Raw genomic sequence first — 140,826 nt, 5'->3', positions numbered from 1 at the left:
ACAAGCCCAACACTAATGCACAAACCAACATGTTTAGTCCGCTGTGGACACAAGGCTGGCAGAACCCCAAATCATTTGAGTATCTGGGGGAAGGGAGACTTGGGCTTCCCCTCAGTTCCGACTTCGCACTGAAGGTAAAGTGGCTTCCATGGAAGACACTTGGGTTTGTCTGTTATGTAGACTACTGCAGCCCTGAGGTGCTCCACGTTCTGCTCTAGGCACTCTGGATATTGGCTCACTTGCTTCGCAGGTATTACTAAAGGGCTGCACTAAACATGAAACCATCTGGATAATAAGCCCCACTCAAGGTTGGACCTGGGAGGTGATTTCTTTTCTGCAGAGGCTAGCCAACAAGAGCAGAGGACTCAACACTAAGTTGCTACTTGGCACAGGCCTTAGGTGATGGCAGGAGCTAAAGAAGTCACTTGGCTAAGGGACACCAGCAGCACCGGGAACAAAACACCTTATTATCTGTCCCCAAGCTGCCCTTGAGCTTTTGATCCTTGCGTCTTGGCCTCTCATTTGTCTGCATCATAGCTGGATCAACCTCCTGGAGAGCCCCACCCTGGTGGGCCCTGCTGACTGGGCTGTGAGGCCATCTCACTCAGCTCTGCTGTGGGGAGGTGGAACAGTGGGGGCAGGGGGAGGAAAATGGGAGGTGGGGAGGAGGCAGAAATTTTTTTCAACAAAAAAATAAATTTAAAAAAAGACAATTATCAAACAAGAAAAAAAAACCATACAAACGTAACATGCAAGGTCTCTGGGACATCTTGGAAAGACCAAATCTATGAATTCTGAGCATAGATGAGAAATACTACATTTGAAAAGCATAGAAAATATTTTCAATAAAATCATGGCAGGCAATTTCCCAAACGTAGAGAAAGAGGACCTGCACAAGCACAAGAGGCACAGAGAACACCCCAAAGAGGCAGGACCAGAAAAGAAACCCATGTCATAGTACAGCTAAAGTACTGTGCTGGATAGTCTTATGCCAGCTTGACACAGCTAGAGTCACTGGAAAGGAAGGGGCCTCATGGAGAAAATGCCTCCGTAGGATCCACCTGTAAGGCATTTTCTTAATTACTGATTTACGCTAAGGTGTGTTACTTTTGTTAATGGTGAATCTGTTTTTATCTCTGTGAAGCTGCGAGGCTTTGCCTGTCTTGAATACCTGATGGTCTAATAAGGACCTGAACTGCCAATAGTGAGGCAGGAGAAAGGACAGGTGGGGCTGACAGGTAGAGAGACTACATAGAAGGAGAAATCTGAAAGGGGATTTTGGAGAAGTAGCCCAAGAAAGAGGAGGACATCAGGGGCCAGCTATCCAGCTACACAGCAATCCACGGAGTAAGAGTAAGATTCACAGAAGTAAGAGAACCAGAAAAGCCCAGAGACAAAACATAGATGGGTAATATAAAAGAAAGTTGGCAAGAAACAAGCCAAGCTAAGACCAGATGTTTATAACTAAGAATAAGCCTCCGTGTATGATTCATTTGGGAGCTGGGTGGTGAGCCGCCCAAAAGAGTTCAAAGAGCTTAACATCATATTACTATAATGATTAATGGGGGAGGGCCCAGCCTATTGGCTTCAGATCCTGAGAACCCAACTCTTCCCATCATTCAAGGCCATGGTGAAGCCAGTATTACCCTGATATTAAAGTCAGACAAAGCCACAACATAAAAAGAAAATTATAGGCTGGTCTCACTGATGAACATAGACAGAAAGATGTTCACTAAAGTCATTGTGGACTGAATTCAAGAACGCACCAGGTTGACATTGTCCCAGAGATGCAGATGTGAATCAACATATGTAAATCACTGAACATCATCACAGACTCAAAGGCAGAATTCACATGCGCATAGGATGCAGGAAAGCCTTCTGTTGAAATCCAATGTCACGACAAAAACCTCTGAAAAGCTGAGGAATGGAGTGACTATATCTCATATTGTATATATTTGAGACAAACATACAGCCAACCTCACACTCAGTGCAGAAAAACAAAGCATTTCCACGGAGTAAGAGTATCAAAGATAAGACAAGAGGTCCACTCTCACCTCCTCTTCAGCTTCACACGTGAAGTCTTAGCTAGAGCAGACAAGAGAGGAAAATAGTGTGGATACAAACAGAAAGGAAGAAACCTAACTGCTTTTACTTTCAGGTGGTGTGATTCTACACATTAGGGACCATAAAGACTCCACCAGGAAACTCTTGGAGATGATAAACACTTTTAAAAGTGGCACTTTCAAAGTGGCAGGATACAAACCAACATACAAAAATCAATAGCTTTCATAGTTGTGTGTGTGTGTGTGTGTGTGTGTGTGTGACATTCTGAGGAAAAAAACAAAAACAAGGAGGTGATCATATTCAAAATCGCCTCAAGACTGATAAAATGTCTTGGAATAAACTTAACCAAGGAAGTGAAAGTTGTCTGCATACAAGCTTTAAAACACTGGAAGAAGGAAATTGAGGAGACAGTAGAAGATGAAAAGACTTAGCAAGCTCAGGGATTCAAAGAACAAATATTGTGAAAAAGGCTCTTCCTAATCTACAGAGTCGATGCACACATCACCAGATTCCTGTACTATTCTCCACAGAAAAAGAAAATGCCACCTTAAAAGTCAAATGGAGCTAGGCAGTGGTGGTGCACAACTTTAATCCCAGCACTTGGGAGGCAGAGGCAGGTGGATCTCTGTGAGTTCGAGGCCAGCCTGGTCAACAAAATGAGTTCCAGAACAACCAGCCTACACAGAAAAAAAATTCAAATGGAAATGTAAAAGACAAAGAAAATCTGAGAAATAGTGATAATGCAGGAGGTGTCACTATCCCTGACCTGAAATATACACTACAGAGCCATAGTGACAACAATAGCATGGTACTGTCGGTGAAACAGACATGGAGGGTGGTGAGACAGAACAGGTCAGAAGCTCACACGGCTATAGCCACTGAGTCTTTAATAAAGATGTCCAAAGGGCACACTGGAGAAAGAGAGCCTCTCAACTGGGATATTTTTTTGATAAATTATTGATGAAGGTGGGTCGAGCTCCCTGTGGGTGATGCCACCCTGAGGCAGATGATCCCAAAGGTGTATAAGAAAGCAGGCTGAGCAAGCTATGGGGAGCAAGCCATAAACTACTGCTCGCCCATGGTCTCTGCTTTAGTTCCTGCCCTGACCTCCTTTCATGAAAGACTTGTGAGCCAGCTGTAAGATGAAATAAACCCTTTCCTCCCCAAGTTGCTTTTTGTTGTGGTCTTTATCGCTGCAATAGAAAGTAAACTAGGATGAAGGGGTTGCCCACTGAATTTGGAATCTCTTGTTTTTTAACGTTGTTCAAGGTTGAAGCCAATACTGAGCCTGGACCTTTCACGGACAGGTTTTCCAACAGTGTTGCATTCACTTAGGGTGATGATTGAACAAGATAATGCTAACTAGAGTTAGCAACCCAGCTCTAACAATGTAAAGCCTGCCACCTCAGAACAAATCCTCAATGGGTTCTGTGTGATACTAGGAAAATAAGGGGAAAACAAACACTGATGCCTGAGGTTTGGCTGGAAGCATCACCCCAGCCCCTGGCATCCATATATCCAGAGTCTGGAATGTTCCATCCCAAGTCCCCGCCCCTGGGAGTTGTCTCAGTCCAGACTCCACCTCTGAGAAAGCCCACCAAATAATGACCCCTCCCCAGAAGTGTTCAAGACCACTTCCACAGGCTATTTAAATTGTACCCCAGAGAATAAACACATTGTTTTTCAGGTCTTCCTTCCCCAACTCCTCTCTGGGGGGATGGATGGCCACCTGCGAGCAATGGTATCCATTAAACCTGGGCTTTTTCCAATTCGGTTTGATTTGGTCTGATTTGGATTATTGCCTCAGCGGAGAGGTTTTATGGGGTGCAGAAACTTTTCACCTACGTCACCTTCTTTACCGTGGCTACTCAATGAGTCCTCCCAAGTGAGCCCCCCCCCCAGCAATTCACCTAGAGTGATGTGAGAGACGGTCTGGTCTCAAGGCTGTGGATTTTCCGAGGAAATAGCTTCTGCTCAGTTTCCCACATCGCGATCACCAAGGGCAAGGTGGAGCATGAGTGTCCTGAGAGTCAGGCCACTTGTGGTGGTGTCTGCCCTGCCCTGATTTCATCACAATCTCTCCTCTTGGCCTGCTCAGTGATGTCCTCAGCTAGTCTCCTGTGTATGTGTCAGGGATCCTGCCATGCCATTGCTTTGATGCCCATAAAGAGACACTGACTTTGCTGGAGTTCTGTCGGGATTTCAAGACTCCCTCCGTTTGAACCACGCGGTTCCTGGCACTTGGGTCAGTTGTGTGGAGTTTGGAGGGCTGCTGAATGAGTGGACTTGGATATCTGAACACCTTGGATTTGGCTCATCCTACCCAGCACAAGTTGCCCTCACGTCATGGAGGAGACCCCGACAGCCGTGACCCGACTGCTGCCAAAATCTGAGAAATCAAAATCTCACTCACTTCTTTCTGTGATCTTTGTTTTCCTACTTGCCCTCTCATTGACGTTCTTTGTCTACGCTTTCCTGCTCCTGGGAAAACAGAAGCCAAAATATATTCTAGCTGAGGAGAGCATAACAGTTAGAGAAGTGGACCACCTAAAAATAGTGAACGTGTCCAGGATGTGGTATTATCAGTCGAAACTGCTAGTACCCAGCAGTGAAAACATAGCCATTCAGACGCCTTGGCTGGCTCCCATCGTGTGGGACGGGACTTTCCATATTAAAATCCTGAACCAGCAATTCCGGCTCCAGAATGTCTCCATTGGGTTAGTCGTGTTTGCCACCGGAGAATATGTAGCCTTCCTAAAAGTGTTCCTGCAGACCGCGGAGATGTACTTCATGGAGGGACACAGGGTGAAGTACTACATTTTCACTGATCAGCCAGCTAGCGTGCCACTCCTGAAGACCTCTAAGGGGAGGCAGATGATAATTCTGGAAGCCCAGGCTTCTGCGCATCCCCTGAACACCTACATCTACAGGATGGAGGTGATCAGCCATTTTTCCCAGCAGCGCTTTGCGAAGGAGGTGGATTACCTGGTCTGTGCTCACGTGAACATGGTTTTCTGCAACAGCGTTGGCGTGGAGATCCTGTCGTCCTTGTTTGGCACACTGCACCCTCTGTTCTTCGGATTGCCAAGACAAATGTTGGCCTATGAAAGGCAACCTCAGTCACAAGCCTACATTTCTGAGGACGAGGGAGATTTTTACTACTCAGGAGCCTTCTTTGGGGGAAAGGTACTGGAAGTTTACAGGCTCACCAAGCTGTGTTACCAGGCGATGATGCTGGACCAAGCCGCTCACATCCAGGTCATGCGGTCCGATGAAAGCTATCTGAACAAGTATCTCCTTTACAACAAACCCACCAAGGTCCTCTCTCCTGAGTACATGTGGAATAAGGAACTTCTGAACAGACAACGTTTTCAAGAAGAGTTGATAAACAGGGAAATGTTTGTAAGAATCAGCAAATATCCCTGGACTTACACTCACCAAGACTTTCAGGGAGATCCTGAACAGGGTCAGTGACAAGGATGTTCAGTCTGCTAACATACTATCTGAGATCAGAAGCATTTTTTTTTTTAATTTTTCAGTTTTTCAAGACAAGGCTTCTCTGTGTAGCCCTGGCTGCTGTCCTGGAACTCACTTTGCAGACCAGGCTGGCCTCAACCTCACAAAGATCTGCATGCCTCTGCCTCCCGAGTGCAAGGAGTCAAGGTGTGTGCCACCACCGCCCGGCTCAGAACCAGTTTTTCCTAGTGTGAGCGCAGGCTTCACATTTCCAGTCGGTTGAAAAAGATGGTTAGGGATAATCGCACCCGCACCCCGCCTGGCGTGGTTCGCTGTGATAAAATGCTGACCTAAACCTAGCTGGGGTGATATAATACTCCGTCACCGAGGGAAGCCAGGGCAGGAACTCAGGCAGGAACCTGGAGGCAGGAACTCAAGCGGAGACCGTGGAGGAAGGCAGGTTGCGAGATTGCTCCCATTGGCTTGTTCGGTTTCCTGTCTCATATACCCTAGGACTACTTGTCCGGGTGCTGCCGCCCACAGTGGTCCGGGCCCTCTCACTTCAATCATCAGTTAAGGGAAAGCCTTAACTGACCAGACAATTTTACTGGTGGAGAAGAGTCTGATGGAGACAGTTCCTCGATTGAGGTCCCGTCTTCCTATGGGAAGTTGACGGCTGAAGCTATGACACCACCCTCAGTGTCAACGTTATCAGACACAAAGATACCCCCACCCCCAAAAAACATTTAGGCGGGCTGATTTCTTAGGTTAGGCCTACTTGGCCTTCTCTTCCTTAACAGCCCTTCAGGCTGAACAAGGCGGGTTAGTATCGTCTTGTCCTGGTGAGCAGAGGATCTTAGACAACACCTTTCCAGAAGACGGGAGGTCTAGTCACACATCTGCCTTTCAGGGCAACTGTCACACAGGGCCTGCTTTGATCTTTGGCCAAGGTGAGCTGTAAACCAAATCACTTCCTCTTCAAATTCTTTGCTTGGTTGGTTGGTTGATTGGTTGGTTTTGGTTTTTTGTTTTTACGTTTTTTTTTTTCAAAACAAGGTTTCTCTGTAGCCCTGGCTGTCCTAGAACTGGCTCTGTAGACCAGACTGGCCTCAAACTCACAGACTGCCTCTATGTCCCAAGTGCTGGGATTAAAGACAGCACCACCAGAGGCTGGCCCTCTCCAAATCCTTCGTGTCAGTGGGTGAGTTCCCCTGAATGCTTGCTCAGAGGTGATGTGATATCAGACCAGGACCCCCTTTCCTCATACCTGGCTTCTGTTCATCTCGAAACACAGTCAGTTTTTGAGTGAGAGCGGTGATGGATCGCTCGTAGCCCCTGGGTTTAGCTTCATGATTCACGGAGTAGTAGAAGATGATTTCCTGAGAACAGAAAGCTTTTGTCTCTCTTTTACTAAGAGATCCTTTCTAAGCTCTCTGGCAGTGGTAGTTATTGCAGAAACCTTAGATTTCCGTGGCTCTGTTTTAGTTCTTCTTTCTCTTTCTTTTCTCTATACAGTGCAGAGGGGCAGAGGGTTACCCTGTAGCAGCCTTTGGCTTCCTTCTGTGCATGAAAAATGTCTTAGTTACTGGAGCCTTCTCTTTGGAGGCTCCAAATTTAAGATTTGGTTTTGTTGTTGTTTGATAGAAGGTCTCACAGTGTAGGCCTGGATAACTCTCTATGTAGACCAGGCTGGCCTCGAACTCAGAGAGATCCTCCTACCTCTGCCTACAGAGCTCTGGGATTAAGGGTGTGCACCACCATGTTCAGGCTTGTAGGTTGTTCACTGTTCTAGAGGCAGTGGGACCTGGGAGAATGGTGCCAATGAATGAGGAGGCTGAAGTCCTATACACTAGCCAGCTTTATTCAGAGCATCAGACAGTTTATACTCTGAGAGTCAAGGAGACTCATGTGAGTAAAGGGCACGAACTTAAGGGCAAGCTGCACATGACAAAGCATGTTTTTCCACGGAGGTATAATAACTAATAACAATAGCCAGGTGTAATGAATAATCAGAAGTAAACAAAGTCCTGTCCGCTACACCTGGGAGGAGCACAAAAGCATAGTCCAAAAACAGTTCCACGTTTTGAAGAAACTAAGGTCACAAGATTCTTATCTTGTTTTCTTGTGATTTTCACACACACACATTCAGGAATCTCTTTACATGACTCTATTATTGGATAGTGTTCCAATAATTATATATATATATATGTGTGTGTGTGTGTGTGTGGATGTACACACACACACACACTTCATGTCAATACTGAGAAACTGTTTTTACAACAAAACAATTCAGTAAAACGTTGTCTCCTGAATGGAAAGTGTAAATATACTAGTAGTGTTCCCAAGGGCCCCATGACCAGTCACAGCAGCAGAGCAGGCCCTGAGGCTCAAACCATCCCCTTTCCATCCCATCATTTGAGTCTCAGCTATGACATCATGGCTGTCCTAGGACTGGCTCCCCAGACGTCGCCACCTTCCGTCTCAGCAGGGGCCATCTCTGCCCTTACAGTTCGTGCCATTTCTAGATCCTCGTGTTGGGTCTTCCGTGGCGTTACACTCCTGCAGTGAGCCTGTAAAGCTTGGTGGGCTCCCAGGGGCAGTCTGTTTGCTGCTAGAAAGTGCAGGTCCTTCCTACAACACTTTCCCACCATGTGTTCAATTCCCGGTACCACGCAGAGAAAAAAAACGCCACACTCCCTGTTTAAAATGAGTGTGACCCATACAGATGTGATTTACCTTTATCATGCTTCTCACCGGGCTAACGTTCTGTATGTCATTGCCTATGAGGCCAAAGTCATGTTGAAGTCTCAGGGACAGGAGAGTTAGGAGGTGGGTCAAGGAGCTATGTCTGCCCTTCTAAGGGGATTGAGAAGTCCTCCCATAAGCCCAGCACCTATAGTGAGGGCACCCCAATCCTCATTATTTTTCTATCACTTTGACAAAAATACCTGGAAAAACCAACTTCTTTTGGCTCATAGTGGGGGATTTTGGCCCATCATTACTTGGCCTCGTTGCTTCAGGCCTGTGGCCCATGGTGGAGGGAGAGCCTTTCAAATGCTAGCCAACAGGAAGCAAAGACCAAGAGAGAGGGGGAAAGGCTATGGAGACAAAATTATCCTCCAAGGGAACTTCGTCCCCAATGGCCTTCTTCTTCCCACTAGGCCCTGCCTCCTAACATCTACACCACCCTCCAATAGCCCACACTGTTGTGAATCTCACTGGCGCCAAAGCCTTCAGAATCCAGTCATTTTACCACCTTTGACCACTGCAGCTTTGGAGACAAGCCTGCAACACACAAGTTTTGTTGGCTTGGCATAAGGCAGGGTAAAGTGGGGTATTTTGGATCTGAACTCTAATGTCCATCTTCCTGTTTTCCAGGGTTCCAGGGTAACATGAGGGATAAGCTATGCTGAGTTCACTTGGAACCAAACTGCTGAGGGAGAGGAATCTTTGCAGTGACGCTTCTTCCTGCTTTGTTGTGTTTTAATAAAAAAAAAATAAAAATAAAAATAAATAAATAAATAAAAAACTACAGCTAAAAGCAGTCTTTATCACAGTAGTTCTAATAAAGCAGCCATGGTTCAACCCTTGGTATCCAGAGTCTGTATGTTGTGTGAAGGATGTGCACTGTCCGGCCAGGGATCTGGGGAGATGCTGAAAGGTGGCGTGTGTGGTTGAACTGAGCATAGGATTGGAGTCAAAGCCAGGATGATTCTCAGCATGATGATATACATAATAGTCACGTGGCATTTACATTCAACAACATCACATATTTTGTCAGTATTTTCCTATTGTTACCTGCTTCTTTCATGACTCCCCAGAGCCTAAGCCATCCCCTCAAGTCTTTCTACCTTTCTGTGGTATGCGTGTGTGCATGTGCATGTGTTTGGTATATATGTGTGTTTATGATAGCAAGGTTCTACGCATGAGCAAGCACGTTCAGCATTTGTCTTTCTGAGTCTGGTTTATAAATTGATAAGCTGCGGCATACACACACAATAACCCCACAGAAGGAAATGATCTCATTTGTAGGAAAAAGGGTGAAACTAGAGATCACGCCGGAACTGTCTCAGGGCTGTTCACTCATTTGTAAAGTAGGCTTCTACATTTTAATCTTTATTAATTTTTAATTTATTTTATGTGTATGGGTTTTTCCCTTCATGTATGTCTGGGCATATTTTGCATGCTGTGTGCCCTTGGAGGTCAGAAGAGGGCATCAGGTAAATAACGCACATGTGAAACCAGACTTTACCAGTTCCGAAATGTAGAAGTAATGTGAATGGTGAGTGGCCACAGGGAGGGAAAGGGCTTTTATTTCTCAGCAGGTCATCCCGCAATTCAGGGGGTTCTGGAGATGATCTAGGTCAGCTTATCTCAAGACCCTTCCATCTGGTGGCATTTGCCATTGTCTCCTACTTCCTGAGGAGGCCGACTCCTCTACTTAGCTCAGTATCTTGTCCACTTCTGCAAAGGTGGAGGAGGATGTGTGGGGCTAACGTTTACCCAGCCACAAGGGTAGAATTCCAGCATCTGATTCACTCTGGAAGAGTACAAAGTCTAGGGGGAAAGACCTGATCCCTCTAAGGCAACTTCCAAAACATTCAAGGCAAATAACTACCTTCCAGTAGGGTGTGGTTGAAAGGTAGGAGCTGGGTTAGGCTCATCGCAAACTCCGGTGGAACAATCAGGGTTTAAATGTTCCGTGTCTTCTCGAGACTTTCCATTCAAGGTCATCTCTAAAGTGCAGTATTAGGAGGGGGGCTTTTGGGAGATGACCATATCATAAGGGCCCCCCACTGATGAGATCAAGGACAGGACTGGAGAAAGCTAGCTAGGACTATTATTTTGTCCCTGGTGCCAGGCGAGTGTCCTAAGTGGATCCCAGGCTGATAATACTGACAAAACTGCAGTAAGTTTTATCAAGAAACTGAAAGGGAAGCTGAGTGAGTGAGTTCACACCTTTAATCCCAGCACTTAGGAGGCAAAGGCAGGTGGATCCATGTGGGTTCAAGGCCAGCATGATCTGTGTAGCAAATTCCAGGCTAGCCAGGGCTATGTAGTGAAACCCTATCTCAAAAGGGAGAAGAAAAAAAGAAGGAGGAAGAAGAAATATGGGTCATGGTGGCACATGATTTAAGTCCTAGAACAAAGGGGGCAGAGTCAGGCAGCTGTCTTCAAGTTCAAAGCTAGCCTAGTCTCCATAGTGAGATCTTGTCTCAAACAAAGGGAATGAAAAAATTAAATTTAGTTTCCAGGGTGGAAATTAAAATCAGCCAATTCTTTGAAGCACGTTAAGACAGTATTTTACTAGTGTTGAATTCTTTCAGTAGGTGGAAGGGAGGAAGCTTTCCTCTTAGCTTTCTCTGCAAGACCAGAGTTACCTCAAGCCAACAATAAACGTATTAATGGATGAATAGCCTTCATAAAAGTATATATAAAAATCCATTAGCATTTTAGGAAATTCTGACCAATCCATGAAAAAGGATGGCTGTGATGATTTGAATGAGAATGGCCCCCATAGGCTCACATGCTTAGTCCCTAGTTGGGGAACTACGTAGGAAGGATTGGGAGGTGTGGTCTTGTTGGAGGAGGTGTGTTGCTAGGAATGGGCTTTGAGGTTTCAAGTGCTGAAGCCATCCCCAGTGTCTGTCTTCCTGCTGCCTGCCAAGATGTAGAGCTCTCAGCTACTTCTCCAGCACCATGTTTCTCTGCATGCTGCCTTGTTTCCTATCATGATGATAATGAACTAAACCTCTGAATGTAAGCAAGCCCCAATTAAATACTTTCTTTTATGAGAGTTGCTGTGGTCATGGTGTCCTTTCACATCAATAGAAACCCTGGCTAAGACAGAAGTTGGTACCAGGAGTGGGGTATGGTTGTGATAGGCCTGACTGTGCTGTTGCTTAGAGGAATGTGGACTTTGGACTTTAGGAAAGTAGTAGAAAGCTTTAAATGGGTCTAAGGTGTCATACTAGTAGGAGCATGGAAGACAGTGGTGCAGAGGATGATTTGAGCTGTGGGGGGCCTGGATCAAGGGGATCCAGAGGAGAACAATATTAGTAAATTGCTTAGAGACTGCTCTTGTGATATTTTGGTAAAGAATGTGGCTGCTTTCTGCCCTTGTCCAAAATGTCTGCCTGAGGCTGAATGGAAGAGTTTTGGATTTAACTGCATTGGCAGAGGACATTTCAAAGCAGCTTAGTATTGACTGTGCCCTGTGATTATTAGTCGCCAGTCTTATTCGGATATAATGAAAAGTATTGAGCTGAGCAGGAAAAAAAAATGTACAGTTCAAGCAGAAAAGGGGCATCAGCAAAAAGTTTAAAGAAAAGTCTGATGCTAAATGGAATTAAGAGAGTGGAGACCTTAGGGTAAGACACCACCCAAATAAGCTTCCAACTTGAGAAGAGGAACTTTTAAAAAAGTTTAAGGATGGGTGGTGGTGGTACCCACCTTTAATCCTAGAACTCCAGAGACAGAGGCAGGTTGATCTCTGAGTTTGAGGCCAGCCTGGTGTAAAAATTGAGTCCCAGGACAGCCAGGCTTAGGCAGTGAAGGAAACATCCAAAAACAGAAAGCTAGTAAAAATGTATTTGAATGAGGGGGCCATGTTCCAGCCCCAGCAAGCAAAAGAACTTGGCAGCTTCAGCCACATGATTCTGGAGTTAAGGATAGAAGAAAGGGGTTACGGAATCTCCCTCCTTGACAAAGAAAAGTGGCTGAGACCAGGCATGTCAGAGGTATTCTTACATGGAGGCCTAGAGAAGTCATTGCATGAAGCTGTCAAGATGAAGCCTGGATTGCCTTGGAGAGCCCAGGATGTTGAGGATGCCAGAGCCGTGGGATACCTGCTGAGGAGAGCTGCTAACAGGGAGAAGAAGTGTGTTGCAGGCAACAAAGGAAAAAGGAGTTGGAGATCTGAAGAGCGTTTTCACAATAGACATGGAGATGTAGAGTTTGGAGTTTGCCCAGCTGGTTTTAGAACTTGTTTGACCCAGTATTTCCTCACTATGCTCCCTTTCCTCCCTTTTGAAAGGGTGGTGTATGTCCTGTGCCACTATATGATCACACACTTTTTTATTTTGATTTTACAGGGGGCTACAGTTAAGACTCCTATGAGTCTCAGAAAAGACTTTAAACTTTGGACTTTAAGTATTGAGATTGTATGGGGACTTTTGAAGATTCATTTCGCACTATTATATGGCTACAAGCCTATGGGGACTAGGGAGTGGGATGTGGTGGTTTAAATGAAAATGGCCCCTGTAGGCTCATAGGGAGTGGCACTATCAAGAAGTGTGGTCTTGTTGAAGTAGAAGTGGATCATTGGGGGTAGTGTGCCATGCACACGCGCACACACACACACACACTCATTTTCTCTCTCTCTTTCTCCCTCCCTCTCTCCCTCACTCACTCTCGTTCTTGCTCTTGCTCTCTCTCTCTCTCTCTCTTTCTCTCTCTCTCTCTCTCTCTCCCTGCTGAGATGGAGAACTCTCAGCTACCTCTCCAGCACCACATCTGCCTGTACGCTGCCATGCTTCCCACTGTGGTGATAATGAACTAAACCTCTGAACATAAGCAAGCCCCAATGAAATGTTTCCTTTTATGAGGTGCATGACATGAAGATATGGTCATGGCATCTCTTCACAAAAATAGAAACCCTAACTAGGACAGGCCTGTCCCTGCCACAAGGCACTTAGTTTCTGGGTAAGAAAGTTTAAGTAATGAGAAGAGAATTTTCAGATAGTCGAATGTTCTGCTTCAGTCAGGGTCTAAAGTGAGTCTGTTATTACAAGGGATTCTGGGGCCCATGGGGTGCATACTTCTAAAATTGGGTGCGTGCAGTGAAGATATGGTGTCCTGTTTGGTACCTGGGAGTAGACAACTCATAAGCAGCTGCATGGCTGCTACAAGGCCCACCTAGCAGAGAAATGTCTGATGTTCATGCTGATGTTTGGTACCCTCTGGGCTGCATTAACTGATAAGGCAGCAGTGTGCACATGCTCACTAGCTGTGTGCCATAATGCCAAACACTTGAACTATAACAAAAAATACTATTTTTTGAGGCAGGGTCTCACTATATAGTCCTGGCTGGCCTGGAACTCACTATTAGATCAGGTTGATATCAAACTCACAGAGACTCACCAGCTTCTACCCTCCCAAAGTGCTGGAATCAAAGATGTGTACCACTACTTCCAACTAACAAATCTTCAAAGGTGATGTGCATGGTGAGAAAGGGAGGCTGCTTGTTGGTTTCCCAGCTGCCCAGACTCCCAAAATAATCACACAGAAACCATACTATTTAAATCACTGCTTGGCCTATTAGCTCTAGTTTCTTATTTGCTAACTCTTACATCTTAGTTTAACCTATCCCCATTAATCTGTGCATCACCATGAGGTCCATGGCCTACCGGCAAAGTTTCAGCACCTCTGTCTCTGGCAGCAGCTCCATGGTGTCTCTCCAACTCCGCCTCCTTTCTCCCAGCATTCAGTTTAGTTTTCCCCACCTAGCTCTACTCTACCCTATCACAGGCCTAAGACAGTCTCTTTATTAACCAATGGTATTCACAGCATACAGAGGGGAATCCCACATCAGCCCCCACCCCAAACTCAGTCAGACGATGAATGTATAAACTATGGAATCCCAGCTTCTGCACTGCCACACAGGTGACCCAAGCAAGCTTCTAAATCTTAAATGCTCTTTATAATTGTTTAAATTTGCTAAAGGAAGAGTAGGATCATCCACCCACTCACTTTCCTCTAATAGAAGTAGCAGGATCTAGCAGCTAGAAGCAAAGCATTTTTCTAGAACTGGCAGTAGGTGCCACCACCCATCCTGAAAGAGGCTCAGCCCCTTGTGGTTACAGCCAAGTATCTGCTCCAGGTCCTCTTACAGTGAGGTGGGAGGCAGCTTCTTTAGGGGTTTTGTGTATGTTACAGGGAAAGAGTCTAAAAGAGGCACATCAGACGTAAGCACACAGACTTGAGAAGAAAACCCTGAGCAGCCACTACATTCTGCTGCGGTTTCAGCCATCAGTCAGAAGAGTACCTACGGGGCTTTCAGGGTGTGAACAAAGTGTTCTGAAATTGTGCCAACAGCTGTGTATTTCCATGCATACACTAATATCTGCTGATGTAGTGGCATTTCACTTGTATTTTAATGATTAAAACTTGCCTGAGGATCAGAAAAGTAAAACAGCCACACTGGCCAGCCTTATAGACCACATAGCAATACACACACCTTTAATCCCAGTACACACACTAGTTTGCCACAGCAACCAGTCAGTAGTGGTACACACCCTTAATCCTAGCACTAGAGAAGGAATATAAAACGGGAGGAGACAGCTATCAGATGTAGTCCCATTCTGAGATTCCTGGAGGCAGGATTGCCATTTTCAGACTGAGGTAGAGGTAAGAGCCAGTGACTGGCTGTTTTGCCTTTCAGGTCTTCAGCTGAACCCCAATTTCTCTCTCTGAGTTTTCTTAATCATGGTGAGTTCTGTACTTTTTTGTGAAAAGCACACAGATTATAACTCCACAAAGCTGTTAGAAAAATTGATTGGTATAAAATTAGGAAGTAAAGCTATGTTGTTATTTCAATAGCTTTGAGCAAATTGTCAAAATTCAGCATCCTTGGGGCCAGAAAGAAGCTCAGTGGGAAAAGATATCGGCTGCTCTTGCAAAAGACAGGGCATAGATTCCTGGCACCCACATGGTGGCTCACAACTACCTGTATCTTCAATTCCAGGAAATCTGATGCCCTTGTCTAGCTCCAAGCGACCTGTACAGGCATGCTCTTGGTGCAACAGAAAATTTAAAAGAAAAAAAAACCTTAAAATTCATATTGCTAATTTGTTTAAAATTCATACTTGTAAGTTTTCCACTTCCTCCTGGACCCTGCTTTATGGAATTGCTGCAAGAGATATACTTGCCATCAGTATAGAGCTTTGGAGTGTGATTTCCTGCCCTTGTTGCCTGGGAAAAGATCGCCCATAGCTAGGTTTGTAGCTGACTGTAAAGTTAACTTGAGAGACGGAGGTCTGATGGTACTATGCTGACGGTCCCTGGTCCCTGCAAGTGTAAATGCAAAATGATAAGGAAAAGTCCTGCTGGTTAAAGTAGAAATTAGGACACATCAGCCATATAAACACAGTTCATAGAAAGCACTGATTGTGTGTGTGTGCGCGCGCATGTGTGTGTAAAACTACATGGCAAGCACCTCAGCATTCCAATCAATACATATGTTTAAATGTATTTACTATACACCGTCAATGAATACTTGATGACTAAAAATTCAAAGTTTTTTTTTTTTTGAGTCAGAGTCTCAGTCTGTATCCCTGACTAGTCTGGAACTCACTGTGTTGCCCAGGCTAGCCTTGAACTCATAGAGATCTACCTACCCTTGCTTTCTGAGTGTAGCTACCGTGCCCTGGCTTGCCATTTTTATTCATGAATGTTTCCCTTTCTTTATATGTCTTAATTCTTTGTACCAAAGAATGGGTTTGGGGCCAGGGCTGTAGCTCAGTTGGTGGAGTGCTTGCCTAGAGAGGACAAGACCCCAAGTTTAATCTTCATCCTTTTTATAAACCAGGCATGGTGGTGTATGCCTGCAATACCAGCATTCAAGAGATGGAGGCAGGAGAATCAGGACTTCAAGGAGCATCCTTAGCTATATACTAAGTTGAAAGCTAGCCTGGACTACACAAGACTCCATCTCCAAAAAAGAGGAGGGGTTTTGTTAGGATAGTCCTACATGTACATAATACATTTTAACTATTTACCCTGTTAGCCTGTCTACACCCCTTTCTCCATCCTACTTGGAATATATCATTTATAAAACTCCTATTTAGGAATAAATCAGGAAGAGCTCTAAAAAATGCAGGAAGTAATAGTATAATGCTTGCAGAATTCCTCTTAGAGAGCCGGATAGTGAGGCTGGAGAGATGGCTCAGCAGTTAAAAGCACTGGCTGCTCTTCCAGGGGACCCAGGTTAGATTTCCAGCACCCACGTGGAGGTTCACAATCATCTGTAACTCCAGTTCTAGTGGATCCAGTGTCTCTTCTGGCCTCTGTAGGAACTGCATGCACATGGTGCAGACTTTACTCTTCCCAGAATTCTCTTAGTCTGATCATCCCACCTATATTTCCTGCATGGATACTAGTCAATCAGTATTTTCTTAAACCAATACCACTGACAAATCTTCATTATCCCACAGCACAGGAGGGTCCTGGGACCTCAGTGGCCAACCAGTCTAGCCAGTCAGGCTCTGTGACAAACTCAGTCTCAAATATGAATGATGAAAAATCATTTTATGGAAAATGATAAGGAAGATACCCATTATAAACCTCTCATCTCTACATGTGTATGTTTTGGCATGGATATACACACACAAGCACTGGAGAGATGGCTCAGTGGTTAAGAGCACCTGCTGCTCTCCCAAAGGTCCTGAGTTCAATTCCCAGCACCCATGTGGCAACTCACAACTGTCTGATGCCCTCTTCTGCTACGCAGATGTGCATGCAGACAAAGTACCCATATACATAAAATACATAAATAGTATGCACACACAAGCACATCCGGAACTAAATTCACCCCATAGGCCATAGTTAGCTGACTCTTACAAAATGTTGCTGAGAGAAACAGTGAAAAGCCCTAAAGTTATGGAGACAATGGTCTATCGTGGCTCTGTACTAAAAAAATGAATATTTGGTAAATTGCCTAATTTGGTCAGGATATTGAAATATAATCTTTGCATGCCAGATGCTGTGGTACAGGAAGAGACAGGCAGATCTCTGTGAGTTTGAAGCCAGCCTGGTCTACAGAGCTAGTTCCAGATGGGGCTACAAAGAGAAACCTGACTCAGGGAGAAAAAAATGCAATTTGAAGAGATACTGGCATTCTTTAAAAAAAAAAAAAAGATTTATTTATTGATATGTACAGAGTTCTGCCTGCACATATGCCTGCAGGCCAGAAGAGGGCACCAGATCTCGTTACAGATGGTTGTGAGCCACCATGTAGGTGCTGGGAATTGAACTCCAGACCTCTAGGAAAAGCAGTCAGTGCTCTTAACTGCTGAGAAATCTCTCTAGCCCCAAGATGCTGGCATTCCTAAAGAGATCAAGATTCCATGAAGGCAGGTGGTCAGCATTTAAGTAGAAGTAACAAGAAAAGAAAACCTTTCCATACACAAATGAGCGCAGAGATAAGGGTGACAAAGGAAATGGCCATCTGTAGGATTAGAGAGTCTGATCAAATATCAGCCGAGTCTAGCCCCCAGCCTGGGAGAGTCTGTTGTGAGGAATGTCAGGCTAGGACAGTGTCTGTAAAAACAGAAACAAAACCAAAAAACACAACATCAAAAAATGTTCCCTCCTCACCCACAAGTGGGCAGTCAGCAAGGAGTATCTGAATAATCCCCAAGTCGGGTGGTGCTGACCTGACCACACTTGGTCAACACTTTGTGCTATGGTAGAAATAAAACGCCGCAGGTCCCCGAGTGGCTGCAGTGGGCAGTGGGCAACGAGACCGTGGTGGGCCACAAAGACAGCCGGTCCCAGGGTGAAAGACAAAGACCTATTAGGCACGCCATGCAGAGAAAGTGGGTATTTATTCAGTGGATATTGGAGGGTAAAAAGAAAGGGGGAAGGGGAGAAGGGGAGAAGGGAGAAGAGCAGAAAGAGAGGTGAGAGAGAGAGAGAGGAGGGGGAATGGGAGAAGTGGGGAGAAGGGAGAGAGGCAGAAGCTATCTCTTCTGGAAGCATAAGGGGGAGGGAGTGGGCAGGGCTTGTCTCTTAAAGGGACAGGACAGACCATTACACACATCTTGCACCTACACTATTTGGGAAGCCAGAAGCTCTGGGTAGTCAGGCTGGGGTTTAGCAGTTGGACTGTAGGACCCAACCACAATAAACTTAATAGGAACAGATCATCTAAAGAAATTTCTTTTTTTTTTAAATATTTATTTATTTATTATGTATACAATATTCTGTCTGTGTGTATGTCTGCAGGCCAGAAGAGGGCACCAGACCTCATTACAGATGGTTGTGAGCCACCATGTGGTTGCCGGGAATTGAACTCAGGACCTTTGGAAGAGCAGGCAGTGCTCTTAACCACTGAGCCATCTGTCCAGCCCGAAATTTCTTAACATTCCAACCAGTATCACTTTCCAGTATAGGATTCAGCCCCGATAAGCTTAATGGAGACCTGAGTCTCAGTAGTTTATCCTAAGGCAATACCTGGTTGCAGGAAGGACCACAAACTGAGACTGCCCAGGCACCACCCAGGCACAGACCATCCAAAGGAAATGGCTAATGTTCCAACCATTGTAGATAGGATCACCTGCCAGCACACATTCACCAACATGCCCCTTGACAAATGTCAGCCAATCAGGGACCCTGAACTTTAGAAATCCCTCACCCCCATATTTACTACTATAAAAACCCAACTCTAACTGAGATTGGGGCTCTCCAATAACTCCAATACGTTGGACACACAGAGAGACCAAGTTTGCAAACTTGTGTAGAATAAAGGCTCTTTGCTTTTACATATAGAACTAGGTCTCCTTGTTGGTTTGGGGGGAACTCCACAGATCTGGGCATAACATGATCGTGGTTTGCCTTCAATTCCTGGGTAGAATAATTCCCAAGTGGTGCGATGCTCATCTGACCACACAGGGATCATACCCTGCACCTACAATATTTGGGAAGCCATAAGCTCTGGGCAGTCAGGCTGGGGTTTAGCAGCTGCACCTCGATTTGTCTTCCATTTCCTGGTACTACCTCTAGTCACGTGTCCCAACCATGGCTGGCGGAAGAGGTCCCAGCCAGAATACCCTCTGAAATTCCCACTCACCTGAGCACACAAACGGCTCTTTATGGGCCATTTCCTCGGGCAGATCTCCCACGCCAGCGACGTTCCTATGACCATTTCCTACATTCAACTCCATCCCAACCTCCATCCCGCCTCCTCCACCCCATCCTCTCCCATCCCCAAGCCCTGCCAGCAGTCCTCAGCTCAGGCGGTACACCTGCAGATCTTGCTTTTGGTTACCATTCATTTGTTGCCTCTGTCCAGCTGGGTGCACTCTTAACAAAATTGTTTCCCTCCTGACATTGTTGGTGAGATCGTAACCCAGCGTAACCATTAGCTCAGTTGCCTCAACTATGTATAGTCTGTGCTTAATATGTGCAAAGTGTCTTTGATAGAGAAACATCTGACCTAAAAGTTTTAAATTGGTAATTGCATCTGTAAAAGGTATTCATCTCAAAATGTAGAATATGGTACTGTAAACACATTCCTCTAATAAAAAATGATAAAAACAAAATTGGGTATTCTTAGGCCAGCTCAGTACAGACTGCTGTGCACATGTGGTTTTGATGAATGTTTCTTAAAATAGTTTTTGTTTGTTTATTATTATTTATTAAGGTATTATCTTATATAGCCCAAGCTGGCTTTGACTCAATATGACGATACCTCCACTCTTTAGTCTCAAATTGGATTGAAACTTGTTTGCTGTCCTGAAGTACAGCAGGATGTTCGAATATGTTAACCATTTTGTGTTCATTCCACCAAATGAGAGTAAAGATCATTACCAAAATTCTTTTAGTCGAATTAAGCAAAATTAAGCCCAGGCAGGGCTATCTCCCTAACGAGGGATTTGAGAAAAATAGTATCGAACGCAGGAGAAGGTAGGGTTTCTGTCAGCCCCCAAACTGCAAGACTAGAGGGTTCCCAAGGAGTTTGGGTTACATAGGAACTTGGCAGAACGTCTCAAAATATTTGGCAGAACATCTTGTATTAACAGAGTGGTGGTCAGGTTATAGGATATGGGACATGTCAAATTCCAAAAAAAATGGGTCAAGACATGTCTTACAGAAAGTGAACTTATTTTGACCTACAAGATTGCTTCTAATCCTTTTTATTTTTGTGGGGGGTGGAGACGGAGTTTTTCCTGTATAACTTTGACTGTCCTGAGATCCTCCTGCCTCTACCTACTTCCTGAGTGGTGGGATTAAATGTGTGGGCTACCACCCTTGGCTGACAGTTCCTAATCTCAAAATAGACTCAGGCTTGTCCATTGGTGACTCAAACAAACAATCAACCATAATTCTAAAATTTGTACAATGTCTGTAATGTTGAAAGGGAATCTGGAGAATTTTTTCCATCTAATCCAAGATATACAATAAATCCATGTTAATCAAAATGATGTGTCATTGGTGAAATAATAAACAAATCACTCAATAAACAAAACACAAAGTTTGGAAATGAACTTCCATAAGTATATTAAACAGAATTTTGACAGAAGTGCTAAAAGAACTGGATACCCTTATACAAAAACAAAAACAACAACAGAAAAAAGCACAAAGAACAGGCACAGAGGCACAAAGATAAAAATGAAGCATAGAATTCTTTGAGGCCAGCACAGTACACATTAGGAGAGAGGCGAGCAGGCATTGAGAATGGAAGTGGAGGAGGGACAGTGCCCAGCAGGCAAGAGCTCCTGCTGTTCTTCCAGAGGACCTGAGTAGTTCTCACAGCCAAGGTCAGGAGGCTCATAACCCTCTGGAACCTCAGCTCCAGGGTCTTCTGCCCTGTTCTGCCCCCTGTAGGCATTGTACTCATGGGCACAAACCCATACAGAGACATACACATAGAAAAAAATAAAACTAAATTTTTGTTGTTGTTGTTGAGATAAGATTTCTCTGTGTAACAGCCCTGGCTGTCCTGGGACTCACTTTGTGGACCAGGCTGGCCTCAAACTCACAGAGATCCATCTGCCTCTGTCTCCCAAATGCTGGGGTTAAAGGCATATGCCAGCACTGCCAGGCCTAAATGTTTTTAATTGCTCACAGATCCTACTTTTTTTTTTTTTAAGAAAAATTACCTCACTGGATGGTGGGGGTGCACGTCTTTAATCCTAGAACTTGGGAGGCAGAGCCTGGCAGGCCGGTCTACAAGAGCTAGTTCCAGGACAGGCTCTAAATCTACAGAGAAACACTGTCTTGCAAAACAAAAACAAAAAACCTTAAAATGCATAAAAACATAAATGTGAAACAAAACCATGTAAACGTCTTGAAGTAATATACAGGAGACACTCAAGTGATATTGGACTTAGAGAGTCACCTTTTAGATAAGACACTAAAAGCAGTGAGAATGCCTAAGAGAAAAGCTTGACAATTTTGGTGGTCGTTAAAGTAAAAATCTGGGGGCTGGGAAAACTGCTCAGCAGTTAAGAGGACCCAGGTCAAATTCCCAGAACGCAAATGGAGGTTCACAACCATCTGTAACTCCAATTCCAACAGTTCTGATGCCCTCTTCTGACCTTCACAGGCACAAGGCCACACATGTGGCATGCAGACATAATGCAGGTTAAACATTCAATTTATAAAATATTTTTTAAAAAATTTAAAAGGGTCCTGAGTTGTTAAATGTATCAGACACCTAAGAGAATAACTGACTTCTCTGCAGGCTTTGTACAGCCAGTACGACAAGGGGCTTAAATAAAAGTGTGTGTGTGTGTGTGTGTGTGTAAGTCAATATTACAAGTGTTTCACATAAAAGTGTGTGTGAGTGTGCATATGTGTAAGTGTGCATATGTGTGTATGTGTACATGTGTGAGTCTTTCCCTATCAATCTCCACTTTAGTTTTTAGTCAGGGTCTCTTACTAAGCCTGGACCCCACAGATTCAGCCAGACTGGGAGGATCATCTTGCTCTGCTTTGCAGTGCTAGAATGCTGCAGCACGCAGTTCTTGGAGACTCCATGTATGTATATTGTGTTTACAACACCTCCCCCTCCAACTCCTCCCGTGTCCCTCCCCCTGTAACTCATGGCCTCCTTTGGTTTAGTTGTTACTGTTACACACACACATGCATACACACGCACACACTTATATATAAATGAATTAATATGTAAACTCAACCTACTGAGTCCATTTAGTGTTGTTTATATGTTTTGCTTTTAGGGATGGTCACTTGGGGTGTTGGACAAGCAACCAGGGGACTCATCCCTGGGGAAGACTGCTTCTCCCTCTCTTGGGAGGCATTATTTGCCTGTACATCCTCATCTGGGGCCTGGTAAGGTTTTGCCTATTCATATAGGCACTAAGTGAGGTAATTCACACCCAGGAAGACAAAGACTGCATGTTCTGTCATATCTGAGGTTCCCAGCTCCAAATCTTCAGATGCAGGTCTTTAACCTGAAGGAACCACAGAAACCAGGAAAATAAAGAAAGGACCATGGTGGGAGGCAGGGAGGAGCAGGGGTGCTGTGGAGGTTGAAATGCGCAAACAAGGGGGTGCTTTAAATGTGGGGGGAAGGAAAATAACAGTAAAGGAGAGGGAGAGAAGAGAAATAAGCAACACTAAGTCTGTTTGGAAAAGCCACAGGGCATATTTCTTTGTGTTTACCTAAGACTACATGTAATATATAGGTTATGGGTATGCATATGTATAGAGTTTAAAGGAAGTCACACTACAATGCTTCCTTTTAAGAGCACAGACTAACACAACCCCACTCTCAGGCATGGGAAACTCACTTTTGGGGTGTTGGTCAGGTGGAGTCCACTGGTTGCCTCCCAGAACTCAATCAAGGGTGAATACCTTTTGCTGAAGACACCATGCACGATGGACACAGGACTTGGAGGAATCAACCTAGGCCCAGAAGCCCCCTACCTAGGGATGGGTTTTCATAGTACCAGCAGATGCTATGCAAGCCACCATGGGAAAAAAGCAATCCCTAGTCTACCCAGTGATACCAGCAAATCACAACTATGACTATCCTGGAAAGACGTCTCCAAAGAAGCAATAGTGGCCTTGTATCTTGGTGGCACCTAACAGCTCTCCAATTGGACTTCCAGCCTACACACAATATGGAAATTCATGCCTGGTACCATAAACCTACAACTACCTGGACAGTGAGGTCATGGAACCTAGAGGGGAACCTACTACAGGAAATTCTGCACTCTGGATACTAGCTTTATATCCACTGCCAAGAGCAGCTCTCTCCTCTCCTTAAAGAAGTTTCTTTAAGCAGCACATAGAGACCATTATAGAGAATAATTAATGTGGGATTCCCCTCTGTATGCTGGGAATATGTTTTATTACCATTAGTTAATAAAGAAGCTGTTTGATCAATGGCTTAGCAAAGTCAGGCGGAAAATCTAAACAGAGATGTATAGAAAGAGTAGGTGGAGTTGAGGAGTAGCTGCCGAAGGAGAACGATGCTGGAACCATTCCGGTGGTGATACATAAATTAATAAAAATGTGTTAATTTAAGATATAAGAATCTTATAGCTAGCTAGAAATATGCCTGAGATCGGCCAAACTGTTGTAATTAATATAGTTTCTGTGTGATTATTTGGGTCTGGGCAGCCGAGAAGCCAACATGCAGACTCCACTTACAAATAATTCACCATGGTGCAGAGTGATGGTGGTGGAGGTGATAGAGGTGCAGGTGGTGGTGGAGGTGGTGGTGGAGGAGGTGATGGTGGAGGTGATAGAGGTTATGGTGGTGGAGGTGGTGGTGGTGGTGGTGGTGGAGGTGGAGGTGGTTGGTGGTGGTGGAGGTGGTGGTGGTGGAGGTGGTGGTGGTGGTGGTGATGGTAGAGGTGATAGAGGTTATGGTGGTGGAGGTAGTGGAGGTGGTGGTGGTGGAGGTGGAGGTGGTGGTGGTGGAGGTGGTGGAGGTGGAGGTGGTGGAGGTGGTGGTGGTGGTGGTGGAGGTGGTGGTGGTGGTGGAGGTGGTGGTGGTGGAGGTGGTGGAGGTGGTGGTGGAGGTGGAGGTGGTGGTGGTGGAGGTGGTGGTGGTGGAGGTGGTGGTGGTGGTGGAGGTGGTGGAGGTGGTGGTGGAGGTGGTGGAGGTGGTGGTGGAGGTGGTGGTGGTGGAGGTGGTGGTGGTGGTGGAGGTGGTGGAGGTGGTGGTGGAGGTGGTGGTGGTGGAGGTGGTGGAGGTGGTGGAGGTGGTGGAGGTGGTGGTGGTGGAGGTGGTGGTGGTGGTGGAGGAGGTGGTGGTGGTGGTGGAGGTGGTGGAGGTGGTGGTGGTGGTGATTGTAGTGTTGTGGTTAGATCCATTTGATACATCTACAAGACAACACTTTAACGCCCAGGGAACATCACTGAAAAGGAGGCAGAAAAACTCTAAGAGTCAGAAGACCTGGATGTCTGCTTTGAAAATGTATCCTTTTACATATGACCAGAAGCCACACCCATGAAATCTCAACAACCTGGCTGCCTATGCACCTGTTTATTTATGTTTGGGTCCTCACATCTGTGCAGCAGTTTACTGACTGAGCTACTTCTGCTGCCCCATTAAAAATCATTTTTAATTCTAAGAGACATGCTTTCATGGCAATACCAACTTCCTATTTGCTACAAGTACGATTTTCCTGCTGGTGGGAAACAGATAAATCACAACATTGACAGTGTCAGGCATAGCCTGGCAGAAGGAAGGGAGATCGGCTTCACTCTGGACGGAGGCTCCTGGCACTGTGGACACTGTACAGGGACAGAGAGGCAGCCAAGGGCTCAGCAGCCTTCATTTGGAATCATGCTTTTCCACATGCTGATAAAATCTTTCCACTTCAGACAGAATCTAAAAATAAAAGTGTACTCATTCGTTTGTCCAAGGGGAGGGAAGTGGCACAAAACAGGACGAAGGAACCAAAAGTCTGTGTCTAGGAGACCTTTCCCCTGAGCAATGTCTTCTCTGATGCCTGGTACCTTCCGTCAAGCTGAGATATGACACTCTTCTCTCTTTAGAGAAACTTGATGAGGGCAGGCCAAGAACTTACACCTGAGCTTGGAGACTGGCCTCCCTGAGTGTGTGTGTGCGTGCGTGTGTGTGTGTGTGTTGGGGTGTGTGTGTTAGGGTGTGTGTGTTGGTGTGTGTAGTATATGTGTGTATGGATGTGGTATGTTTTATGTGTATTGGTATGTGGTGTATGTGGTGTGTGTGTCTGTGTGTGTTGGTGTGGGTGTGATATATGTGTGTGTGGTCTGTGTGTCTGTGTGTGTTGGTGGGTGTTGTATATGTGCATGTGTGTCTATGTGTGTTGGTGTGTGGTGAGTGTGTGTATGTATGTGTGGTGTGTGTGTTTGTGTGTGTATGTTGTGTGAGTGTTAGTATGTGTGGTATATGTGTGTGTGGTGTGTATGTGTGTTGGTATGTGGTGCATGTGTGTGTGTCTGTGTGAGTCTGTGTATGTTGGTGTGTGATGTATGTGTGTGTATGAGGTGTGTGTCTACGTGTGTCTGTGTGTGTCTGTGTGTGTTGTATGTCTGTATATCTGTGTGTGTGGTTGTGTGTGTTGTGTGTCTGTGTATCTGTGTGTGTTGGTGTGTGGTCTATGTGTATGTGGGTGTGTGTCTGTGTGTTATTGTGCTCTGCCACATTTGGGACTTTGTTGACAACTTTTCTCAGAGTTCAGCGAAAAGTGGGGCTACCTTTTTCTGTCAAGCTGGTTTTAAACGAAGAGAGTGTGCTGAGGGTGGGGACTAGAGAGATGGTTTGGTGGTCCGAGCATTCGCGGTCCCTGCAAAGAAGCAGAGTTTGTTCCCAGGCACTCACGTGGCTGCTCAGACATCCTTAACTCCAGTTCCATGGGGTCAGATGCCCTCTTCTGGTCTCTGTGGACACTACACACATGTGGTGCAAGTATGTACGTTCCGACACTCCTACACATAAAATAAATCTTTAAACAAAGAGAGGGAGCATCCTAAGTGGATGGTTAGAGTGTAGCAGTGACCAGCCTCTCTCTCTCTCTCTGAATAGTTTGTGACAATGTCTTTATTATGTGTCTGCATGTAATCCTTAGGCAACTCCAGAATTTTAACACGCTTGACGAGGCTGAACAAATTGACGTGTTCACCCACCCACCTCTCAAAAGCCATCTTCTTATTGAACATGTACTCTAGAGAGAGGATCTTGGTGGGTTTGTGGTAAAGCAGGTACTTGTTCAGGTGACTCTCGCCGTGCCCCAGGGCGTCAATGTTATTGGACTGATCTGTTACGATCATCTGGTGACAGGCCGCAGTGAGCCTGTGTATCTCTGCCACTGATCCCCCAAACAAGGAGCCTGTGTAGTAAAAGTCCCCCTCATCGTTTGGAATATAAGCTTGTGACTTAGGCCGCCGTTCGTAGGGTAATACCTCCCGGCTGGCCATGTAGAAGCTCAAATGGAGGGTGGCAAACAGAGGAGAGAGAATCTCCACACCCACGTCGTGCTGGAAGGTGACGTCCACATCGGAACACACCAGATAAGCCACCTCCTTGTGAAAGTGCTGTTTGGAATAGACGCTGATGAACTCCAGGCGCTGCCTGGAGATGTCCTTCTGGTGCTCAAAACTCGGGATCTGGAAGGTGATCACTTTTCTTCCGCTCTGGAGGGGGATCCGAGGAACGGCGTGAGGTTGGTCGGTAAAGATGTAGTAGTTCACCCTGTGCCCCATCATGAAGAACGTCTCCGCGGACCGTAGGAACTGCTCCAGGTACACCGTGTAGTTTTGAGAAGCAAACACAGTCAACCCAATGGTAGCATTCCGGAGTTGGAACTGCTCGTTTAAGATGTGAACGTTGAAAGTCCCTTCCCACACAATCGGGGCGAGCCAACTGGTCAACACAAGGACATCTCTCCTGGCGGGTTTCAGTGCACTTGGCTGGGGATATATCAGTTTTGGTAATGGATTATCTTGCAGCCAGTACTGTTCTCTCTCAGCCACGACTGCCCTGATTAGCTCAGTCTTGTGAATCTGGTTCTTCTGGTGCCAGTAGCCAAAGATGGCCAAGGCCAGAGCAATGAGAAGAAAAGTCACTTGGTGATGTGACAAGTAGTGCATAGACAATGTCCACAATGACCTGGCCGTGGCCCACGTCCGATAGATGTAGGCTGGATCTGTTAACGCGCTCAGTGCCCTGCCCCTGCCAAGAGACGACATGAGATGCATAGCTCATGGGACATGCATGTTTCCTCCTGAGCCCCTATCACAGTTCAAGAGGTACCTGAAAGCAGGGTGCTCAGGGTTTCCCAGTGGAGGACGGTTCCAGAGATGCTACATAAGTTCTTAAATTCAGTTTTGGTTTGAGGTTACGCCAAAAACTGGCTCAGGAGGACCCAGTCAGCAGGCGAATGGATCTTCAGGGCCAGAATGCAGAGGTCAGGGCTCCTGAGACAGGGTGATGTGAACACTGAGTGGATGAAGGGCAGATTGTGATGAAAGCAGGACAGGCAGGGCCACCAAGGGGTCAGAAAACCTGTGCCCTACCCTTCACCCTTCCTGGCTTGAAACCCTCATTTATATGAGGCACCATTTTAGAAACATGACCTAGAATCCCGGTAAGAGAGGCAGGAAATCTCCAGGTCAAAAGTTGCTTTCCATTAAACCCCAAGGAGTGATTCAAAAACCCTCAAGGGTCTACTTAGGAGGCAGGCAGCCATACACTGTGTTTAGGGCTGGACCATCAAATTCTTATCTTATTTTGATCCCATAGAAGAAGCCTGTGTTGAGTGCTGCAGGACCCTCCAAGCACAGATGAAAGCCCCAGAGATAGGGCTCACTAGACCTGGATGGCATGGCCTACCGGAAAGCGGAAGCTGCCTCGTCAGCCAGATGCTGAGTGTGAGCTCTTGCACCCCGATCTACCGTCTCTCATACTTGTCTTTTGGGGGTTGTTTTATGTCTTACTTTGCTCTCTGTTGCTGTGATAATGACCACGACCAAAAGCAACATGGGGAGGAAAGGATTTGATTGGGTTATAGGTTACACACAGTCCATCATCAGGGGAAGCCTGGGCAGGAACTCAGGGCAGGAACCTGGAGGTGGGACCTGAAGCAGAGACCACTAGGGAGTTGCTTACTGGAGTGTAAGCTCCTCCTGGCCTGTTCAGCCAGTTTCCTTATACACCCAGGACCACCTGTTGTAGGGATGGTACCACCCATGGCGGTACCCACATCTTTTCTCAATCAAGAAAATGTCCCAATGTGACGGAGACATCTTCTCAGCTGATGTTCCCTCTTCCCAGGTAACTCTCATGTGTGTCAAGTTGATGGAAACAACAACAAAACAGGATGTTTTACCAGCAAATTCTTTTACCTAATACATGTGTGTATGTGCACTGTGTGGCATGCTTGTGCATGTAGATGTGCGTATGTGCACTGTGTGACATGCTTGTGCGTGTAGATGTGCGTATGTGCACTGTGTGACATGCTTGTGCGTGTAGATGTGTGTATGTGCACTGTGTGACATGCTTGTGCGTGTAGATGTGTGTATGTGTGTGGCATGCTTGTGCATGTAGATGTGTGTGTGTGGCATGCTTGTGCGTGTAGATGCGTGTGTGTGTGGCATGCTTGTGTGTGTAGATGTATGTATGTGTGTGGCATGCTTGTGTGTGTAGATGTGTGTATGTGCACTTGTGTGGCATGCTTTGCGTGTAGATGTGTGTGTGTGGCATGCTTGTGCGTGTAGACGTGTGTATGTGTGTGGCATGCTTGTGCGTGTAGATGTATGTGGCATGCTTGTGCGTGTAGACGTGTGTATGTGTGTGGCATGCTTGTGCGTGTAGATGTGTGTGGCATGCTTGTGTGTGTAGATGTGTGTATGTGTGTGGCATGCTTGTGCGTGTAGATCTGTGTATGTGCAAGGGTGAGAGGAAACCTCCAGGTTGTTAGTCTTAGGAATGTCATCCATTTCCTTTGTAACAAGTTCTCATTGGCCCAGAGCTCAACAACTAGGCTTGATTGGCTAGTGAGTCAGCTCTGCGGATTATCCTGCCTCTGCCTCCCCCGCACTGGGATTTCAGGTGCGTGTCATCAGCCAGGCTTTTTGTTTGTTTGTTTATTTATTTATTTATTTATTTATTTTTAATCTGGAAAGTTGTCCTTTATTAATTCTATTTGTAAAGAGTTTGTTGTCTGTGTATGAGGAGCCAACTGATAGACTGTGTTCTGTTTCATCCATCTGTTCATCTGTCCCTACGGCAGCACACACTGCCCTGATTACAATGTTAGTTCCTGTATTGATAGCAGACATAAGGTGTTAACACATTCCAACTTTGACCTGCAATTTCAAAAGTAACTTAAGCCAGGCTTTTTAAAATAGATGCTTGGCCTAGAACCCAGGTACTGTTGCTTGCAGGGCAAGCACTCTACTGACTGAACGGCCCTCCAGCCCCACGACAAATTGTTTTTCAAATGTATCTTAGGCTTCCATTTCAGCTGACTCTCAGACACCACCCACCTGTGCTGTATAGTTTTATGTCAACTTGACACAGGTTGACGTCATCTGAGAGGAGGGAGCCTCAGTTAAAAAAAAATACGCCTCCCTTAGAGTGGGAAGTAGGCAAGCCTGTAGGCAAACGTTTTCTTAATTAGCAGTTGATGGGGGAGGACGCAGCCAGTTGTGGGTGGTGCCATCCCTGGACTTGTGGTCCTGGGTTCTATAACAAAGCAGGCTGAGCAAGTCATGAGGAGCAAGTCAGTAAGCAGCATCCTCCATGGCCTCAGCATCAGCTCCCACCTCCAGGTTCCCATCCTAACTTTCTTGGATGACGAACAGTGCTGTAGAAGTGTAAACCAAATAAACCCTTTCCAACCCAAGTTGCTTTGCTCCTGGGGTTTTGTTGCAGCACTAGAAACCCTAACTAAGACAGCGCCAGATGGGGAAGAGGGATGTTATTTGCTTATGTTCGCTACAAACACGCCTCCTCTAAGCACTTCTGAGTATGCGCCTCATCAAAGATAAATCTGACATGGACTCACAGTAAGACTGACAGAATACAAGGTAGAGACCCACGGCAGGAAAAGAGCATACACTGTTTACAAAATGAAGCTGAGTCGTGGTATTTATGTCTGCCTTCTTGTGTGAGGGGCGGCTGGAGGTGTGCCTTTCCATGGGCTTCTGCAGTCCCTTTAGGGCACTTCTGAGCCCATCACAAAAAGAAGGGGTGGATAGGGTTGTCGTGGAGCATACATTACTATTCTTTCTTAGAGACAAGGTTTGATGCAGCCCAGGCTGGCCTCACATTTGGTGTGTAGCTGAGGATAATCTAAATGTTCTAATCTTCCCGCTCCCCACCTTTCTATGCCTGGGGTTACAGGTGTGGACCACCATGCTTCCTTTATGTCACGCTGGGAAATGACTGGCTTGACCAAACCCAGTGCTCCATCTGTGGAGCAACACAGAAAGAGGAGCGTGGCCTTAAAGACTCAGCACACAAAGGCCAGTGACTCCCTAGTTATGGAACAAAAGATGGAAGGACTCGAGAATTCCAGCAAACTCTGCCTCCTGCTTAGCCACTTCCAAGAGAACACAGCGTACGCACTGTTAGCAGAGGCCCCTTCACTGCTCTGCAATACTCTTCCCTGTTCACTAGCGTCACTTGCCATGTGTCTTGGTTGCTTTCCTATTGCCATAACAAAACACCATGACCAAAGAAACTTATAGAAGAAAGCATTTACTTTGGGGGCACACAGTTCCAGAGCGTTAGAGCCTATGACCATCTTGACAGCAAGCATGGTGGCAGGCAGGCTTAGCACTGAGCAGTAGCTGAGAGCTTACATCTGATCCCCAAGTATAAGACAGAGAACAAACACCCTGGGAATGGAGTCAAGGACCTCGGCTCATGCTGCCCTTAGATTTACTGAAGATTATCCTGAAGCTAATACAAAGAATTCAGAGCATACACGGTGGGCCCATGAGGACATGGTGTGGTGGTTTGAATGAGAATGGCCCCCATAGGTTTCATGTGCTTGAATGGTTGCTCACCAGTTGGTGGAACTCTTTGAGAAAGATGGGAAGGTGTGGCCTTGTTAGAGGAAGCATTGGGAGTGTGCTTTGAGATTTCAAAAGCCCATGCCAGGCCCAGTGTCTCTTTCTTTCTGCTACCTGAAGATCCAGATATAGAACTCTCAGCTACTTCTCCACAGCAACAAAACACTAAGACAGACCCAGTCTCAAAAACAAAAAAGTCAGCCAAAAGGGAAATGCAATAACTGAGCAAATAGACCCATTAGCAATGAATAAACATTCACATGAAAGCAAACCATCTTTGTCTTATTTCCTTTTATTTTTAAAACAATTATTATCTATCATCTATTCTGAGTGTGTGTGTGTGTGTGTGTGTGTGTGTGTGTAACAGAACATATTTGGAGGCCAAAGAACAACTTGCAAAAGTTGGTTTTTCCACCATATGGGTCCTAGGGATGTAACTCAGGCCATTGAACTTGGTGACTATTGTTCTTACCTATGAGCCATTTCATCAGTTTATTTTATTATTTTTTAAAGAATTGTTTCTGTGTGTGTATTGTACATGTGTGTGCACCCACAGAGGCCATAAAGAGGTGCTTGATCCCTTGGAACTGGAGTTACAGGCATTCAAGAGCCTTCCAATGGGAGCGCTGGGAACCAAACTCGGGTCCTATGTAAGGCAATCTTACCCAACACAGGAACAAGTGCGTAGCTGGATCTATGGATGAACACAGACCTGGCAACAGGATGGGAGGTCTGGGTGATGAGCCAGTCCTTCGTCTCCTGGACCATACATCACTTAGGCTTTGAGACAAGCGTGAGCCATGTCTCTATGTGACCGCATGCTAACTGCTTCTGTGGTTGCTGTGAGCAGCTACCTGACATGATGTCCAGGACCTGTCCTAACTGTGCTCATCTCCAGATCTCTTCCAGCACAGGCCTTGAATGTGAGATTAAATTTAGTGGGTTTTTTTTTTCCTTTTAAATGTAAAAAGTACATGATCTTACGGTGAACCCACCTTTCTAGGGCTGGCCCAACACTCAAGGGAGGTGACAAGAGAGCATCTCCATCTAGAGGGGTACCCTAATCCTATATTCCATATCCTATAAGATATTCATCTCTGGGAGAATACAACCTGAGACAGACCAAACACTCCTGACTCCCTCCCCAGCTCAGCTTGTGGGAGTCCCTGAGAGCAAACACCACATGGCAAAGAGAGGTGTGCCCGTGAAGGAAGGAGGAGCTGGAATAATCTTTAGGAGTCTTTGTTACATCCCTGTGGCTTGTCCTGTGGAAGCCGGATTCTGGGAGTGAGCACATGGCCTGTGTGGACAACAGTCACCGTCCACGACTGTGTGGTGCTTGCCATTCTCCGCTGGCTTATTACAGGGACGCCTATAAAACCATTCCTTTTTATGGATATGTAATAGATTGCCACACATAGAGCAGATTAAGACAGCATCCATTTATTGATTTTTGCATTTATTTTTATCTTTGCCTTGAGGGGGAGCTGTGGAATAATCCTTTTGTACACTCGAATATGTGTTACTCTCATTGGCTCAATAAAAAGCCAACTGACCAACAGCTAAACAGGAAAAGGTTAGTCAGGACTTGCAGATAAAAACAAAGTGCAGGGAAGAAGGCGGCAGAATTGCCAGCGAGATGCAGAGGAAGCAGAAGATGATCATGCCATGCTGAAAAAAAGGAGTGTAGATAAGAAATATGGGTTAATTTAAGTTGAAAGAGCTAGTTACTAACAAGCCCAAGCTATTGGCTGAGTATTTGTAATTAATAATAAATCTTGTGTGATTATTTGGGGAGCAGGCAGTCTGACGAAAAACTCCACCTACAGAGGGGGGGGGATGCATGCTGTACGTACCTCCACAGTTCAGAAGATAATCTCAGAAAAACAACACCCATTTAGCATCTAACTTTTCTTGTTTGTTTGTTTTTGGTCTTGTCCCTGTAATTTTATTTTCTTTTTTAAAAATAAGCCGGGAGTTTAAACTGCTCCAGAAACCACAGAAAGAAAATGAAGGACACAGAAGAGGTTTGTGAGGTGAGGAGGGGAAGGAAATGGAGGCGCAGAGTGAACTAGCAGACCAAGCTGACAGGTTGGGATGGGCATTGGGCTGGACCAGGGGAGCTGGAGAGATGGTTCAGTGGCTAAGAAGCACTCGCTGCTCTTCCTGTAGACCTGGGTTTGGATCCCTGTACCCATATGGTGGCTCACAATCACCTGTAATTCCAGCTCCAGGGGAATCAATACCCTCTTTTAGCTTCTTTGAGCACACACACACACACACACACACACACACACAGCATGTACTCACATGGACATGTGTGCATACATATAAATAATTTTTTTAAATTGGAACAGCTTGGATGAGGTCTGCTTGGATTATTAGAAGGCCAAAGACAAGGTATGAGCTGACTGGGCTTGCGGAGGAAGGAACAGAGTGAGGGCCTCAGCAAGGGCTCCAGGAATAGTGCAGAGGGTTGCTTACGTTAGCTTCTCGGCCTGGAACTGCTAGGCCTGTTCTGACCACTAGAGGGCACAAGAACCACGATCCCTGTGCCTTCCACTGGCAGCTTCTGCTCCTTCCAGCCGCTGTGGCCCGGAAGCCAGCAGCAGAACCTCCGGCTCTAACTCCAGACTCACAAGATCTATTCATCGTTGATGCTCTCAGGCGTTTTCTGCGCATGGAAAAAGCACCTGAATTCAGTGGTTTTCATCCTTGACTATGTGTGAGAGCTGTTGGAGTTTTTAAAAATGCCAGTTTCTGATTGGAAAAATGTCTCAGTAGTTAAGAATGTTTGCTTCCTGCTCTTGGAGAAAACTTGGGTTCAGTTCCCAGCACCCACATGGCAGCTCATAACTGCCTGTAACTCCAACTCGAGGAGGGTCCAACTCCCTCTTCTGGCCTCTGTCAGTACCTGTATGCATGCAGCATATACACACAAATATGTGTTTTTATTTATATAAATATATAATATATGCATATATAATACATGTATTTTTTTTGGATTTTGGAGACAGGGTTTCTCTGTAGCTTTTGGTTCCTGTCCTGGAACTAGCTCTTGTAGACCAGGCTGGCCTCGAACTCACAGAGATCCGCCCGTCTCTGCGTCCCGAGTGCTGGAATTAAAGGCGTGGGCCCGGCTTTACATGTATTTTTTTTAAAACTATTTATTCATTTTTCCTGATTTCAAGCCTGATGTGATTATGCATGCTGAGATCATAATGATTCATTATGAAACAGAAGGGTCACAGAGAGTTCAGAACCAGCGTGGAGTATACAGCTAACCCTGTCTCAATCTCCTGCCCTCCCAACTCCTCCCCCTCCTCAGCCCTGTCCAGTTTAAGGCCAGGTCATTCTAGAACAGAGAAGATGATGATTTGGGGGGAGAAAGAGAACCAGAGAAGGGGATGGGGAGATGGAGGTGTGCAATAGAGAAGGATGTGATTAAGAACGATTTATAACAAATACACCGTATGTATGAAAATGCAATAATAAAACCCATCACATTGTATGCTAACCTTAAAAGTCAACTAAGCCAAGTGTGGTGGCACACACCTTTAATGCCAGCACTTGGGAGGCAAAGGCAGGTGGATCTCTGTGAGCTCCAGGTCAGCCTAGTCTACACAGTAAATTTTAGGACAGCCTGGCTATGTATTAACCCTTCCTCAAGAAAATAAAAATAATTAATTGAAAATTTCCTGATTCGTGAGCCTCCACCTCCAAAGACTATGGCTTTTCCTGGTCTGGGGTGTGGTGAGATTATTTATTGTTATTATTATTATTATTATTATTATTATTATTATTATTATTATTGACAGAGTGTTTCAACTTAGTCCAGTGGTGGCACACGCCTTTAATTTCAGAACTCAGGAGGCAAAGGCAGGTCGATCTCTGAATTTGAGGCCGGCTTGGTCTACAGAGTGAGTTCCAGGACAGCCAGGACTACACAGAGAAACTCTATGTCAGCGACAACAAAAAGGAAAACCCTAAACAGATTTTAGGATCAGAATGTGATTCCGTCAGCACAGCCTATTGGGTAAGCACAGGAACCTGAGCTGGGGTCCCCGGGATCCGTGTCAAAAGCTCAGCTTGGAAGTCTAGCCCTGTAACTCTAGCACTGGGCTGGCCTTGGACCCGCAGAAATCCCTGCTTCTGCCTTCTAGATGATACAATTAGAGCCGAGCACCACCAGGCCCGGCAGGAGTTTCCCATTTTGACTAGACTGGCTGAGCAGTGAGGCCTGGGATCTGCCATTCTCCATCCCCGAGGACTGTGTACAGACGGGCATCACCGTGCCGTCAGGGCCAGCTTTCTACACGAGTGCTGGGGGCACAACTCAGGTCCTGAGTATATGTGTGAGACAAAAACTCAGGAACCCACTCTGGAGGTTGCTAACCAGTCGCTATGGTGATGACATCAGTCCATTCCTGAAGACAGCGCCTCCGTGAACTAATCACCCCTGACAGGCCCCTTCTCTCAATACCGTTGCAACAGCAATTCAATTTTCAGTGACTTTGGAGGGACATTCAGACCACGGCGTCATTCCTCTCTCAAGTGTTTCTTTCCTCTCAGCCACCCTCCCCCAAACTGATATCCTACGATTTTTATTGAATTAATTTTCAGGGACTGTATCATGTGACTGGGAACACAAGCATCAAGATGGGACACGTGTGTCCCACCGTCCGAGTTCCTCCTTGGGCAGCCCTCATTGTTCTTCCTTCTGCATGGAGCTGTGCCCTTTTCTCCATCTGAGGGTTGTCATCTCTGGTCCTTTGTTCTTCCGCCCCACTCCAGAGCTCTGGGCTGTGGAGCACGGGGATGTGGAGCACGGGGATGTGGAGCACGGGGATGTGGAGCACGGGGATGTGGAGCACGGGGATGTGGAGCACTGGGATGTGGAGCACGGGGATGTGGAGCACTGGGATGTGGAGCACTGGGATGTGGAGCACTGGGATGTGGAGCACGGGGATGTGGAGCACAGGGATGTGGAGCACTGGATTGTCACTTCACTATCATATTATATCTGTCCTCCATTTATATTTCATGGGATCCACTCACAACACAACTCCAGAGGGAATGGAGCTAATTTATTCAGAGCCCCAGGTAAAAGCATTGTTGAGGGAGCCTGGCAGTTTGAGTTCAATCCCTAGGACCCATGTGAACCAGCTTTACAAAGCTGCCCCCTGGCCCCCACATGTCCACTGTGGCACACAACGGTAATTTTATTTTTAGTGTAAAACGAGGGGCTGGACAGGTGGCTCCATGGTTAAGGATGCTTGCTGCTCCATCAGCTGACCCCAGTTAGCTGTCAAGACTCACATTAGGTGGTTCATAACTGCCTGTAACGCCCCTCCAGGGGATCCAACACCCTCCTCTGTCCTATGGGGGCACCTTCACACACTTGGCATAGACACATAACATACAGATAAGTAAGAACAAATTGTCTAAATTTTTTTTTAAATATAAAAAGAGATAATTTATTCTGAGTCAAATAAGAGTGGCCACAGCCCAGGATCACAGACTCAGGCTACCCCACATGACCGCTGCCCTGTAGAACTTCAAGAGTCACAGAAGACAGTCACAAAACAACGCCTGTACTGGACACGTTGCTGGGGCCTTGAAGTTAGCAGGTGGTACTAGAAAGGGGCTAGCCTCTCCTGCAGGTGTCAGACCCTGGCTTCAACATCTTAGTGTTGGGGACCTGGAAGTCAGTGGTCTTCTAGGCAACTGTAGTCCTGAATGCATTACCTAGGACTCGAAGACATTGGGTCAGATGTGGAGGTCACTAATGCGTGGCTATTAAGGGGACTGAAGACAGGCTGAGATGATGCTGATTGCCCATCCCGCAGCACTCGGCCAGTCTGCAATTACAAGGTGTCTAACCAGTCAGCCCGCGCGGACTCCAAGCCAGATGCATCTTCTTCACGCAGGGCAGACTCTGCTCAATTGCTTCTGTCACTGTGGTGGAAATGTCTTCCAGAGACCCCCTCAAAGAAGGCTCACTGGTAATCTTTCCAGATACTGTTTGATCTTTTGAGACACTGTTGCCCCCAAATGACTACTCTTGCTTACACTTGGTTGGTTGCACCTGGAAGTTAAGTTAAACAACTGTTCTCTTTCTTGTCCTCCAGACCTTCCAGTGTCCTTCCAGCTACCATCTGGAACAGAAGCCCACCCCTCTCGAATCTCATTCCTACATCTACCAATTGTGCTGCGTGTTCTCCACGTCTCCCCTAATCTTGTTCAGATGTGGGAAGCTCCTTTCAGTGTGTCTTTAATATTTTACCTACTACTCTATTCTCTCTTTCTTGGAATTCTGGATTTATAGTCCAATATTATTATTTTTCTGTTATTTTCCGTGTTTGAGTTTTAATCTGCTAAGACTCTTCTTTATGTAACTTTTGTAGATAATGTTTCATTTACCAGCTTAATTTTTTTTTCCCGAGACAGGGTTTCCTTGTAGCTATGGAGCCTGTCCTGGAACCTGCTCTCTAGACCAGGCTGGCCTTGAATTCACAGAGATCCACCTCTGCATCCTGAGTGCTGGGATTAAGGGCCTGTGCCACCACACCCTGGCAACCAACTTAATTTTTTAAGAGTAAAATTTGTATGTGTTGTGTGTGTGTTAGTCAGCCTCCTCTCTTAGGGGTTTCAGGACGTACTCTCCTGTTTCTAGTTTCCTGGGTGATTTTATTCGTGCATCAGTGTGGAATTGCCTAGATTTTTTCCATCTTTTTGTCTATTAATAAGCTGGGTTGTTTATTGGCTTGCTTTGTCGAGTCATCCTTACCTCCCTGGCACAAAGGGGTCCGTGAACTTCAGTTCGCTAATATTTTTATCTATTGTGTTTGCGTCTATGCTTCTGAGTTCAGTATTTCCCATGCTGAAAACTGACAAACTGGTCAAATTTTGATTCATGGTAGTTTTGATAGGGGTTAAAGGGGCCCTGGCTGTTATCCTAAGTGGCAGCTGGCAACAAAGGAAAAACCATGTCCCGAAGCCCTGCGTACAATAGGGGCCAGGAACAAGCTGTGCTTGGAGCCCGCAACGACATCCTCAGCAAGCAGTCGCTCCAAGGAGTAGAATGTGGTACCCACAGTAGTGGGTGCCAATGCAAAGGTGACTGGAACATGGCTGGGGCAAACTATTTCGAACTCCCCTGTGAGCTGTTTTGGGGTAGCCTTCCCATGGCAGAGTGCCAGCTAGACTGCCATTACTTCGGTGGGAAGAGCAACCAAGCCACACTGACCAGGATGGGAAGGTTCTTGGCAGGCTTGCCTTGTCCCCATTCTCACCCCAGGTTTTGTCAAAAACCTCTGTCCTGATTGGTTCCATTCTTACCGATTTGCATATGCATTTTCCCGGGAGAGCAGGGCGTACCTGGCTCTCTATAACAAGATGCACAGGTTTCCATCAGCAGAGTCCTTCATTTGTTTATTCTCAGCTCATCCTCACTGGAGGAGGAGAAGATGGAGGAGATGGAGGAGAAGGAAAACTGCCTTCAAGACCAGTAAGAAGCTGGAAGTGATGGCGCACACCTTTAATCCCAGCACTTGGGAGGCAGAGGTGGGCAAATCTGGGGGTTCAAGGACAGCGTGGTCTACACAGCGGGTTCCAGCCAGGGCTCCCAAGAGAGACTTTGTGTCAAACAAAACAAAAAACCTAGCAGGAGACAGCCTTCCCGTAGACTCAGGCCCCCAAGGTTTTTGCCTCAGACAGGGAACTCCCTGAGGCTCCAACTGCTCCAGCCTCCAAGCCCAGTCCTGTGGCCAACAGTCAGGAAACCCATTCCTTCCTTAGCCTCTGAGCCTCTATACTCCCACTGCAGATGAGACTCCATACCCACTGCTGCCCTGTGCCCCTGAAGGCCTGTCATTTCTGAGGTTTGCTATACTGAGCCTTGTAACTCTCCCGGAGACCTACAAGACTGTGATATTTCTAACATGTGCCAGCAAACTCTGCCAGCCTCCTACTGCTACCAAAGGTTCAACTTCCAAAGCTCCATTTAATTGTGGTAGCCTGTCTTCTCTGCTTGAATTGCTAATTTCACGTTAATAAAGTTCCCCTTGGTTGCTCACCCTTAACTGCCTACTTCACTCCTGGGGAGGGCAAGGCAAGAGTCAGGTCAGAGGCCAAACCGACTTGTGAGGCAGACCAGGAAGTAGCTCTCACTTTTCTTTCTGGAGAGCATTTCAATTAGATGCTCTCTTGAGAAGCCAGTTCATAATCTTTGGTCTGTGTCTGTGTGGAAACCATGACGTGACACGGAGAGATGCTGAGTACAAGGGGTGTGTGCATGTGTTCAATTAGTAGCTCAATTATTGACTTTTTATGGAACTCCTTAGGATTTTTTTCTTGAATACATTTCAGTAATTCTTAGGAATGAGATCCATTGTGTCTAAGTTTTAAATATATTGACTAGAAGTTGATTAAAATATACTCAATAATACTTATATTTCTTGGATAAGTACCTTCTTCCTTGACATTCATCCTCTCTGTCCTCTCCTTCCCTTTCTTCCCCACCAATGTACCCAAAGATATATCAGTCTTCTATATGTAATAAAAAGAATACACATGTCCTTCCAATTGTATAAAATTTGCTCATGAGTGCACCCAAGTCAAGAATCTTTTTATTTCCCCCAATGAAGTGAACTTATGTACTGCTCTATCAGTGATATCTGTTTCCTGTTTTATTTTGAACTCATAAATCCCAGACTGGCCTCCACTCAGGATCCTCTGCCTCAGCTTCCTAAGTGCTGGGATCACAGACATGTGCCACCACACCCCTTAATGTTTGTCCTTCTAAGAATGTTTTTGCTTTTGTCCACTGTTAAAACCACATCACCTTTTCTGTTATTGTTTCCTCCTTGTTCCTTCGTCCTTTGTCTTTCCCATGTGTTTGTGATTTGTGGCAGCTAGATCCTTGCTTCTCGTTTGACAGGGTTTTTTTTTCTTTTAACTTTCATAAGTGGTCCATTTTCTTGAATTATCATTGTTCGTTTTTTTTCAAAGATTTATTTTACTTTTATTTATGTGTGTATGTGCATTGAGTAGTGCCCATAGGGGCCATAAGAGGGCGCTGGATCCTCCTAGAGCTGGAGTTACAGGCAGTTGTGAGCCACCTGATGTGGGTGCTGGGGCTCCAGTTACGTACAGAGCCATATTTCCAGCCCCACAGTTGTTCATTTTTTAAAACATTCTAGCCCCTGTGTCTTGTTTATTTTCTCTTTATCCCATTTTCTCTGTTTCTTCTTTTTCCTTTAGTGTCTTTGGATTCCACACTATTGTTTTACACAGTTTCATCTTAGCACCAGTCCTTGTCAGTGACCTTCACTCTCCTTCAACAACACAAAGACTATAAAACATATCAGTCCGTCATTACCACGTATATGGGCTCTGTTGTAGTTGGGGCTTCTTAGGCTTGTTTATTTTATGCTTGTTTGTGTATGAGTGCTTTGCCTGCATGTATTTATGTGCACAAAGAACACGCCTGGTGCCTACAAAGATCAGAAGAGGGTTTTGGATCCCCTGGGACTGAAGTTACAGGTGGCTGTGAGCCCCATGTGGGTGACTGAACCTGGCTCCTCTCTAAGAACTCTCCATCCATGACTCCTATTTTGTTTTGAGACCAAATACTAGGTAGCCCAGGTTGGCCCTGAGTTTATAATTCCTATTGCCTCAGCCTCCTGAGTGCTAGGATGACTGACTCCTACCTCTGGGGTCACCTCTTATGCCTGCCTTTAAGTTACTGTAACTCATGCATGGCTGGGGGGACCGTCTTCCTTTGTGCCCGCTAACCAGGAGCTTTGTGGAGGGAGAGGAGAGCTTTGGTTGCTTCCTGACAGGAAATTCTCTGGTGACAGGAATCATGTGACTTCAAGCATCGTTCCTGAGCTACAGGACTGTGTGCTGAGAGGGTCTGTGCCTTCCTCTGCCCTTAACCCGGCCTCATCCCTGCAGACAGCCCACTTCCTGCCCAGACAAGCATGTGTTGACTGCTCTAGTGCCGGACCTCAGTGTCAGCGGCTCCAGCTGCCAGAGTACAAAATCTCACTCTTCACAATCAAAATAAGTGACTGTTGATCTGTCCAGCAGGGCCGACCTCTTGGGTTCTGCAGGCTGAGTCTGAGACCATCACCAAGGGCATGCTTTCTTCCCTGGCTTCGTAGACTCTCTTTTCTCTTTCTTTCCTTTTGGAGAGGTCACACCACATCACCCAAGCTGGCCTTGAAAGCCTTATTTTGCTGCCTCAACCTCCTCCGCTGGGAACACAGGCCAGATGCCACCACAGCTGTCCTCAGAGACTGGTGACTCTGTTCTGGCAACCTGTCCTCCTAGGCCACAGTTTAGTCTTTCAGATACCAACGACTCAGTTGTGAGTGGGCAGGGCATTTCTGAATCACCCTCGCTGGTCAGGCGCAATTCTATAAAGAAATATAGCAGCGATTTTATTAGCAAAGAAAATTTAAAGAATTAAAATTTTTCATGTAAATTATGTGTATTTCTGTGAACGTGTGTGGGTTTGTGCACATGAATGCTGTTTCCTGCAGGGGTCAGTTCATACTGCAAGCCACATCATGGGAGTGCTGGGAACCAGACTCCCGGTGGTCTGTAGCTCTTAAATGCTGAGCCGTCTTCCCCACTCCCGGTTCTGCCTGGAGCTGTGTCAATGGCAAAACATCCGCACTGAGGCAAGTGGCAAATTTACTCGCTTTCCTTACTACACAGTATTCTATGTTATAAACGTATTGCAATTTGCTTATTCATCCTGTCAGCAATAAGCATGTGTGCTCTTCCAAGCTTTGGGCCACTATAAACACAGCTGCTGATATAATTTTTAAAGATATGTAGCTTTTAGTGGACATTTAGAGTCTTCGCTTGAGTGTTGTAACAGGTTGAACTGCTCTGTCCCCAAAATGTGTATGTCCTAACCGTGAGCAACTGGGGGGGGGGGGGGCTTACTTTATTTGGAAAAGAGATCTCTGTAGAGGAGATTAAGTGCAGGGTCCCAGAGTGAAGCTGTTTTGGATTACCCTATGGGCCTAAATCCAATGATAGGAACTAGATGGGAAGAAGTAAAACAAACTCCATTTTAAAAAAGAACTCCATTTTAGACAGGACCTAACCAGGGGGCTGAATGCAGGACCAGCAAAGTCATAAACATTCCCTAGAAATTGTGTCTGCCCTGGTCAAAGTGACCCACCAGGTACTCAAACAACATCTGTTTACATTTGCTTGGTTCAATAGTCCTTGAAGTACCTGAATAACCACTGTTTTGCCCCTGCGGTTAGCACAGGGTCAGCAGATATCTGGAGGACATAACCAGGGGGGCTGTTGCTATCCCCCTTAGATACTAATAGCCTATCGGGAACTAACAGTTGAGATTTACATCACCTTTAGCCAATTGCGATATAGGATAAGTAATTTTGTATTTTGAGACTGTAACCTTATGACTGCTTTGTGGTTTTTGTCTTTATAAACCCCTTACAAAAATAGACGGAGCCCTCCTCCCACCGTCTGCTGTGTCAGACTGTGAGGCAGAGGACCCGTGTTAGCCCGTACTTAACAAAGGAAACCTTGTTTTTGCATTCAGAAGTGTGGCTCTGTGGTGGTCTTCTTGGGAGCCCTTGGACCCAGGCACAACACATGAGACCCTGTTCCCCACCCCCAACAAGACAACAAACCAAGCAAATAAAAAAGAACAACATCTAGTTACAAATGTCCCCATGAATCCAGGCATGCATTTAGTCTCAGCACTCAGGAAGCAGAGGCAGGTGGATCTCTGTGAGTTCAAGGCCAGCCTGGTCTCTGGAGTGAGTTCCAGGACAGGCTCCAAAGCTACACAGAGAAATCCTGTCTCGAAAAAACAAAACAAAACAAAACCAAAACAAAACAAACGTCTTCATAAGGATATGGACTTACCAGCTCAGCTACAACTCAGTGCACAGCTGGGCCTTGGGTTGGCCCACCCTAACACCTACCCCCTCTAGGACCTGCTGGAGCTCATGAAAAGACTGGCTTTGCGGAACAATACTCACAGGATCTCCAAGACTCCAGGAGGCCACAGGATATCCCAGAGGAGTTCCCGAGAGGATCCAGAGATGACGGTGGACCAGAAACCAGAGGCCTTGGACCAGACCAGTGACTCACGGTCAGGCTGATAGGACATTACTGTGTGACACACAGAGACCCGAATGCCACCAGGATGAAGAGGTGTTGGAGAGGCAGGAAAGAAGGAGAAGTAAAGAGGTTTTGTTCTTGTTTGGTTTCGGCTTTTTGCTTTTGTTTGTTTGCTTTATTACTTTGTTTTGTTTTCTTTGGAGGGGGCTCTGCAGGGGTGAGGGGAGGATATGGAGGGACCGGGAGGTAAGCGGAATTGGAGTACAGGTGTATGATGTGAAACTCCCAAAGAATCAACAGAGAAGTTAAATTTAAAAAACAATAACAAAACAAAAAACCAATGTCCTCATGAAAGACCCTGGGGTGGGGTGGGGCACTGCACAGACAGAGGCAGAAGTCAGAATGGCATAGCTACAAGCTAAGGTGCGTCTAGCGTCTGCAGAGTCTGGAAAAGAGAGAGCAATCAGGAATGCAGACCTCCTGACTGAACCTACACAGACCTCCTGACACCTACACAGACCTCCTGACACCTACACAGACCTCCTGACACCTATATAGACCTCCTGACCCCTACACAGACCTCCTGACACCTACACCTACATAGACCTCCTGACACCTACACAGACCTCCTGACACCTACACAGACCTCCTGACACCTACACAGACCTCCTGACACCTACATAGACCTCCTGACCCCTACACAGACCTCCTGACACCTACACCTACATAGACCTCCTGACACCTACATAGACCTCCTGACACCTACACCTACATAGACCTCCTGACACCTACACAGACCTGACACCTACATAGACCTCCTGACACCTATACCTACATAGACCTCCTGACACCTACACCTACACAGACCTCCTGACACCTACACCTACATAGACCTCCTGACACCTACACCTACATAGACCTCCTGACACCTACACAGACCTCCTGACACCTACACAGACCTCCTGACACCTACACAGATCTCCTGACGCCTACACCTACACACACCTGCGGGCAGTGGCTCTGGAACTCCAAGGAGGCACATCTTTCTTCTCTCAGGCCTTATGTCTGCGGGCATTTGCCGCAGAACCCCGGGGAAACAAATGGACACTTTAAATATGTTGATAAAGTAAGGTGACTCCCTGTAGTCTCAGCACTTGGGTTGCTGAGGCGGGGGAATGACCATGAGTTTGAGGTCAGTCTGGACTGCACAATGAGTTAGTCCTTGTCTTAAAAATATAATAGCTTTAGTCATACATATTTGTGTTTGTTTTTAATGTGTACCAAACTTGAAAGAGAATTTGAACTAGGTACCATTTTATTATCATTCTACAGGAAACCGAGGCATGAGGTTGTGCAGTCTCAGGACTAACCAGGCTTCTTTCGGGCAGCCTGGCCCAGGGCGCGGCAGCGTAAGTTCTACCTTCACCACCCTGGCCAAAGTATTAGAGGGTGTGCAAGGCAGCTCAGTGGGTAGAAGTGTCATTTGCCAGGCCTGATGGCCTGAGTTCGGTGCCTGAGGCTCGAAGTGGTGGAAGGAGAGAGCGTTTACACACACACACACACACACACACACACACACACAAAATAAGTAGACAAATAAGCAAATAAACTTAAGGAGCTATTTTGCCAGCTCGATTCTGTGCCACATCGATGGTAAGTGTGCACCTACTCCCTTTTCAACTGAACTTGACTTCCCGTACAGTTCTGGATCCTGGGAAGTCCAAGAACCTAGTACGGCCCCAGCTTAGAACCTTGGTGTTGGGTCCTGTGTGGTAGACGGCAGCTCATGGCCAAGAAGAGCATGGGAGCTGTCAAATGAAAGCGTCGGTAAGGTATTTTGAGGACAGATTTTCCCTCACCAAGCTAACACTTCACTCTGAGAACAGGTAATGTGTGAATCCAAAATGCCCCCCTCAGGTTCATATTTTGAACATTGTGTCCCCCAGCTCAAGACACTGTATTCAGGCTATGGAGATCTTAGGAGGTGGGGCATGACGGGCAGAAATAGGTCACTAGGGGCAGACCACGGAAGGTTACAGCCACCCAGCTTTCTGTTGTGTTCTCTCGTGTTCCCGGTTCATCATGAGAGAGGAGCCCCTAGCATGGACACCAAGACTTCCTCCTGTGACCCAGATTCACCTATTCTCCCTTAAACTGTTCCCAGCAGGTATTTTGGTCACAGTGGCACAAAGGGCAGCTGTTTAGTTGGAAGCTCCACTCCAGTCTACTAATGTAGGCCCCATATAACAAAGGCTTTCTTTTTTAAGGCTATCCGTTTTAGTTTATGTGTGTGTGCCTGACTGGATGTATGTGCACTGCATGCATTCAGGGCCCAAGGAGGTCAGAAGAGGGTACTGGGTCCCCTGTAACTGAAGTTACAGGTGGTTGTGAGCCACATTGTGCATGCCGGGGCCCTCCGCAAGGACAGTGAAGTACTCTTTACACCTGAGCCACCTCTCCAGCTTAATGTGTGAATTTTTAAAAATCTTTTGTTTTCTATAAGTACATAGAATTGCAATCCATAAAATGGGGGAACTTGACTCACCAAACAAAAGGTGGGTCAGAGAGTTCTCAGCAACCTGCCTGTGGGCACAGAAATCACTCAAGTCTGTTGGGGGAGTCTAATTAGGAGATAGGAAGAAGCACTCATGCTGGACAGAGAGGGCACTGACGGCCCAGAGAAAGGCTCCATTCTTGGGGGCTGGCAGGGTGGCTCAGACCATGAGGGTGAGTGCTGCCAGGCCTGACAACCTGAGTTTGATCCTTGGGACCCACATGATGGAAGGAAAGTGATGTGGAAGGGTCTTCTGTCTGTGTGTTACTTTCATTGGTTAATAAAAAGCTGCCTTGGCCCTTTGATAGGACAGCAGCTTAGATAGGCGGAGTAGACTGAACAGAATGCTGGGAGAAAGAAAGCAGAGTCAGGCAGACGCCATGAAGCTCTGACCCAGGATGGACATAGGTTAGGATCTTTCCCAGTAAGCCACCACCTTGTGGTGTTACACAGATTATTAGAAATGGGTTAAACGAATATGTAAGAGTTAGCCAATAAGAGGCTAGAAATAATGGGCCAGGCAGTATTTAAATGAATGCAATTTGTGTGTTATTATTTCCGGGGCTAAGCTAGCCATGTGGGAGCCGGGTGGAATGAAAAGCAGGCCTGCTCGCCTCATCACCACACACACATACACACACACACACACACACTCACACATATACACACATATAAGTGAATTCATACATAAAGAATAAATAAATAAATGAATGAATGAATGGAAGATTCTATCCAAGCCAGTGAGTTCATTGGGGTTACAGCTGGAACATGAACAACTCTGGGGCAGATATATTGTAGTCCCAAACCCCAGTCAACTTTCCACTTCCTAATAAGCTTCAACCCTCCCAAGACCACATGCAGCTCAGGAAGGACATGGTGGCTGGAATCTCCTATCCCCAGGGTTCTTGCTCTTACTTCCCAGCAGGGCCTGTTAGAGCCTTACCACCATTACACAGACCTGACTGTCACTACTTGTTTATTCTTCTGCCTTGACTGTGGGCCAAGGTAAGGTTACCAAGGCAACTGTACATCGTGATGGCGATGGTGGTGTCAAGCCGGAGGAAGCAGGCTCCTCTGCAGCTCCTCCCAGCTTTGTTCCCCTGAAAACATGCAGGCATCACCAGTTCGTTTTTAAGATCTTTCCTGGCAAGCAGTGTGGAAAAAACACCCCAAGCTCAACCTAGCCAACCTAGGGAAATGACAAACATTCTAGAAAGGGTAAGCTCATTCCGGCTTTGACCCCAGCAACTGGCTCCCAGCATCCTGCACAATGTCGGTGTCAGGATCAGTGGTGACCATGAAGTTCATGCTAATGCTTCTTTGGAAATACAAAGCAATAGCTTCCTACAACAGTGACTGGGCACTCGGGTGGTTACTCCAGCCTAGGAAAGCTTGTTGCTTATAAGATCCCCTTAGAGTCTCCTAAAATCTCTTACAGCTGGTGGGGACACTGTCCATGCTCAGCAGAGGAGGCCTGGAGACAACAGCAAGAACTTTATCTGTGGCTTGAATCCTGTTTTCTTGCCTTTCTCTTTTTCAGTATTAGAGTTTGAATCCTGGGCCCCACATGTGAACGTAGGTGAGCCACACCCCAGCCCCTCACTGGGGGATTCTAGGCAGGGGCTCTACCACTGAGCCACACCCCCAGCCCCTCACTGGGGGATTCTAGGCAGGGGCTCTACCACTGAGCCACACCCCCAGCCCCTCACTGGGGGATTCTAGGCAGGGGCTCTACCACTGAGCCACACCCCCAGCCCCTCACTGGGGGATTCTAGGCAGGGGCTCTACCACTGAGCTATACCCCAGCCCCTCACTGGGGGATTCTAGGCAGGGGCTCTACCACTGAGCTATACCCCAGCCCCTCACTGGGGGATTCTAGGCCAGAGCTCAAATACTAAGCTATGCCCCCATCCCTGCTTTAACTATTTATTCTGAAACAGGGTCTTCCTAAGTCTTCCTTGACCAGACTGGACTTGAGTCCTCTCTGTAACACACCCGGGCTGTGTCCCTTACAGCTCTCCTGCTCCAGTCTCCTGAGTGGCTGCTATTAACAAGCCTGTATCACCAGGCCCAGGTTAATTCCTAGTCTAGACAAGCAGCTGACAATGAGTGTACCAGTCCAGTGGGAGAAGAGAAAGCCTGGGACATTATTATGACTGAAAGCCTTCTGAGTAGCTCTGTGGGAGCACTGATGCTGAACACAGCCAGAGTTTGGGACTTTCATGACCACAGACAACTCAGTGAGCTTCCATTTTGCAGTCTTCTCACCTGTCCCTAGGTCACGGCTAGAGTCAGTCTCTCGTGGTCCCACCTTACTGCTTAAAACAGCCAGGAAGGTTAGATACTACCACAGGATCTGCCCAGAATCAAACATCTGCTCATTGAAACATCCATGTTTTGTGCCTTCATTTGCTTTCTCATGATATCACCAAGAAGGTGGTTGAGAAGGACCTGACAGTTTGTCCCTAGACACCTGGTCAGCACACAGAACTGCTTCAGAATTCCTAGGATGTGAGCAAGAATTGAGAGTAGGGGGTCTGGAGAGATGGCTCAGTGGTTAAGAGCATTGCCTGCTCTTCCAAAGGTCCTGAGTTCAATTCCCAGCAACCACATGGTGGCTCACAACCATCTGTAATGAGGTCTGGCGCCCTCTTCTGGCCTGCAGGCATACAAGCAGACAGAATATTGTATAATAAATAAATATTAAAAAAAAAAAGAATTGAGAGTAGAACATCAAAGGAGCTGGAGACTGGTGCCATGGCTGCTGTGTGCCTGGAATCCCAAACCCTTGAGAGCTGAGGCAAGGAGGAGAACAAGCCGCTTAAGACCAAACTAGCTATATAACGAGACCCTCTTCTTAAAAGTAAAAACAACTCGAGACTTTCCGAAGTGGTAAAGAGTGGGGTGTGGCCTGGCCAAAACCAGACACATTTGATACAGAAACCTTTCAAGTACAGAGAATGTGGGTGAGGTGTGGCAAGAAGTCAAAACTTGTACTCAGGAAAAGATTAAAAACAAAATAAAACAAATCAAAACGAAAACATAAAACCAAGACCACAGTTTGCTGGAAACAGATACAAATCTTGCTGTAACTGAGGCACCCGGAGCTACCCTGGTACAGCGTATTGTTTATCAGGAATACACAGCCTGCTGGGGTGAGCCGCACACTGGAGTGAAGATGATCTTGTCAGGGGACAAGGCCTGCATAGTGGTCCTCATGTGGGGAATTCTAGAAAGGACACAGGCTCTGGACATTTCGTCCCCTACCCCATCTCATTTGGGACTCTGGTGGGCAGTCTCATGGCCCTGTCTGTCACTCCTCTGAATGTGAGGAGGAAGACAAAATGCAGAGGGGGCTTTACAGTTTACAACTGAAACATTCCCCAAAGGCTTGGTGCTCAAAACTTACTTTTCAGTTTGATGTTATTAGGAAGTGGCGGGGCCTACGAGCAGCCGAAAGTTACGTCATCGAGGCAATGAAAGAGGGACCCAGGCCCCTCCTCTTCCTCTTTGATTTCACAGCTGAGTCCCAAAGTGACCAGCTTCCCCACTACCTCCACCAGAAAGTGCTGGTTCATCACAGGCCCACAGCAGTACAGAAGATGGTCCCAAACCTTTCCTCTTTATACATTATCACTTGGGGTCTTTGTAACAGTAACAGAAACTGTTTGTCTTAGTTGGGGTTTCTATGGCTGTGAAAAGACACAAGGACTGTGGCAGCTCTTACAAGGAAAACATTCATTGGAGACTTCTTACAGTTCAGACACCGAATCCAGTATCGTCATGGCGGGAAGCATAACAGCATGCAGGCAGACATGGTGCTGGAGATGTAGCTGAGAGTTCTACATCCAGATTGTCAGGCAGCAGGAAGAGAGAGTGCCAAACTCTCTGACTTGAGCATCTGAGACCTCAGAGCCCACACCCTAGTAACACACTTCCTCCAACAAATCCACACCTCCTCAAACGAGACCACACCTCCTAATAGTGCCACTCTCTACGGGCCTATGGGGATCATCTTCATTCAAACCACCATAGTGAGAGGGGCAGCATTCAACTCACAGAACTTATATATTAGGAAAATAGAGGGGTATCTTATCCTGATGTGCCTAAGATTTTATTTCTATACGTATTCACTTTTTCTTTTAAAAATATTTATTAATTTGTGTATATGGGTATTTGCCTGTATGTCCGCCTGTGTACCATGTGCCCAGGGAGGACGGAAAGGCAAACAGGAGCTGTGGGAACTGGAGTTACAGGCAGCTGTGAGCTGCCTTGTGGGTGCTGGGAACAAGAGTAGTCAGAGTCCTAAACCACAAGCCGTGGCTCCACTCCCCCACAGGTGCTGCCTTACTCACCTTTCTGTCGCTGTGAAGAAACCTCAGAGCACACCAGCTACACACTTCCTTCATCAAGGCCACACTGACATGGGATAGCCTTTTGTATATGTGGTGTTTTTATTGGTTAACGAATAAAGCTGTTTCAGCCAATGACTTAGCAGAGTGCAGCCAGGGGGGAAATCCAAACAGAGATATTTAGAGAGAGTAGGCCAGCCGGGCAGTGGTGGCGCATGCCTTTAATCCCAGCACTCGGGAGGCAGAGGCAGGTGGATCTCTGGGAGTTCGAGGCCAGCCTGGTCTGGTCTACAAGAGCTAGTTCCGGGAAAGGCACCAAAGCTACAGAGAAACCCTGTCTCGAAAAACCAAAAAAAGAGAGAGAGAGAGAGAGAGAGAGAGAGAGAGAGAGAGAGAGAGAGAGTAGGCGGAGTCAGGTAGGGGCCATGCAGTTACTGAAGGAGACAGATACTGGGCCTTTACCAGTAAACCACAGCCTCATGCCAATCCATAGATTAATAAAAAAAAAAAAAAGCTTAATTCAAGATGCAAGAGTTAGCTAAAAATATGCCTGAATCATTGGCCAAACAATGTCGCAATTAATACAGTTTCTGTATGATTATTTGGGTCTGAGGAGTCAGAAAACAAACAAACAGCCTCCGCCTACAAAATGGTGCCCAATGTGGGGCTAACCCACATGGCCAGCTACACACTTCAGGTCTGGGTGCTCGTATGCCCACATGGGGTTAGGAGAAAAGTAGCTGAGAACATGCCTGCCGCTCAGCACTCCTGCTGGGGCAAGCAGGTGAATCAGGTCTGCTAGGCATTCAGAAGCAGAAAGCCATGGAGGATTCCTGATACCATGCACAGGGACATTTCCAGGCCACACAGCATGCTGCAAGGCAGATTTAGCTTTTACTCAGACCAGAAAGTGTTGTGGGAGCTGCAGGCTGTGTTCCTGCCACCCCAGCTCCTGGTCGCCTGGCTAGCTCATGCCCCAAAATAACAACACACAAACTGTATTCTTTTAAACACTGCTTGGCCCATTAGCTCTAGCCCTTACTGGCTAATTCTCATATCCTGATCAACCCATCTCTAATAATCTGTGTAGCATCAGTCTTACCGGGAAAGATTCAGCATGTCTGACCTGGCAGCTTGCTTCATGGCGTCTGCCCCAGAGAGGAGAGGAAATGGCGTTTTAGCTCACTTCCTCTTCCTCCCAGCATTCTGTTCTGTTTACTCCACCCACCTATGTTCTAACCAATCAGGGCCAAGCAGTTTCTTTATTATTTAACCAATGACCTTCCTCCATCATTTCCCCTTTTTCTGTTTAAACAAAAAAGGAAGGCTTTAACTTTAACATAGCAAAATTACATATAACAAAACAGTTATAAAGCAAGAATTACAGTTATAATATTTACACCTAGTTTATTTTTTATCATAACAAAGGAAAACAACTATAACTATCTATCTATTCTTCAACTCCATCAAAGACTCCAGAACGATATAATATTACCTAAGTAAATGAGAAGTAAGCAACTTACAAAACTCTAGAAATGACAGAGACATCTTGCTGCCTTGACAGTCACCCAAAGTTCCTCTGTACTATTGGGTCTCCATCTTCAGCCTACAGGCCCATAGTTTCCAGCAGACATTTCCATGAAGCAGGAAATTTCAAAGGCAGTTCAGTCACTATCTGCTGTGTCCTGCAGAATGTCTCGCAGATTCTTTCATGAATCAGGAACCCAGAAAGATCATCTCACCTTTAGGCAAGTTCAGCAGTCCTCTCTCTGCAGGTTCTTTGTGTCCAATTTATGCAACAGTCCAGGCAAGAGCAGTTTCTTGCTGAAATAGCTATCAAACTCCATAAGGATCCTCTTCGATGCCCATCTTCTTCTTGAAATAGATTGGTGCTGCCAGGAGCAGAGTGTCTCATTGTCATGAAAAGTCCTAAGTTATTAAGACATTAAATAGCATATTCTGTAGTCTTTGAAAGATACGAAGAATGTTTATCTAAAATATATCTATGTATATCTAGAAAATCTAACATGACTACAAACTTGACTATTATAGATAACTATTCATTAACAACTTATATACATAACATTTTTACATGAGCTACACAATCACAATACCTTAATCAATATCAGAAATACATATACATATAACAAAATTGACCTTAAATTTAAATCACTAAAGCAAAATCCATATCAATGCAAATTATTCATACCTATATCATATCCCCCTTTAAATGTAAAAGAACATTTATAAACAATATTTGGGAATATGGACATAGTTATTTCTCTCCAAACTGCTTCCTGTTGAATGGGGGCGCTGTTAATCAGATATTTCAGGGTATAACCTGTGTGCTAGGTTCATCTCAGTTGTCAATTGAGTGAAGTAATTTTTTGAAGGTGTTCACAGCAACCTTTCTGGAGGGTGTGGTCTATCATACCATATTGGGATGGAAGCAATCGGCAGGGTGTCATCGTCTGTGAAAACAAAAGAAGAATCTCTTTTCCAAAGTATCATATCCTTAGATCCAAATTCTGAAGTCAAGGTATTTTCAAAATATCTATGTTGGATTAGTTCAACAGCATTTATAAACAAATATCTTTTAGCAGCTGTTGCTCCTTCCTCAGCATTCAAACAATTCAAACAGATCATAATAGCATACAGTATCAAAATTCTCTGTGTATTTTCCATCTTTGTTCGTTTTATTTTAACCTCTATTTTGTTTATTTTTACTTTTATTTTTTGCTTTTTGAGACAGGTTCTCTGTATCTTTAACCTGGAATAACTCTGTAGACCAGGCTGTCCTTGACATCTCAGAGATCCACTTGTCTCTGCCTCCCAGGCATTGGGATTAAAGGTGTATGCTACTACACCTTGAAGTCACAGAGGTCAATCTCCCTCTGCCTCCCAAGTGTTGGGATTAAAGGTGTGTACTACCACACCCAACTACTTTCTTTCTCCCTTTTTTTTTTTTTACTTTTAAGAACTTTAACTTTTAGCCTGCATATATTTTTAAAGACACTGTAAATCATTTAAAGGTTTTCTTTGTCTTTGAATCTCTCTTTACTGTATATCTCTCTTTTTCTGACCACACGAGCCTTTAAATTACTGACCAATATGGGTAGGATTAAAGCCGTGGCTTTGGCGGCTGGATCCAACCCATTCCTTAGCTTTCCAGCCTCATGGCGGAGGTACCGGCTGTAGTCATGTTTATTGCCACAAGTCTATGGTGTTTCAAGGTCCCTGCCAGCAAGCAAGCTTCAGCAGCTTGTGCTTGCAAACCACACGAACCGCCTGTATGAAAGAGTAAGAGTTTGCCCTGGCATGACAGACCAGAATGCCAGCATTTTAAAACAGCACAACTTTTTCCTGCTATGGCTGAAAACCGAAAAGCATGCCTTCAGCTTTTCACCAACACCGTTTTAAGTGTTTCGTGGCAGGACCTCTTAAAAGAGCTGAGGGTTTTGCAGCTAAAGCTGAGTCAGGAAGCCTCTCTTCGATGAGAGCGCTTGCTTACCTCTAGCAAGCAGAGCAGACCCAAGAAATTGCTGCTACCACGTCGGGCGCCATTCTGTAGTGGGAGCTGCGGGCTGTGTTCCTGCCACCCCAGCTCCTGTTCGCCTGGCTAGCTCATGCCCCAAAATAACAACACACAAACTGTATTCTTTTAAACACTGCTTGGCCCATTAGCTCTAGCCCTTACTGGCTAATTCTCATATCCCGATCAACCCATCTCTAATAATCTGTGTAGCATCAGTCTTACCAGGAAAGATTCAGCATGTCTGACCTGGCAGCTTGCTTTATGGCGTCTGCTCTGGAGCACAGCAGCATGGCATCTGCTCCAGAGAGGAGAGGAAATGACGTCTTAGCTCACTTCCTCTTCCTCCCAGCATTCTGTTCTGTTTACTCCACCCACCTATGTTCTAACCAATCAGGGCCAAGCAGTTTCTTTATTATTTAACCAATGACCTTCCTCCATCAAGAAAGGTTTATGAGCTGCCCAGGGCTTCCCAGAGTTGAGGTGGAGAGCACGGCTCCCACCCAACAGTTCCAGAGCTGGCAGGAAATGTACTTTTGCCATAGTAAAAGGTCAAGAGAGGTGGAGCCAGCATCCAGGACTGCTGCAACCACATTGTTTACCATTTTAAAATGTTCCTTGTCAAAAAGGATTTCAAATACACAATAGGACAGAATCAGACATAAAAGACCTCTAAACAAGACACAGTGTGTTTAAAAAAATGTACGTAGGCTTGGGAGAGAAAAAGAGTATAGACAGTTATAAAACAGTAAAAGTAATAAAAAAGAGTACTGACAATCATAAATTAAAGAAGTAAAAATAATATAATAAATGTTTAAAATAATAAAATAAGCCATGTAAAAATAAAATATACAGAGAGTCTGGATTATGTATATTATTATGTTTTCTTTAAATTTTTGACTACAAAGAGACATTTGATTCTGGGGGCTGCTAAGTTAAACCACCATAAAGGTATCTTAACTTCAAAATTTGGGTTTAAAGATATATTATTTTTTTAAAAAAAGGTTCTGTTTCTGTTTCCACAGAAGATAAAAACCTATGAGTTTCTTCCAGGCTAATATGGTTTGATAAAAGAAGCAACAAAAAACAGTTTAAAATAAACAATGCTCAAATTCCCAAAATGACTGCTTGTAAATGTTTATTTTCATTTAAAGAGGGTAGATTATCAGTGGTAAATGATCACAGTCAATCTCTTTCTAGGAAAAGGGGAGATATGATATAGAGATGAATACTTTTCATTGGTACAGGCTTTGGTCATTGATACAAATTTAAGGTCAATTTGTAACACTGTGTTGCAAGGAGAGGGCCACTTGTTCTTCCCAGCCTCCCAGCTAGCTTGCACCCAAAATAAACACACAGAAACTGTATTAATTAAAACACTGCTTGGCCCATTTGCTCTAACTTCTTATTGGCTAACCCTTACATCTTAGTTTAACCCATTTCTATTAATCTGTATATTGCCACATGACAGTGGCTTACTGGCAAGATTCTAACCGGCATCCATCTCAGGCGGAGGATCCATGGCGTCTCTCTGTCTCTGCCTTCCTTCTCCCAGCATTCAGTTCTGTTTTATCCACCTACCTAAATTCTGCCCTATCAAAAGACCAAGGCAGTTTCTTTATTCATTAACCAATGAAAACAACACATAAACAGAAGGACCTTCTATACCAACTGTGTATATGCATTTCTCTCTTATTTAAGGTATTATGTTTGTGTAGCTTGCTTAAAAATAATATATAGTTAAAATACAAGTTAATAGATAGTCATCTATAATAGTCAAACTGTAGTTATCTTAGTTAGGTTTTCTAGAAATATAGAGATATATTTCAGTTAGATAATCTTCAAAACTTCAAAGACGTACAAAATATGGCATATAAAATGCTTTAAAAACTCAGACTTTTCATGACAATGAGACATGTCTGCTTCTGGCAGGCAGCACCAATTACTTCAGAGAGGTTGATGGGCATTGAAGAAGCTTATTATGGAATTTGCCTTCAATGTGACAAGGCTATGGATTTGGGTAAGAAACTGTCCTTGCCTGGTCTACTTGATGGTATGCTTTATAAATGGACATTCAGGACACACAAAAAAACTGCCAGACATTCTACAGGATACAGACAAGGCAAAACAGATCTTCAAATTTCCAGCTTCACAGGCAAGTCTGCCAGATATTATAGGCCTGTATGCTGAAGATGGATGCCCCAACATTACAATAATGTCCAGGCAGCGAGATGTTTCTGTCGATTCTAGAGCTTTGGAAGTTGCTTGCAATGTTCTTTCTATTAACTTAGGTAATATTATATCCTTCTGGTGTCTTTAATGGAGTTAAAGACTAGATAGTTATAATTATAGTTTTCCTTCATGATGATAAAAGATAAATTAGATATAAAACTTTCAACTCACAAAGAAATAGACTAAATATTGCAACTATAATTCTTGCTTGATAACTGTTTTGTACATGTAATTTTACTCTGTTAAAGTTAAAAACTTCCTTTTTATTTAGACAGGAAAGGGGAGATGATGTGGGATATCCTTCTGTATATGTGTTGATTTTATTGGTTAATGAATAAAACTGTTCCAGCCAGTGGCTTAGCAGAGTGTAGCCAGGCAAGAAATTTGAGCAGAGATATGTGGAGAGAGTAGGCGGAGTCAGGGAGACACCATGTAGCTGCTGAAGGAGACAGATGCTGGATCCTTACCAGTAGACCACAGCCCCGTGACAATCCATAGATTCATAGAAATGGGTTAATTCAAGATGTAAGAGCTAGCTAAAAATATGCCTGAATCATTGGCTGAACAATGTTTTAATTAATATAATTTCTGTATGATTATTCAGGTCTGAGCAGTCAGAAATCGAACAGTCTCTGCCTATCCCACACCTCCATGGCAAAGCATTCAAATATATGAGCATACAGGGGCCATCCTCATTTGAACTTCCACAGCACAGTGCTTTCCCAGTTTTCAAGATCATTGGAATGGCTCAAAAACCCAAGGTCATTAGGTTTTGTTTTTTCTTTCTCCCTGGGGCCCCATTTCTGTCTCAAGTGTACACTAACTGAGAGTTCAGCTTTCCAAAGAGTCCAGTCAATTGAAGGTCCTAAGGCCAGCTAGGATGGGAAACGAACTGCTGGGTGAAGTGAGGGACAGTGTGGCAGCTAGATGCCATGGGTCAGGGTGGTCACCCTGTACTCATTATAGACTCCCAGGGTCACCGTATTTCACCGGGTGCCCACTGGACCATCCCTTCAGAGTTCTCATGGTCCCACTAATGAGTTTTCTCCACAGACCTTTCAATATTTCACTAGGAAACATTTTTATCCTTTAGTGTGCTAATGTATGATGTGAGATGCAGGTTGTGCTTCAGCACATGTGTGGAAGCCACAGAACATCCTTGGGTATTGGGTATTTCCTTCTACCTTGAGATGGGGTCCCTGTGAATACCAGATTCGCTGGCCCTACTGGCTTCTGGGAATTCTCCTGTCTCTGTCTTCCACTTGGCCACAGCAGCACTGAGATTGCAAACACATGCCACCATGCATGACTTCACATGGGGTCTGGGGATTCGAACTTAGGTCCCTGCACTTGGGTAGCAAGCATTTGCTCCACTGAGTGATCTCCCTAGCCTTTCTCTGTAGAACATTCTTACTTCAGCTCTCCACTGGCCCTACATTTGCTCAACCAAAGGCTGAGCCTTCTCACTACAAATGAACAGGCAAAGATCATGCATGTCATGAGGGACAGCGATCCCTTAGGTCAGTGGTTCTCACCCTTCCTAACAATGTGACCCTTTAGTATAGTTCCTCATGACGTGGTGACCCCAACGACAAAATTATTTCATTGCTACTTCATAACTGTAATTTTGCTGTTGTTATGAATTGTAATGTAAACATCTGATATGCAGGATATCTGTCATGTAACCCCTGTGACAGGGTCCTTTGACCCCCAGAGGAGTTGTGACCCACAGGTTGAGACCACCATATACATATGGAACTCAGTTTCCACACAAAATTCATTTGTGTTTTATATATATCTCCTATGCGTAACAGAAGGTAATTTTATTTAACATTTTTAATAATTTTATATATGAAGCAAGGTTTGTGTACAGTGAACCATTGTAGTGTGGGAACATTTTGGAGATCTGGGATTTTAGATTTTCACACCAGGGTAAGGCCTGTGTGGCAAACATTGTCGAATGGAGTAGAGCAGTGAGATTTTCACTATTAATATTCCTCCCCCTTTTAGGACTAACACTGACTCTGATGCAAGAGGAAAAGACAACTTCATTCTGTATCAAGACTGACTATAGTGATAACATAACTGAGCCATTCTTGTAGGCCAGGTTTGGGTAGCAGGCCAATGGATCAGCCTGATCTCTCAGGCTTACAGAGGTGAGACAGGGTAGCTGACAATCAGCAGCCCTCTGATTTACCCAGGCACATTATGCTGACTCCCTTCATCACAGAAAAAAAGAGCGCACTGTCTACAGATAGAAAAGATTAATACATAAACCAAAAGATTAATACATAAACCGTAATGCAATTTTGCAATGGAATATTATACACTAGGCAAAACAGATGAAACATAGCTAACCTACAGCCATATGGAGGGATCTTAGAAAAACCCTGGTTCTTCCTGCCTGGGTTTCACATTTTAAGGTTTCAGTGACTGCTCCAGTCAGTAGTGATCTAGAAGTATTAAATGGAAAATTCTAGTAGTGAGTAATCCATAGCTGTAAATTGTGTGCCACTCAAGTGGTAGTAATGAAATTTCGTTCAGTCCTGGCCTGTCCTACTCAGGATATGAACCACGGCTTTGTTCCATGAAGTATCTGTTATGCCTCATTTTGTTACTTGGTACATGCTCCCCAAAGATAAGGGGGACTGTTTAATGCTGAATGAGAAAAGCAAGTCTTAGAAGATGGTACATGGTATGTTTTAATATTATAAAGCTCGAGAGCAGGGCTGGAGAGATGACTCAGAGGTTGAGAGCAGTGGCTGCTCTTCCAGAGGTCCTGAGTTCAATTCCCAGCAGCCACATGGTGGCTCACAACCATCTATAATGAGACCTGGGACCCTCTTCTGGCCTGCACTGCAGGCGTACCTGCAGACAAAACACTGTATACATAACAAACAAATAAATTTAATAATAATAATAAACTAAAATGACTTTGATTTAAAAAAAAAAAAAGCTCAAGAGCAAGACCAACTGAAAATACATGGTTTGGCTGCATCAGTGATGTCGGGAAATTACTGGAAAAGGAACTGAATACTGCCATCCAAGTGGAAGGTCATGGAGACTTCTAGAAGAGAGGCCAAGTGGGATGAGTGTAGTGGTAAAATACTGTGGTCAAGTTCCCCGAGGGATGCAGCGGCCACTGCGGGTGGTTTAGGACAGTGGCAGGTGGGAGACCACGGGGGGAGGGGGTTGGTTGGGGTCATGAGGGGCAAGGGAGACAAAAAAAAACCGCCTCACTTAAACTGTGAGGAATGCTGGTATAGGAGGGGGTGTGCACGACAGTCAGGTAGGGGCTGCCATCTGGCCATTAGGGTGGTCCCTGAGCTTGTAGGAGCAGCCCTGGGAAGCACAGAACGGAAGCTACACAACAGGCCAAAACAGGCCTGGTCAGTGCAGTGATTATTAGAGGACTGGACAGCACAGTGAAGGACAAAAGGGAGGGAGGCCTTCCTAGGTGCCCTCGGTAGTACGAGCACCCCCAGCCTCCCCTCCCCCGCTCTACACTTTTCTTCCAGGAACAGCTGGCCAGAGGGTAACAGGACTCCAGTCAGACGCCTGTTCCACTGTTCCGGCCTGAAGGTCAGGAGTCTCAGGCCCAGCCCACCTCAGGGAGAGAAGGAAGGGCCTGGTCTTGTCTTATTCTAGAAGTCTGAACCCTGTGAGACAGAAGGAAGAACTCACAAGGTAAGGTCTCAGGGTTCTAGCGTGCTAGCAAGGTTCAGGTGGGCCTGGGAGTCAGAGTCCTCCTCAAACTAAGAAAAAACATCTTTTGGGTTCCACCCTCCCCCTACCTCCCCAGTCACCCTTCCCTTGTCCCTGGTCAGCTGGATTGCAAGAAGCCTTTGCTGTGTTCTCTGGTGAGCAGACACAGGCCCTGCTTCCCTCAGGACTAAGCAAGCCTCAGGGCCACCTTCCCTTTGTTTGTCTTGGTTGGGACCTTGAGAAAACCAGGGAAGGAAAGTCCTAGAGTCTGCCTTTCTCTGTCCCAGCTTGGCTAGCCATGATGAAGCCCAGTGAGGCTTGGCTCTTTTCTGGCCTTGTGTGTGAAGGCAATATGGTATCTGGGCCTCAGAGTATAGCCTTGGTGAAGGGAAGACACCCAGCCTGTACACATGAATATCTCCTTGCCGAGCTCTCTGCGAGATCGGAGCTGGGCTCTGGGTGCCTGAGTCTCAGCACCGGATGTCCATTCTGGGATATTTTATCTCTAGAGGACTTTTAGAAAGCCGAGAAAGAAACGGGAGCTCGGAGTCCTGAGGCAGGATGTCAGCAGGGGTGGGGGTTTCACCAAGATCTCTGCCATAAGCCCCTCCTCAACTGTACTTGGACGAGAGCTCTGTGTTTCTCTTCTCCCCTAGGGACCACACTGCTGTCCACATTCCTCCTCATGGCTGAGCTCCTGCCCCTGCTGCCTTGGACTCCCCAGGGGACCCAGGGAGGTGACCAGGGCTCACCTGGTTCTCCGGCAGAGCAGCAAACACAGGCTGACAGTGTCCAGGACCTATCGCCTAAGTCCTGGAGGCTCTTGGGGGTGCCTGCTATTCACATAACCCCATCCAGTGATGTGGAGTCACCTCCAGGCTCCCCAAGTCCTCCACGCTTTCAGAGAATGAAGACCCCGGACCTGGAGTGCTCATCTCAGGACAGGTCAGACTCGGGAATGGGATGGAGGTGTCTTTGTTTTGTCTCTTCCTATGGCCTCAGCTCAAGTGTGGGCTCCTTTTGGTTGGTGTGCTGGAGAGTAATCAGGGTCTAGCTTGAGCCCACAGAGTCTCGATTTGAAGCTATGAAATAGACATATATATTCATTAGGTTTATTTTACATGTAACCAAATACCTTAGAAGAAGAAATTACAGAAGGATTTGTTTTGGGCTTGTTATTTGAGGGTACCATCCATCATGGCAAGGAAGGTACAGGGCTAGGAGGATCTGGAGGCTGTGGCGGCAGGAGTCTGTCTGCCTGTTCACATCTCTCAGGACCATGAAGCAGAGAGATGGGAATACCAGTCCTATGTTCTCTTTCTCTTTCCTCCCCCCCAGCCCAGGAGTAAGCTACACACATTCAAGGCTACTCCCCCCACCCCCTAGACACACTTGAAGTTATCCCTCATTTGTGCTCTAGAGATGCATCAATCCAGCAAAGTCAACAAAAGTAACCATCACAACCCACAAGGCTCAGGAACGTGCATCGGGACCAGTGACTGTGAGTTAGGACCCCGATTAGGGCTAGGAAGCGAAGGTAGCAAATTGCAAACAGAATTTTGTTTCCACAAGGAAATATGCTGACAATAAAAATGGGTGGTTCAGAGGTTAAGAGCGTGCACTGCTCCTGCAGAGGACCTGAGTTAGGTTTCCAGCAGCCACGTCAGGCAGCTTGCAGTCACCTGTAACTCCAGCACCAGGGCATGAGATGCCCTCTTCTGGACTCTAACACAGGCAAACTCTCTCTCTCTCTCTCTCTCTCTCTCTCTCTCTCTCTCTCTCTCTCTCTCTCCTCTCTCTCTATTAAAAAAAACAAAACATTTTTAAAATTACTTTTAAAAAATTGAAAATAACACCACATACAAGGGAAAGTGTGGGTGTGGTTTCTGCATCTCCAGGGGCAAGATATATTTCTAAATGGGCCACCAACCATCATAGGAGCTATTTCCTACTGTCGCTGACAGGTGGCAAAAATATTTAAACAGAACGTCTTAGTTAGGATTTCTATTGCTGCGACGAAACACCATGACCACAAGCAGGCTGGGGAGGAAAGGGTTCATTCAGCTCACACCTCAGCATTGCTGTTCATCACTGAAGGAAGTGAGGACAGGAACTCAAGCAGATCAGGATCCTGGAGGCAGAGCTGATGCAGAGGCCATGGAGGGGAGCTGTTTACAGGTGGCTTCCAATAGGTTGCTCAGCCTGTTTCCTTATAGAATCCAGGACCATCAGCCTAGGGGTAGCACCACCCACCATGGGCTGGGCCCTTCCTCGTGAATCCCTAAGTGAGAAAATGCCTTACAGCCACATCTCAAGGAGGCGTTTCCTCTGAGAGCTCTAGCTTGTGTCAGGTTGACCACAAAACCACCCGGGACACAAGACTTCTGCAAAGAAAAACTACCTCTAGCTCAAGGAGACTGAAACTAAGAAGTTCAAGGGCAGGGGGCAGAAAAGGAAAGAACCCGACTGACTGGCCTTGAAGAGAAGAGAGTATGTGCCAGGGTTTCTCCCTACCATGGACACTGGGTAAGAAGGCCAAATGTTCAGGGAGCAGAGCTCTGCCCTGCTCAGAAGTCTCAGAAACAAAAGTGACCAAGCCAGAGGGAAAAACAGGCTGAAAATGATACAACAGGGGTTGGCCGTGTATCTCTTCCAAAGATACAACCTAAGAGGCTGGATTGTTGATACTGATGTTGTAGCAAAATCGCACAGGATGGACCTAGGCTGACTTCAAGGCAGTATGTATCCAGCATGCCCAGGCAGAGAAAAGAGGCACTTGGGCCTTTGGTGGTAACCATTAAAGTTTATCTGTTTGTTTGTTTGTTTGTTTGTTTGTTTGTTTGTTTTTTAATCTCTGTAATAGCTCTGGCTGTCCCGGAACTCACTTTGTATACCAGACTGGCCTCGAACTCACAGAGATCCACCTGCCTCTGCCTCCTGAGTGCTGGGATTAAAGGCTTGCGCTACCTCGGGCACAGCTGTTTCTAAATATGTCTACATGTGTATCTGTGCATGTGCATGTGGGTGCCTATGGAGGCCAGAAGAGGGCGCTGGATCTCCTGGAGTTCCATGCATTTGTGTGAGTGCTCAGAACCTATCTCAGGTCCTCAGCAAAAACAGCTCATGCTCTTAAGCACCAAGCCAGCTCTTCAGACTTTGTTTTTGAGACAGGGTCTTGCATTACTGCCCTGACTAACCTCAAACTCATGGTCCTCCTGCTTCAGCCTCCAGAGTGCTGGGATGACGGGCGTGCAACATCGTATGAGACTTAACATCTAGTCAGTCCTTCCCTCCCTCCAATATTTTTTTTTGGACAGGGTTACTGCATAACCTTGGCAGGCCTGAGCACTACTAAAGCTCACAGCAATCCTCCTGCCTCTGCCTCCCAAGTGCCTCTGAGGCCTATTCTACCACAACAGCTTAACAATTTATTTATTTTTTTTTTTTAAAAAATCCAACTAAAATGGCCAACCACCAACCACCAAAACCAAAAGGAGAAGTCCGGAGTGATCTTTTTGATATGCAAAGCAGAACACAGTGGTCTCCCACTTAAACCCTTTATGACTTTCCATTCTCCTTTGATATAATTCCGAATCTTTAAACAAATTAATGGAACTTTTTATGCATACTTAATGCATACGGTAGTAGGGACACAGATGGCCATTAAACATTTTCTATTTGAAGTAATAAAATATTCTCTACTTAAAAATACAAAAATTTCTGGGTTTGGTGGCGTGTGCCTTTAATCCCAGCATGCGTGAGGGAGGCAGAGCCAGGCAGATCTCTGTGGGCTGAGGCCAGTCTGGTTTACAGAGTTCCAGGACAGCCAGGGCTACACAGAGAAACCTGGTCTCAAGAAAACAAACCAAGTTTGAGGTCAGCCTCAACTACATTAGTGAGTTTGAGGCCAGCCTGGGCTACGTAATGAAATCTTGACCCTCCCTCCAGCCTACCCCTACATTCTCACCACCAAAGTAAATGTCTGTAAAGAGGAAACAAGCGACAGAAGTATAAAAAGAGCAACAGTCACAGAAAGATGGAAGGCAGCCATGCAAGGAAGTAAGAGTGTCCAAGTGCAGAAGCGACAGCTGCGCAAAGGTCCTGCTGCCTAAGGCAAACGGGAGGAGCAGGAGGCAGGCGACTCCTGGAATGAGTACCGGGAGGCCAAAGAGTCAGACAGGTGAAATCAGGAGGGCTCCGGTCACCAAGGAGAGCACTTTTTCTTTACAAGGAACAAGGTGGACCCAGGGTAGGGCTTGGAGCCAAAAGACAGACTTGGCTGTTCACAGGCTCTTTGGCTGCTAGCGGCAACAGAGTGGGGCAGGAATGAAAGCAGACCAAGGCAGGCCCGGGTCTGCTGAAGCTGCACAAGTGGCTGGGGACGGATAGGGAGAAATCCCTGGGCTGGCCGTCTGGGTCCCCAAGCTAGCTAGGCTTCACACTGTGTTCTCCAGCAAGGACGACAACCACCCTTGGCTTGCAGAGTGGGTGCAGGGTTGGCTTGGCACCAGTACTCGTCCTACACTGCAATGTATGGTCATTTCCCGTCTTGAGGCTAGGCAGGCTTCCCAGTCTCAAAAGCGCTGATGAGCCCTGCCCCTGCACTGTTCTGGGGGAAACCCCTGGCTTCCGAGCTCTAGGCTCCCCAGGCCTTCTGGACTTGCACAGGCTCCCACAGCACTGCTGAGAGCCCGGTGGGCTGGAGTCTGACCTGGAGTGCAGGACTAGACTGGGGAAGTCCCCACAAACGTGGGAGCTTCTAAGGCAGGAACTGAGAGGCTCAGGGACTGGGTGGAGAGAGGAGGAAGAGGTTTTCTGCCCCCAGCTGCGGTCCCCCCCCCCCACAAACTTCCGCCCCAGACCTGTTCTTCCCGGCATCAACCTGACACTATCTCCACCCCACCTCTCCGGTTCCTCCCTGGTCCTCTTCTAAGTCTTAGGGAGAAGCCAGGGTGTTGATACTCGTTTTGTTCGTTTGCTTGTTTCGAAGACAAGTTCTCATTCTGTATTCCAGTCTGGCCTGCACTTCATTATGCGGCCCAAGCTGGCCTCGAACTCACGACAATCCTCCTGCCTCAGCCTCTCCGATGCTGGGATATCAGGAGTGCGCTCTCACGCCCCTTCCAGGCTGCTTAGTTTTAATAAAAATTTCTTCTGTCCATCGGTCGGTGCAAGTCTCCCAGCCGGACTCTTTCCCCAGCCATCTAGGCCGAGGCCCGCGCTCTGTGTCTCGGTCCCCTTCCCGGTGGGGGCGGCGCCGTGACGCGCGGGGCGGGAGCAGGAAGGGGGTGTTGCTGACGCCGCGGCGGCCTCCGGCGGCTCCGGCCTTTTGTGCGGACCTTGGGGTCCGTTGGGGGCGGCGGCCGAGGCTAGCGAGGCCCGGGAGGCCCAGCTCAGTGCAGCCGGCCGGGTCGTGCCCTGAAGCCGGGGCGCCGCATCCATGTTCGAGTAAGCGGCCGATCTCGGGGTGGGGAGCGGGCACGGCGGCGGGATCCGGCCGGAGCAGGGGGCCGGAGCGAGTTCCCAGAGCTCTTGCATGTTGGAGCGACCCCGATGGGGACCGGGAGCGGGGACACGTGTCTCGGGGTGCGTGGGGGCTTGCAACCCAGCGGCAAGGCCCGAGCTAGGGGCGTCACTGCCGGCCTGGGACGCGCACGGGCAGCGGGGCGCTCCCCCAGGCCTGGATCGTGCCTCTTGATGAGCCCTAACCCGGCTCCCAGATGAAGGGACCACTTCGAGCTGCCCCACGCCCTTCGATTCTAGGCAGGCCCCGCAGCCCCTCGGGTTGGTGGTCCTCGTTTGTCGTGGCGGCTGGGAGAAGGATCTTCTTTGAGACTGAGGTCTAGGCGGGGTGAGGGTCGTCTGTATTCCTACCTGAACCCCCATTCCTGTCTGGTTCCCTGTACCCGCGGGTTTCCGTTTGTGATTGTCTTGGAAATGCCTCAACTCTGAGTGGGGTGTGTGTGTGTGTGTGTGTGTGTGTGTGTGTGTGTGTGTAAAACAGCTGGGACAGCTGGGATCCTTTGGGGCAGTGTTTGTGTGGCTCTCTTCGTGTTATCTATCATCTTGTGTGTGATGTGGTGGCGACCCGGTTGAGTGCATCTGGGGCTCCTGGACCCACCGTGGTCGGACTCATTTTCTTTGTGGCGCCATGTGCAAATTAGACATTCGGAGCTTGTGCCTCATTGTGACTTTGGAGTGTCTTGAGGCGGTTTTGGGGTTCCAGATGTACAGCGGTCACAGAATTCCACGGCTGGCTGTGCCTGTAATTTACCGTGAATGACACCTGCGCTTCGAAGGGTCCCTGTGAGTTGCCACTGTGTGAGCCCCCATTGTGATTTTAGTATGTGTACATGGAAGGCTGGGGCTCTGCTGCTCTGTGTCTGTCATTCACCTTTGAAAGTCTTTTGACTCAGTGGACAAGAGGAGACTGTAAGGTCCACCTGTGACGTTGTTGTGTGTCTGTGGGTGGCTGTAACTTACCTCTGGTTCCATCCACAGGAAGGTTCCTGTGTATCTGTTAGTGACACTGTTGTTGCCTGCCCCTGGATGTGGGGGAGATTCTATGAGCCTCTCAGACGACCCTTTGTGGCTTTGTCTGTGAAGAGAGACAGACCCCTTGTGGCTTTCTTGGCTCAGGACCCTCCTCCTGGGACCTTGGGTGTAACCTTAACTGCTCTGTAAAGCCAGCCCCAGGCCTCACCTCACCGTGCGTGGCTGTGTTGTCCCTGAGTTGCCCGAGGCTATGGAATGTCAGGGTGCTGTCACTGTGACCACTGATAATTACATTCCTTGAGAACCGGCCTTTGCTTTGTTTTCTCTGCCTGAGGAACACCCTGAAGTCAGAGGGAGAGTCAGGGTGAGTAGGTTGACCTAATAACTTACCTTCGGGATGTGTGTCTGGGTCACTGGGTGCCATGACTAGGTGACCTGTGAGTAGGTTTGTGGCTTTTGCTGCTGTTCTTGTCTTCAGTGTTTCTCTAAAACTTTACTGTGGCTTTATATGTGAAGCTAATTTATCTTGAACTTATTGTGTTTCTCTGAATTTGGAACTAATTCCGGGGCTCTGTGTGACTATAGCATATTTGTGGTGTGTGGGTGTGTGTATGTGTGTGTAATGTATAAATTTCCTGGCACTTGTGCTGTGGTTGTTTATGTTTGTGACACTACTGTGCTTTGAAAGGCAGACAGACAGACAGGAGAGATTAGTTTATCATACCTGCAGGCAAGTTTGCCTATGACTCGGTTCTCCCTTTCCTGAGCACCTGCGTGTTCTTGCCCCCTCTGCCCAGAGGCAGTTTCTGAGGCCCAGGAAGCCTGAGCATCTTGCACAAGGGAAACCCATTCTCTTCCGAGTCCCGCCCCATAACAGTCCTCCTCTCGCCACTTCTGACCCCTCCCTTCACTCTGCCAGGACAGGCTGACTGGCGTGGGCCGCCCTAGGGCTCGTCTGCTGGCCCTTGAGAACTTCCTCTTGATCCCTTCCAGGAGCAGAAACTGGGGGATGAGCTTGACTTGTCTGTGCCTCCATCCTGCCCAGTATACCTGGGGCTTCAGAATAGGCCAGGCTTGGGTTAAAGGCCAGAGGTGAGAAGGGATCACAAGGAGTGATGGTCACTTTCTCCCTAGAATCAGAACGGTGGCCCAGGGTCTTCAGGCGTGTGTTGTGAGCCTGTGAGTCCTCCTCAGCTCTTCTGGTGGTCCGCTATCCTCAGACCTGCCGGCCTCAGTCCTGGCTCTGAACCTGTTGTCCCGAGTGAATCTAGCACTGTCTTCTCCCACCCTTTGCCAGCTCTGTTCTTTGTCCTCAGCCCTTGGCCTCAGGGAGCCTTGCCCAGCTAAGCCTTTGCAGTCTGGCTCACTTAAGTAACCCTGGCTGCTCCAAATGATTTGGTCAAAATTCAATGCGTTTCAAATTGTAAGTTGAGTTTCCGGTGGGGCAGGGCAGAAGAGAGACTTAGAAGTTTCTTTTTTGTTTTGTGGTAGTCCTGGTGATGGAGTTCAGGGCTTTGTACATGCTAGGCAAACACTCTTAACCCAGAACTGTACCCCGGAGCTCCTGCTGGGTAGACAGACTGACTCACACCCCCAGCCTCTCACTGCTGACTTCTAGACAGTCTACTGTTGAGCCATGCCCCCTGGTCCCTCACCAGTAGGTTCAAGGCCTTTGAGCTACACACCCCCAACTCTGGTGTTCTTAAAACTGAATCTTGGTATCACTCTAAGCTGGTCTCAAACATGTGATCCTCCTGCCTCAGCCCTGGAGTACTGCATTAACAGGAGTGCATTGCTACCACCTCTGGCTAGAATCTGTATTCCCTGGTACTGTTGGCGGTGGTGCCCTGTGGGCTTTGCTGAGCTTTATAGCAATGGCAGGTGATTGCCCTGATCTCTGTGGCCTTTTTTCCTGATGTTCTGGCCCCCTGGTTAGTTCAGCCAGTCCCAGCAGCAGAGAGTTCGAATCTGTGTCTCCCACAGCCAGCTTCAGGGTAAGCTGTATGTTTAGACCTATATGTTTAGACAGCAATAGGAAGGCCTATGAGACCAGCTGAGGTCCCTCCAGGGTCAGCATGGCTTCTTGGACAGTTCACTTCATTTCTGCAGCCATGCAAAGGGAAAGCTGTCGCACATGGCTTCTTTGTCCCCTTGTTTTACACGTCATATCGCCTCCAAGTAGCCCTAGGAGGTCAGGGGAAGGTGCAGATGCTGGCCCAAGGCCCCACACGGAGGCGCTGGCTGATGTTTCTGAGACTAGAAGGAAGCCTTTGAGTTCAAGTGTGGTGGGTCCCAACTCTGAAAGGGAACGTGATCGCTTCGCTCCGGTCATGGCGATGCCTACTCATGTGCACATGCTAGGCAATGTGGAGAAGGATGGGGATCCAGGGGGGCAGCATGTCGCTGGCAGATGCTCTGAGAACAGAGCAGCTGAGGGGGTCCGCATGAAGATATGTCTGTCGAACCTAGGGCTGCCTCACATCCAGTGGGGGAAGAGCAGAGGGAAGAACGGAGATGGGAGCCAGAGGAGCGGTAGTTCAGATGATGAGGGCCAAGGAAGAGCTGTGGGCTTTCCTGGGGTAAGCGGGGTGGGAGCACCCGATCTGGGTGGACATGAGCTTTCCTGACCTGTATGTTGGGGCAGACTGAGCTCAGACACCAGAGCACGGTGACCACAGGCACTGGGCTGGCCCAGGGGGACAGGTAATGGCCCAGGCCAATGTCCTTTTATTTAGTCACAGAATTTATTAAATGAATTTAGTTTATAAGAGTCCTGTGACTTCTTTTACAGCCCATCCGAGCAGGGCGAGGGCAGAATGGGAACTAAGACAGCTCCCAGGCTTGTCCCTGGAAGCCCATGGAACCTGTCATCACAGAAAAGTCACAGCTGGGTGACTGCTGCCCCAGCACTGTATGGGAACCTGTGGAAGGGAGAGGGCGCACCGAAGTCTCGAAATGTGCATAAGAATTTTCCAGGTCGCAGAATGGTCGTGTAGCCAGTAAGCCGATTGAGCACCAACTTTTCACTGTTTCTTGATATGACTACAAAAGCAACGCCAGCCAGACCTTAGCTTAAAAAAAAAAATCAGGAACACCAGCCAGGCGTGGTGGCACAGGCCTGTTTTTTCTGCTACTGTTCAGGAGGAGGACACAGGACAATCAAAAGTTCAATCCCAGCCTAGAGTACTAAGTGAGTTCAAAACCAACTAGTACAACTTAATGAGAGACATTGCCTCAAAATGAAAAGGAAAGGAGGTCTGAGAGTGTGGCTCAGTAGTAGAGCTCCTGCCTAGAATTCCCCAGTGAGGGGCTGGGGTGTGGCTCAGTGGTAGAGCCCCTTCCTAGAATCCCCCAGTGAGGGGCTGGGGTGTGACTCAGTAGTAGAGCCCCTACCTAGAATCCCCCAGTGACTGGTGTGTGACTCAGTGGTAGAGCCCCTACTTACAATCCTCCAGTGAGGGGCTGGGGGCAGGGGGCTTGACCTAGTGGTAAAATGTTCACTAAGCATACAAGGTTCTAGGTTCAAATCCCAACTCAGGAAAAAAAGAAACACACACACACAAACCCCAAACAATTACAGGGTGAAGAAGAACAAGGGCAGTGTGGACAGAGGAAGTGATATGTACTAAAGATTATAGACAGGAGAGACATTTGAAGAAACATCCTGGGAGGTGGCTAGATGGCTTAGTGGGCAAAGGTGCTTGCTTGCTACTAAACCCAACCAGCCAGGTTTGATTCCTGGGGTCCACATGGTAGAAGGGGAAACCCAAATTCTGAAAAACTTCTCTTATATCCCAAAATAGATCTGTGTCACCCGAGTTAGAATCCTTCCCAGAAGCCAGCCGTGCCTCCCTCTGCCGGCACCTTATGCTTGTAGCCTCCGTTTCCACTGGAAAGCTGGACGGTCATGGGGCCAAACACAGTGTTTTTGAGCAATGGTGGCAGCACACACTTTTAATCCCAGCATTCAGGAGGCTGAGACAGACGGATATCTGTGAGTTCGAGGCTAGCCTGGTCTACAGAGTGAGTTCCAGGACTAGCTCCAAAGCTACACAGAGAAACCCTGTCTCGGGGAGAAAAAAAAAAAAAAAAGTCAATCACTCACTTGACAATCCCGATAAGAAATCAACAATAGTGTCCTTTTAAAGTCCCTGCCACTCACCCCCACTGCCCGTATTGCAGTTAGTGTTTGCACAGTTACCAGAATGTTCTGTTTGCTTAACGTCCGCCTCTGGCAGGAGGTAAACTCACCAGAACCAAGCCATATTTCAGGTCCCTTGTCAGTGCTGGTTGCAGCCAGCTCAGGGCAGTTCATTCAGCCCCACAGTGTTTATTAAGCATTAATTATATTCCTTGTCTCCAGTTCAGGTGCCAGGGGTAGAGATAACAACCAAGACTTCCTCCAGTTCACAGTGTAGGGCAGGCAATAAACACACTGAATAAACAAATGAGCAGGGTGAGTGCAGATAGCGGGCGGGCGAAGAGGGAGAGCGGTGCCTCCTTGAAGCCGAGGGACCTCAGAAGAAGAGCGCTAAGAATGAATGAGATGGAGTCGGTTATACTGAAGCTGTGGGTGGGCTTTTCCAATGCAGGGAACCACAGATGTGGAATCCCTGATGCGGGAATGACCCTGGGAGCTTAAAGAACAAGAGGAATGACTGGGACAACCAGGGGGGACATGGGAAGTGACAGACTAGGTCACATCAAAGTCAGGGCTTAGAGAACCCTGAGATGACTCAGCTGGTCACCAGCTTCCCAGGCTGGGGGTGAGAAGAGACTGTGGGGCATGGACAGGAGCAGAAACGAAAAAGAAAACTTCTGTGGCAGATGTGTGTAAAGGAATGGAGGCTGGAATGAAGAGAAGTGGCCATGAAAGGAAAAAGGGAAGCAGGTGTTAGAGGTGGTGAGACTTGGAACAAATTAAAGATGAGGACAAGGCAAGGGAAGACATTAAGAGAGATGCTACCGGGGCTGGAGAGTGGCTAAGAGCCTGTGTCGCTCTATCGGAGAACCTGGGTTCAGGTCTCTGTACCTGTATGGTGACTCACCACTTCTGTAACTCCAGTTCCAGGAGATCTGACACCCTCTTCTGGTCTCCATGGGCACTGCACACCTGTGGTGCACATAAACACGCATACACACACTACATGCACAAGTACATAAAAATAAATGACACTTTTTAAAAAGAAAGGTGCTTAGGTTTGCATTTCGAGTGTCACTGTTTATAAAGGTTTGCTTTGTGAATAAATTAGTAAGATAATGTTCAAAAATTATCAGGTGTTGGGCCAGTGAAATGGCTTTTTCAGGTAAACACATTTGCCATGCAAGCCGGATGTCCTGGGTTCAACCCAGAAGCTGTCCTCTGACCTCCACTTGTGGTCACAAAATAGCAGGTGTCATTGGGAGCTCACTCTGCCTGGCTGCATTAAAGAGACTTCACAGTTTGATTCCTTTACACCCCAAAACAACTAGGTGTGACATCACCATTCCCTGGGTTACAATGAAGCAATAGAGACACAGGAATGTTCAGGAACAGGCTTTAGGGTCAGAGACAGGAAGCAGGTGAATGGGTGAGTGGAGAGGAGGGGAGAAGGATGGATGGATGGAGGATGGATAGGCTGGTAGATAAGTAAGAATAGGGGTGGTAGATGGATGAGTGGCTGCATGGGGGATTGCTGGGTAGAGGATGCATAAATTAGTGAATGGCTGGTTTGGCAAATGGATGAGTGGATGGAAAGACTGATAGGAAGATGGCTAGATTGGCGGATGAATGGATGGATAAATATAGTTGGATGGATGGATGGATGGACGGACGGATGGACGGACGGACGGGCAGGCAGAGCCACTAGATAATGGACATACTTTCAAAATGCCCTGGCCTGTTTTCACCCACCCACTCCTCTTCCTCTCTCTTCCTAGCACCACACCCCATTCTGGCCGGAGCTCACCAAGCAGCTCCCCGTCTCTTCGGAAACGGCTGCAGCTCTTGCCCCCAAGCCGACCTCCTCCTGCTCCTGAGCCAGAACCAGGCACCATGGTGGAGAAGGGGTCTGACAGCTCTTCAGAGAAGAGTGGTGTGCCTGGGACCCCCAGCACCCAGAGCCTGGGCAGCCGGAACTTCATCCGTAACAGTAAGGTGGGTGTGAGCTCAGGTGGGTTTGGTAGAGGGCAGCCAGGGCAGAGAACACAAGGGTTCTGTTGTGGAACGTTAGCTGAAGATGGGTTGTGTTCGTTGATCCTGTGGAATGGCTTTAATGATGCAAGGATGTGTTGCATTCTTTTGTGTTTATCTGTTTAACACTGTGAAGCTGTGTTACTTTGCCTGCCTAAAACTCTTGATTGGTCTAATAAAGAGCTGAATGGCCAATAGCAGGGCAGGAGAGGGGTAAGCGGGGCTGCCAGGCAGAGAGAATAAATAGGAGAAGGAAAAGAGAACAGGGAAAGAGTGAAAAAAGGAGGAGAGGAGGAAGCCAGGAGTCAGACAGACACTAAGTTAGAAGAAAAGAAAGACATATAGAATAGAAAAAGGTAAAGTCCAGAGGCTAAAGGTAGATGGGATATAATTTAAGAAAAGCTGGCTAGAAACAAGCCAAGCTAAGGCTGAGTATTCATAAGAAAGAATAAGACTCCATGTATTTATTTGGGAGCTGGGTGGCGTCCCCCCAAAGACTAAAAGATTTTTTAAAAACCCAACTCCAGGCTCCTCCTGACTCATCTCTTTCTCTTGCAGAAGATGCAGAGCTGGTACAGCGTGAGTATCTGCACATGGGGCTTGATAAAGATATGGGAGGGACGGTCTGCCTGCCGGGAGCCCCAGCCTGGAGCTGTCAGGGAGTGGGTGATACTTAGAGACCCACATGTGAGATGCTTCTGTTTAACACACTGGATCGCATGCTGCTATGATGCTCTCTAAGTGGCCTTGGGCGAGTCACTTAACCTCGCTGAGCCTTCCTTTCCCTTCCTTAAGAAATAGCAGCCCAGCCAGGCGGTGGTGGCGCACGCCTTTAATCCCAGCACTTGGGAGGCAGAGGCAGGTGGATCTCTGTGAGTTCGAGACCAGCCTGGTCTACAAGAGCTAGTTCCAGGACAGGCTCCAAAACCACAGAGAAACCCTGTCTCGAAAAACCAAAAAAAAAAAAAAAAAAGAAATAGCAGCCCAATCTTGCAAGGCCAGAGGGATTTGGGGAATTGAGTAGGATTCACTGATGCCGGTGGTGGTACCTTGCACAGAACCTGGCTCATATATGTCAGTAAGTAAGAGCTGGATAGATATATGTCAGTAAGTAAGAGCTGGATAGATGGTTCGGCGGTTTAGAGTACTGGCTGCTCTTGCAGAGGTCCCAGGTTTGATTCCCAGCACCCGTGTATGGCAGCTCACAACTGTCTGTAACTCCAGTTCGAGGGAAATCAGATGCCCTTATCTGACCCCCACCTGCACTGGGCACATATACATGTAGGAAAAACACTCACACACATAAATAAATAATTTTTAAGTCAGTAAATGGCAGGTGACCTTATGGTGACATGTGTATTAGGAACAAAGAGACCCCAAGGGCTGAGAAAATGGAGAGGGATTGAAATCTTTTGGGTCCCAAATAGGGCCTTGGAATCTGCACTCAGGTTCCCATGTCCCAAACCTCTCGGCAGATGCTGAGTCCGACATATAAACAACGCAATGAGGACTTCCGAAAACTGTTCAGCAAGCTCCCTGAGGCAGAGCGCCTCATCGTGGGTGAGTCTCCATGCCCCCAGCCCCCGTCTCTGACCTGGATCTCTGCCTCTGTCCTCCTTCGGGCCTCCCTGCAGGCCTGTGGGTTGCCAGCCACAGCATGTGTGACTCAGATGTCTGCCTGTCTCTCCCTTGGCTACTCTCAGATTACTCCTGCGCCCTGCAGCGGGAGATCCTCCTCCAGGGCCGCCTCTACCTCTCCGAGAACTGGATATGTTTCTACAGCAACATCTTCCGCTGGGAGACCACAGTGAGTTGAGCCGCAGGTGGATACAGAGGGGCGTCCAGATGGGCGGGGCTTCCGGCTCATTTTCACGCTCCCGTGCTGTTTTTAGATTTCCATCCAGTTGAAGGAAGTGACCTGTCTGAAGAAGGAAAAGACGGCTAAGCTCATCCCCAATGCCATTCAGATCTGTACGGAGAGTGAGAAGGTGAGTGGTGGACCTGATACGGGCAGCCGTGCACTAGGATCGCCGCAGGGATCCCCCATGCCTGTCAGAGCAGAGCTCCCTTCATGTTGCTCCTGGCCTGTTTATTCCCAGCACTTGCACCCCTGATTTTGACTGGGGTTTCTCCTTCCTATACGATGTCCCCTCACATAGATCCCCAGCAACACAGTGATCCTGCAATTTCTCAAGAATCCTGCAATTCAGATGCCCCCACCCAGCCAAAGCTGGGATTGGAACCCAGGCCTTTACGCCTGCCAGACCAACACTCCACCACTGAGCCATCTCTCTAGATCTTCTTTGTTGGCTTCTTTTGGGGAGCAGGGTCTCTCTACATAGCCCTGGCCGTCCTGGAACCTGCTCAGTAGTCAGGCTGGCCTTGAGCTCACAGAGATCCACCTGCCTCTGCCTCCCAAGTGCTGGGATTAAAGGCTTGTTTGTTTAAAAATATTTTTTTTTTATTTTGTGCGTATGGGTGTTTGTCATGCATATGTGTGTATCACATGCCTGCAGTGCCCATGGAAGCCAAAAGAGGGCATCAGATCTTCTGGGACTAGAGTCAGAGATGGTTGTGAGCTCCCCCAGGGCGTTGCAAGAACAGAGAGCACTCTTAACCACGGAGCCATCTCTTCACCCCCTAGACCTTGTTTATTTGCTTGCTTTTGAGATGGCATCTGGTTGTGTTGCTCAGGCTGACCTCAAATTCCAAATCTTGCCTCTGCCTCCCTCGTGCTGGGACAGCAGCACACCTGGCATTTGTCCATTTGGTGGAAAGGTAGCTATGTCATTCTGGGGTCCTAACGGAAACAGGAAGGACCAGGCAAAGACTCTGCAGCAGGCATTCCTCTGTGTTTTGTTGGCCCAAGACTGGGGAAGTTAGATATCCTTGACAGCCGAGAGGGCTAGGAGAGCACTGGACTTGGCTCTCTGGGCTCCAGGCATGGGGAAGGTGACTCAATGGGATGTCGGGAGAGACTGGTAACCGTGGGTGTCCCTGCTTCCTCTGGCCTCTCTCCTTGCAGCATTTCTTCACCTCCTTTGGGGCCCGTGATCGCTGCTTCCTCCTCATCTTCCGCCTCTGGCAGAACGCGCTGCTTGAAAAGGTGGGCATGGATGCTGCTCAGGGTGGAGGCTGGGGTTCACCAGAGAGGATCCCCAAAACCTTGGGAAACTCCCGGTTCTTTTATGGACACCAAGCCTTGTGCATCTGTGGCTTCTCCAAGGGTCTTGTCGGGAGTAGGCCAAGAGTTCCCACCTCTAGTGTTGAAACCAAGTCCCTGATGAAGGAGCAGGAATTGGTATGGACTGGTCTATACCAGTGCCCAGAGAACCCTCCGTGTGAGGTTCTGCTAGCAGAGAGGGAGGGTCATAGAAAGTGAGCAGCCATCACACCTGTCCACCAAAATTGCTGACACCCCTCAGTCTCCCATCCCTGCTTGGCTGTGTGCCTTGCTCTCTCCTGGATACTCACCCCCAGGGCAGTTCCAAACTGAACATCCTTATAAACAAGATTACCAGAAGTCTCCACTCAGGAGCCTGATGTGGGCAGTGCCCCCAAAAAGGAAAAGGGCAGGGGAAGCCTAAGATTCAGGTCCTGCAATTCTAGTCTCATCACGAAGCAGCTGTGTGTGGCCTGGGCTGCCAAGGAGGACCACGGGTGGGAGCTGGGCTCAGGCTGGATAGATTAGGCATTGTTGGGAACCTGATCTCTGTGCTATTGCATCTCAGCTGGGTGACCTTGAAGGGGCTACTGGGCACAACTCGTCCTGAAGTCCTGATAGTGTTGTACTAATATCTACATGAGCCTGTAAGAACGCCAGCAGCTGCCATGGCCCTGGCTGTTATCATTAGTCGCTATTATTTCATTGTCATTGTGGCCCAGCCGATCCCTGGGCAGTGGGAAGGCCGTGGCTGTCAAGGATGTTTAGAGGAGAATGGAGACAAGGCAGCATGGGGGCGAGAGCTTGGGCTCTTCTGGGATCTGGCTGCGTTTTAATCTTCGTGGGTCACTTGTGTGAACTTGAACATGTGACTTCCCCTTCCAGAGCCTCCAGATCCCTCTCAGTAAAAACTGGGGAGCTTCCCTGGCCAGTACATCATGGATTTAGGAGGTCTGAGGTGTGGCTTGTAGGCCAGTGCCCAGACTTTGCAAAAACAGGTTGACCAGTCAGTGATGGATGCAAGATGGAGTGGGCTCTGGGGTGGGTAGCCATGTTGCTCCCTTGTGGAAGCTAAGGGAACTCCTGGGACCCGGCCATGGGAGCAAGATGCCAACCCTGCATCCCTTGTGTCTAGACACTGAGTCCCCGCGAGCTTTGGCACCTGGTCCATCAGTGCTATGGCTCGGAACTGGGCCTTACCAGTGAAGATGAAGACTATGTCTGCCCCTTACAACTGAATGGTCTTGGGTGAGTTGGAGGTGGAAGGTGGAGCCAAGGGATGTTGGGCGTCTCTGAGGGACCTCCCTGGGTCCCTTGGATCTGCTGTCAGGTCTGCTCTTGACAGACATGAGTAACATACCTTTTCCTAGATCTCCTAAGTGCTAGGTGGCCAGAGGTTACTGTGCAAAACCAGGGATGGGGTGGGGGAGGAGAACTCTGTGAACATAGCATGTGGAGGCTTGAGGATCCAGCCGTCTCCCACTTCCTCCCCTTGCAGGAGTCCCAAAGAGGTAGGAGATGTGATTGCCCTCAGTGACATCGCCCCCGCAGGGGTGGCTGACCGCAGCCAGGAGCCAAGCCCTGTGGGCTCCAGGCGTGGCCGGGTTACCCCGAATCTCTCTCGAGCCAGCAGTGATGCAGACCACGGGGTGAGTAAGTGGGTGCTTATGGAGAGAGATGGAGAGGTTGAGAATGGAGGAGGGAGCATGGAAGATCAATAGAGGGACAGACATTCGGCAGAGGAATGGGGGATGGGTGGAAACAGACAATATAAGCAGGGGGAAATACAACAGAGTCGAAGGAAAGGGAGGACACGGGAGAGAGATGGATGGACAGCAGATGGGCAGGCGGTAAAGCTTGTAGGCCAAGCATCAACATAAGCCCTCATCACTGGATGGCCTGAGGCCTCTGTCAAACTAGCCAGGAGCCCCCAGGGTTGGTCACTACAACTCCAGCAGTGTATCAAGCTCACTGACCTGTGGGATTCCTTGGGTTGGAGTCGAGGTGTGAGTAGGCTGGATGGAGCCCTTTCTCTGCAGGCCGAGGAGGACAAGGAGGAGCCGACAGCCAGCCAGCTGGATGCCTCCTCCAGCCAGACAGCGACCCCAGTAACAGAACCTCCGAGTACTGAGCCAGCCCCACCAGATGGACCCACGTCCCTGGGCCCCTTGGATCTGCTGTCCAGAGAGGAACTATTGACAGACACGAGTAACTCATCTTCATCCACAGGGGAGGAAGGTGAGACCGATGGCCCCAGTTCATTCCCTTCGGTTATACCCAAGTGGGAGTCAGTGAGACGGGAGGCATTGGTACACAGGGTAAGCCGTGCATGTGGCCAGGGATTCCATTCAAACGGTGTGCCCTGAGCCCTGCATTAAAGGTCATGTGACCAGAAAACATAGGCTGTAAAGTTGGCCACATTCATTTTCTCTGTACTGAATCTCAGGTAGACTTTACTCTTGTGAGCACGGAGACAGAGCCCTAGACCTGGCTACACAACAATGTATGGCACAGTAACCATAGCAGAAATCCCAGGCTTGGCTTCAATTGGTTTGACATGACTAATGACCCCAGTTGACCGTAGGGATCTGTGTCCATGGGTGCCGTTGTGGTGACTTTTGTGGTGCCCACCTTGAGCCACTTGTATGAGGTTAGGAAGGGTTGAGTACTCTTCCGGGTTCTTGAAGTATCTCTTGTTCAGGAAGATGAGATGCTCTTCTACCCTGGAGGCCTGGGAGTGAAGGGGAGGGCGTATCCACGTGACGAGGCCCCTTTTGTCTCCCAGGTGACCTGGCCGCCCTGCTTCCTGACCTCTCTGGCCGCCTCCTCATCAACTCCGTCTTCCACATGGGTGCTGAGCGGCTGCAGCAGATGCTCTTCTCCGACTCGTCCTTCCTGCAGGGTTTCCTGCAGCAGTGCAAGTTCACAGGTCAGGGGTGAGGGAACAGAGGCTTCCTTGGGTAGCATCTGCAGGAGCAGACCGCGTGTGCCTCGTGTTGGTTGAGTGGCCTTCGAGAGGCTTTCCAGTCTCTCCATGCCTCAGTTTCTTCCGCACACTGGGTGTGCTTGTTGTACCTGAGCCACCGTGAGAAGTCAACAAGTTTGGCAAGGAAAGGCTCTTCAGCAGTAGCTGCACTAAGTCTAACCAGTGCAAGCTAGTGGTCGGGTGTGTGGTGTCCGCTCTCTCAGACTCCTAGAGGACTAGGGAGCTGTGGAACGTCTGAGGTGGATAGCATATGTTTAGGTTTGGTTTTAATCAGCTCTTATTCGTGGGTAGAACCCTGAGCAGGCAGAGGTAGGTACAACCAGACACAATCCTCAGGAGACTAGAAGACAGTAGAGCTGGGCTGGGGAGATGACTCAGTCCCTAACGTGCTTTCTGTACAAGCATGAGGACCCAAGTTTGATACCCAGAACCCACATAAAAAGCCAGGTATTGGGCCAGCAAGATGGCTCAGTGCTTGCCCAAAACTCTCACGGTGGAAGGAGAGAACCAACTGCTCAAGTTGTCCTCTGACACAGATGTGCCCTGGTACACATGCTCTCCCCATAAATAAAGAAGTGTAGTAAAAAATGTCTTAAAAGGGCTGGAGAGATGACTCAGAGGTCCACAGCGTGTACTACTTTACAGAGGACCCAAGTTCAGTTAGCAGCACCCCTGCCGGTCGGCTCCCAACGGCCTGTAACTCCAGCCCCAGTAGGACCCAATACCTAGGCACTGCACTCACATGGACACGGACGGACACACACACACAACAACAGCAGCAAACACACTAGCTCTAGAAGTCGGGCACTGTGGCACACGCTTCTGGCCCCGTCGCTAGTGGGCTTGATCCCTGGCTGACTAACCTATCGCAGTTGGTGAGCATCAGGCCATTGACAGACACCATCTCAGGAAAACAAGGTGGGTGTGCCCAGAGAGAAATGACACTCAAGGTTGTGCTCTGGCTCCCTTGTGCACTCACACACGTGTAGAGCTGCACTTATGCACACACACAGGCATGGACACACATGCAGATACGTGTCATGTCCTCCCCCTCCGCCCAGACAACAGAGGTAACATGCTAGGGAAACCAAGGCCTGGGGCTCCACTGGGAGCATGGGGGATGGTGGAACAGGGACCCAGTTGGAAGAATTTGGAGAGGAACTAAGTTCAGTGTAGGCCCTGGTAGGTGTGAGGGTTCAGGAGACCTCCAGAACGTGGTGTCCCTGAGGTTGAGGTTTTCTCATTTGGTGCTTTGGAGAAACCACACATGGCACAGAAAGGAACTGAGGGTCCAGCAGTGGATGAGGCGGTTCCAGAAGGGTCAGAACACTGGGCCTGAAGTGCCCCAGCTGTCACTATCACTGTAGTTTAAACTTCTCAGTTTCTAAACTCAAAAGTGACACGGCTCGGGTGATGCAGTTGGGGACAAACCCCCAGAGAATGTAAAACCTCTGGCAAGTCTGCATCTCCTATAGCCTGGTAGTCAAGAAAAGAAAACACCGTCCTTACTCTCCTCCTCCCTCCCCTAGATGTGACCTTGAGCCCCTGGAGCAGCGACAGCAAGTGCCACCAGCGTAGAGTCCTGACCTACACTATCCCCATCAGCAACCCGCTGGGCCCCAAGAGCGCCTCTGTGGTGGAGACGCAGGTGGGCCGGGTGAGGTGTCCGATGGGGTGGGGTGGATGTGGGAGATAGGCCTGACCTCCCTCCTGTCCCTGCTCCCCACAGACGCTGTTCCGGCGTGGCCCGCAGGCAGGTGGGTGCGTGGTGGACTCCGAGGTGCTCACCCAGGGCATCCCTTACCAGGACTACTTCTACACTGCCCACCGCTACTGCATCCTGGGTCTGGCCCGGAACAAGGCCCGGCTTCGGTGAGCCCGAGTGTGCCTTCTCCGTGCTCCATCTCAGGGCTGCCTCCCATCCTGGCGGAGGTCAGAGGGGAATCCCGGGGACCACAGAGGTCATTGGAGCACTGAGAAGTGTATATAAATAAAGGGAATAGTTGATGTGCTCAATTGCTTATTGAACATCTATTCTAGGCCTGAGGGACAAAAATCCTCCTTAGGGACCCCAGACTCTACGGGAGAAATTCCAGTGAATGAAGTATTGCAGAAAGATCTTCAGTTCACCTCCTCACGGGAGGCTGGAGTGAGGGCCAAGGGGGAGGCTGGAGTGAGGGCCAAGGGGTTGTTTCCTGACTCTGATGATCGGGGAGGGCCTTTGGGAAAGTAGCTCACAATAATGGGGTGGAGGCTTTCCATTTGGAATGACTGGTATGAAGGCCCTGAGGTAGAAGCTTGGGAGTAGCTGGAGTAGGGAAGTAGGAGGGGAGAGCCAAAGTTCATAATAGTTCATGAAGATTTGCAAGGTTTCATGGTGGGCTTGACCATCAGCTGATGCACCCAGGGCAGGGCCCCCAGAGGACCCTGAGTTGAGTCCACACACAGGCTCCTTCTGGCTCCAGATGGGAGCAGGGAGAGAGGGCTCCTACTCTGTTGTGTGTCTGTAGAGTAAGGGCCAGGGTTAGTTAGGAGCAGCATGAAGGACAGGGGAATTCTGAATAGGTTATGTAGGTGGACAGCAGGGCCTGTAATCTCAACACTGAGAAGGCTGGCACAGAAATTGCCAAGATCAAGGCAGCAAAGTAAGTTTGAGGCTGTCCTAGGCTGGGGGCGTGGCTCAGCCATTGAGCTCCTGCTTTGCAGGTAGGAGGCTCAGTCCCCAGAACACCCCAAAACTAAAGACTGTGATGTAGGTTTAAGTGTGGATGGAAAAGGCTGAAGAGGCTGAGGTCCAGGTCTTAGGTGTTTAGCCTGAGCCACGGGAGGGGCTGTTTGTCAGTGACAAAGCCCTTCCTCTGAATCAGAAGTTTGGGGGCGCACAGATTGCCCTCCCCAAGACCTAACCTAGGTTCTCCTCTTGTCCCTGCCCTAGTGTGTCCTCAGAGATCCGCTACCGAAAGCAGCCGTGGAGCCTTGTGAAGTCTCTCATTGAGAAGAACTCGTGGAGTGGCATTGAGGATTACTTCCACCATCTGGGTAGGGGACTGAAGGCTGGTGGGGCGTGGGCTGGGGCTCAGCCGGGTACAGACGTCCTGAGCCAGCTCTTGTCCCTCAGAGCGAGAACTTGCCAAGGCAGAGAAGCTGTCCCTGGAGGAAGGAGGGAAGGATGCTCGTGGACTGCTGTCAGGCCTGAGGAGGCGGAAGCGGCCCCTGAGCTGGAGGGGGCACGGAGATGGGCCTCAGCACCCGGACCCAGACCCCTGCACCCGGCCTAGCATGCACACCTCAGGTGCGTTGCCTTGAGGCGGGCAGCTGGAGGAGGCCCCTGGGGTGTGCCTGGCTCACCCCAAGCTGCTGTTTCACAGGTTCCCTCAGCTCTCGCTTCTCGGAACCACCCCTAGATCAGGGCCCCGGGGCAGGCATCCCCAGCGCCTTGGTTCTCATCAGCATCGTGTAAGTGAGGGGCGTGTGTGGGCCTGGCTGTATGATGGGGACCCAGTGCTTGGCCTCTCCGGGCCTCTGCTTTTGTTGGGGCGTGGACTCAACTCAGAAGAATTGCATGGGATGGTGTTTGGGATGTGGCCAGCAGGGTCCCCATGGGCTGCTTGGTTTATCTTAGAGAAGTCTTTCTTGTGGAACAACAGCCACCCTGGAGATCCTGGGAGATGAAAGGAGGGACAATTTTAGAAGAACAGACAGAATATGTGGAGTTAGCCACTCAAAAGAAGTCAGGTCATAAATATGCTGCCTGGTTTTCCTGTACCCAGTCCTGAGCTGGGTGAGGACCCAGAATCCCATGGCAGTGGTGGAGAAGTTGGAGAGCTGTCGTCAGAACAGAAGGAAGGAGTGGGCTGATATGGGAGGAAAAGATGCAGCAAAAGATGAGAAGACATCAGATTCAGGGTAGCTGAGGATGGCTGGGCTGAGACTCGGTGGGGCTTGGGCAGGGACACCAGGCGTTTGGAGGACAGCAGGTTTGGGGGGACAGGACACTGAGGAAAAGCAAGAAAGATTCCCCCCAGCTTCAAGATGACCCAGGTCGCACGCTCAGCCTCTGGAGGCCCCAGTTTCCTCAGGTCACCCAGGAGAAGCCCTGTGGGCTGCCGGGCTCAGAGCTAGCTAGCTACCCTGGGTGGAGGAGGGCTAGGTACCAATACTGCCCTGGTCAGTTCTCACATCTCTGTCTTCCCCTCGCTGCCTCTGCAGGATCTGTGTGAGGTAGGGCCCTGAATTCTCCCCCTGCTACCCACCCCAACCCCCTATCGCAGTTCATTCCCCTGTAGCATTCTCTTCCTGTTCAATGTCCCTGGCTCTTCCAGGGCAGATGGCTTAGTGTGGCCGGCAAGCATGTAGGCATGACATAGGTCAGGGTGTGAACCCTGTGTTTTCTGCTTATGGCTTGTGTGACCCTAGGCGTATTGGTCGCCCCTCTGAGCCTCATTCCTCCTCTGAAAAGGGTGGGTAATCATGGTACCCTTTAAGGTATGGCTACGCTGGTGTGTTGGGTGCAGGGCAGAGCTCCAAGCCAGACTAGAGGGAGCCTCCCAATCCCAGGATCCCTGATCTCTGGCTCTGTCTGCAGCCTCATCATCCTCATCGCCCTCAATGCCCTCCTCTTTTACCGTCTCTGGGCTCTGGAGAGAACGGCCCACACCTTTGAGTCCTGGCACAGCCTGGCACTGGCCAAGGGGTAGGTGGAGAGCCTGAGGGTAAGGTGGGGGCGGAGCTCACGCCGACGGGAGCATCCAGGACCATTCATTCGGATTCTGCATCTCCGCAGCAAATTCCCCCAGACTGCCACGGAGTGGGCCGAGATCTTGGCTCTGCAGAAGCACTTCCACAGTGTTGAGGTGCACAAGTGGAGGCAGATCCTCAGAGCATCCGTGGAGCTCCTGGATGAGGTGCGAGGCAGTCACGTGGGGAGGCAGTCATGTGGGCGGTGGGGCCTTGGGTCAAGATGGTGCCCCTCTGGGGCCTTTGTTTCTCTTCTCATAAAACAAGGAAGGAAAACCAGTCCTGGTACGGACCTCTTAGCTTGCTAGGGAGGTCCATGGAGCAGAAGAAAAAAAAACTATCATGTCTTAAAAAGATGTCCTTCAGGCTTGGCTGGGTCCAGCCGCGTGGCCGTAGTAGGGATCCCATCTTTCTGTTCTGCTGGTGGTGGGCTGGGTGTGGGGGACATGCAGAGGACAGCACTCTGTCATTATCTGCTGGGGACACACGTGCATCCTTCCCTAAGCCAGGGAGGACTGGGCTGGGTCCTCTGCCTGCCTTGGGCTTAGTCTACTTATAGGGGAGTGACTCTCCCAAGGGCATTTGGGTCCCGTCTCCAAAATGGGGTTGACGAAGCCACCCTGTGTAGTTCAGGGGACAGCCAAGGTCAGACTCTGTTGTGTGACTTTATGTAAGTGACTGTCATTTGAGCCTTGTCTGCGTCTTCTGAACGTCAGAGAGTAAGGCCATCCTTGATGAGCTGGGAATGCACAGGCGTTTGGAGTAGTGCCAAGCACACTATAAATGCTGCATGGACCTGCTATTGGTGAGCCTCGCCCAGGCATACAGCAAGTGCTCAGCTAATATACTGTCACCATATAGTGATGCCTTTAGGCTCAAGAAAACTGCAGCCAGAAGCTGCGGAAGACTAAGGAAAATGTGAGGTACTAAGGTGGTACCTATGATAGGGGAAGATGAAAAAATCAGAAGACTGGCTTTGGTCACTGAGGGCTTCAGGGCTGAACTGAAGGGATTGCTAGAAATATTATTTAGTGGGACTGGAGGCATAACTGCTCGGTGGTAGAGCCCCTGCCTAGAATCCCCCAGTGAGGGGATGGGAGTGTGGCTCAGTGGTAGAGCCCCTGCCTAGAATCCCCCAGTGAGGGGCTGGGGTGTGGTTCAGTGGTAGAGCCCCTGCCTAGAATCCCCCAGTGAGGGGCTGGGGTGTGGTTCAGTGGCAGGGCACTTGGCTAGCATGCATAGCACATGGGTTATATCCTTAGTATGGGGTGGGGTAGAGCAGAAACCCAAAATAAAACTAAAAACATTCTATCCCCAGCACACGTTAAAAGCAAAACTCGCAATTTTTAGGGACACTGTTGCACCCCAAAACCAAGCTCCCAGAGAGATGCTTTAGTGGAAAGGGCATGCAGGACAGGCTAGGGAGGTAACAGAGTGGGCGCCTCACTCACGGAAAGCCAGCAGGACTCCCCAATCCTGAGTTTAAGCTTGATTACTTTCCCTAAATTCCCAAGGGTACCGAGACCAAGTCCCTGTCACACCTTAATGAGATTAAGAGCCCATAGCATAGCTGGGCTGTCCTGCCACTAACCTAAAGTGACCTGTCCTCTAGCAAGCCTTGCAGCAGGAAGTTACTCTCTGTGACCAATGTATGTGGCAGATACAAGATGAACTGGTTGATTTTTCTCCCCCCACTGTGGCAACACTTAGCAACTGAGGGAAGGCTTATTTTGTCCATGGCTTATAGATGTGGACTGTCGCAGTGTCTGGGGAGGCTCCGGCCATGTGGCTTGGTTCTTGCTCAGGTTATATTGGGATTAGGAAGTACAGGTAGAGACCGGAAGAAAGGCCAAGCTGTAATCCTCAAGGCCTCTCCCTAGTGGCCTAGGTCCACCAGCTAGCCTCCAGACTGCTGAGGATTAAGTGTTCAGGGACTTGAGCCCAGGGCCGGGGACATTTCACAGTCAAACCATAAGAGGAGGAAATGTTTATTAGGCTCAGTTTGTGCTGTCAATCATAGTGGGTGCCCTGGGAGCATGAGAAGCACAGACCAGGAAGTGGAATTAGGGGTCGGGTTTGCCTGTCCAAGACCTCCCCTAAGTAACCAGTTAGGCCCTACTGCTGAAGGCTCCACAGCCTTCTGCAACAGCGCCATCTGGTGGAGACCCTTCAGCACACCAGCCTGTGGGAGCCGGTTCAGACTAGTAAAATCTTGTCCCCCTTTTGTAAGCTGACAAGATGTAGGGGTGTGGCATCCTTTGGTTCAAGATTAGGACTTGGTCAAAATCACCTGGAGGACTTACTGTGGGTCAGACTCTAGCACCCTCAAATCTCTGATAGGATCCTATAAAGCTGGGACGTTAATCACTCATTCCTCAGGCAAGAAAGCAGTCCTACAGCAGTGAAGAGATTCACCCACTGTTAGGAATAGCAGAGTCAGGATTTGAACCCAGGCCACCTGGGTCCCAGGATTTCACTTTGAGGAGTTATCGGGCGGAGGGGCGGTGGGGCGGCAGGACTGTGCAAGACAGCATAGATCGTGCGCTCATCCCACCTCCTCCACCTCTTCGGCAGATGAAGTTCTCCTTGGAGAAGTTACATCAAGGCATCACCCTCCCGGATCCTCCACTGGACACTCAGCCACAGCCTGATGACAACTTCCCCTGACGACTCCTGATCGAAAAGCAGTCCCCCCCTCCCCCCAAGTGGACAGAAGGACGTACGGAACCCTGGCAGCCACTGCTGGCACGGTGCGAACACCGCCGGGAGGTTCCCGCCTGCCCCTCCCAGTGGCCCCGCCAAGAGTCACACAGACCTGGGGACCATAGATGCACTTTAGATCTGTGTGTGCGCGCGCGCGCATGCGCGAAGTCCAGCTGCCACTGCCTGCTCAGCCAGGGAGCTGGCCCGGCCTTTGGCAGGCTCTTCCCCCCAACTAACTTATTTTGCCCAGCTGGGGTTGTGGGGGGCACCTTTTGGGGTGCACGAGGCCCTCATCTCTGGGTTTAATGTATTATATTTATTTGGGGATGGCAACCTCAATAAAGGGTTGGAAACGGCCGTGGCTGTCTGTGCCGGTGAAGCAGACTTCCCATTCGCTATCCCTGGTACAGGTCCTGGAGTCCTGGCCTTGTCATCCGATGCCAGGTCTGCCTTACTCAAGAGCAAAGCAGCTGCCCCAGGTGGCCTACATATTAGCAGCCACTTGGTGGGGGTGGGAGGGCACATCAACATGGAGGACTAAAATTAAGATCTGCCATCAAGGAGATTCGAAGTCAATACGTGTGGCCTTTTGGGGACTGGGGATTAAACCTACGGCCCCTGCATTTGCTAGGCAAGCACTCTACCACAGAACTCTGTCCTCAGCCTTTTCCCTTTATTTTTTTTTTTAATTTTATCTTTATTTATTTTGAGATGGGGTTCCACTATGAAGTCTTGGCTGTCCTGGAACTTGCTATATAGACTAGGCTGGCCTTGAATTCACAGAGATCTGCCTGTCTCTACCTCTCCGGAGCTAGGATTAAAGGGGTGGCCACCGCTAATCAGATTTAATACTTAGATCTCTAGTTTATTTTCTCCTGTGAGATAGGGTCTAACTAAATCTCCTGCTGGCCTTGAACTCACCCAGGAAAGCCCTTGTAGGACCTAGAACGTGTGTTCCCACCTCAGTCCCCCGAGGAGCTGGGATGCCAGGCCTGCGCCACCAGCCTCGGAATATGCCTCCTAACGGGACTTGGCAGAATAAGCCAAAACTCATTCCATTTACCACAGAAGAACTGGAAGGAAAGATGAAACTCGTGTCGCGAGCATTAAGTGAGGACTGGGCTTTGCTATTCCCTTCATCCTATGACAAACTTAGTCCCAAGGCTACCATGAGGCAGATTCTAGGCACCCTCCATGACATCTCCACATACAATTTTTTAGATTTATCGTTTGTTTTCTGTATAAATGAGTGTCTTGCCTCATGTATGGATGTGTACTGTGTCCTCAGAGATCACAATAGGGCACCGAATCCCCTAGAACTCTGGGTGGTTGTGAGCCATCATGTGGGTGCCGGGAACCGAACCTGGGTCCTCTGCAAGAGCAACAAATGCTCTTAAGTGCTGAGCCACCTTTCCAGCTCCAGATTTTCAAGTTTATACACAAATTGCTATCCCTCCTAAAACCAACCACCTCCCCATCAGCCATCAGTGGTGCAGGCCGAACCCAGCAATGCCCTCCAAACCGTGGGCTGAGGCCAAAGGGAAGGAAGAGTCTGTCCGTCTGGCAGGACTTTTGGAAGGTCACATGCCAAGTTGTGGGGTGGAAGGATTGCATGGAAGCAGTAACAAGCAAAGGGCAAAGCTGCATGGGCATGCGTGCGCACCTGCACACACACACACACATACACACACACACACACACGCCTCCGCTGCAGTTCCCCTTGCCGAGGCTCTCTTCTCACACCTGCAAACTGGGCGGAAGGACAACTCCTTGGAGTAAGAATTAAGTTCATTAGAGTAAAAGGCTGCTTTGCCTCCACCAGAGAGCCTCTTTGGACACCAGTCTTGTAGGGCTGTAAGGTCGCATCTCCTGTCCACCGCTAGGGCCTGAACTCCCTGAGCCTCCTCCTCCCAGCCCCCACTGGGGCCACTGGAACTGTGAAAGGGTTATTTTCGCACAAGGAATTTCACGGCTCAGGAGGTGCTGGCTCAAAAGCCCAGACCACAAAGGTGTCTGGTGTCCCTGCCTATTTGCCACTATGTCCTGGACCTGCCCCACACTGTGGCTTCTCCAGGACCTTATTCCAAGCAGAATTGGAAGCTAGGATGGGGCCAGCCACCCCTTGCTAAGAGTCTCCCACCTTGGTCCTGGTGACCTAGAACCCTATAATGGGCCAAGAAGAGGTCAAGGTGCTGGGGACCTGTTGGGACACAGGACAGTATTCTCACCCGGGGAAGGTGCAGGCAGCAGACAGACCAATCATATCAAAGAATACAAGCATGGTATGGTGGTGCACACTGAAACAGGAGGACCACCAGGTAGAAGCTAGCCGGGCTACATAGTGAGAGCCTGACTCTAAGAAAACAAAAGGGCCTGGATATAGCTTAGCAGTTAAGGGTGCTGGCCTCCAGGTCTAATGACCTAAGTTCAACCCATAAGACCCATATAGTGAAGATGTCTTCCAAGTTGTCCTCTGACCTTCATATGTATGCCTTGGTATGGATGAGTGGTCTCACACGCACAGAATAAATACAATATAATAAACACGGAAACAATCCCTTGTTGGTACCTAACCAACATCTAACTATTCCGACAAAGTAAATAAGAACCAAGATGGCCCAGTAAGTATGGAAGGAGGCAGATGATTCAAAATGCGCACAGAAAATATTGTGAAGGTGACATTGGAGCCCTGGGTTTTAGAACAGAGAGTCAGTCCTTCCATCACCTGGGGACAGTGGGCGGGGATGGGGTGAGGGGTGTCCAGGCAGGAAGTAGGGCAAAGGCCCTGAAGCAGTGATGAGCTGGTGTGCTGGGGGTGGGGAGAATCGGTGAACGGTAGAGTGGGAGGAGAGCTGGGAAGATGACGTCAGAGTCGCGGGGCGTGCAAGCGGGGGGGGGGGGGAGATCGCGGGAATGGCTCTTTTGAAACCTGGCACCTCCTACCCCAGAGTGGTGGGATGTCAAGGTACCCTTTCGGCTTGTATATGGTTTGGAGGTTTCTATCCAAACCTGACCCCTTCACCCCTTCGAGCCCTCTTAGGTTCTGGCTCAGTGACCTCCAGTCCGAGGGATCTCAGATGTCAAAAGTAGATCCCTCGGATGTCCCAGCCCCATCTACTCGTGAACTCGATAAGGTTGACCTCCATAATTAGGAAAACAGAAACTGGTCCCCCCAACTGTCCTTCAAGTCCTCTTGGGTGCCTGGAGATGACCTTTCTCGGAAGAAGAAGAAAAGGAAAGGGTTCCTCCATCCCAAATAGTCTGGCGAAGTCGGAGTGACCCAGGCCACTCCTCGGGTGCGCAGAAGCCCGGGGAGCCACCAGAGGGGCCGGTGCCCCGGCGTCTCCCGGGCCGCTGCGGCAAAGGCTGGGCGGCCGCGCCCTCCCCCCGCGGTGATTCATCCCGCCCCCTCCCGTTCCCTCCTCCCTCTTTTGGCTCCCTCCTCCCTCCCGGGCCGACGCTGCAGTGCGCAGGAGCCCTTGGTCCGCGCCCCAGCGCCTGGAGCCCAACAGCGAGCTCCCAAGCTGCGTCCGGAGCCAGGCAGGGGTCGCCGCAGCCTGGATGCGCCCTGTGGCGCGAGCGCACGCAGCATCCCGAGCCTCCCGCCGCGCGGCGGGGATGCCCGCTCTCCCGGCCCCGGGGCTGGGCCCCCGGCGGTAACCGGAGCGGGGGGGCGCGCCCCCCCAGCCGCAGCTGCCGCGCCCGCGCCCGGCGCCCGGGCCAGTCGCCTCCGGGCCCCATCGCCTGTCGCCGCGCTCTGCGCACCCGCTGCCCTGCGCGGCCATGGGGACGCTGCTGGCCCTAGTGGTGGGCGCGGCGCTGGGTGAGTGTTGCTGGGGGACACGCGCCATTGGCTCTCGGGACGCCCCCCGCCCGCGTGGCTCAAGCTCGCCAAGTCCCTGCCTGGGAAGTTGTGCGCGGTGCGAGGTCACTGGGGTCGCGGGACCCCAGATGACACGGGAAGAAGATCCTGGAGATACAGGAGATTCTCGGGGGTGGGGGGAGCACTTGGCACGGAGATTGGTCTGCGGGCGCCGGGCCGGGGGCGAGGCGACGCGGAGTCAGCTGCTTGCAGAGCCCCGCAGGCTGCAATGTGACACCCACAGCCGCGTGAGGGGTGAGGGGAAGGCGTTGCCTGGGGACTGGGGCCCGGAGAGACAAACCCGGAGGGATGGATACCGAGGGAAGACACCAAGAAAGCCCTGGGAGTGGGAATAAACCAAGAGACTGAGGCGGACGACAGGGACATTGGAGCGAGAGAGTTGCGAGCCGGAGCCAGGGACAGAGAAACTTGAGAAACGTGGAAAGATCTGGAGAGACCGAGAGGGGATGGAGAATGCCAGCCAGATGGGAGTTTAAAAACAATAACAGTAATAGTAATGGTGAGACATACAAGGATAGGAAGACAGAGAGAGGAACACAGCGGTGCTGGGACCACAGACACCCCTAGGAGGAATAAATATGGGGGACACTGAGGCAACAGGGAAGGTGAACCAGAAGCCCTGAAGTCTAAGAGATCAGGAGGCTGGGGGTCAAGGAAGGGACCCAGAGCTCCAATAGGAGACAGGACTTTGTCAGCTAGTGAGTGGTGGAGGCAAGAGGTGACAGGTAAGAGGGTTAAGGAGGGACCTGAGGCTGAAAAAGACCCAGAGGCAGGAAAGAACTTTTAACTTAGGGTGAATGTCTTGAAGTGAGGAAGTCTGTGAAAAAGGGGACAGAGCAGGGTGGTGAAGTTGGAGAGGGGGTGGGTTACAGAGAGGCTAGAGGGAGGAGGAGTGGGGCTGGAGTGAACCCCCGCTCAGTCAACCTTCCCATCTCTCAAGCCCTGACTGGTTCTGCAGACCAGTTTGGTGGGATTGACATGGACCGCTAGAACCCCTGCCTTAGAAGGCTGTCGGCCTTTTGAGGGCCAGGGTGCTTCAGTGGAGTTACTCACCCCAAGGATATCCTCCAAAGTGCATATTCTACCTAGCGACTTCCTAAAGGCAGGGGAAGGGAAGAGTGGGTAGGGGTGGGAAACTGAGGCCCCCAGAAGATGGGGGGGCTTGTCAAGGTCACACAGCAAGCGAGAATCAGGGATAGGTTTGGCATCCACTCTGTGCAGAAATGGTGGAAAGGAAACAGATGGCTTTTGTGGGGCAGCAAGCCCAGTGCTGCCTAGAGTGGCAGGTGCCTCGCTGAGTTGAGCCCACTGTGTCCGCAGTGTCCTCAGCTTGGGGGGGCTGCGTGGAGGTGGACTCCGAGACGGAGGCCGTCTACGGGATGACCTTCAAAATCCTGTGCATCTCCTGTAAGCGTCGCAGCGAGACCAGCGCCGAGACTTTCACAGAGTGGACCTTCCGCCAGAAGGGAACAGAGGAATTTGTCAAGGTATGTGTGGGTGCCTGGGCTGGGTTGGCATCCAGAGGATGGAGCCCACAGTGCTGGATCTTAAGGCTGCTTGCTTGCTTTTCGGTGTTGCTTTTAGTGCTGTGGAGATAGGGTGTCGCTAAGGAGCTCAGTCTGGGCTCTAACTCTTGGCAATCCTCCTGCCTCAGTTTCTCAAGTACTGGGATTACAGGCAGGCATTTGACTGGTGTGAGTGCTTTGCTAATGATGAAGATGTGGATATGATGGGTGACCTGGGTTTAAATCCCCATTCATCAAAGACTACTGATCACTTTAGGCAAAGTCACTGAGCATGGGTCCTGTAACCATGAGGGGTCGTGGTCTCTGCCCCATATTTTTTTAAAATTACATTTATGTATGTACATGCCATAGCATGTTTGTGGAGGTCCGAGCATAACTTGCAGGAGTCCATTTTCTCATTCTACCACATGGGTTCTAAGGGTCGAACTCAGGCTATCAGTGTGGTGGCAAATACCTTAACCTGCTAAACCACCCCACTGGCTTCAGCCCCTTAGGTCTGCATGAGGGTTGAATGAGTTGATGCAGCTGGCATATGGTGGGTAGTGAAAACCTGTCACTGGAATTAGATGACCCCAGCAAAAATGTCTTGGGTGGCCATAGAGCAACATCAAAGAGCAACGTTTTCTGTGTGTGTATTCTGAAATGTGCGTGTGGTAGGAGAGGGCGCCTGTGCCCGAGGGCAACCAGTGTCTGGGAAAGAAGTGCGGAGAAGGGGAATGCAGAAGCCAGGCGGAGCTTCGGACTGTGGGATTGTGTGTGTATGTGTCTCGGGGCTAGGACAGTCAGGGGCTGCCATGGTCCCAGCTGAGATCTCAACCTCCTTGACCCCTCAAGTCAAGATGCCTGAGCTTGGGCTGGGGACATAGCTCAATGAGAGAGCACTTGCCTGAAACCCACCAGTAGGGAACTGAAGGTGGGGCTTGGCGATAGAATCCTTGCCAGAAATTCAACAGTGAGGGGCTGGTGTGTGGCTCAGTGGTAGAGCCCCTGCCTAGAATCCCCCAGTGAGGGGCTGGGGTGTGGCTCAGTGGTAGAACCCCTGCCTAGAGTCCCCCAGTGAGGGGCTGGGGTGTGGCTCAGTGGTAGAGCCCCTGCCTAGAATCCCCCAGTGAGGGGCTGGGGTGTGGCTCAGTGGTAGAGCCCCTGCCTAGCATATGCAAAGGTTACAATGTCAGAACCACAGAACAAAAGATGCTGCTACCATATATACATCATCTGTCCTTGGGAGGGTCAGGATGAGGGACAGTATGGGGGCCACACTTGTGGAAGACAGATCCAGTAACTTACATACCCCACTCATCCCTAACCACCCCAAGATACTACGCTATGAGAACGAGGTGCTGCAGCTGGAGGAAGATGAGCGCTTTGAGGGCCGCGTGGTGTGGAACGGGAGCCGGGGCACCAAGGACCTGCAGGACCTGTCCATCTTCATCACCAACGTCACCTACAACCACTCTGGCGACTATGAGTGCCACGTCTACCGTCTCCTCTTCTTTGATAATTACGAGCACAACACCAGCGTCGTCAAGAAGATCCACCTGGAGGTGGTGGACAAGGGTGAGTCAAGTCCTGTCACCCTCCGGCAAGCCAGATGGAGGGACAGATGGAAAGAAGGGGACAGGCTGGTGCCACACAGAGACCAGCCAACAGCCCGCAGCCACAAGGGGAAGGACACCCCTTTCTGGTTCCGCAGTCTCTGGCGCTTCAGCCCACGGGAGGTCAGAGTAGGTCTTTCCCCAACAAATCGTGTGCATTAAGCTGCACTCATGCTGTGTGACCTCGGACAGGTGTCTTCCTTTCTCTGAGCCCCAGGATTGTCCCCCAGGGACCAGAGAGAATATTGTATATGGCTTGGAGTGTCTCTTAGGTGAGGGCACACAGTGGTGAGCTGAGGCCTTGCTGGGGTGTTTCTGAGTGGAGCCAGCATTTTGCTTTTAGCGTCTTTGGACCGCTTCCTCAGACCATAGTTTTTAGTTTTGAGGTAGGGTTTGCTTTGTAGCCCAGGCTACTCTCCAACTCCCTTTTGTGTGTTGTTTGTTTGCTTTCTTTTCAAGGCAGGGTTTCTCTGTGTAGCCCTGGCTGTCACGGAACTCGTTCTGTAAACCAGGCAGGCCTCGAACTCACAGAGATCCACCTGTCTCTGCCTTCCGAGTGCTGGGACTAAAGGCGTGCGCCACTACTCGGAGACAGACCTTCTTCTGATCAGCATCAGTCGGAATTTTCCAGAGTTCGTGTGTCCTCTTGTCTTAGAAAGTCAGGGAGCTATTCCAAGCCTGGAGGCAGTGAAGGACTCTGGGAAGTGAATCCCTGGGGGCCAGTAGCACTTCCCATTCTCCTGACCTGGTCCCTTGACATTCCAACTCCTTTTAAAAGTCCCTGTTGGACCCTCTCACCAGCCATCTGAGGGAGAGGCTTCACCACCCTGTGTTGTTGACCCAAAGGTCCAGGCTCAGGGAGGTGAGATCCTGCAACCAAGTCACCTGACTGGGTCCTGGATCTGAATCCAGCCTTACTTGGGTTAACAACCCCCAGTCCCAGGCGGTTTCTCGGTTTCTCGCATGCATCCGTGTTCCCTCAGCCAGAGTCTGCAGGATCCTTGTTATAATTAGCTTTTTTTTATGTATCTCATCAAAATGGTACAGAAGGCAAGTGAGAGGCGCATCCGAGGGAGGCACGGGGACGTCACCACGCTGGGTGTGTGGTGGGCGGTGGGCACAGAAAGTGGAGTTTTGCCTGCGAGGTACGGGTCCAGGGGAGCGAAGGCTACTCCAAACCCGGGCATCACGAACCCCAGCTTCTGAGGGGAAGCTGGCGAGCGCCCTCAGTCTCCACCTGGCCTCCTGTGGGCCCTTGCTCAGGCCACGCCTACCATAAAGCTTGGCTTTTATCCACATTCTCTGCCCAGCCATACATAACTCTCCGTCCTGCACTCATTACTGTGTTCAGAACACAGAGCCCTTTCTGCTGAGCTCATGTTTCCAGAGGAATCTAGGTAGCATGTTCTACCTGCAATGCCACAGTACTGTTGCTTTAATTTTCTTTTTGACAATATTTTTATTTCTTTGGTGTGCGAGGCGTATGACATGCACATGTTGTGGGGCACACGTGGAGGTCAAAGGTCAACTTGTGGGAGTCAGTTCTCTCTCCTTCCACCACGTGGACCCTGAGGATCAAACGCAGGTTATCAAACTTGGTGGCAAATGCCTTGACCCGTTAGGCCATCTCAGTAGCCATAGTTTATTGTATTACTTTTTGGTATTTAATTAGTTACTTGCATATTTATTTCGAGACAAGTTGTCCGCTATGTAGCCCAGGCTAACATCAGATCCATATTCCTACTCAAACAAATTCTCCTGCCTCAGCTTCCTGAGTGCTGGGATTATAGGTGTGAGCCACCACACCTGAAAACTATTGTGTGTTGTTTCACTTTCTCAGATGCAGAGTTTCTCTTGTAGCCCTGGCTGTCCTGGAACTCGCTCTGTAGACCAGGCTGGCCTCGAACTCTGAGCTCCACCCACCTCTGCCTCCTGAGTGCTGGGATTAAAGGCGTGTGCCACTACCCCCAGCTGTCCATAGCTGTTTTTTTTTCTATGTTCTATTTTTGATTTATGTTCCTTTGGGGCCTTTAAAGAAAAGACAGAGTCTAATGTTACCCAGGCTAAGGTTCAACTTGCTATCTAACCAAGGACAACCTTGAACTCCTGACTCTCCTTCCCGTACCTTCCACATGCCAGGATTAAATGTATGTGCCACTTTGCCCATTCTCATGAGTGCTGGGACACAAGCCCAGGGCTCTGCGCATGCTCGGCAAGCACTCCCTCTGTAGCCCAGGCTGATGTGAGATTCCTGCCCCAGCCTCCCAAGTGCTGGGCCCAGAGGTGTGAGCCATCTCACATGGTTCCCTCCAGGTCTGGTTCTTGTTCTCACGCACTGTCTTGCTGTTGTCCTGGCATCACCCATTGTAGCCCCTAACACACATGGAGTCACATCCCAAAGCCGAATGATGGATGAAGGCGTGGAAGGTGGCAGGATGCAACTGGGCTCCACAGGGGACATAGTTACACACTCAGGGGATCTGTACCTCAAAGCATCTGAGGCTGCTGAGGACTCTGGCCCACAGAAGGGCTGCTGTGTGGACCCAAAGGCAGTCTTAGAGGATTCTAGGGGCCTTACGTAGGCAAAGGCCCCGATGGGGATCCTTCCTGAGGCTGAGATAGAAGCTGGGCTGTAGAGAGAATTCAAGGCTAGTCTGGGGAACATGGCAAGACCCCATGACAAAATGAAAAAAGGGTTGTGGCTCAGTGGTAGTACTCTGTCTGGGTCCAGTCCTCAGAAAGATGGGGCATTCAAACGGCGCCCCTGGGAGCCCCTCCATGTGACCCGGTGGGTTCTCTCTTGGTCTCATCTGTAAAGTGAGGACCCCTGCAGTTCCTCCTCCTGATAGGCCCGATGGCTTGGCGAAGACGGCCTGGGTTTTAATCAGCTGTTACGGGGTTCACCTTGGCCACAGGACAGCGACCATACACTCTGAACAGTTATGATTGGGGTCCAGCCCTAGCTCTGAGCACATCTTGGCTGTGCGTCATTGACTCAGCACCAAACTATCTCTGGACCTTGAAGTCCTTGTCTGGAAAATGGGCTGTAGATAGAAAAGACAGCCAAATGGAATGTGGCTGTAGCATGCTTAACTCTCAGCATTTGGAAGGCAGAGGCAGGAGGATTGTGAGTTTGAAGCCAGTTTGGCTACATAGAGAGTCCCTGTCTAAGGCAAACAAAGAGAATTTAGCAGAGTCGGGTAGAGACGGGTCGCTCATGGCATGGGTGATGGCTGATGAATGAATGAATGAATGAATGAATGAATGAGCGAGCAGATGGGGGAACATCCAGCCCTGTACACTGCCCTCCTCCCTCTGACCCAGAAACACCAGCATTGTCTTGGCAGGACAGCAAGCACAGGCTCACAGGAGAGGAAGACCTCACTGGCCAGCAGGGGTGGGGCGGAGATGGGGAGAATGAGATCTGGGCTACCAAGGGGGCCAGGGATGTAGGGTGGACACCAGCCAAATCTGGCTGAGGAGTTGTGCCAAAGAGTGCTTCCCCTCCAGTCCCATGACTGGACATGTTCCCTTTACAGTTTAAATTTAGGCCCCATGAAAGGAAGCTGGAGAGGCAAGCCGGCAATGCAGAGAGCAGGGAGGCTTTCCCGAAAACAGCCCATGCCGAGCAGCACTGGCCGCCATGCTCCCTGTTCTTCTGTTGCCTCTCCACAGCAATCTGAGTGTTTGTCCTCATCTGACAGAGGGGCACTGAGCCTCAGAGAGGGGGAGTCTTTTGCCTGAGGTTTCACAGCTAATAAAAAGCAAAGCCTGAGCCGGGTGGTGGTGGCACACGCCTTTAATCCTAGCACTCCAGAGGCAGACGGATCTCTGTGAGTTCAAGGCCAGCCTGATCTACAGAGCAAGTTCCAGGACAGCTAGGGCTACACAGAAAAACCCAGTAGACACAGAGTGGCCTCAATTACAACAGTAATAAGAACACCCCTTGAGAGTCAGGACGGGATGAACACTGTCCTGAGAAACTCGTCTTGTTTATTTGTTTGTTTGTTTGTTTTTGCTGTTGGAGGTAACAGAGGCCCAGAGAGGCTTAGTCACTTTTTCAAGGTCACACAGCTGGAGGAGTTGAGATTTGAACCCCAGGCATTTGATTTGCAGAGTCAGTCTGTCAGCATGGCAGGTGCACCCTCCTAAAAGTCACAAATGCCGCAGGGAGGCAGGATGACAGCAACCCCTAGGCCCATCTTAAGCACCTTGTCACTTTCAGAGTCCCTGTAATTCCTGTGGAAACCAGCACAATTACCTTGTTTGCAGCCCAGGCTCAGAGAGGTTGAACCACTTGCCTGAGTTCACACAGCAAACATTACACTCTGGGGCTGTTGTGTCTCCTTGAGCTGGACCATCTGCCCCCTCCTTAAACCATGTCCGGCCCCTGCAGCCAACAGAGACATGGCGTCCATCGTGTCGGAGATCATGATGTACGTGCTTATTGTGGTGTTGACCATATGGCTCGTGGCGGAGATGGTGTACTGCTACAAGAAGATCGCCGCTGCCACGGAAGCTGCTGCACAAGAAAATGCGTGAGTGGGGCTGGCGAGGCGGGCTGAGGCCACCCTGGCGCCATCTGTCACCCCCGCACCTGCGGCAGAGATGAATAGCTTAGCTGCTTGCAGATGAGCCGAAGAGGATGGCACCGCTGCCAGGCAGCAGAGCCAGGATTCGAACCCAAGTCTTTTGGTTGCCTCTACAGATTCCTGAATGTCACAGAGGTGCCCTGTAGTTACAGAGGCCTCTCCAGTCTCAGTAGCCCTGCATGCCTGAGGCAGGGACCCCATTCTGCTCAGGGTTGGGCCCAGGGGTCACTGTCTGCTTTGCTTTTCCCTGAACAGCTCGGAATACCTGGCCATTACATCCGAGAGCAAAGAGAACTGTACAGGCGTCCAGGTGGCTGAATAGCGCTGGTAAGGCTGATGAACCGCTCTGGGCACCACCAGCCAGGAGGAGGGTTCAGGGACTGGGTCTCCAAGTCTCTACTTCTTACCCTGCAGGCCCTGGGCTTCACCTCAAGGAAGAGCCAGCCCTGACGGGTATCCTCCCCCACAGTGGGGATCAGCCCCTGATGGGTACCCTCCCCCGCCTGTGGGGGGTCAGCCCCTGATAGGGACCCTCCCCCAGCAATGGGAGTCAGCCCATCGGTCTCTCCAGCCTCACAATCCTGCAGAGGAGCCACCTGGGTGGGAGCGGGCAGGGACTGATCCCACCTCACCCACCGCCTCCCGACCACCCTCCCACCGCCATGCATGACGGGTGAAGCAATATGGCCGCCCCACCCTGCTTTTGCTGCCTGTTTGGGGGAGGGGGCGGTGAGGCGAGGGGGGCAGGCCCCGCCCCCTTCTTTTTGCTGATTTGCACATAGACCACTTCCCACACGCACTGCCAGGCCAGCCGGCTCCGGCCCTGCTTGATGGGGTCAAGAGGGGCCGGGACAGGGACGGTCGTGGGCAGGGGGTCCTGGGTTTCATCTCCCTTCCGCTTCCTCCGGCTGGACCTGGGGTTCCCTCTCCATGACACCTCCTAGACTTGGCCCACCCGCCCTCTCTCACCAGCCTTCAATTGTGGTCTCTCGGGAAGGGCCTCTTCGGCCTCCTCTCTTTACAGAAGTAGTTTTGTTCATGAAATAAAGATTCTTGGACTCGAGTCTCCAGTCTCTCATTAGCATCCCCAGCTCCCCCGGTCCCCGTCCCAAGGCCTTGAAGTGTCTTTTGGGAATCCTCCTTCCCAACAAGCAGCAGGGCCCTGGCCACATTGGAGGGACTGAAGAAGGGCTTAGAGCTTGGTTAACAGTGTGACTCTGGGAGTCGTTATTTCCGTGAGTAGGAGTCAGGGCCTGAGTCCAGAAGGCGGCTTTGTGATCTGCAGGGACAGGCAACTGGACTTTAGGGTTTTGTGGAGCTTGCTACACTCTGAGAATTCTGAGTAAAAGTTTTGGGGAGAGGGAGGGGGCAGTGCGGTGAGATAGTAAGAAGGATGGACAGAGGCAGAGAGAGAGAGAGAGAGAGAGAGAGAGAGAGAGAGAGAGAGAGAGAGAGAGAGAGAGAGAGAGAGAGAAGCAGAACGATTGCGATTGTGGTAGCGACAGAGACCCAACAGAGAAGGAGGCAAGGAAGACAAGAGAGAGTCAGGCCCGTCGGTCAGGCAGAACCAATGTGGCCCCTGCCTGAGAGAGGTGTCAGGTCTGTGGCTGGAGGAGGTGCAAGAGGTGGCCTGCTGTGTGGGGGCAGTTGTTGTGACTCAAATGCCAGCCCGGGCAATTGGGCAGGTGTAGAGGGCCTCCTGGGCAGTCTGATGTTTATCTGGATCTGGGGTCTGACCTGCATGGCACTTGGCGGCTGGTGGGACTGGATGCACTTGCGTCTAGCCACTTCCGGTCACTTGGCCTGCGCCTGGGCAATCAGTGTTGCCTTTTCAGGGCCAAGCCCCCCATCCCCCTATCAGGACTTTCCGGGCTCCAGAGGTCACTGGGCAGGCAGCACAGCGGCTGCCAAAACAAACCAGCCCCCGTGACTTGTAGGAAAGTGGCTGGGGGAGGGGCTGGGCCCCGCTAGGGACAGGAAGGACTAGAGGCCCATGGCGGCTTGGACTGGATCAGAGGAGGGCTGGGTATCGGCATGGAAGCAAATGCGAATGGAAGACTACATGGCCACAAGCATGGTGGACCTGGCGAAGCCAGAACTTTGCAGCCCATCCCTCCAGTTAGGAATCCCATCCTCTGGGCCTCGGAGCACACCTGAATACCCCTGCAAGTGGGAGGACAGGTTGGTGGTTGAGCCCTACCCGGTTCAACCCATGCAGGCCCCGCCCCATTAGCCAGGTGGCCTCTGTGGCTGCCAGTCCTGGGGTCCGCCCTTCCCCGCCCCGTCTCCGCCTCCCACCCAGCCCCCTCCTCCTCAGGTGAGGCGGCAGGCTCAGCAGGCCCCAAGCTGCTGGCGGCCGCTGCCACCCCTGCCTCCCGCGCTGCCCGCGGCTGTGGGGACGCCATGCGCCTCCCCAGGCCCGGAGACTAACCCCAAACCTGCACCATCTCCGGCGGACCCCAGGGTAAGGCACAGAATACGGAGTCCCTTGTTCCCCCCACCACCACCACCAATCTGATGCCCACCAGCCCATAGATGGGATGCCAGGAACCCCAGATCACCTCCACCCTTCTTTCCCTGCCAGTTTAGACATCCGAGGACTCCCCAAAGTTTTTCAACCTTCAAGTTCCCTGAAAGTTCAGACTCGGTCCTCCAGGCTCTGCCTTGCCACTCCAGGTGTCCCCCTGGTGGCTGGTCATACATTGCCACCACTGACCCCGGCCCAACCTCTGCCCTTGCATGCTCTGTGCCCAGCTCAGGGCCAGCTGGTCCCTGGATGAGAGCCTGGGACTGGGGGCGCCAGGACAGAGCCAAACCAGGCTCCCCCAGGCCGTGCCTCCTTGTTCCTGTCCCCAGGTTCCGCCCCAGCCCAACAGGTCAACCTGGGAATCATTAACAAGAGTCCCTGACATGGCGAAGAAGGAGGGTGAGTCCCCCTGTCCCCGAAACCCAGCTTCGGCGGCCCTACCTAGCACCCATCTCCTAGTTTGTCTCCCAACCTGTACCCAGCCCCCTGTATTGGGGTCTTTCTGTCAGACTCAAGACCACCCCCGGCCCCAGTCCTTCTCTATCTAATTAACTATCAGCCAGCCTTCTGTGTGTCTGTCTTCCCACCACCCCATATGAACTTCCTGGTGCCTTAGTTTTTCCCCTCATGTCTCAGGAGTTTCTCAGCTAACTAACATGTGTGGTCTTTGGGGGGCTGAGGTGGGGGCTTCTGCCGTTGTCATCTTGGTTAAGGGTATAGAGTCAGTCAGGCTGTTTCTGTTGGCTTTTGCTGTGTGATCTTGAGCAGGTAGCAGGTAGTCTCTGGGACACCCTTCTCTGCAGCCAAGTACAGATGGGTAATAATAACTCCCTCCAGGAGGTTGCTGGGATCATGGAAAACACAGGCAACAGCTTGGGACTCGGGGCGTGAGATACGTGTCATAACCCCGAGATGTTCTGAAGGGGGTCAGTCGCTGTGGGGACCCAGGAACCCAAGGACCCAAGACCCCCTATAGTTTCAGGCATTCCTTTTCCCTCCTGGTTTTGTGGGCAAAAGATCAGAAGGGGGACTTTGGACTTGACCTGGATGGGTAGAGAGGAGAGAGGCAGAGAAGCCACCTGAGGGGTGACTGAGACACTCACACTGGAGGCCAGCCTCTCTTGTTACTTTGTCTGTACTTGGGGACAAATAGAGACTCCAATCGGGGTGATCTTCCCCCCTTCCCCCAGCCCTCACTCCTGGCTGTCATTTGGGGTGCCAGGCTAGCTGAGTTTAGTCCCAGGCACTTTCTAACTGTGTGATGTCATGTCCTATCTGGGCGTCTGTTTCAAACCTCTGTAAGATGGAAATGGTCACTGTGTGGTATGAAGACTTAACTGACGCTATGTAGGGAGCAGTAAGCGTGTGGGCCTGGGGATAAGCACAGTGTCAGGTGAGCAATGGTCCACTGTGAACCCAGGCTCCCCTTTGCTTTATACAACGTGACCAGATGAGTGACAGAGCCTGGCCCCTTTGGGGCTCTTTTTTTCCTAGAGATGATTGAAGAGAGGTATCAGGGCTAGGGCTATGGGGAAGAAAAAGGAGAGAATGGCTGGCTGAATGCTGGGGCTGTCTGCAAAGGGAAGATGTGGAGCATGCTCTTTGCATCCCCAAGCAGCCTGCTGTGCACTGGAAGGGCGGCACCAGGAAAGATGAAGGGTTGTTGATAGCATGGATTGAAGGGATTTGAAGGACAGTGAAGTAAGTGATGTGTGGTCCCAAGAGCCTCCGCTGTGGCAGCTGCTGGTGTTTATGAGACGCTGATGGCTGGGGATGTGTGCTCCAGGCTTTCGGCACTGTGGCTGGGGCCCTGGAATGAGAAGAGATGAAGTGTGAAATGTGACTCAAAGGATGATCAGGGAGGAGGACATGCCTGGCAGGGGAAGATGGGGCAGAGTGCTCAGTGCAGGTGTGTGCTAGAGCTGATGGTGTCTTTGACTGACGAACCTCAGGATAGTCCTTGGCAGAGTGGGGTCTCTCCATGAGGTAGTGCTGGAGGTGGCCCAAGCCCTTTCTGTTTTTCTTTCTACCCCTGAAATAGTGAGGATCAAAGGCAGGCTCTTATATGTGATAGGCAAATCTCTACCACTGAACCATGTCCCCAGCCCCTCACTGGGGGATTCTAGTCAGGGGCTCTACCACTGGGCCACACCCCAGCCCCTCACTGGGGGATTCTAGGCAGGGACTCTACTACTGAGCCATTTCCTCAGTAATTTTTCCTCTTCTTTTTGTTTTGATACTTTGATACTCAATGTAGGCCAGGCTGGCCTCAAATTTAACATCCCTTCTGCTTCAGTCTCCTGAAAAATGGGATGATGGGTTCTAATCAACAGTCTGTGAGTTCCATGGTTAGGACACCCTGTGCAAGTTCTCTTAGATCTTTGATAATGACCAATGTCTGTCTGTGGCTTTCAAGGAACATAGGGCCCTGGGCTCTAAAAGTCATGATTATTCAATGGGGGCTGGAAATACTGGGTCCAGAACACCAGGGAGGCCGGGGGGGGGGTGTTCTGGATAAACAAAGGACAGTTTGGGTTCATATTACATTTCTCAAGTCTCTGTATAGAGGGGCCAATTAGGTGCTATGCATATACTATGCATGAGGGGCTTGGAACTGGCAAGATGGAGCAGGAAGGAGGTATTCAGCAGCTGAAAGGAGGGCCTGGGATGAGGGTGAGGAGACAGGGCTGCTGAGGGGAGAGGAGGAGGGCCTGGGATGAGGGTGAGGAGATAGGGCTGCTGCGGGGAGGGAAGGAGGGCCTGGGATGAGGGTGAGGAGACAGGGCTGCTGTGGGGAGGGGAGGAGGGCCTGGGATGAGGGTTGTGAGACAGGGCTTCTGTGGGGAGGAGGGTCTGGGATGAGGGTGAGGAGACAGGGCTGCTGTGGAGAGGGGAGGAGGGCCTGGGATGAGGGTTGTGAGACAGGGCTTCTGTGGGGAGGAGGGTCTGGGATGAGGGTGAGGAGACAGGGCTGCTGTGGAGAGGGGAGGAGGGCCTGGGATGAGGGTGAGGAGACAGGGCTGCTATGGGGAGGGGAGGAGGGCCTGGGATGAGGGTGTTGAGACAGAGCTGCTGCAGGGAGCAGGGAGGAGGGACAGGCATTGAAAGACACTGTGGCCAGCACAGTTGTGGTGAACATAAAGAGGAAGGTGTGCAGAGGCTGCAGGAGCCCCAGGGCCCAGCATGGCGGTCAGTCCTGGGGTGACAGGCATGACCAGTTCTCATGCACTATTGAGCTATTTTCCTCTGTAAACGACACCTTGTCTTAAACCACTAATAGGAACTGCCCTGGCAAGATCCTGAACCACTCCCTGCTTTCTTCCTAGTGCTGAGTTCGTACTGTGACCAATACGACCAGGGACATGGTGAGAGGGCTGGGGCTCTTGCAGAGGCCTCACTCAAGTTGGGGTCCACGGAAGTCTTTCTTGGCAGTTGTGTTCAGTCCATAGCATCTCCGTTACACTGAGACAGAAAGCCCTGTTCTCTCTGGGCTGCTGGCCTCCCACGGCCTTCCTCCAGCTCTTGCCAATTGGCTGCCTCTTGGGTCTTGCAGCTCTCTTAACAGAGCATTGCAGTCTTGCCTACCAGTCTTAGCTTGGGCGCGTCCTTCAATGCACAGTTCTGCACTGCGGGATCTCTCTTTGCAGGTCTTAGATAATCTCTTCCCGAGGAGTCGCCCCATTTCCTTTCAGAAGCCCCATTTGATGCCCAAGTCTGCAATGCTTAACAGACAGATGGATTAGAGTTCTGTCCTACTGATACCCTGAGGCTCAGAGAGACAGTGACAGGTGCCTGTGATCACACAGAAATAATGGCTTATAAACATTTGTTGAGGACCTGCTGTACGCCAGGCCCAATGGCATAGTGAGAGGTGGTTCAGCTTCTTGGGGACATACTTTGGATCTGGATCCCAGTGTGCCCAGGGTTCAGGCTGAGTCACTGGAGATGCGTGATTGACCCTCTCAGAGCCATGGGGGAAAGGGGCACCATGTTGTGGGTTGGAATTACAGGCTGAACTCTGGGCACATGGTGGATGGCAGCCGTAACTTAGCTATGAGTATGTATTTAAAGAACTTTAGGGTCACTTAAAAGTGGGTGCTAGGTGCATGCTCATTTAACAGGTGGGGAACCTGGGGCTCACAGAGGTGGTTTCACATGTCCAAGACCCCAGCCAGGAAAGGGTATTTTTTTCCTTTCTTTTATGTATTTCTATTTTCTCTGTGTGTGTGCATGTGCACATATGTGTATGAGTATGGTGTGTGGATGTGGGTGCCTGCGCACATGATGGGGAAGACACGGAGTGTCCTGATATATCACTCTGTCCTATTCCCTGGATATGGAGTCTCTCACTGAGCCTCCTGCAGCCAGGCTAATGGCCAGCAAGCCCCAGACACCCTCTTGTCTTTGCCGGCCCCACAGTGCTGGTCTTACAGATGTGCACCATCAAACCTGGCGTTCTACATGGGCGCCGGGATCCTAACTCAGGTCCCCATGCTCACCCAGAAAGTGCTCTCACTCACTGAGCCATCTCTCCAATGCCACGATTTCAAAGTGAAGTTGCCAGGCCTGGTGTGGTACATGCCCATCATACTAGCACTCAGGAGGTGGAGTCAGGGGGAAATCACAAGTTTGAAGCCAGTCTGAGCTTCGTGGAAAGACCTTGTCTTTTTTTTTTTTTTTTTTTTTTTTTTTTAAAAGCAACAACAAAAAACATATCTGAGTGTTGGTGGTGCACACCTTTAATCCCAGAACTCAGGAAATAGAGGCAGGTGAGTTCGAGGCCAGCTTGATCTACAGAGTGAGTTCCAGGACAGTCAGGGAAACCCTTCTTGAAAAACAAAAAACCAAACCAAAACCAAAAAAAACAAACACAAAAAAGAAAAAAAATGAAGGAAGGAAGGAAGGAAGGAAGCAAGGAAGGAAGAACAACAACAACAAAACAGAAGCAGAAGCATGGGCAGGAATTGTGGACGGTGGTGCATACTTGTTATACCAGCACTAGGGGAGTGGATCAGGAAAATTCTTACTGGTTTGAGGCCAGCCTGGACTACACGGGGATTTTGATGCTGGCGTTGCTATGTAGTAAGACCTTGTCTCAAAATACAAACAAAACAAAACAAAAGTTCAGCTAAGTTTTAAAACTTGTGTTCTCAACCTCCCAGGGACAAATCTGATCTTAGAGCTGGGTCTTGTGAGAGAGAGGTCTGGCTTTAGGGTTACCAAGAGGGTAAAAAGGTCAGAGGTCGCAGGCACCTCATAGTTGTAAGAGTTTCTGGAAAAGTTAGCGGGAGAGAGGATCTGGGGACAGGCTAGCAGGAAGAAACAAAGGAAGTCCAGAAGTGCCTTGTCACTGGGGAGGAATAACTGCCAGCACCAGGGAGGGAGGCAGGGAGGTGGCAGCCGGCCCAGCCATACCCCCTTCTCAGCTGGAACACTTGGGGAGCCAGACACCTGGCTATCCACGCGACAGGAGCGCGACAGCCTTGCCAGCTGCCTAGCCTTAGGAAACAGGGCTCGAGGCGCCGCAGGCCAGGCCCGATAAGGTACTCTCCATTCCCTGTCAGGGTACTGGCCCAGAGCCCAAGCCTTGCTGTGCTGAGCATAGGCCTGGCAGTGACCCCAGCTTGGTGTCTGTTGCAGGTGTCCGGACGGCTCCATGCTGCTCCAGACCCAAGGTGGCGGCTGTCGTTGTGGGGGCACTGCTGCTCCTGACAGGCATTGGGGCTGCGTCCTGGGCCATTGGTGAGAGCACCTCCCTCCCCCAGCTCCTGAGGTCTCACCTCCCCCAAGGGCTGCAACGTGCCTGCTCTCACTACTCCCTTCTCCACAGTGACCATTCTCCTACGGAGTGACCAGGAGCCGCTGTACCCAGGTGAGTAGGGCAGGCCCTGGAGGGGCATGATGGGACGCACATCTCAGGGTTAATGACAACTGTGTTTGTACATGCTGTACATCGACGCATGTATCAATGCTTGTCATGCTATTGGAGAAAGGATTTTGTCTGTAGTCCAGGCCGGCTTAGAACGCACCCAGAATGGCCTCAGATGTGTGGCAATCCTCCTGCCTCCACTTCACGGTGATGGGATTACGGGCATGAGCCACTGTGCCCAAGTCATAGGCTTTAGTCTAAGTGACTCAGGGAACTCCCATCCAAGCACTGCAGATCCCACCCTGCTTAGCTTCTGAGATCTACCCGCCAAGGGTGTTGTTGCTATCCAAGCCCTAGACAAGTCATCCACAAGTATTCTTTGCAGTTCAAAACATTTGCTTTCTCAATTTCATTGTTGAGAAAATATCTCACGCTGCCCAGGTGGTCTTAAACTTACTACAGAGGACCCTGGACCTCCTGGTCCTCTACCTCCAGCTTCCAGGTTCTGGGATTGCTAAGTGTGTATCAGTACACCTTGCTGAAACCTCCATGAGGCTGAGGAGATAGCTCTGTCAGCAAAGTGCTTGCCTTGCAAGCATTAGGGATCCGAGTTCAAGTCCCAGAACCCAGTGAGAAAGCAGAGTATAATGGAGCAGGTTTGTAATCCCAGCGCTGGGGAGGCAGAGGCAGGAGGATCCCTGGGGCTCCTGGCAGTGGGAGAGCCTATCTCCAAGCCAAGGTAGACGGTGCTTAGGGAATGATACCCAGTGTTGTCCTCTGTCCTCCATGTGCACAAACATACACGTGTATCTGCTGCACATACACTCACACACATGAGAGTCTGAAAAAGATTAGAAATTATCAAAGTGCATCGCTCCCAAGGAGAGGAGGAGTTAAGTTTTTGCTTATGTATTCATACACATACAACTTTAAAGGCCTTTCAAATGTGGTGAACAGGCTTGATGGTGTGCCCTGGACCACAGGCCTCTCACGGTGATTTCAATTGTGATGGACATATGTATACCATGGGGGTGTGGTCAAAACTCATTCTAGAGGGACAGAATGAATTCGTTCAGTAGACTCCAAGCTCTGAGGTGTAGCGGCTTTATCTGTCCTTTATACTGATGGCGGCTGGTAGCAATGGTGTCTGGAACAGCTTTCAGACTTGTGGGTATGACTAAGCATACAGAAGGAATAGCCACAGGAACACAAGGCAGAGACCACAGGGGGACGAAGGGATGAGGCTTCCCCAAGGCCATCTCCAACTTGCTTCTCTGTGACCCAGGGAAGCAGAAAGGGGTAATAAGGGTAGAGCGGAGCATGCTTTTTCAAAGAAACAAGATTCCAGAATTTGAACAGTTGGCATTGGACTCCGTCACCCTGACTGAACTGAGAAACACTGACCTCTAGGCCAGGGACCAGCCTCAAGGCTTGATGAGATTGGCTCGTGCAGTCTACAAGAGCATATTTTCATGTAGAATGAAGGCATATATAGGCCAAGGCTCAGTGTGGTAGTGTATATCTCCCCATGCTCAGAAGACTGAGGCAGGAGGATTGTAAGTTTGAGGCCAGCCTGGACTACACAGTAAGGCTCTGGCTCTATTCAGGTCATAGTGACCCAGGCAGTCAGGTGGTAGGTGTGTGTGACTCCTGCTCAGTTATTGTCGAGAAGCTGCTGAGTTCATTGCCATAGTGAAAGCTCATACCCCAGGTCTGGCTGTAGTCTAAGGCTGCCATCACCCCAGTGATTTGCATATGGGGAAAACTGGGGCTGGGACCACAGGTCAATGAGTGACAGAGCAACAGATCAGCAGACCCACGTGGTACCAGGATGGAATCCTAACCCTAAAGACTCTTAGGATATGGCCTGTCTGACCCACAGTTCACCTTGACTTGCAGTGCTATCTCTCTGGACTCTAGTCTCAGGGCTTCTCCTTGCTCCCTAAATACCCATTTCTCCAGTGTCACCCTCACCTTCATCTTCTTCTCCTCCTTTGCAGTAGCAATGATGAACTCAGGGTCTTACTCAGGCTTAATTGCTTAGCAAGGGTAGAACCATGCCCAGCCCCTCTCTGGGGGATTCTAGGCAGGGGCTCTACCACTGAGCCACACCCCAGACCCTCACTGGGGGTCTAGTCAAGCACTCTACTGCTGAGCTGCACCCGCTGCCCTTTTCTACTTTTCTTTTTGAAACAGAATATTTGCTAAATTGACCAGGCTTATATCAGTTTGCTAAATTGATAAGGCTTTTTATCCTTAAACCTGGATGTCTTCTGTCTTAGCTCCCCAAGTAACTGGAATTACAGGCTGCAATCCCAGGCGCTCCACCATCCTCTTTCCCAGGCAGAACTCACCAGCCTCCACCTGAAGCTGGGATTCCCTTTCATCATTTCTGAGCTGTGGCCCTCTGAGAGCTTCTATGTCCTCATCTGGGATGGGGTGAGAAGACCCAAGTGAGAAAAGAGGAGATAGTTATCCTGCTTATCCACGCAGAGCTCAGCTTTTAGTCAAACTGTAAACAAAGGGTCTCCCCCTCACCCTCCCTTGAGCAAGGCCTTCCTAAAGCTTGCACTGAATACCCTCTAGTTCCCAGAGCCAACCAGCTGCCATAATGGGGCCCTCACAGGGCAGTCTATGAGCATTCCAGGAAGGCAGAGATTTTTGTATATGGGTCAAGCTGTGTGCAGCACATAGTAGGTGCTCGGGAAATCTCCCCTTTAAGAATAAGCATAAAGAAGAGTTGGAGCTAAGCATGCATACTTGTAATTCCAGCCCTTGAGAGGCTGAGGCAAAACAATGGAAAGTTTGAGGCTAGCCTGGGCTACATAGCAAGACCCTGCCTTAGGGAAAAAAAAAAAAAAAAGCACAAAGACAAATTGAAGAAACCAACTAGCCGATGTATAAAAGCACCAACCTTGGCTGGTTGGTGGTGGTGGTGCATACCTTTAGTCCCAGCACAGCTCATGGTCAACCCGGTCTATACTGGAGAGTGAGTTCCAGGAGAGCCAGGGCTGTTACACACACAGCTTTGACCGAGATGGGGATCCGGCCCATGCCTGGACCTCGTTAACTGCACTTCCTAGAGTGCTGAGATATGAGGCCACGGAGAAGAAAGTACAAATTTCGGGCCAATCAGGCTACCAAGTAAAACCTTGTCTTCCTAAAACCAAAAAGAGACAAAAAAAAAAAAAAAAGCCTTTGATCTTTCCCCTCCTTACTTCCAGTACCTTCCCAATACACATTCATAAAAATATTGACCTTTTCCCCCATAAAATGCCCGTCTGGCTGGAAATCTCTTGAGCAGTTAGGAATGATGCCTACTGACTCCAAGTTGCTGTTTGTGTCTGGAGTTGGGGGATGGTAGGTACCACTCAGTGGGAGCTGTCAGCCAGTGTTTGATGAAGGCCAGAGATGGAGGCCATATTTATAGCAAGCTGCCTCAGCAGCTTTTAGTCTTGCTAAGGAAAAGTGTGTGCTGAGCGGAGAAAGACAAGGATTCTTTGGAGACCCGAGCAAGGGGTCTCGAAAAGAGAATGTAGAAGCCAGCGGGTAGTCTGAGTTCAGATCCTGGTTGGTTGGTTAGCTGTCTGCTCTGAACAAGTATGCCCTTTGATGTTTAGTGCACCATCTTTGAGATGTGCATATACTTTATTATTTTTTTTTAGTGGTGCTAGGGATTGGACCAAAGGCCTTAATCATACAGGCAGGGGCTCTACCACTGAGCCACACTCCAGCCCCTCACTGGGGGATTCTAGGCAGGGGCTCTGCCATTGAGCCACACCCCAGCCCCTCACTGGGGGATTCTAGGCAGGGGCTCTGCCATTGAGCCACACCCCAGCCCCTCACTGGGGGATTCTAGGCAGGGGCTCTGCCACTGAGCCACACCCCAGCCCCTCACTGGGGGATTCTAGAGAAGTGCTCTACCATTGAGCAAGGATGCCACCAGCCCTCTTTTTAGATTTTATTTTGAGACATGACTTCCTAAATTACTTAGGCTGACCTTGAACTCACTCAATAGTCTAGGCAGGATTTGAACTTTGATCCACTAGCGTCAGGTTCCTAAGTAGGTGAGACGACAGTCCTGTACCCACTGGGCCTAGGTTTCTGCCTACAAAATATTCCCAGAATCCAGCTATAGTCCCTGTGCTGCCCCCTGCTGGCTTAGCTTCTGTCCCTGTCACATCGAGGTCATAGTCTGGGCTCCAGTTCCCCTACAGTCTGCCCCCACCAGCAGCCAGAAGGAACTCATGCATCCCTGAGTCAGGTCAGTGTGTAACCCCCTACCCCCAGCTCAGAGTCCTGGCCCGGCTGCATGCTGTCCAGCGGCAAGCCAACTCCGCCATCCTCTCTCTGCCTCCTGGTTGTTCCTCACCCAACTCCCCACCTCAGCCTTCACATCTCTGCTTTCTGCTCTTTGGTTCCTCTGGCCTACTTCTCGGTCCCCTCTCAGATCGCAACATCTTTCTCACCTCCTTCGTCTGTGTCTCCTCATTGCTCATGCGGCACCTTCCCAGCAAAGCCGTTCTTCTCTGCCCACTTCCAGCAAAGTACAGCTCCGCCCCCGCACCCCAGATCCCCAATCCATCTGTTGGCCTCGCCTGTCTCCATGGCCCCTTCTGCGGTGGACACAGGACATGTTTCCGCTGTTCGTCCTGCTCATTATCTGTCTGCCCTCCTGGGCTTTGCACTCCATACAGGAAGAAATTTTGTGTGATTTATCTACAGCTTAAAATAGTACCCAGCATGTTCATCGTATTTGGTAAATACAAAGAAATGCCCCTAAGGGGGTCTGACCTGACTCAGGTGTGAAGAGGGCTTCTCTCACCTTGTGAGGACAGAGGGAAGGCCAGTGAGCACTGGCCAGCCATATAGACTGCCCCAACCACCCTTTCTGATGTAGCCCCATCCTGCCTTATCCCATCCCTATCCCTCCTTCCTTCCCTCTCTCTCTCCCCCTCCCTTCCATCCTTCATTCTGCCTGAGACATAGTGTAGCTCTGACTGACCTCAAACCCACAAGCCTCCTGCTTCAGCCTCCCAAGGGCTGACATAGCAGGTGTTTTCGTGCCTGACTCTTGCCAGTTATTAATGATAAATTGGCTGGGTGACTTTTGTTTTGATTTTTTGAAACAGGGTCTTTTCATTCTGTAGCCCCAGCTGGCTTGGAATTAAATATGTAGCCCACACTGGTCTCAAACTTGTGGCAATTCTCCTGCCTTGGCCTCCTGAGTGCTGGGGTGGTTAGTGGAAGTCATCCACTGAGCTAAGGAGACTCTGGAATCACTGAGTCCCATCTCCCAGGTTTTGCTTGGCTGATAGAAGCTGGACTCTCCCTTCTTCCTCTTCCTTCTACCAAGCCCTGGCTACCCTGCAGCTCGCTATAGGCCAGACTGGCCTCCAACTCACAGAATCTGCCAGCCTCTGCCTCCTGAGTGCTGGGATTAAAGACACGCCACCACATCCAGTTAAAATGTATAGCCTATGCTATCCTTGAACTCATGAGCCTCCTGCTAATGCCTCCTTTGGCAAATTCTAGGCTCATGTTCCACCATAACTGCCTCCTTCTCCCTTTTGGTAGGTAGTTCAGACCGGCCTTGAACCTATGATCCTGTAGTCTTCACCTTCTGGGTGCTGGAATTGCATGCATCTGTCGTGGTTCCTCCTCCCGCCAGCCCCTTCTAATCTTCCTTTTCTCCGTGTCATACTTCTTTAAATGTTTTAGTAACCTGGCCCACTAGCCAAGGGTTTCCGACCCCTTCTGGCGGTTCCCCAAACCTGGCTGCATCTGGGCTGTTCATCCACAGTGAATGCCCTGTGCGGGCTTTCTCTCTCTCATCTGCTTTCTCCCCAACCATTCCCCTGGTTCCTGGTGTCCGAGACAAGTGCCAGCAGCACTAGTGAAATCCCACCTAGTAGTGGGTGCAGATACCACCCATGGGCGACAAGGGGCGCAGGACCATAGTCCTCAGGACCCCAGGCAGCCAGGGAAGCTGTTGTCTGGCCACTGTGGGACCCAGGCCTGGCTCTGTCGCCCTGCAGTGCAGGTCAGCCCCGGGGACTCACGACTTGTGGTGTTTGACAAGACGGAGGGGACGTGGAGGCTGCTGTGTTCCTCACGCTCCAACGCCAGGGTGGCAGGGCTCGGCTGTGAGGAGATGGGCTTCCTCAGGTACCTGGGTGGCCCTCGGGGGAGGGGAGGGCATGGCATGGAATGGGGCAGGAGGTGGCTTTGACCGGAGCCCCGTGCAGGGCCCTGGCGCACTCGGAGTTGGATGTGCGAACCGCGGGCGCCAACGGTACATCAGGCTTCTTCTGTGTGGACGAGGGCGGCCTGCCGATGGCTCAGAGGTTGCTGGATGTCATCTCTGTGTGGTGAGCAGGGCGACTGCGGGTGGCACTGGACCCCTGGCCTCCAAATATCGTCCTAACTGGTCGCTTGGCTTGTCTCTCTGTCCCACTCCTGTCCTGTGTCTTCTCCCAGCGACTGCCCTAGAGGCCGATTTGTGACTGTCGTCTGTCAAGGTGAGACCCAGGCCTCAAACCCTTCTCTAGATACAGACCAGAACTGGGGCCCTGGGACCCTGGGGTGGAGTGTCCCCACAAACTGCCCTGGATCTCCACATGTCCAAGGTTAGGGAGAGCCCGCCCTGTTCCCATGAACTGCTGGGGCAGGGCTGTGTCTCCTCCCACCCCCAGAGATAGACTATACCCTGGAAGCCAATTCCCCAATTCTGAGCCTTTCTGGTCACCTCTCCACAGACTGTGGCCGCAGAAAACTGCCGGTGGATCGCATTGTGGGGGGCCAGGACAGCAGCCTGGGAAGGTGGCCATGGCAGGTCAGCCTGCGCTATGATGGGACCCACCTCTGTGGGGGATCCCTGCTGTCCGGGGACTGGGTGCTGACAGCTGCACATTGCTTTCCAGAGTGAGTGTTCCCCACAGTCCTACCGAGGGTGGGGCAGGAGAGAGGGCTGCAGAGGCGGGGCCCAGGGACTTGTGCCTTCTGTCCTGGCAGGCGCAACCGGGTCCTGTCTCGATGGCGAGTGTTTGCTGGCGCTGTGGCCCGGACTTCGCCCCATGGCGTGCAGCTGGGGGTTAAGGCTGTGATCTATCATGGGGGCTACCTTCCCTTTCGAGACCCTACCATTGAGGAGAACAGCAATGACATCGCCCTGGTCCACCTCTCCAGTCCCCTGCCTCTCACTGGTAAGCCTGGAGACCCAGCTTCAGGTTGGGGACTCCAGAGACCCAGGGATCATAAAAGGGGCCCGTGAAGCAAAGTAGAGCCATCTTCAGGTTTCCATGGTGATAACAGACCCATCTTGAGGGAGCACAAAGTGGGCATTAGCCATGAATGATAGATAGCATAAATGCTAGATAGCATGACTGCCATACTCAACTATCTGAGCCTCCTTCCGCAAAGGAGTCGGTCACCGTGACCCGGTGATTCCTTTTCTACATGGAAGAGAAGGGCTACAGATGGTCACACAGAAGACCAGTGCGCAGATGCTCTCAATAGAACCATTCGGCCATAGTAACCTGGGCGTGAAGGCATATTTCTGGAATTCCAGCACTAGGAAAAGGAGGCAGGAGCATTGAGTTCAAGGCTAGCCTTGGCCACATAGTGAATTTGAGGCTAGCCTAGGCTACGCAGGACACTAAGTAAATGAATAGGTCCCCCAGGTAGGAGAGCAGTTAGGGTGGAGGTGTTGCAAACAGGTAAGGAATCTGAGATTTCTTTGGGGGAGACAAAGTGTTCTGAAGTGGAACGCGGTGGCAGTGTGCCAGTCTGGGAAGATGCCAAAGCCATCAACTCACATCCACTCTAACACAGAGAATTGTGAGACGAATGAATTATGGCTGTGCGAAGCTGCAGTCATCGTTAGCAAGGCTGTGCCTCTCCAGACACCATGCATAATTAAAACGTATGGAGAGCGGATGGAGCGATGTCTCAGTGGTTAAGCGCTCTTGCTATCCTTATGGAGGGCCCTCATTCAGTTCCTAGAACCCACGTTCGGCCTCTCACAACTGTAATTCCAGCTCCAGGGGATCCGACACTTTTTTCTGAACTCCAGGTACACAAACACACACACACACACAACACACACACACACCAATAAAAATAAATCTTTTTTTAAAGATTTATTTATTTATACAGTATCCTGCCTGTAGACCAGAAGAGGGCACCAGATCTCATTCCAGGTGGTTGTGAGCCACCACGTGGTTGCTGGGAATTGAACTCAGGACCTCTGGAAGAGTAGTCAGTGCTCTTAACCACTGAGCCATCTCTCCAGCCCCTAAAAATAAATCTTAAAAATAAATGTGGAGAACCAGCTGATGTAGCTCATGTCTGTCATGTAAGCACTGAGGGAGTCTGAGGAAGAAAGACTTTGAGTCTGAGGCCAGCCTGGGCTTTTTTGAGAGACTCTTTCTCAAAACGCCCCAAGTAACTAACTAGATAGATGACAGTAAATAAGGACAGTGACAGCTGTGTGCTGCATGAGGTCATTCTGGTCACAGAGCATCTACATGACTGTGGTCCTACGGAGACATCAGAGTCATCTTAATTTACATGAAGGGGCCTCTCAGGGTTTGCACACAATGACGGAATCAATCCGAGGACACATTTCTCAGTGTCGGCTTGTTGCCAAGTGACTGTGTGCTTTCGTCGGCCTTGGTGTGTCCCGAGTCTGGACTCACTTCGTTCTCCCACAGTCCTCTCTGTTGCTGTTTATACTTCTCAACACCACATCCATTTCCTACCATAGGGTTTCTGCAGGGAACTTATTTTGTGTGTATGCTGTGTTTTCTTTCAGTGCTGGGGATCGACCCTAGGACCCTATGCACTGTAGTCAAGCACTCTATCACTGAGCTATAACCCCTGATTGGGGCAGAATCCTTGTTTGCATTTTGAATCGAGGTGCTGATGCAGACCGAGGCTGAGTTAGCGTCATGGCAACAGCGAGGGCTGCCAGGACTGCTTGCATGTGCTGTGCACTGCACAGGGATACTCCATCCTAGGGAAGCCAATGCCCTCGGAGGCCTGTGTGTTTATTATGAGTTTTCTGACAGGTAGAAGCCAAGGGTCTCAAGGGCAGGGCAGGGCGTGTTTTCCTGTTTCCTGCCTCTGAGCTGGTTATAGTCCCGTGACCATGGTTAAGAGCCCAAACTTGGGAAACTGAGCTAACTTAGGCTCTAGTTCTGATTATATTGGCTTCTGTGAAACTTTGGACGGGTGACGTGGCTTCCTGTCCTTCCTGAGGCAAAGGTTAATCCCGGCTCCCCGGGATGATTGGGAATAAAAGGAAAAGATTTGGGAAAGCGGCACACACACTGGATGAAGAAGGCTCCATGGTGGCAGTGCTAAGGTGTACTGGGGTTGTGTGGAGGGTGAGGTGCCTGAATGGCTGTGTCCCACAAGGGACAGAATGACTAGAGGGGACTGGGCTGCTCTTCTCTCTCTCACAGAATACATTCAGCCAGTGTGTCTCCCTGCTGCGGGACAGGCCCTGGTGGATGGCAAGGTCTGTACTGTGACCGGCTGGGGCAACACACAGTTCTACGGTGAGTTCCAGGTCCTGCCAGTCACGCCATTAGAGGAGCCTGAGACTGTTGGGGTGGGGAGGCTAGGTGAATCTCTAAGGGATCCCTAGGCCATAGGGTGGGCACCAGGAGGGGAGGACTTGTTTGCCAGTTTTTTGGCCACCTTACCCACATCCCCTCAGGCCAGCAGGCTGTGGTGCTCCAAGAGGCCCGGGTCCCCATCATAAGCAACGAGGTCTGCAACAGCCCTGACTTCTACGGGAATCAGATCAAACCCAAGATGTTCTGTGCCGGTTATCCCGAGGGTGGCATTGATGCTTGCCAGGTGAGGGGCACAGGGGGGCAGCCCCCCAGGGCCAACATTACAGAAAAGGGGCCAGGGTAGTGCTCCCCCATTGGAGCCATGAGGGGCTCCAGCCAGGTGTCCCATCCCACCCACCAGGGTGACAGTGGCGGCCCATTCGTGTGTGAGGACAGCATCTCTGGGACATCAAGATGGCGGCTCTGTGGCATTGTAAGCTGGGGTACGGGCTGTGCTTTGGCCCAGAAGCCAGGAGTGTACACCAAAGTCATTGACTTCCGAGAGTGGATCTTCCAGGCCATAAAGGTAAGTTGCTGTAGGGCGGGACTGTCTGGGACTTTATTAAAGAAGGTAGAAGTTTGGAAGAGACCTGTGTTTGGACCTATCAGAGGGCACTCTAGCGCACAGGTGGGTCCCCAAAGGCTTCTGGGGAAGGGGCAGTAGTTACAGAGTGTTGGAAAAAGTGTCCGAGACCTTGGAAGCGCATGGCTCTTTCCCTAGACTCACTCCGAAGCCAGCGGCATGGTGACTCAGCCCTGACCCAGCCTCACCTCGCTGCTCGCGCCTCCAGAGCTGGAGTTGGTCTGACGCTCCAGACCGGCGTGGTAGGCTCCACACTGGGCCTCACACGGAGCAGTTTTCCTCACGGACCCAGTCCACAGGTCCAAGAACTCTCTTCCACAGTGGCCGGCCCACTCAGTCTTGGGGCCACTCGGCCTCAACCTCCCCACCCCATGTATATATTACTCTGTCCTCTGGGGACTGCTTTCCAGGTGCCCCTGTGGGAATACTCTTTAAATAATAAATGTGGTTTTGATTAATGGGTCTCTGAGTTTACAAACTTGAGCAGCAATGTGGACATTTGATAGTAGCAGAGAGGGCTGGAGGCAAATCTGGATGCGATTAGGCCCCCCGATTCCTACCCATGTGAGAAAACATTTAAACCGGTCCTGATGGCTCACTCCTCTAATTCCGACACTTGGGAGGATCATCACAAGTTAAAGGCTAGCCTGGGCTACATAGTGAGTTTCAGGCCAGCCTTGGCTACAGAGTGATATCCTATCTCAAAAAAATTAAATTAATAGATAAAAAAGGAGAGAGAGGTTGGGGGAGGGTTTTAAATATCCAGGAGACTCTGACTTTAGGCATCGCTCAGTCCAGCAACCCTCAGATCTCATTTTCTCTGTCAGCTTCATCTCTAAGCAGGCTTTCCCACAACCAGGAAAAACGCACCCCATTTCTGTGTAAGGGAGGGTATATGCTGTGGACCAGGTTTAGGATGCCCAGCGGGGGTCGGGGGGTCGGGGGTGCTCCTTTCATGAGAACACCAGAAAGGGGGGAAAACGGCCCAAGGAGGCCCAGCTTTTAGGAAACAGTCGGGCCACGTGATCTCATTGGATTACTTTGCACCTGAAGTGCTGCCTGGGGATGGGGGCCGGGTCTTCAGGAACCACATGAGCTGACTGCTTGTGGGAGAGTCCTGAAAGAAAACGAGATGCTGTTTCCAGAAAAAAATGGACTTCGATGTCCAAGGAACAATAAATACAACTGCTTTGGGGCAATAGGAAATAAAACCTGTGGGAGAGAGAGCGGGTGGACGACATGACTTGTCAGTACAGCTGGAAGCACCCGCCCCTCAGCAGCCCCTACCGCTTTGGGGCTGGGTCCTGTTACCAGCTTCTCTTGGTGCAGGATCCCCACTTCCGCTGCATCTACAGATCTCTGTGGCACGCAGATGGCCACCAGGGGGAGCTGCTGCTCTGGCGCTTCAGAGCTTAAGGCTCCTGAGGCTTAGGCCGAGAGGGGGCGCTCTGTTCAGCATCAGGAGAAAGTTCTCAACAGATGCTGTTTTCTCAAGACTTCTTTAACATTTATTTTATTATTATTATTATTATTATTATTATTATTATTTTGCTTGCTTGCTTGCTTGCTTTGGAGCTTTTTTCTTTTTGAGACAGAGTCTCATTATGTAGTCCTGGCTGTCCTGAAATTCTCTATGAAGATCAAGCTAGCTTTGAACTCGCAAAGAGGCACCTGCCTCTGCCTCCCAAGTGCTGGGGTTAAGGGCCTAGCCACTGCATCCAGCCTTTTTGGGATGGATGGGTGCAGACCCAGGAGCTCCCTATGGAGCCTGGTCTGGTACTCTATGTAGCCCAGGCTGGTTTTGAATGGTGACAATCCTCCTGCCTCAGCTTTTCCAGTGTGGGGATTCATCAGCATGCTTCACCACTGAGAGTTTAAGGTCATAACTGATAAACGTTAGAACACACTGGCGGTCAGCTTCAAGTGCCTGAGAAATTCCTTCAAAAGCCACATGGAGGGAAATATTCTAGCCTTTTGGAGATCAGTACCCGATTACCCAAAAGCCTCAGTGGGATCGATCTTCACCACTGTGTTGCCAGCCCAGAGCCTCTCAGCTCCCATGTCACTTGCAGAACATTGATTCACCACTGCCCCTCAGGGTTTTCCCAAAACTGTCTTGCCTGTGGCATTTCGGGGATCAGTTAAGTGTTGGTTTGCTAGAAATGAACAAGTCTCACCTAGCATACTCATGGCCCTGGGTTTGGATCCCAGAAATGCACACACACAAAAGTTTACAGAGAGTCAGAAGGGGTGATCATGAGTGTTCCCTTTATAACTGTCAGTGGAAAAAGATGCTGTTTCTGTGTTTTAGGAGCTTGAAGCCTCTCCAGGAGCGTAATGCCCTGCAGAGGGTCTGAAAAGATATATTTTGGAGGAGGGAGTATGTTTGTGCTGAGGGCACAGTAGAGAGAGCATGGCCTTGCCCTGAGAGATGGGGGAGGATAAGGCCATGTTCTAGGAGATCTGGTAGAGATTTTGACATGTATTTATTTCTCTTCCATAGCAATAACAAGATACCCAAGGTTGGTTATTAATAAATGAGGGTTAAGGGCTTGGAGACACGGCTCAGTGGTGAGAGTGCCTTGTGTCTTTCCAAAGGACCTGAGTTCAGTTCCCAGCACTCACACTGAACTGCTCACAACCATTGAAACTCCAGCTCCAGGGGATCTGGAGCCCTCTTCTGGCTTCCAAGTGCACCTGCACTCATGTGCGCGCGCGCGCGCGCGCACACACACACACACACACACACACACACTTAAGAAAAACAATTTTTGGGCCTGGCAGTGGTGGCACATGCTTTTAATCTCAGCACTTGTGAGGCAGAGGCAGGCAAATCTCTGTGAGTTCCAGACCAATTTGGTCTACAGAGCAAGTTCCAGGACAGCTAGGGCAGTTATACAGAGAAACAATGTCTCAAAAAACAACAAAAACAAAAACCAAAAAAAAGGTATAAGATGGGCAGTGTGGTACACACTTGTAATCCCAGCTCTCAGGAAGATGAAGTAGGAGGATCACAAATTTGGGGCCAGTCTGGGCTACACAGAGAGAAACTGTCTCAAAATAGGGGTGGGGGTGTTTTCGTGCAGCACACGGTTTGAGAAGCTGGAAGTCCGAGAGCACCCATGCCATCTAGTAACTCTGCAGAAGGGCCCACGGGGAACAGATTACTGGATGAGACGGCCAGCGGAGAACAGGCAGGGGCTAGCCTTGCCCTTCTGGAATAAGCACCCTCTTGGGTCCCACCAGTGCTCACTGATCCCGCTTGTCCTGGCTAGCTCTATGTCAGCTCCACACAAGTTAGGGCATTTGGGTTGTGGGAACTTTAATTGAGAAGTCTTCTATCAGACCTACCCGTGGGCAAGACCGTGTTGCATTCTCTTCATTGATGGTTGATTTTGGAGGCCCAGCCCACTGTGGGAGTCAGTCAGGGCCGCTGTAAGAACAGAGGTCAGATAAGCTGAGCAAGCCAGTAAGCAGCACTGCTCCGTGGCCTTTGTTCCAGCTCCTGCCTCTAGCCCTGCCCTGGTTCCCTCAGCGATGGGGTGTGAGCCTGGAGCTGTCAGCTGAAATGAACCCTTTCCTCCCTAAGTCACTTGGCCGTGCTGTTCTGTCAATCAAGCAATAGGGAACCTGAACGAAGATACCTTCCTTCCAAGCATCAGCACCCCAAAACCCTGCCTCTTAGTCCCCAGTGGCCACAAAGGGACACACCAGATGCAAACCACAGAGGAGCACCAGGGGCCAGCGCTGTGTAAGCCAGCATCTGTACTCTCTGTTGCCAGGAGACCCTAATGCACTCATCAGGGGACGGATTCCCAGTCTTGGCTTTTCAGCCTCCAGCAAACTTTCTCTCTCTTCACTCCTGTGTTCACATTGTTTAAAATATAGACGGGGACCACGGAGATGGCTTAGAGGCTAAGAGCACTGGCTGCTCTTCCAGAGGTCCTGAGTTCAATTCCCAGCATCCACATGGTGTCTCACAACCATCTGTAATGAGATCTGGTGCCGTCTTCTGGCTTGCAGGCATACATGCAGGCAGAACACTGCATCCATAATAAACAAATAAATCTTAAAAAAAAAAAATCAGGGTCCTATGTAGCCCAGGCTAGCTCAAACTCACTCTGTGGCCAAGGATGACCTTATGCCCCATCCTCCTGTCTCAGCCTCTTAGGTGCTGGGATGATAGACATAAACTCAGTCCCGCCCTTCTGTAGAGACAGCATCTCTCAGTATTCGTCGCAGTGGCTTTTCTCATTGCTGTGACAAAATTCCTGCCACAATTGAAGGGAAGGTTTATTCCGGTTTACGGTTTTAGGGGGATATGGTCCATCATGGTGGGGAAGGAATGGGAGCTGGGACAGTCAGTCACAGCGGTGGGATCCTGAACCCAAAGCTCTCCACACCTTGCTGGGTCTCTCTTCACAGAGAGAACCAAGCCAGAAGCAGAGCCCAACAATACCGTTACCCTCCAAGTAAACTCTGTTCTCCAGCAAGGCTGCCTTCTCCAGTGTCCTGTAGCCTCTGGGACCAGCACCACTAGCTGGGACCCATGTATCCAGATGCAGGAGACTGTGGGGGACTTTGAGATTCAAACCATGACTGTAGCCCAGGCTGGCTTAAAACTTAACCATCCTCCTGCCCGGGGCTCCTGGGATTACAGGCCTACACCTCCGTGCCTGGCTCTGTTCTTGTCTCCTGCCTCCAGAAGAACCTCTCCACACATCTGGAACAGCGGGGTCTGTGCGTGAGAACACTAGCACCCTCACAGTCAAGCAGAGGCTAATGTGCAGTTTCTTCCTCATGCCAGCTCTTACTCGAGTACACACACCGCCGTGATTAACGAGGGTTCTGAAGGCCATTAATTTTACATTCAGAAGTAATTGTTGGGAAGGTTCAAACAGTGGTGTGCGTAGGGAGATGAATTTTTGGTTTCTGCATAAAAAGCAATGCTATTACAATAACTCAAGTTACTCAAGGAGCCGCTGTTCTGCCCTTCGGCTGCAAAACAAACCGCCCAGACCTGGCAGGGGATAATAATCCTTCTCTTAGACTCACTGGTTCTGTGGCATGAAAGGTTGGACAGGGAGAGCCGTGTCTGCTCCATGATGCGCTGCACTTGGTTAGCAATGAAAAGGACGACAGAAGGACTTGGTTTGTAAGGACCAGTGTGGGTTTCTTGACCCATAGTCTGTGCCTAGGCTGGAAGGCTGGAAGGCTGGAAGCAAGGCTGGTAGCTGACCATCACTGGGACCGCCAGCTCATCTTCTGTCTGGGTGGCTTGAGCTCTCTCTCCTGTCACGGCTGCCTCAGTCAGGACTTTCGCACTTCTTACAGGGTAGCCTAGGGCTCAGAGCAAGTGTTTCCGAAGCATCTGCCCTTGACATTCTAGCCTTGCTTTTTGCTTTGCTTTTTTTTTTTTCTGTTGCCATTGTTTGGTTGATTATTTTGAGACAGGGTTTCTCTGTGTAGCCCTGGCTGTCCTGGAACTCATTCTGTAGACCAAGTTGGCCTCGAACTCAGAGATTGGCCTGCCTCTGTCCCCTGAATGTTAGGATTAAAGGTGCCTTGTTTTTGCTTTTCAGTCAGCCAGTGCAACTGTCAATCTGCCTGAACTCTGAGGTGTGGGGACAAAGACCCCTGCCTTTCAGTGTTGGGCGCCATTTTTTTTAAAGAAGAGTCATTAGATCCAGCTGGTAGCTGACAGAGCAGAGAAATGGGCTCTCTTTAAAGATCCAGCCTCAGGGAGCTGCCTATTGTGGTCTGAAAGATGGTTTGGTAGGAGAAATGGTTGTCACCAAGTGTGGGTCCTGAGTTCAATCCTCAGGACACACCTAAAAAGCTGGACACAGCGGCGAATACCTGCAACTCCAGTGCTGAGGAAGCAGAGAGATCTTTGGGAATCACTGTCAGATAGTCTAGCCCAGTCAGTGTGCTCCTGGGTCAGTGAGAGGACCTGTCTCAAAAAGTATGGTGGAGAATGTCAGAGGAAAGCCCTGACACACACACTCACACACACACACACACACACTCACACACAATTTCACATGCATTCATTCTCTCACACACTCATATGCTCTCACACACTCATACACTCTCTCACACACGCATATATACTCACATTGAAGATATGCCTCTTCAAGTTGTGAGTAGCAAGAACTGTGACCATAGCAACTTCTAAATTTTGGTTTTGGATTTGTTTTTTTTGAGACAGGGTTTCTCTGTATAGCCCTGTCTGCCCTGGAACTCACTCTGTAGACCAGGCTGGCCTTGAACTTACAGAGATCCACCTGCCTCTGACTTCTGAGTGCTGGGATTATTTCATTGTAAACTTTGTGTGGGGAAGGAGGAGCCTATCCCAAGGTGCATGCGTGAAAGTCGGAGGACAGTAATTTTCCGTCGGCAGTTCTCTCCTTCCACCACGTCAGACCTGGGAATTGAACTCTAATTGTCTGGTTTGCTGGGTAGTGCCTTTGCCCACAGAGCCATTTTGTCAACCCTGTACTAATTTTAAAATACATTTTCCAGCTTGTACATTTTTGGAGGTTGGACTACATTGAGAATATTTGGCTTTTGTAAATATTATTTTAAATTTTTTTTTTATGTTTATGTGTGTGTGTCCACAAGTGTGGGTGTCCACAGAAGCCAGTGGGATTGGATACCCCGACGCTGGCGCGTTATAGGTAGTGATAAGCCATCTGACGTGGGTGCTGGGAATTGAGCTCAGGCCCTCTGGAATAGGGCGTGCTCTCCAGCATCCCTCCCCCATCCCTCACACTCCACACACATTTCTTGGAAAAAGAATCTCATTATGTAGCTCAGATTGGCCTCAAACTCTCCACTTCCCTTCTGAGTGCTGGGGCGACAGAGATGCAGCACTTTGAAGAGGGGGTACCCACTCCTGGCTCTGAGCCAAATGTCACCCTGAATCTCTGCAGACACATAGTTCTGAGCCCTTCCTGTTCCCACTCAAGTCTCCAGGGGGTCTCTTGTTCTATGTGTGTATGCATGTATATGTGTATGCATTTATGTATGTATGTATGTATGCATGTATGCATGTGTATGTATGCATGCATGTATGTATGTATTGAAAGAGACATGTATGGAGGTCAGCAGTCAGCTCTCTCCTTCCACCATATGGGTCCTTGGGATTGAACTGGGGCTGTCAAGTTTGTCGGCAGCTCCCTTTACCTGCTGAGCCATCTCACCGGCTCCTCCAGGTGAATCTCCTCTGCCTCTTGGTCTCCCCAACAGTTCCAGATACTGGGGGCCAAGTCTTTGCCACGGCAGTCCCACCTCACTCTGCAGACACCCAGCACCTAGCCCTGGACAGCCTGCCTGTGTATCCCCTCTCTGCCAAATACTGCCTCAGGTTCTCTGTCTTTAACAATAGCTGGATGCTTGCCCTGTCCTGTGTATAGGGGTAAGACCTCTTTTGGGGGGCTGGGTACTGATGTTAGCACTGGTAATTGATCAAACCCTAGAGACTTTGTCTCCTTCCTTCCTCTTCCTTCTACCTCTCCTGCCCACATCCAACACAGAACCAGTCTAAATGGGAGTAACAATTCATGGTAGCTTCCCAGGCTCCTGTGTGTACCACCTCGGTCTCACCCTCATCCCGCCCCCAGAGACCACCACCCAGGTTGTAAAGTGGAGTGGTCACCCAGTACCTGGGACCCCATAAAGATATTTCAGCTACTGTTTGGGGTATCATGGGTGCTTCTGGGGCACAAAAGTACCCCAGATTTGTGGGGGAGCCAGAAGGCTGCTAATGGGGCATTTGGGGGCGGGTATCCTAGAGGACTTTTATCTGAGTCACTTCAAAGCAAGACTTCAAGCAGTCAGCTGAGGGACTGACAACATGGGCGTCCCGGGGTCTTGGGATTTCAACTTCAATGTCCCTAGTGACTGTTTACAATGCTGAGGTCATAGGGATCCAGTCTTGGACTTACTCTCATACTCAAGCACCCTCACAAACAGATCCACAGGGGTGTTTGCACAGCAATTCTCAACCTATTCAAGTTGACAATAAAGATGAACTATCCCTGTCAAGCTCAAGGATCCGGGTTCAGTTCCCAGTAGGAAAACAAAACAAGGACCTGGACCTGTGACACAGGGACTCAGCAGGTAGAGGGACTTGCTGCCAAACCTGATGACATAGGTTTGATCCACAGAACTCAAATGATGGAAAGAGAGAACCAACTCCCTTCTGCAAGATGTCCTCTGACCTCCACATTTGAACCATGACTTAAGCGCGCGCACACACACACACACACACACACACAAATGTAACAAAATTTAAAGTAAATTAAAAAGATTAAGCCCAAGGAGACAAGGAGAGCCTGACGGCCACAGACCTGAATCCGTGCCCTAGTTACTTTTCTGTCTTGTAATACGATTACCATGACCACGGCAACTTATCAATCACATTTTATTGGTGGCCTACTGTTCCAGAGGGTCAGAGTTCTTAACCATCATGGTAGGGAGCATGGCAACAGGCAGGCATGGTGCTGAGGCAGAAGCTGAGTGCTTATATCCTGACCCAAAAGTAGGAGGCAGAGAGAGCTAACTGGGAATGGCATGGTGTTTTTCTTTTCTTTTCCAAGGTTTGTGTGTCTCTGTCTGTCTGTCTGTCTGTCTGTCTGTCTGTGTTTGTACATATGAGTGCAGTGACTGCAGAGGCCAGAAGAGGGCATTGGATCCCTTGGAGTTGCAGACAGTCATGAGCCACCCAGTGTGGGTGCCAGGAACCAAACTCCCGTTCTTTGCAAAAGCAATGCATACTTTTAACCACTTAGCCATCTTTCCAGCCTCTTGCTTTTCTTTTGAGCCTCACTGTATAGTGTAGGCCTGGCATGTGCCACTGCAATTTTGGGGTGGTGGTGATAGGATGGGATCCAAGACCTTGTGTACAACTAGACAAGCAAGTGCTTTTCCACTGCCAACCAAAAGCTTTCTTGGCAAGGGTCCCCCACCATTTCTCTGCTCCTCAGCTCACATCCTGCATGACAGATACAAGTGAGGCCAATCCAGGGCAACTAAGGAGGCAGGGTCACACCCCAAAGGTTCTAGGGGAGTGTGGCGATTTGCATGAAATGGGTATCTGAACGCCTGGTCCCCAGTTGATAAGGTTTGGGTAGGTTTAGGAGGTGTGGCATTGCTAGAGGAGGTATGTCACTGGGGGCAGGTTTTGAGGATTCAGAAACTATCCCATTTCCGGTATGCTGCCTTTGCTTCCATTCCGCAGTTTGAGATGTGAGATCTCAGCTGCCGCTCAAGCCACTTTCATGTCCCCTGTTGTCACGCCCTCCCCATCATTATGAACCCTAACCCTGTAGAACCCTGAGCCTACAAATTGCCTTGGTCATAGTGTTTTATTATAGCATAGAAAATAAATAAAGACGGGGAGTCTCAGGCCCAGTTCAGAGTCTGGTAAGGACACAGACTCACCCTCTATATTCGATTGGTGGCTTTGCACATGTGCGTCTCAGTGCCTGGAGCAGAGTGCTGCAGGCTGATGCTGGCGTCTTAGTCTCCTGGGACCAATGTCACTACATTGCCGTCATGCTCCTTGAGACCTATGCTTGTGTGCAACGCCACCTGGGTGGAGACCCAGGAGACTCCCTCTGCTCCCACAGCTGCTGTCTCCGTCACATACAGCTGCAATACCCCACATCCCAAGCCAGTTGCTCTCACAGCCTAGTCCCCTGAACATCACAATGGGAGGGTGTGTGTCATTGCCTGCCTTCCATGGGATAGGGCTGCCCAAGCTTGCAACTGAGCTGGCTGGTGCCCTCGTCTTCATGGAGACCTGTATTTGTGACCTCTGCATTCCTCCCTCTGTGGGGGGTGGGGTGCAGGTAGAGATGCTGGTCACGGTAGAGAGAAACTACACCAGTAGGTCCAGATACAAGGCTCCTGCACACACCCAGGTGACACCTGGCAGCCTGTGGCAAGGGGTACTTGTCCTGGATTTTACCACGCCCACTGCCTCCTCCCACCTGCCAGACTGTTCGCAAGGTTGGCCTCCCTCCTGAATGCCGGTGGGATTTCAGTCCTGGCTCCTTCAGGTACTCCAACAGCGCCATTATCAGTCCTGCCTTGGCGGCTCCGCATTGCTTCCCACCCTATCGGCTCCTTCGACAGACAAAACCTCCCAGAACATACTTGGCAGTTCCTCAGTTTCTGCCCGGCAAGAGGAAGAGTCCCGAGGAAACCCAAACATCAGTTCACAAAGCCCCGGCAGCTTTGATTGGTTCCTTTTTGAATCCATCCTGTGGCCTGGGAATAGGATTCTCCAATTGGTGTCTGCCTGACTCAGGCTTAGCCCCTGGGGAGATGGCCTGGCAGAGGTTGGGATGAGGTTAGTGGTGGCAATAGGTACTGGCCAGTGCCCAAAGGACAAATGTCCACTTCCGGTGTCCTTGTTTTGCTGCCAGGCCATCTTTGTCAAGAGTAGTAAGCAGTTTCAGCAGTCACTGTGAGGACGATGTTTAGTTCCAAGGATTAAAGTTAGGACTTTGTGCATGTTAGACAAGACATCTACCACTGAGCCACACCCCAGCCCCTCACTGGGGGATTCTAGGCAGGGGCTGTACCACTGAGCCACACCCCAGCCCCTCACTGGGGGATTCTAGGCAGGGGCTCTACCTCTGAGCCACACCCCAGCCCCTCACTGGGGGATTCTAGGCAGGGGCTCTACCTCTGAGCCACACACACCTGAGCCCCTCACTGAGGATTGATTCTAGGCAGGCACTTTCCACTAAGCTACATTCCTAACCCTTTTTGGGTTTTCTATTTTGAGCCCAGACTTGCTAAGTTGTTCCTGCTGGGCGTGAACTTCCCATGCTCTATCCTCAACCTCCAGTGTAGCTAAGGCTGCATGTACGCATTGCCAGAATCAGCTCTGCAGGTGTCTTTTATGGGGGCAGGGTCCCGAACTATGTGGCCCAGGCTCGCCTTGATCTTATATCCTCCCGCCTCAGCCTATCCCACACCCTGGGATTGCTGTTCGCTCTCTTCTCCTTCAAGGCAAGGAATGCCTGCACTCGCCTGTGCAGCACTGAGGAGAACCCAGCTCCATCACTTTCTGTGTGCCCTCGGGAAGGTTGCTTAACACCTCTGTGCCTGTTTCCCTTTAAAATAGAAATGTTGAGTGAGGCTGTCATACCCACCTGTGCAGTTATGAGATCCAAACAATAAAGGCTTTGGGCAGCACAAATGTCACCGTCAGTGTGAATGGTGCTCTCAGATGAAGAGCAGACACCGAGACACAGGTGAAAGCATCTCAAATGCTCCCCTCTGTCACTACTAGAAGGGGAACAGAAAATACACCACAGCCCACAGTTTGATCCCGCCACTATCCACGCGGTGGTAGCCATAGTAACTCTTTAAAGAGTGGATGCCCGGGGTGGCGGTGAAGTCCTGTTAGCCTGGCACTCAGAAGGCTGAGGCAGGGCTGTTCATCCCACTCTGGGATACATAGCAAAACCTTATCTCAAGGAAACAAACAAAATTGAGTGTGAAATAGCTTCAGGCAATGTGTGGTTTCTCAGCCCCTGAAACCACAGGGCTGCCTGGCTACTGGGGGCTGGGGGCCACTATGCTGGGTGTCACACACTGGGAGACCTGCCCAGGTGGCTGGACTGAAATTTAGAGCCAAATGGGAAAACTGCAGAACCTATGATCTAACGGATGGCTACTCACACTGGGACTTTGGCCTGAGGTTCTTAACTGTTTCCAGCATGGCACAGAGCTGCAGTGGCTGGCGGGGAGGGCTGGCCAGGGCAGAGGCAGGAAAGCAGGGCTGGAAGTGGCCCTGCTGAGACCCTGTGATCTCCCTGCTGCTGGCAGCACACCAGACATGTGAAGTCTTCCAGGGATTGGCCCCACGCGAAGCAGTCACTGAGTTCCTGTTTGTTTCCGTTCTTACACTTTCGTTGTGACGGTGGGTGCAGCTCTGCTCATTTAATTTTTCAGCACTGGGAAAGAAACCAGACCTCCTGCACACTAGGCAAGGAAACTACTGCCGATCCACACCCCAGCCCTGAAGAGCTGACAAATAGCTTCAGCCCTCTGCAGTGCCCCTGGCAATGAACCCTGTGGCTATCATCACCACCATCCCCAACACTACCATCACACTGCTACAGCCATCACCACAACCTCCTTCTCTGTCACCACCACCACCACCATCCACCATCACTGACATCCCTATCATCATCTCCACCATCACCATCAACACCACCATCACTGCTACCATCATGACCACTATCATCATCACCTCCACCATCATTACCAACATCATTATCACCTCCATCACCGCCATCATCACCTCCATCCTCATCACCTCCACCATCATCATCACCATCATCACCTCCATCATCACCACCATCATCATCATCTCCACCATCACCACCTCCACCATCATCACCATCATCACCTCCATCCTCATCACCTCCACCATCATCATCACTACCATCATCACCACCATCATCACTACCATCACCACCTCCATCATCACCACCATCATCACCTCCATCATCAACACCATCATCACCTCCATCCTCATCACCTCCATCATCATCATCACTACCATCATCACCACCATCATCACCTCCATCATCACCACCATCATCACCTCCATCGCCGCCACCATCATCACCACCATCCTCACTTTCACTATCACTACCTCCACCATCATCACTTCCTCCACCATCACTGCCATCATCATTGTTGCCACCATCGCCACCACCATCATCTCCTCCACCATCATTACTACCACCATTATCACCTCAATTACTGCCACCATCCTCACCTCCACCATTCTCACCTCCACCACCACCACCTCCACTATCCTCACCTCCACAATCACTGTCAACCCTATCACTGCCACCATAATCACCTCCACCACCATCATCACCACCACCACCACCACCACCATTACCACCAACATCACCTCCAGTACCTCCACTGTCATTATCACCGTCACCACGGCCACCACATCTTTATGTCAGCCCCTTCAGTCCCTCTCTGCTCCTGTGGAGCTCTTCTGGCAGGAAATGCCTCCAGCCAAGCAAAGGTCACAGGTTCATGTGGCCCACGCTGTCTTCCTGTAGCACCAACCTGCTCTTCCCACAGCCACTGCTGCTGTCACTATGTCCCAGCTCCTGCACACACACTGCCCTCTGACAGCTGCCTGGAACTCCATCAGGAGGGCCGTGGGTGTGACTTGTGTTTTGTGCTCAGTCCAGCATGGCTGCCCCATGGGAACAAGTGCACATGCCCAGAACCCTTCTGGCAAAGCGTGTGAGCCACCCTGCTGCTGTGGGCATTCTACCCCTACCCCCAGAGGGCATTACAAGCCCTCTCCTTGAGGTTCCCCTGGGAGACCCGGAAGTGTCTTGCTCAAATTAAACCTGGATTTATTAATTCGGTCTGATCTGGTTTATTACATCGGCAGAAAGACTTAATCTCATGGTACAGAAACCTTTCAGAGGAACCTCTCCCCAGCTTCACTGCTGCTCCTAACAAGGAGAGGGACACAGTAAAGCCCAGGACACTGCAGTGTCTTCCTCTTCCAAAAACCAGTATTTCTTGCTGAAGTCTTCAAAGAATGTGAACGCCCTGGTAAACCTCTCTGAGACCTGGGACTTTTGTCCAGGACCATGGGGCTGGACATGTTTTTCTACCCCTGAGGGCCCCTGACCACAAGGGTTCTTTTGTTGACTGTTCAAAACCCCATAGCCCCACCCCTCCCACTCCACCCCCTTCCAGGAAGGGAACCAGCTTCCAGAATTAGTCATGCTGTCTGTATCCCACACAACAGCCCTATTGAAGCCAAAAGGGCAGCCCCACAGGGGACTGGCTATTATTAGACCAGTTGCCACAAGGGGAAACTGAGGACCAAAGTGAGAGCTGTGCCTACCCGTGGCCGGGATTGGATCCCAGGTGCCTGGCCATGAGTTCCTTCCCTCTCTACTTGTATAGATGTGCTGTGTTCTCTCCAATGGTGCCTGCCTTCAGGAAGAGGGAGGGCTGCAGGGTACAGGTGATTCACAAGTGTGGTTCTCACTTGGCTGCCCAGGAAATCATCTCTGAGCTGTTGTAAGGCACCTGAGGGCTCTGTTTGGGGAAGGTGGTAGCTCGTGTGAGAGCTAAGCCCCTTCCTCAGCCCCTTCCAGAAGAGAGGAACACAGTTAATACCCAGATACTAAACTGTGCCAGGAAGTGATATCAGGGAGAAAGTGGACTTTAAGGGGCTGGGAACATGGCTCAATTATGGGGACCCGATTTTCAATCTCAGCAGTCACATTTTTTTTTAATCTAGGCATGGGGGCTGGCGAGACTGCTCAGTGGTTGACAACACATACCGCTCTTGCAGAGGACCCGGCATCTATGTCAGGTGACTCACAATAGCTGTGACTCCAGCTCCTGGGATCCTCTGGTCTCCATGGGCACCTGTGTTCACACACACACACACACACACACACACACTTAAACAGTAAAGCCTGGAATGATGGTGCAGGCCTTTAAACCTAGCACTCTGGAGGCAGGAGGGTCTCTGTGACTCCAGGCCAGTAAGGTCTCCATAGTGAGACTCTGTCTTCAAAAACAAAACAAACAAAAAGACAAGCAAGCAACAACAACAACAACAACAAAAAACCCAAGTGCTGATGGCTCAGTAGTTAAGGACACTGCCTTTTCATATTAGCCTGTCCAAAGGACCCAGGTTCAATTTCCAGTACCCACATGGCGGCCACGCCATCTGTGACTTCAGTTCCAGAGGATCTGCCCTCTTCTGGTCTCCTTGGGCACTGTACACCCTAGATACACAGACATGTATGCAAGCAAAATACTCATCCACAGAGGGGAAAAAGTTAAAACAGTGACAGCAACAAAACAAAATACAATGAATCTTCAAAACAGAAAAGGCTAGACATGGTGTTACGGTCTAGGAAGCTCAGCTGGGTCTGTTTCCTCCACCAGTTAAAGAATTGAGAGGCACAAAAAAATCTCAAGCGCCATGGTCAGCAGCGGAGAAATTGTGAATTCCGCAGATAAACTCGGCAGTTGAAGAAAGGTTTTTATGGGGTGAGGAAACATGGCTGTGGCAGGTACACAGAGAAACACACACACACACTGCTTCTCCTTGAGGCCTGGAGCTTTCTAAGTCTGAAGGGTCTTCCCTAATGTAGGGTTAGTGAGTTTGAATAAAGACAGGTTGGCTGATCGGCTCACAGTTGTTCAAACTGCCCTGCTCTGGCCTTGACCTTGGTGAGTCAGTCCATCACTAGGGCACCCTATTGGCAGGAGAAAAGGACCCTGTCCAGACCTTTGTTTTAGCTGCCAGCTTTTGTCTCAGGTCAGGAGAAGAGGGAGAAGTCAGCCATCTTGCAAGTTCATCATCTTCATCACCTCCCTGATCATCTTCATCACCTCCCTGATCATCTTCATCACCTCCCTGATCATCTTCATCACCTCCCTGATCATCTTCATCACCTCCCTGATCATCTTCATCACCTCTCTGATCATCTTCATCACCTCACCATTGCCCTTCTCCCTGTCTGCCTGTCTCCCAGGGAGTCTGTGTATCTCCTACTCCCTCAGAGTGTAACTGCAATCTAAGCAGGGGGGGGAAGAGACAAGAGGGACCCTGGAGCTCACTGGCCAGTCAGTCTAGCAGAATCGGTGAGCTCAAAATACAAAGTGAAGTGACTGGGGAAGACAGTCAGTGTTGACCTCTGAGCTACACACACACACACATGTACACACACACGCACACACACATACACACACACTGGGGAAGACAGTGTTGACCTCTGAGCTACACACACACACATACACACACGTACACATGTACACATATACACACGTACACACACGTACACACATATACACACACACGTACATACACAAACACACACACGTACACACATATACACACACACTGGGGAAGACAGCCAGTGTTGACCTCTGAGCTACACACACACAGATACACACACATGTACACATACACACACATGTACACATACACACACACATGTACACACACACGTACACACACACTTACTGTGACTTTAAATTGAGCGGCCTCACTGAGAAAGTGGCACCGTGTGGAATCCAGGAGAATGAAGACGAGGGAGGGACGGGATGAGTGCACAGTTAGGAAAGTCACCTCCCGGATGTACAGAGCTGAGCTGGTGAGTTAGTGGAGACCATGAGTTCAGAGGTGATGAGGGCTCAGATGGGGGACTCACACACAATGGAACACTGACACCTTAGCTTTTAGCTGGAAGGGGATGGCTCTGGGGCAGGTTTGTAGGACCTGACTCAGCAGTGCGAGCTTCCTCTGGCTGCAGTAGAGGACAGAAGACAGGGACTGTGGACAGGGGCAGGAGACCAAGCAGAGGCCTTTGGGACTCTGGGGGGGGGGGAGGGTAAGAAGCTGGGTTTGAGTGAGGACAGTGGAGCTGGAGGCAGGAGCCTGCTTCTGGAACACTCTCCTGGGAAGATGTTCTCTGACTGTCTGTCCTGGCAGGGTGGGGGTGGGCTCAACGGGACTCTGCTGTCCTTTGTCACCCCACCGCACACACAAGACCTGGGTCTGACCTTTCATGGTGTGACTTGGCCCTAAGTCACAAGTCACTAAGCCAGTCACAGCAAGCTCAAGAGCCACGGGCACTGGGACAGTCCCTTGGAAATACCAAAATAATCAGTCACAATGGGGTGTGCCTGGCTCAGCCAGGCTCAGAGCTCGGGATTGGTCTCTGGGATCAGGGCAGGGAGGCTCAGAGTGGCTAAGGATGCTGAGACGGGAGCCAGGCTGCCAGGAGGCAGCAGAAGTGCCAGCCAAACCCCAAGATCTGCACACTCACTGTCCCCACAGCCTCGGGGCCTGGCCACATAAGCAAGGGGTTAAGTCAGGACAGGGTGTTGGTAGCCAAGGGTCACTGACTGGAAACTGATCCCTGAACAAAGACTATGAGGCAGGAGAACAAAGGCTTTTATCCAGGGGAAAATCAATATGTAAGGTATTTAATATAGAGAAATATATTAATATATAGATAATACATAAATATGATTTCTTATCCTCAACTAAACTCTTTAAGTTTTAGATTACTCTAGTCTTCATTTCAAAAGTGTATTTACATTTCTTCAGTGCATGTGTGTGCATGCGTGTGCACATGTGCCCTGCGGAGATCAGAGGATAACTTCCAGTAGTCACTTCTCTCTACCATGGGTGGCCAGGGTTCAACTCTGGTTTCCAGGTTTGGCAGCAAGCGTTTTCCCCTCGGGAGCCATCTCACTGGCCCAGTGTTACTCCAGCCCAAATGTCTTCATTCTTTCCACACAGTGTGGTAGTCTTGTGATTAATATTGTTTTGTGTTAAGGATGGGCATCCCCCTCCTCCCCCTCCCTTCCACTCCTCCATCTCCACAAAGACCAATAACAAAGACTCTCCTGACAAGGACACTGCCCTGCTCAGCAGAAAACAGCTGGGGCAACAGCTGCATTCCCTTTTCGCCTACCCAACAGAAATAAGTTAAAACAGTCAGCCGGGCCAGGTCACTTCAGAAAGCCTCCCATGTTGCTTAAACAATGATAATCCCCCCCAAACTAAAGCAACTTAAAGCAACTTGTTTTATAAATTCTTTTCGTTTTCTTTCTTTCTTTCTTTCTTCCTTTTTTTTTTTTTTTTTTTTTTTTTGAGACAGGCTCTCACTATGTAGCCCTAGCTATCCTAAACTTGCTGTGTAGACCAGGCTAGCCTCAAACTCACAAAGATCCAGCAGCCTTCATATCCTGAGTGTTGGTAATTAAGGTGTTTATCATTATATCTGCCCTCATTTTTCTAAATCTTTGCTTTTTCTATGCTGTGGGTCCTGGGTAATGGCTGATCTTGAAAGGTGCTTACCAGTCACATGGAGTTCTTTGTTTTTCTTTTTTTTTTTTTGTTTTTTTTTTTTTTTTGAGGGGGGGTGGTAGTTTCAAGACAGGGTTTCTCTGTGTAGCTCTGGCCATCCTGGAACTCATTCTGTAGACCAGGCTGGTCTCGAACTTAGAGATCCCCCTGCCTCTGCCTCCCAAGTGCTGGGGTTAAAGACGTGCACCACCATTGCCTGGTTACATGGAGTTCTTTAATTCTTTTCTCTGTTCTCACCCAACAAAGGCCAACTGAAGACCTAAAAAGAGAAATGTCTGGTTCTCTTCTCCCCCTTCGCTCTTTAACTATACCCAGCCCATAAGTGGGTGGCAGGCTTTGGTTTTACACCACAAGCTCCCCCTCTTAGGGTGCCCCCAATAAAGTCTTTGCTGTGGTCAAGTCACTCTCCCCTTTGTCTGTCTGTCCTTGTTGGCTTTACAGGAAGATCTGATTGTTCATGTGTTCATGTGATCGTGTGGATACGCCACAGTGCACACAAGAGGCCAGAGGCCAACTTGCAGGAATCTCTTCTCATCTTTCATCATGTGGGGAATCAAACTCAGGTCATCGGGCTTGGCAGCAAGCCCCTTTACTCACAGAACCATCTTGTCTGACCTGTTTAATTTGTTTTTTTGTTTTGTTTTGTATTTTGAGACAGGGTCTCCACAGGTAGCACAGGCTGGCCTTGAACTCATCATCTTCCTGTCTCAGTCTTCCCAGTGCTGGGATAACAGGCCTCTACAAGTCATGTCCAGCCCCAGGTATTTTTGTTGGTTAACTTGCCAAAGCCTTTGGGTGATGTGGGATTCCCCTTTGTATGCTGTCAATACAATTGGTTAATGAATAAAGAAAACTGGCTTGGCCTGATAGGGTGGAACCGAGCTGGGGGAAGGGAAAACTAAACTGAATGCTGGGAGAAAGAAGGGCAGAGTCAGAGAGAAGCCATGTACCCCAGCCAGAGACAGACGCAGGATGGAACCTTGCCAGTAAGCCACAGCTACATGGTGATACACAGATTACTAGAAATGGGTTAAATTAAGATGTACAAGTTAGCCAATAAGAAGTTAGAGCTAATGGACCAAACAGTGTTTTAAATAATATAGTTTCTGTGTGGTTGTTTTGGTTCTGGGCAGCCTGGACTAACAAGTGGCCCTTCCTCACTACATTTGGGGGTGGGGGGGAAGCCCATATTATTTACTTCTTTCTCTTCACTGTGAACAGATACACCCTGGTTTTCATGGCTCCAGACATCCTGTGGGGGTCTTGGCTGCACAGACATCCCTGAAGAAACCCCCGTCTAGTGAAAACAGAGGACAGATGGGGCCTGGTCACCCTGCGAAGACAAGCCCTACTCTAACTGTTGCTGCTAGGTGATGCTTGGGTCTGGGTAGTCCAGGACGGAGAACCAGGAAATACAGCTCACTGTGTTGAAATAGCCCGGTCTTTAAATGTTAGCATCTGTCTTGCTCCATTTTCTGCCATCCTAACAGGATACCTGGAGCGGGGACACTTAGAATGAACTGCTCTGTGTTTGGCTCATTGATTTTGGAGACCAGGAAGTTCAATGAGTGTGGTGCGAGCTTCTGGTGAGGGCTTTCTGGTCTTATAACCCCATGGCAGAAGATGGAAGAGCAAGTGAAGGTAAGAAGCAAGTGGCTTGCTTTTTGGACAGCCCACTAGCGAGAACTAACCCACGCCCATGGTGTCCATCAGGATCTAAGGCCCCACCCCTCAACATCCTTCTCCTAAGAATCAGTTCCCCAACAGACCAACACTGTAGCCACAGCAGCAACTGTTACTTTTTTGGTAACACTATGTGAAGTAAAGGAAACTTACAGTGGTTAGATTCAGGCCAAGGACTTCCAGGTTGCAAAGGTCAAGGGTGAAGAAAAGAGCTGGGCACTTAATGGGCAAGTGATCTCAAGCAGATGGAATGGCTGCTGGGAAAGCTCTGGGCCAACCTCCCCTAGAGCATTCTGGGATTCGTAGTAACTACAGTGGGATGATTGACAGCTGGTGTGGGCTGAGTCCTCAGTTTGCCTGGTCCCCTCAGCTGGAGAGCTCACACTGGGAGCCCCAGGGCCACTTTCAGCCACAGGAAGCATTTGTTTGGTCTATAACCTGCTAAGCATTAGCAGGTGTGGTGGTGGCACGCCTGTAGTCCCTGTGGAGGCAAGCGGGTCATGAGTTCAAAACCAGACTGGGTTAAACAGTAAGCCCCTGCCTCAAAAACAAAACACAAAATTTTTAAAAGTTAAAAGCCAGCTTCTTAGAAAATCTGGAGAGGTCATCATAAACAAACAAACAAACACTTTTAAGGGGCTGGAGAGGTTGCTCAGAGGTTAAGAGCACTGACTATTCTTCCAGAGGACCCAGGTTCAGTTCCCAGCACCCATATGGTGGCTCACAACCATCTGTAACTCCAGTTCCAGGGGTTCAAGACCTCTTTTGACTTCTGTGGGCATTGCAAGCATATGACTTATACACATACATGCAGACAAAACAGCCATACTCAAAAATACATGCTAAAAACACACTTTTAGGGGCTGGAAAGATGGCTCAGATGGTTAGCATGTTCTCACAGCACAAGAACCTGAGCTCTCTTTTCCTGGTGTTCTTAGACTCAAAACTAAAAGAATTTTGAAACAGACTCAAAAGGACGTGTTGTGTTAGTATTTGTTTGTTTGTTTTGTGCTGTGAAGAGACAACATTTAATTGGGGCTGGCTAATAGTTTATAGGCTTAGTCCATTCTCATCATGGCGGGAAGCATGATCGCGCACAGACAGGCATGATGCTGGAGCTGGAGAGGAGGCTGGGAATCCTGCATGTAGATCTGCAGGCAGCAAGAAGTGAACTGGCTTGAGCATCCGAGACCTCAAAGCCCACCTGCTAGTGACACACTTCCTTCAGCAAAGTCACACCCACTCCAACAAGGCCACATCTCCTATTAGTGTCTTTTCCTATGAGCCTATGGGCACCATTTTATTTAAACTACCACAGGAAGTTCAAGGGCATTTTTATTAGAGGTTAAGCAACAAACATCAGGCCAGGCAAACTGTTGATCTCAGCAGCTGCTCGAGGAAGGAGATGGAGACGAGGGAGAGAGAAAGTCATCTCTTTGGCAATGGAGGTCTGTAAACAGCTGCATGGTAGAAGTGGGGGGGGGGCGTTTCAGAGAAAGAGTAAAAAAAAAATCCAGAATGCCAGGGAAAGCATGCTTGGAATTTTTGGCAGGTACATGAAAGAAAAAGATATTAAAGAAAGGAAAAAGCATGCTCTTGAGGGAGGGAGAGACTGTTAGGTACAGTGCTACAGCATCCGCACCAGGAGGGGCTTTGGAGAAGGATAAATACATCATCGCATTAAGAGGATAACTATTCCTCCCGTCTCCTTAGCATGACTTTAGCGAATTGCCTTTTGAGGGATAATGCGTCCCAGTTAACTTTAACTGTCAATCAGCTGCAGCCTAGAACCTGAGAATGGAATCCCAGTGGAGGAATTGCCTGGCTCAGACTGACCTGTGGACATGACCTGGCTGTTTAATGATACAGGGGAGTTCAGTCCATTGTGGGGGGCACCATTCCCTGGGCAGGTGATCTTTGATTGTAAAGGAAGACTAGCTCAGTGTGAGGGCATGAACAGGACAAGCCAGCAGGGTTCCTCCACGGCTTCTGCCTCAGCTTCCTGCCTTGAGTTCCCTCCACGTTCATCTGCAAGCAGAAAGAACCTGTTGCCTTCCCTAAGTCGATTTTGGTCAGAGTGATGGCAGTGAAAACAAGCGAGCTAGAGAGTAGGAGACTACGGTGAGTAATGTTCTAATCTTTGGAGCAGATCAGAATGTCTTGTCTCCACCCAGGCCAGAGGTAAATTCCATCTTTTTGACCTGGAGGACACAGCTTTGTCTTAAAAGGCTGGGACAGAGCCTTTTGACCTATCCTCCATGTCCCCAGAGGCCATTTTGCTAACCCTTTGCCTCTGCTCTCAGTGCATTCCTGAAAATGTTGTGATGCTCAGAGACCACACAGAGGGCTGCCTTTTCGCATTAAGTAAGAACACCCACAGTGCTGAGAAACCACAGCCTGTCCCAGGGTCCACAGGTTGCTCTGGGCCAAATGATTCACAAAAACCTACATGAGGGCACTGGACAGCTGGCTTAGAGGCTAAGAGCTCTTCCGGCTCTTGCAGAGGACCCCAGTTTCGTTCCCATTGGTCGGCTCACAAACTCCTGAAACTTCAGCTGTAGGGGATCCAATGCCCTCTTCTGGCCTCCATACATACGTACAGACACACAGACACACACAGTCACACACACACACACACACACACACACGAATAATAATAAAAATGAAATAAAGCAACAAGAAGGAAAGATACTTCCAATAACCTTATCAACTATTAATATATGTTGTTATAAAATATAGTGTGTATCAATCATCCCTCTGCACCTGCAGTTCTATGTGGGAGAGTTCATCTACTTCTGAGAAGTACTCGGGAGATAAAACAAAACAGAACTGTGTTTTCCTGAGGATGTCTGACCTTGGACCTTACCACGTGATGTCCTCTACAACTGCGTTGGGCAGCATTCATCACCCTCTGGGGTGGACACAATGGCCAGGATACAGAGTAACAACCTGACATTTCCACTACACTGAGTATTACAGGCACTCTGGGGGTGATTTTTAAATCTACAGCAGACATGTCTAGATTCTGGGCCAATACTACAGCAATGTAAACAAGGAACCTGAACAGAGAAGCCATTGGCATAAGGGCATCCTGGCATCCTGGCAATAAGTGTAAACCCTGAACAATGCATGCACATTTTAGTTTGTTATTTTATTTTACTTAATATTTCTAACAACTGAGACAGGATCTTGCAGCACATCCTGGGCTAACCTAGGACTTGCTGTGTAGCCCAGGCTGGTCTCAAACTCAAATTCTTCTGGCCTCAGTCTTCCAAATGTTAGGACTGTAAGCACACCAGACTGCCCTACCCTTAACAGTTTCAATCAAGCTTAAAAAATGCTTAGTTTATTTTTAATTATACGTCTTTGTGCGGGTGGGTATGTGTATGCGTGTGCAGTATCATTGGAGGCCAGAGGCATTGGATCTCTGGGGGTTGTGAGCCGTGGGTTCCAGGAACAGAATCCAAGTCCTCTTCAAGAGCAGCTAGCACTTTTTTTTCCCCCGAGACAGGGTTTCTCTGTGGCTTTGAAGCCTGTCCTGGAACTAGCTCTTGTAGACCAGGCTGGCCTCGAACTCACAGAGATCCGTCTGCCTCTGCCTCCCGAGTGCTGGGATTAAAGGTGTGCGCCACCACCACCCAGCTCCGCTAGCACTCTTAACTGTTGAACCATTTCTACAGTCCCCCCAATTAAGCTTTTAAAAAAAGACAGTATATTTTTAGGCACCACAGGGTGCCATTCAAGACAGTCAGTCTTACTATCTTGATGGTCTCACGGTGTCCCGCCCCACAATTTACTCATGATTCTCACCTGGTTCCTCTAGCATCTGGGCTTGCACCCAAGATGGGCAGAGACCCAAGGCCCCCACCCTCCACCCCAACCCCCTGCTCTCCGATGCTTGTAATTCCTACATTGACCAGCAGAGGGAAACACCATCCTATTCTTGGGACCACCAAGGGCTTTGGTGGGTTTCCCAAGGGGCAGTCAAGGATGTGTCTAGGTACAAAGAACTCCTAAGCGGATCTGGGATCCTCTGCATTCTATCCCTGGCCAGATCTCTGCCAGGCCTCTTCTTCCTCTGTTTCTATCTCTGTGAATGCCTCCTACCCTCAGGGAGAAGTCCACTCATTTATGGGAGGCAGAAAACTTTTCCCTAGGTTTGGGGCTCAGGAGTTGCCCCAGGGAATACAGACCAAAGAGCTACATCAAGGAGGGAGGCCATGATGGGAAGTGGGGGGAGGGGTCTGGGTTTTTTTCCCCTTACCCCCCAGACCCTTGACCCTAAGTCCCCTTTAATTCTCCAATCCGCACCCACAACAGCAGCCTCTCCCTAGCCTGGTGCCTCTGGGGCTCCACCCCACCACCCCCACCGTAGTGTTGGGGGTCGTCTGGAGTCCAGCTTGTAGCCGAATTGAAGCCACCCCTTTCCTGGTCCTGCCCCTCCCAGTGACCCCAATCCTCTGCCAGCCACTCAATGGTGCCTTGTTCTCCATCCAGCCCCCAGACAAAAGTCCTTCTGTGTAAAAAGGCGGAATTTGGGGGGAGGGGCACCCCCAACAGGGACCATGTGGGGGCTTGTTCAGACCTCAGGCGGAAGGAGTGCAGAAGGAGGAGGGGGCAGGAGAGGGAGGAGGGTAAGGTGGGGGCTTATCTGCAGTGGAGGAAGGTCTTTCTGACATCCACACCCACACCCTCTCCAAAGCATCCTCCCATCGCTGTGCATTCCTGGGAGCAACACGGCTCGGGGTCTACAGTCTGGTGCCCAAATGCCAGTTCCATTCTCAGTCTTCTAGGGCCTGGTCTATGAGCCCCAAGAACCACAGCCCCCACCTCTGCCCACCATGCAAGAGTCTCCTTCATATGACAACTGCGGCCATGTCAGTATCTTCTATTAACCCCTCTGCCCTGCCGACAAAGAATCCAGGAAGGACTAAAAATGCCAGCAATCCCACCCCCAAACAAAACTATAGCTGGTGCTGTACACCTTTAATCC

The 140,826-nt window shown here is 49.5% G+C and overlaps 5 protein-coding genes across 9 annotated transcripts; 4 read left to right on the top strand and 1 right to left on the bottom strand.

Moving 5' to 3' along the window:
- Positions 1-4,599: 4,599 nt before the first annotated feature.
- LOC130862564 (histo-blood group ABO system transferase-like) lies at positions 4,600-5,538 on the top strand. Its single transcript, XM_057752211.1, has one exon. It carries the CDS (start codon positions 4,636-4,638, stop codon positions 5,536-5,538), a length of 903 nt encoding a protein of 300 aa, XP_057608194.1. The 5' UTR covers positions 4,600-4,635.
- A 19,439-nt stretch (positions 5,539-24,977) lies between these two features.
- Positions 24,978-27,459, bottom strand: LOC130862559 (histo-blood group ABO system transferase 2-like). The gene is made up of 2 exons (XM_057752196.1): positions 26,393-27,459; positions 24,978-25,011 (listed from the first exon to the last, which is right to left on the bottom strand). Exons 1-2 carry the CDS (start codon positions 27,457-27,459, stop codon positions 24,978-24,980), a joined length of 1,101 nt encoding a protein of 366 aa, XP_057608179.1.
- Positions 27,460-59,693: 32,234 nt separating this feature from the next.
- On the top strand, positions 59,694-86,389 carry Gramd1a (GRAM domain containing 1A). Of its 2 annotated transcripts, XM_057756647.1 has the most exons (20): positions 59,694-59,758; positions 60,433-60,721; positions 72,191-72,407; positions 73,002-73,022; positions 73,919-74,003; positions 74,147-74,250; positions 74,336-74,431; positions 75,469-75,549; positions 76,742-76,854; positions 77,105-77,255; positions 77,646-77,844; positions 78,392-78,535; positions 80,122-80,240; positions 80,322-80,464; positions 81,528-81,631; positions 81,711-81,884; positions 81,961-82,048; positions 83,178-83,285; positions 83,376-83,496; positions 85,904-86,389. In XM_057756647.1, the coding sequence occupies exons 2-20, from the start codon at positions 60,462-60,464 to the stop codon at positions 85,994-85,996; spliced, it is 2,421 nt and encodes an 806-aa protein (XP_057612630.1). In that variant the 5' UTR covers positions 59,694-59,758; positions 60,433-60,461; the 3' UTR covers positions 85,997-86,389. The 2 variants fall into 2 exon arrangements, with proteins under 2 accessions (XP_057612630.1, XP_057612623.1); XM_057756640.1 differs by lacking the exons at positions 59,694-59,758; positions 60,433-60,721 and adding an exon at positions 65,057-65,224.
- A 3,086-nt stretch (positions 86,390-89,475) lies between these two features.
- Scn1b (sodium voltage-gated channel beta subunit 1) lies at positions 89,476-98,691 on the top strand. Of its 3 annotated transcripts, none has more exons than XM_057757365.1 (6): positions 89,476-89,855; positions 91,236-91,402; positions 92,758-92,998; positions 97,433-97,574; positions 97,884-97,955; positions 98,043-98,691. In XM_057757365.1, the coding sequence occupies exons 1-5, from the start codon at positions 89,816-89,818 to the stop codon at positions 97,948-97,950; spliced, it is 657 nt and encodes a 218-aa protein (XP_057613348.1). In that variant the 5' UTR covers positions 89,476-89,815; the 3' UTR covers positions 97,951-97,955; positions 98,043-98,691. The 3 variants fall into 3 exon arrangements, with proteins under 3 accessions (XP_057613348.1, XP_057613340.1, XP_057613352.1); XM_057757357.1 differs by lacking the exon at positions 89,476-89,855 and adding an exon at positions 90,204-90,414; XM_057757369.1 differs by lacking the exon at positions 89,476-89,855 and adding an exon at positions 90,471-90,640.
- An 886-nt stretch (positions 98,692-99,577) lies between these two features.
- On the top strand, positions 99,578-116,672 carry Hpn (hepsin). Of its 2 annotated transcripts, none has more exons than XM_057756998.1 (13): positions 99,578-99,809; positions 100,485-100,554; positions 105,796-105,897; positions 105,986-106,027; positions 112,063-112,192; positions 112,273-112,395; positions 112,505-112,545; positions 112,783-112,948; positions 113,039-113,229; positions 115,492-115,587; positions 115,749-115,891; positions 116,009-116,173; positions 116,369-116,672. In XM_057756998.1, exons 2-13 carry the CDS (start codon positions 100,539-100,541, stop codon positions 116,405-116,407), a joined length of 1,254 nt encoding a protein of 417 aa, XP_057612981.1. In that variant the 5' UTR covers positions 99,578-99,809; positions 100,485-100,538; the 3' UTR covers positions 116,408-116,672. The 2 variants fall into 2 exon arrangements, with proteins under 2 accessions (XP_057612981.1, XP_057612973.1); XM_057756990.1 differs by lacking the exon at positions 99,578-99,809 and adding an exon at positions 99,918-100,092.
- The last annotated feature ends 24,154 nt before the right edge of the window (positions 116,673-140,826 follow it).

This window comes from Chionomys nivalis, chromosome 2, assembly GCF_950005125.1.
Source record: "Chionomys nivalis chromosome 2, mChiNiv1.1, whole genome shotgun sequence".
NCBI lineage: Eukaryota > Metazoa > Chordata > Mammalia > Rodentia > Cricetidae > Chionomys > Chionomys nivalis.
The sequence above is the reverse complement of the archived record's forward strand: the minus strand, read 5'-3'. Positions and strand labels throughout refer to the sequence as shown.

What these genes read in the sequence shown, in the direction of transcription:
- Scn1b (XM_057757357.1), top strand. Translation starts at nt 90,369, where the DNA reads ATGCCAGCCAGATGGGAGTTTAAAAACAATAACAGTAATAGTAATG. An exon ending in CAATAACAGTAATAGTAATG is followed by an intron (nt 90,415 to 91,235) that starts GTGAGACATACA and finishes CTGTGTCCGCAG; the next exon opens with TGTCCTCAGCTTGGGGGGGC. An exon ending in CCTGGAGGTGGTGGACAAGG is followed by an intron (nt 92,999 to 97,432) that starts GTGAGTCAAGTC and finishes CGGCCCCTGCAG; the next exon opens with CCAACAGAGACATGGCGTCC.
- Gramd1a (XM_057756647.1), top strand. Translation starts at nt 60,462, where the DNA reads ATGGCTGAGCTCCTGCCCCTGCTGCCTTGGACTCCCCAGGGGACCCAG. An exon ending in ACTTCATCCGTAACAGTAAG is followed by an intron (nt 72,408 to 73,001) that starts GTGGGTGTGAGC and finishes TTTCTCTTGCAG; the next exon opens with AAGATGCAGAGCTGGTACAG. An exon ending in AGATGCAGAGCTGGTACAGC is followed by an intron (nt 73,023 to 73,918) that starts GTGAGTATCTGC and finishes ACCTCTCGGCAG; the next exon opens with ATGCTGAGTCCGACATATAA.
- LOC130862559 (XM_057752196.1), bottom strand. Translation starts at nt 27,459, where the DNA reads ATGCATCTCATGTCGTCTCTTGGCAGGGGCAGGGCACTGAGCGCGTTA. An exon ending in AAGAAGATGGCTTTTGAGAG is followed by an intron (nt 25,012 to 26,392) that starts GTGGGTGGGTGA and finishes GTCCCTGTACAG; the next exon opens with TGTCCACAGTGCCAGGAGCC.
- Hpn (XM_057756998.1), top strand. An exon ending in GAGGAGATGGGCTTCCTCAG is followed by an intron (nt 112,193 to 112,272) that starts GTACCTGGGTGG and finishes AGCCCCGTGCAG; the next exon opens with GGCCCTGGCGCACTCGGAGT. An exon ending in GGATCTTCCAGGCCATAAAG is followed by an intron (nt 116,174 to 116,368) that starts GTAAGTTGCTGT and finishes CTCTTTCCCTAG; the next exon opens with ACTCACTCCGAAGCCAGCGG.
- LOC130862564 (XM_057752211.1), top strand. Translation starts at nt 4,636, where the DNA reads ATGTGGTATTATCAGTCGAAACTGCTAGTACCCAGCAGTGAAAACATA.